This window comes from Gambusia affinis, linkage group LG13 (assembly GCF_019740435.1).
Source record: "Gambusia affinis linkage group LG13, SWU_Gaff_1.0, whole genome shotgun sequence".
Classification (NCBI taxonomy): domain Eukaryota; kingdom Metazoa; phylum Chordata; class Actinopteri; order Cyprinodontiformes; family Poeciliidae; genus Gambusia; species Gambusia affinis.
The window spans coordinates 10,345,627-10,488,857 of NC_057880.1; the positions used below are offsets into that span (position 1 = coordinate 10,345,627).

At 39.1% G+C, this 143,231-nt stretch overlaps 8 protein-coding genes across 20 annotated transcripts; 4 read left to right on the top strand and 4 right to left on the bottom strand.

The window, feature by feature from the left end:
- Positions 1-17,125: 17,125 nt before the first annotated feature.
- On the bottom strand, positions 17,126-36,583 carry pgbd5 (piggyBac transposable element derived 5). Its single transcript, XM_044135741.1, has 8 exons — positions 35,806-36,583; positions 30,154-30,584; positions 24,987-25,121; positions 23,567-23,747; positions 21,655-21,852; positions 20,874-20,979; positions 19,774-19,965; positions 17,126-18,777 (listed from the first exon to the last, which is right to left on the bottom strand). The coding sequence occupies exons 1-8, from the start codon at positions 36,179-36,181 to the stop codon at positions 18,747-18,749; spliced, it is 1,650 nt and encodes a 549-aa protein (XP_043991676.1). The 5' UTR covers positions 36,182-36,583; the 3' UTR covers positions 17,126-18,746.
- Positions 36,584-37,619: 1,036 nt separating this feature from the next.
- On the bottom strand, positions 37,620-40,711 carry LOC122842143 (THAP domain-containing protein 6-like). 2 transcript variants are annotated; one of them, XM_044135745.1, is made up of 6 exons: positions 40,639-40,711; positions 40,296-40,439; positions 39,907-40,102; positions 39,702-39,809; positions 39,264-39,468; positions 37,620-38,211 (listed from the first exon to the last, which is right to left on the bottom strand). In XM_044135745.1, exons 2-6 carry the CDS (start codon positions 40,373-40,375, stop codon positions 38,207-38,209), a joined length of 594 nt encoding a protein of 197 aa, XP_043991680.1. In that variant the 5' UTR covers positions 40,376-40,439; positions 40,639-40,711; the 3' UTR covers positions 37,620-38,206. The 2 variants fall into 2 exon arrangements, with proteins under 2 accessions (XP_043991680.1, XP_043991679.1); XM_044135744.1 differs by having other exon boundaries at positions 40,590-40,657.
- Positions 40,712-40,717: 6 nt separating this feature from the next.
- Positions 40,718-50,560, top strand: cog2 (component of oligomeric golgi complex 2). The gene is made up of 18 exons (XM_044135742.1): positions 40,718-40,850; positions 41,594-41,755; positions 43,167-43,232; positions 43,343-43,423; positions 43,630-43,733; positions 43,977-44,085; positions 44,287-44,466; positions 45,157-45,281; positions 45,509-45,635; positions 45,741-45,880; positions 47,516-47,577; positions 47,663-47,814; positions 47,896-48,081; positions 48,211-48,283; positions 49,137-49,279; positions 49,364-49,503; positions 49,622-49,805; positions 49,914-50,560. The coding sequence occupies exons 1-18, from the start codon at positions 40,794-40,796 to the stop codon at positions 50,010-50,012; spliced, it is 2,190 nt and encodes a 729-aa protein (XP_043991677.1). The 5' UTR covers positions 40,718-40,793; the 3' UTR covers positions 50,013-50,560.
- A 658-nt stretch (positions 50,561-51,218) lies between these two features.
- agt (angiotensinogen) lies at positions 51,219-55,967 on the bottom strand. The gene is made up of 7 exons (XM_044135743.1): positions 55,815-55,967; positions 54,461-54,903; positions 53,956-54,322; positions 53,748-53,872; positions 53,499-53,647; positions 51,880-52,036; positions 51,219-51,787 (listed from the first exon to the last, which is right to left on the bottom strand). The coding sequence occupies exons 2-7, from the start codon at positions 54,869-54,871 to the stop codon at positions 51,611-51,613; spliced, it is 1,386 nt and encodes a 461-aa protein (XP_043991678.1). The 5' UTR covers positions 54,872-54,903; positions 55,815-55,967; the 3' UTR covers positions 51,219-51,610.
- Positions 55,968-58,730: 2,763 nt separating this feature from the next.
- Positions 58,731-65,614, top strand: LOC122842144 (deleted in malignant brain tumors 1 protein). Of its 6 annotated transcripts, none has more exons than XM_044135746.1 (22): positions 58,731-58,840; positions 59,017-59,034; positions 59,129-59,146; positions 59,382-59,480; positions 59,581-59,628; positions 59,898-59,996; positions 60,097-60,144; positions 60,805-60,903; positions 61,004-61,051; positions 61,324-61,422; positions 61,523-61,561; positions 62,267-62,365; positions 62,464-62,505; positions 62,657-62,758; positions 62,881-62,916; positions 63,151-63,292; positions 63,415-63,623; positions 64,206-64,381; positions 64,514-64,744; positions 64,829-64,989; positions 65,088-65,332; positions 65,446-65,614. In XM_044135746.1, the coding sequence occupies exons 1-22, from the start codon at positions 58,753-58,755 to the stop codon at positions 65,490-65,492; spliced, it is 2,193 nt and encodes a 730-aa protein (XP_043991681.1). In that variant the 5' UTR covers positions 58,731-58,752; the 3' UTR covers positions 65,493-65,614. The 6 variants fall into 6 exon arrangements, with proteins under 6 accessions (XP_043991681.1, XP_043991683.1, XP_043991684.1 ...); XM_044135748.1 differs by having other exon boundaries at positions 62,660-62,758; XM_044135749.1 differs by lacking the exons at positions 60,805-60,903; positions 61,004-61,051.
- Positions 65,615-66,422: 808 nt separating this feature from the next.
- Positions 66,423-71,940, bottom strand: ikzf5 (IKAROS family zinc finger 5). 5 transcript variants are annotated; one of them, XM_044135755.1, is made up of 5 exons: positions 71,457-71,940; positions 71,124-71,287; positions 70,028-70,201; positions 68,959-69,876; positions 66,436-67,281 (listed from the first exon to the last, which is right to left on the bottom strand). In XM_044135755.1, the coding sequence occupies exons 2-5, from the start codon at positions 71,254-71,256 to the stop codon at positions 67,214-67,216; spliced, it is 1,293 nt and encodes a 430-aa protein (XP_043991690.1). In that variant the 5' UTR covers positions 71,257-71,287; positions 71,457-71,940; the 3' UTR covers positions 66,436-67,213. The 5 variants fall into 5 exon arrangements, with proteins under 5 accessions (XP_043991688.1, XP_043991693.1, XP_043991691.1 ...); XM_044135754.1 differs by having other exon boundaries at positions 66,437-67,281; positions 71,124-71,284; positions 71,457-71,939; XM_044135758.1 differs by having other exon boundaries at positions 66,435-69,876; positions 71,457-71,939.
- A 24,118-nt stretch (positions 71,941-96,058) lies between these two features.
- Positions 96,059-101,438, top strand: hmx3a (H6 family homeobox 3a). Of its 3 annotated transcripts, XM_044135760.1 has the most exons (3): positions 96,059-96,257; positions 96,397-96,703; positions 97,376-101,438. In XM_044135760.1, exons 2-3 carry the CDS (start codon positions 96,412-96,414, stop codon positions 98,032-98,034), a joined length of 951 nt encoding a protein of 316 aa, XP_043991695.1. In that variant the 5' UTR covers positions 96,059-96,257; positions 96,397-96,411; the 3' UTR covers positions 98,035-101,438. The 3 variants fall into 3 exon arrangements, with proteins under 3 accessions (XP_043991695.1, XP_043991694.1, XP_043991696.1); XM_044135759.1 differs by having other exon boundaries at positions 96,059-96,703; XM_044135761.1 differs by having other exon boundaries at positions 96,059-96,703; positions 97,403-101,438.
- A 4,984-nt stretch (positions 101,439-106,422) lies between these two features.
- hmx2 (H6 family homeobox 2) lies at positions 106,423-108,709 on the top strand. The gene is made up of 2 exons (XM_044135762.1): positions 106,423-107,017; positions 107,684-108,709. The coding sequence occupies exons 1-2, from the start codon at positions 106,747-106,749 to the stop codon at positions 108,229-108,231; spliced, it is 819 nt and encodes a 272-aa protein (XP_043991697.1). The 5' UTR covers positions 106,423-106,746; the 3' UTR covers positions 108,232-108,709.
- Positions 108,710-143,231: the final 34,522 nt, after the last annotated feature.

Consider the following 143,231-nt stretch of genomic DNA (forward strand, 5'->3'; position numbering starts at 1 on the left):
CATGAGGTTCGGATTAAAGCTGGGGCGTGCTGTGCAGCCAGAAAGTGAGGTGCCCGAGGGGTATTAAAACGGGTCTTGTCGAGGCTTGAATAAAACAAACCACACACACAACCTCTTAAAACATTTTTATTTGAGCGTGGAAGCACTGATCAGGACGGAGGCTGGTTATAGGCTATATCAGAACAAATAAAGATAAAGGAAATATATGGGGGAGAGGCGGAGCCCCCTCATCCAGGACCTGTAAGTAACCTGCTGTACCCTTGCTGATGAACAAACAATAGTTCTTTGATATCCCAGCAAGAGACAATGGACAAGAAAATAAATCTGACCAGCTCCACTTGGGGACCTGACTGGGGGGAATCCCACTGCATTGAACTGGACGTTCAAACATGCTCTCGGCACCATATGTTCCTGGTTTAAGTCCTAAATGTGACCCGGGGTCTCTGTTATAATCTACCTCAGATGTCTGCGAGGAGGGAGGAAGATGGAGAGAGAGGGGGGGAAAGAAGTGAAACGCGGAACAATCCAAACAAAAGAATCTCTGGAGGGACCCAATCAAAACCACTTCCGTCCTCCTACATCTTCTCTCCATCTCCTCCTCCGCTCTTCTTCGTCTTATTTGATTTCATTTTTCTCCCCTGCTTTGCCTTGTCTATGCACCGGCCCCCCTCCTCTCTCCATACCCCTCCCCAGTACTTTCCCGGTGGAAAGTATTGCATGAAAAGTCCAGCGGCGCTACTGCGTATAGGTCGGAGAGGAAGCTGTTCTCATAACCTGCTCAAATCCTCATCCTCATTCATAAAAAAAAAAAAAAAACGAAAGAAAAACTTGCAGGTATTTATTTGAGGCTTTGATGTTTAAAAAAAGAAGCAGAAAGACTGTCTCACACACACACACACAAGCACCCACACACACATGTATGCGCAGCTATCTTTGCGGGGACTTTCCATTGACTTCCATTCATTTCTACAGCCTAAACCTTATCCTTATCCTAACCCTAATCATTACATACGTAACCCTAACCCTAACCAAAACGCAATTCACACCTTAGTCCTAAATCTGACCCCTGACCCAAAAACAGTGTTTCCCCTTGTGGGGACCAGTGGGTCCCCACAACGTAATATGTGTCAGGAAAATGGTCCCCACAAGGTATTAGAAACAAACGCACGCACACACACACGCCCACACACGCGCGCGCACACTCGCTCGGCGGTGACGAGTGAGTGGGAGCTACCGGTTCATGTTTTTGGATCAGCTAAATTAATGTCGCACATCTGGAAGAAGGCTTCTGCCTGCTCCACCCTCTGCTGTGCTGCGTTGGTGTGATTCCCAGTCCCCCCCCCCCCACGCTTTATTTTTTGTGAGTGTGTTTGTGAGTGTGCATGCTGGTATAAAGTTTCCAGCGCACCTCTCTTGAAGCAGACCACCCACTCGGAGGACCAACAGAGTGACCGCGGGGAGGGAGCGGATAGACACCGGCGCGCACTCACATCATGCGCGGCTCCGTCCAAGATCAACTCTTCCCAATTTTCTCGGAATAGAACATGTTGTTGTCAGAGATGGGAGAGATACCACAGCGGCTGACATGCTAGCTCGCAGCGAAAGATAACATCAAAGATGAAGGGTTCACTGCAAGACATTTTTATATAACTATAGCTATATATTTTTTTTATAAAAAAAAAAAAAAAGAATAAAATTGTGTCTAAGGTGACACTGATGGTTTTTTGAAAACGTTTGAGTATCAAGCATCATCAAAGCTGAGAGTCTTTAGTTATAATATTCAATATGAATGCTTGACAATCATCCTACATTGGGCTTCACTGTTACTGTCTGATAAATTTGTTACTTTTAACTTATGGCGTTTTTTTATCATTTGGCTTCTTCAGAATGTCTTCATAATGCTGCTACTAGATTACTTTAGGCGGGCTTTGTTGACTTATTTATGTATGTCCATTCCAGTACCAGATCATTTTTAAAGTAACATTTTTTTTTCAGTAAATGGACTGAACTTGTATAGCGCTTTTCCAATAATTTTTTTTTACCACTCAAAGCGCTTTACACTAGAGTCACATTCACCCATTCGCACTCACAAACACACTGATCGGTAAAATTAAGTGCCTTGCCCAGGGGACATGTGGCAGGAGGAACCTGGAATCGAACCTACAACCTTCCGTTAGCAAAAATAACTACTTTACCCAGAGAGTCTACAACTTTCTGCAGTTGAAGCCATGAAAAATGTACTATTAATTACTGATGGAGCATCATTACAGTGATTCTTAATGAGCTGTCGGCTGAAAGTTTGGCACACAACCTGCCAATTAGCTAAATTATGATGTAATTTTTAAGTCTTGTGCAAGATCCTTGATAACTCTGTTTAGGCCTCAACTATTCAAATAATTTTTATACCTATAGGCACACATTGCACAATATGCTACTCTGGTCAGATTCCAGACAAAATGAATAAAATGGCGGCCAAAGTCCAAAAGGAAAAGCTTTAATAACTTAAGAAAGACAGTAAAAGTAGAGCTTTAGACTTCCCAAAAAGGTCAGGCACATTGGATCCAAAGTAGAAACAAACCAAGCGGGATTTAAAACCTTTGCACAGTGCTGCATGTTTATTTGACTTCACATATTTCTCACAGTTTTTATTTTTTGTTGTTGTTTGAAGCCTACACAGAAGCATACTATCAGTTGTTAGGGAGGTACAGCCACACAGTGACTAATGTTGAAATGATGAGTACAAAGCACCATAAAGCAACGTGTGAATCAGCAAATTTCCTGGTAAAGGACCGTTAAAAGTGAACATTCTGGTAATAATTCATTTATTTAGACACAAATCCCAAGTCCTGACAGTAAGTCACCGTAGGTCATAGATACTCCCCACCGCATGTAAAACAGATCCAAAGAAGAACCTCCGGACTTTCTTCGACATCAGTCAGACATCTTTGAACCTGTGTAAACTTTGACGCCTGTTACACAGGTACGAAAGCTACAAACCTTTAGCTTTCATACTCTTCCTGATCTTGATTCATTGGAAAGGAAAAATAAAAAAAATAAAAAAAGAAATTAAACATATCTCCAGTTTCTACAGCCTTTCTAATCACAGCAGTTTGTTCACTGTAACCAGCTGGACTGTAGTGAACAACTCCCTGACCAAACACTGAAGGTCTGCGTCTTGTTTTCTCACATTCTTCATGGTTTCAGAGGACAGAGGTGATGGAGCATGTGGTCATTGTTTAGTTAGTCATACTTTTGCATAACTGGAAGCTTGCTTGTTCCATAGCTGTAGTCAGCTACAGTTATGGAATGTCATAAATGTGTTGTTTGCAGTAAGAGGCGGCCCAAAGCTTGTTTGGGGTCCTGAAGAGAATGTGATGTTGGAGCTTTAAGACCACAACCTCTGGCCACCAATGGGAGACCTAATGCAACTTTTACGTTGTAAAAGCTTGACTGAACAATTACTTTAACTACACCATGGAATGGGATCTTTCTCTACTGCACAAGCCAATGCAATTTGATTCTTTCAAGGAATCAAAAACATTTTTGAAAGTTTGAGAAGAAATTTCAATTCTTTGGAAAGTTTGGAAGTTGGAAGTTTTTTTTTAAATTGGAACAATAAATGTACTTGTAAATTTGAAGATGGGAGGTTTTGTGTACATCCTGGACCTTTGAAGGCTCTAAAAAGCTGCTTAGATTGCATATCCCCTGTGCCGGCTTACTGTACTTTACAGTTTTGTTGGAATTTAGTGAAGTTCATAAGATACTCTTTCCCGTTTTTCTTTCCACTTCATCTCGGTGGAGAAAAGTATGCTTCAGGAATGTATGATTTAGCATTACTAAATGTCTATTACGTGTAGGAGTTTAAATAAATAAAAAAAATCACCAGAGTTATGAGCTTTATGTAGATTTACTGCTAGCTTAGCAATCATGTCTCTGTTGGAAAGGGCGACAGTAAGCCTGGTTACCGCCCTTTCAGTTCTGTTTATTTTTCAGTTTTTGTGCCTTTAAAATAAATGTAAACATATTCTTGTGGTTATTTCACCTGTACAGTTGATGTGCACTGTTTTTCTCTCCTAATCTTCACTGGTGTATCCGACGCCGCATTAATAAGGAGTTATGAAACAAATCGTGATTGCAGATTTGCTGCGTCTCTCCTAATGTGATCCCCCTCCATGCTTTTTCACAGTCTATCGTAGGAAGCCAGACGGGCAGCTGCTTCAGACACGGCTCAGTGGTTATCAATGGAAATTAAATTTCTGTGACAGACAGCTCAGACGTTCTGAAGGACGCTGCTTAAGATCAGCCTCTGCGCGAACAGAGTGCAAGCGGAAAAAAAAAAATAAAAAATTAATAAAAAAATAAAATCCCGACTAGTTGTTCAGCATGAAAACAGAAAATTGAGCAAGTAAAATGAATTGAGATTAAGATAATTCACATTAATAAAATAATAAAAATAATCACTTTCGTTAGCCTCTCAACAGTCATGAGGTTATTTTCTCTCTTTTACTGTTTTATTCTATTTTCCTAACTTCCTTTATTTTTGTCTTTTAGTTGTAGATTTCTGTAGTCACAAAATAGTAGTGCAAGAAAGCTTAGCTCAACCTTAGCTAGGGCTAAGATATTCCTTTTTGTTATCAAATTATTAGGCAAATGTAACCTGAAATGAAAATGACTAAATTATTTATTCCATAAAACCTTGAAAAAAATAGAGAAAAAGTAGATCCTTGCTGCTTCTGTAGAAAACAAGAGCAGACGTAGCAGTCAGGTGTTGATAATCAAACTAGTATTCAACTAATCTGCGAGGGAATCTTCATTTAGATATTGTGATATTTTCAGATAAACTGGAGTTTCTCATTCCACAGTGAATTTAAAAAAAATAAACCACACCGCCAATAAAAAACACACTTCCTCCAGCTTTCAAGACGTGGACATCCCACCAACTTCACAGGGAGCAAACAACACCGAAGAGAAACTCTAGAGCCATAGATCAGACTTTACAACTCCCGGTTTGTGTGTAAAATGTTAAAGTTTATCACCAGAAGTTTGGAAAATAACTGAACAGTCATGTCTCATTTGGAGAGGTTTCAAAGTGGAAAAGAACAACCAGCGGCAAGCATATAGCTTCAAGCCTGAAGCAGTACAGTAGAAACATTTCACAAAACACTAAGGGAAGCCAAAGAAGAGATGGTAGGTCATAAAGCATGGCAACGCGTTTAGAGAAGTCATTATGTCGAGCATTAAAGCATAGTGGTGATGAAATGACATAGAGACTTTGCAGTAACTGAGTTCTGAGTATTCTGCACTACAATTTCATCCCCATAAGGCAGAATATCAGCTCCAATGTTTGTGTCTACTTTGAGTCAAATAGCATCTAGCAACTCAAATCAACCTTATTTTTCACTTTTGCACTTAAATCAGTTTAAGCGTTCCCTTACGTTATGGAAAATTTGTCATTTTTACGACAAACCCAAGTATTGCATCTAAATTTACACAAATAGCACAATTTAACAAAAAATAATGAACACACATGTTGCCTGTTTGATCTACAGCAGCGTTTCCCAGGCCTGGTCGTCAAGGCCTGCATGACCTGACCTGCGTGTTTCGGATGTTTCCCTGCCTCAACACACCCCGTTCAGATGATTGCAACTCAGCAAAAGCCTGCTAATCAGCCATCAATTGAAATCATGTGTGCCGAAGCAGGGGGAAACATGCAGGGCAGCGTGCCTTGGGGAACCAGAGTTGAAAAACATTCATCTACAGTGTATGGATTTGTACTGGTGAAGCGTATGATTCTAAAAATACTCCAGCGATGTTCGGAGACTAAAATTGGGTATACAAACTTGAGTTTCTTGTGGATTTTCTCCCACTTGCACATATAAAATTGTACAAGGTCAATTTTATATATGCTGGCCCAAATATACACATACCCCTGCACTTTTGGTTCAATGTCCCATTGTAAGATGGTGCAGCAGCAAAACCATGTGCCGAGAAAAACTCTGGTATATTTCAAACTGGATATCAGACCACCCTTCTTAGAGAGAAAGGTATAGCTCATTTAAAGTGCCTGAATCCCAGTAAAGACCCCGTTTTTAAGGCAAAGCTTAAGGTTTTTGAGGTAGGGGCCATTCCTGAAGCTCAGTGTTTGCCTAACAAATCTAATAGAAGTTTCAGTTTGTGAGTTTGGACGGCCTAGAGCCGTGCCTGAGTTTCAATCATCTAACGGCTGATTTTAGGTGAACTTTTTGTCGTTGTTTTATCCTTTTTGGACAATACAGCAGTGCAACTGACAGTTGTACAGACCCTAAGCATGATACTACCACCACCATGCTGTGGAGTAAGTTCCGTGTTCTTAGACTTGAAAGTGCGACCTGTTTTCCTCCAGACTGTCATCCAGTCATTGTCTCTAAATTGATCAGTCTTTGTTTCGTTTGAGCTTTACCCAAAAAGAATTTGGTTTGCCCCAAAAGGGGAGCGACACATTTCAGGCAACCCTGCTGTTGATATAACAGCAGGAACTTTTTACTTGATTGGCACCCTGGCAGTTAATGTTGACATTAAACTGGCTCTGGTGTGGACAAAAGTGCTTGTTTTCACATCAGAGCTGCTTATATCAAGCTTACTGAATGACCTGCCATAAGTCCCGACCTAAACTGTTGCAGAACTTGTCGACCGTGCCAAAAATCTGGGTGATTAGATTCTATCTGTCACAAAGAGTGCTCTAACATCTAAATCAAATGACACGAGACGCTTGTTGAAGGATGCAAAAAATAGTGTGGTTGGGGAGGGGACATTCATCTAAACAATAAGTTATTATTTATTCATGGCGGTTGATGAGTGTGAGAACTTTAGTTTCATTTTAATAGTTTGTAGACTTGTGCATGCCTGCATACTACTCTCTGGGTCTTTTCCCTGCATGTGAATTTAACGCAAGTTTCCGTTTATCTGTAGGCTTTACATCCTCATACCAATCTGTCTAAACACCTGAGGGGAAAAAATGTCCTTCCATATAAGTCACTTTATTTTCATGGTAATTAAACAAAGACTTCAGATCTGGTTTTTGACTTGTTTTTCTTCTTTTCTGTTTAATTAGAAAAAAGAAAATGTGAATATTTTTGTATCTTATGTACCACTTGTGGTTTTATTTTTGATGCAGTTGAACAGCCCAGAAAAGAGACCAATTATCAAATGAAAGTGCTTTCAGTTTCGCCACAGTTAATGTGAACACAAAGGCAGAGACAAAAATAACTAAACAACACAAAAGAAAAAATGCTTCACTCCAAAACGCTTGATTAGATCAGATCAGGAGCAGAAGAAACATTAACTGAGTCTGAAAAGCACCTTCTGTCAAACAGGTTGGGTTTCCAGGTATCCACCGTCTCCGGATAGGGTTGAAAGACGAGTACGTTTTCTACCTTCGCCTAGTTAGTTCCTCTAGAAGGGTTGAAGCCTGTTAAGTATTTGATGAATTAATTATTTGCTAAGTGATAAATGTAATCCTTGATCCAAAATGATGTTGATGAATACAGATGCAAACACTACACTCCTTTGATGCAGTGTTTGCATCAAAGGAGTGAGGAGTTCTTCTACCACAAAAATTAACGTTTATTTTAATTGAAATTAAGTTGGCACGAGGTCAACCAGGAGAATGTTTCTGTGCGTCGGCGTTCATTAATTTGGAGGTGGTTGTGATGCAGGACTTGCCATGACAGGTGCAGAAACGTCACCGAAGACTCAGAGGAAGTGAAACAAGTGAGAATGTCATTGTATTCATCTGTAAATCAACCTTCTCCATTTAATTTCCAATGAAATAAAGCTCGTGTAAAAATGGACCACTCAGTGTTGTGGAAAAGTGTTTAAAACATGCAGTGTCGCATTTGAGACCACGGTGTTGAAACTCCCACCTGCCTCAAAAATACACCAGCTGCTTGTACACACTCGTGTGTAATACACAAAAATGGATTTTATCTCATAGGACTTCCTGGTAGAACAGAGGCTGAATAAATAATAGATAATAGAAGGGATTTCAGTCTGTTCTGTTTCTAAAATTTCACAAAGAAACAGAACGTTTTGGACTTGCTTTGTGAGGAATTTGTCAGTTTTGTCACTAAAGTCACTTTCTAACTTCGACTGGTCCATGACTTGTTTGGTTAATAACTCTAGCTCTAAACTAATTTTGTATCTTTTTAGCTACTGATTTTACTCAAATCAGTGCTAAGAGCCAGCTAACGCTAACCTCCTACATGCCATTTGGATTTCTTACCAACTTGATTTCTCCATGATGATCTATCTATGTTTTTGTTCTCAAGTAGCTCAATCAGCATTTCTCACTGGTTTCACACCAGAGCCTCAACACCACAGGTTGTGTTTAAACAACTGATACTTATCTGAACAAATGTGGCCTTCATGAAAATTTTGGGCACATTGTGCAATACATCAGTCAGGGTAACCTGCCCGTCACATCAGACAAAAGTCCCTTTATTTAGACCTCCGTGCTGCTGCAGCACATAGATTTACAGAGTTTTGAATCCACGATGTGCCGTCCACTGTATTAAAATGTTTTTTTTTTTGTACTCATAAATTTCCAGTCCAAGAACGTACTATTTTAAAAGTCTTGCATTCACCAGACCAGCTATTTGTCTGAGACTACAAAATGTCCAAGAAGACACTAAAAGTTACAAATATTTAGCTCAGTGTCTTTCTGAAGACACTTTAACATGCAAAAATCAAACTGATAGACATGGGAAGTAGTGCACCATGCTCACATACATACACACTGAGATGTGTGCTCTGGCAGCTGAATTAAAAGACGATAATTCTTTTTTGCTGTTGCCTAATTAAAAGCTTGTCCTAACCTGTCTGACCAGATACTATGCCCACTTTAACTAATCACAATAAGTTTGTTTAACATCTGAACATGTTTAGCAGGTTGTGGAGTTCTCAGAGACGGACAGCCAGTGTTTCTCATTAACTCTCTTCCCATCCTTCCTTCAGATTATCCTATTATATGATGAGAGCCTCTCTGATGCCTCAATCCCCCTGATGCTGCTAAAATATCCCCTAACACCTACACAAAGTCGCTGAACGCAACAGCTCAAGCACACAACGCACAGAAAAGCGGAGGATCACAGTTTTGATGAGCTTCTATCTTCCCCTCACTCTTTTCCTCTTTTTTTTTGCAGCTGTACATCATTTGAAGTAAATTGTATGAAACCTGGTATTCATAACTGCTGGCCATGATTCCACCCTGGAGTCCTACTAACATCATAATGGTTTAATCTGTGCGGTCCTGACCCGGGTCCGTTGTTCACATCTGACCTGAGTGGGAGAGAAGACGATCATTCACTGCACACAGCATCTGTGAGCTATTGTTTCTTTCCACCTATCTATCTATCTATCTATCTATCTATCTATCTATCTATCTATCTATCTATCTATCTATCTATCTATCTATCTATCTATCTATCTATCTATCTATCTATCTATCTATCTATCTATCTATCTATCTATCTATCTATCTATCTATCTATCTATCTATCTATCTATCTATCTATCTATCTAGCTAGCTAGCTAGCTAGCTAGCTAGCTAGATAGCTAACTAGCTATCTACAGACAAACATTGTTTGGCAAAACACAAATCTATTATTTCAGATGTGGCAAGAGTCTTTATCGAACATTTCAGTAGAATATGGCGGTGGTTGTAGCATAATGTGCAGCTGCTTTTCTTAATCAGGGAAGATGTTCAGAGTAGGTGAGAGGACGGATAGAGCTAAATACAAGTCAGTCATAAACCCTGTAAGAATCTACAACAATGATAATAAAAATAAAAATAAAAATAGGGTCTAGGATGAAAGTTCACCTTCTGGCAGGAAGATGGGCCTGGATTGTAAGCAGGACCTCACAGATGTTGTAGTGGCCCAGCGAACCTCAGATCTAAATCTGAGGTTCGCTGGGCCTCAGATTTAGACGCTCTCCATCCAGTCTGACCGAGCTTAAGATGTGTTTGTGTTGGGAACAAGAACGGACAAAAATCTACACGTGCAAAAACCGGTTGAGAGTAACTCCCAAAAGCCTCTATCTCTGAAAACCGACGTGTGAGTCACGGCGTAGCATCTAGGAAAGATGGCAGCTCAGTGTCAAATCCCCTCTCTAATGCTCACTCATGCCACGGGACTGGAAAACGACTGCATGACGCCCGCTGAGAGTTTCTCCACACCTTTGTGCAAAGAACAACTTATAAGAAGGACCTAATTAGCCGGTGTCAAAAGTCCACCCTTATCTGGACAGGCCCTCTCTCCTGGCCAAGCGACACCATATTTCACGTCAAAATGAGCGGCTGACATTTTCCAAACAATTCTCCCCCAGGGTCAACGTATAGCCTTGTTGCTGCGGGGATGTGAGCGAATAAAAATGAAAACACGACAACTTTGGTTAATCATTCCACATCGTCTAGGATCCAGCCCTTTCTTTGACAGATGAATATATAACCAACGGAACAAACAAAAAAAAAAAGAGTCACAGTGATGGAAAGCGTCTTTTTTTTTTCTCGTGTTGCTTTGCCTCCCTCTAAAACCGGATTCTTCAGAGCTGAATCTCTTCACAGGCAATAACAAGATGCAACTCTTGTTATTGCCTCCATATCAAAAGAAAGCTATAAATATAACCATTAGAGTGATGATTATATGTTAACACATACAGTGAAGGTGTATGTTTGTGCATGCACGTGCGTGAGTGAGTGTGAAGGTTAAGTGCTTGATTAAAAGAGTGTGTCAAACGTTGCACATAGGAAGGGTGGAGACTCCAGACATTGTGGAGACAGAGGTTATAAACTTGGCAAAGCATTCTCTCACGAAACTCCATTGTTAGGCCACTTTTATATTTCAGATGACTAATGTTTCATGATCTGTCAGGACTCACAGTAGGCGTTAGAGTTATTGCGCGTCTCGGTGGCTTTAGCTGAGTTCGTTGAATTGGTAAGTTTGGGTCCCCAAACAGAGAGTTTGCTGTTTGGAGCTGATTGGGATTTCCTATACATTTAGATATGGGTGAAAAAGCCTTTATAGGATCTTCATGATGTCCAGATTTACTCACACACTTTTTTCTTGTTAAAATCACAAACGTCCACGTATTTTATTGAGATTTTACACGATAGACCACCAAAGAGTGTGATGTGGAAAAGACAAATTACAAATACACATTTTAAGAGTATGGGAAGAGGTTTATACAGGGACCCTATAGGTTCCCTTACAAAAAAATCCCATGTGATCACATGTGGAAATGTGTGAATCACATGTGGAAATGTGTGAATTACATGTGTAAATGTGTGATTCACATGTGTAAATGTGTGAATCACATGTGGAAATGTGTGAATTACATGTGTAAATGTGTGATTCACATGTGTAAATGTGTGAATCACATGTGAAAGTCACATGTGATTTCCATGGGACTTTTTTGTAAGGGTTAACCTTTTTGGACAAAACTTTTGCATCTTCAAGGATTTTGGGAACGCCAAAAATGCTCAAACTCATTTTGGATTGGATGGTGAGAACTTACGAAGATAAATGTTCAAGTCTTTCCCCTGGCTTTTAAATAGCCTCGGATGTAAACTTTAACATCTCCATTCTCACAAATGAATGAGCTGTGGTTTTTTTTTCCTCCTCCATAAATTGGATTTGAGTGACTGCAGCACTTTCTTCCAGATATTTGTTATGCTTTCTGATCGCAAATAGGTGCACTAGGGTTTTATTTAGGGATGTCATAGTGAAATGAGAGCCGAAGATTTGGCATGGCACCTTTTCGGATGTTTATTTACAAAAAAGGATTTTAAAAAAACCAATCTGTCATTTCCCTGTGATCCATCCACAGTTGAAACCAGAAGTTTAGATACACCCAAGAAAAAGACACATTAAAATTCTCTTGTTTTATATCACATAGAATGACCTAAATTACTTCTATTTGCCAAATTCACAAAAGATTAAGTAAGATTAGAAAATGTCACAGATTTAGTTCTTTATTCAGATGTTTGCATACTTAACAACATGGGAAATCCCAAATGATGATGTCACGTCTTTGGAAACGTCTGATGGTAATAATAATTCAACACTTTTGTTGGCACCTACTAATGTGTTAAAATGAAAACTAAGTGATATCCAATTAAACTCTTGTTCTCGAAAACAGCAGCAACAATATTAACAATAATAACATTTATTTTAAAAAGTAAAAAAAAAAAAAAAGTTTTCTGCTCTTTTGACAAATAATTGATTACTGTCACAATTTAACTCATGTCAATTTTGCATTCCTGAAAAGCTTAAATTTAATTGAATGTTTGGGTTTCAAGCCGGAAAAAAAAAAGAAAAAAGAAAAAGAGAGGCTGACAGACTGAATTAAATAGTCTGTTCTTAGGAAACTCTTTTAAGAACAAGAACATAAAATCTGAGAAAGAGTGAAGAAAAACAAGTGGTTTAAAAACTCCTAAAGTGAACAAGTTACTGGAAACAAAGAACAGGTGAGAGGGGTGACCCTCTGAGAAAACAGACTGGGATAGCTGAAAATAACAGGTTACCAAAAAGATTTATTTTTAAAAAATCCCGCTATTCTGATGAGATTGCAGAGAGCACCAATGAAACCAATTTTGTATTTATTTAAAAACATTTTTTTATCATTCCCCATCACAACGGTTCAAGCGTTCAGTGTCTGAGGGTTTTGCTATAACACAGTCTCGGTTTCTTTCACTTTGTTACGTTTAACGACGCAGAAAATAAATGTTTGACCCTCATTTAATGTCTTCTGATACCAGTCAGGGCTCTTTGATTGTGTCATAGAGAAAACCTTTTTGAGGTTAAAGAAAAACGGCAGAGAGAGTTAATCACAAAGGGGATTTGGCTGCAAAAAAAACACAAGTCTGTTTTTTTAAGATGATGAGTCATCAGGGTTCCTTAAACAGACAACATATTGGTTAAAAGTCGGACGCTTTTGAAAAGGACTCATGATTCATGTTGCTGAAAGCTCTGCTTTTGGGATCTGAGACAAGTGATCGAGCCCCAGTTAACAGCAGAAGTCTGGACTTTTAAAATGCTAGACTGAACGTTTTTATTCATGTATTTTGGTTTTTCGAAAACATGTTCGTATTTACTGGTTTTTATGTGGATTAATTCATTTTTACACAACCTTGTTTTCTAGAAGAACATGCTGCCAGCTGGGGTCATGAACTGTGCAATTATATTTTTTAACGCTTTGTTCGGTGCAAAACTGCAGTGCGTTAGCACATAGAGATGCTCTCATTGGTTTTGCATGTCGATTCTTGTTTTTCTGGATAAGAATCCTTTAAATAAAACAGGAATTTTCTGAACTTTAACTCATCTTACATCCTTTGCTGCCCTCTTATCTCCATTTTGGTGAACATGATGTTCAACCCTCGCTTTTCTGAATCAGAACTTTGTTTTCCACATATTTGGGATCCTGAGATTAAGAAAGAATACACCAATTATAAAGGAATTAACTCTATAATAAAGTTTAAGCATAAAGGATTAGCGTTTGACAGTTTTACGAATGAAGTGTACATGTGGTAGATATTCTTAAAGCAGGATTTTTAATGTTTGCATCTATTTGTAGAAAGTCAAACTTTTGGTATCTTAATGTGTTTGCCTCCTACTCCCATACAGACTTGGTTTCTGACAGTGACGCGGTCTCTCAGTCTCCCGTTTGCTTGTTTTACTGTGAAAACCAACAGCAACCAACATCGACGCTACAGCGTCCCCAAAGCGGGACAAGGCGATTAAAGCTAGAGCTGCAGATCAATAAGGCTTGTTGTTATAGGTCTGTGTGCTGCTGCAGTCGCTTCTCCTGGAGGTGACCTCCTCTGATCCGACTTCTCCTGTTTGTCGGTTCTTCTCAGGAGCTGTTTGTGGTTGTTTGAACCCCAGGGACGAGCTGCCGGTCGGCTCCTCTGATCTTTTCATTGTGTAACTTCACCACAGGCCGCCCAGTTCTGTACAAATCATTGTGATTCTTGCTTTCAGGCATGGGAGAGTCTGCTTCAGTCCTCACCACCTCTCTCTCTCTCTCTCTCTCTTTCTCTCACACACTTTCTCTACCACTCTCTGTTGGGGGCATGGAATAATATTTTCTTTGAAAGCTTCTTCAGCTTTGAAGATGGAAAAACAAGACATTATTATTATTATTTTTTATTTTTTATTTTTTGCCAAACTACCTTTCTTTTCTGGAGGTTCGGTTATCTCCGGTTTCTAGGAGCTTCGCTGGACAGTCTGTTATTGAGCCTGTCATCAATAAGGCAGGAATATAATCCAGTTACAGTCTCAGTGTAATGCTCAGGCCAGTTATAATCAGTTTAACCTCAGTCGGGATCAATAGACTGACTGGGAGAAAAGAGGAAATTAGGATTTGCTGCCCTCTGCCGGTCTACTTTCACATTAGTACACAATAGTTGCATGCATTACATGTTGCGTTGTGTTTTTGTGTTTGATTTGATGTAAAGCACTTTGAAATGCCTTGCTGCTGAAATGTGCTACACAAATAAAATCTGATTGAATTTGATTACATACAACAATTTGCTTTAGCTCTACAGCTTTGGGAGCAAACCAGTTGCTTCCAAAGCTGTAATTTAACCCCGGAAACCTTTAAACAAATAGATCAAAAATGACCTGGTGAGGTTGTTTTCATGCAATATCTTAAAGACAAAGTTGCTATCATTTCGTATTTCAGCTATTTATCTGAAAATGTGTTGTTGGCATTACATTATTTCAATATTTTAGCTAACCTCTCATGGATTTTTTAAAAAGTTAGTATTTAGTGTTTTTATTCCACGCTTCCATAAGCAGGTCAAATGTGACCCACGTTGACTTCCAGTGGAATTTCATGGTAATATTTAGAATATAGATTATTTATGACTACAAATAAAATTACACTGTATGACTACTTAGAGCATACTGACAATATTCTGGGTTAATTGTGTCTTCTATGCCACACGTGAGAAAACTTCCTTTGGATTTAATGGCAGCCTCACCGACTAGTTCTTCATTAATATTAAGCCTATTTTTTTAAAACTTAGCTGCCCCTTAGTATATATAAAACATTAAAACAAATCATCACAATGAACGTATTATCACGCTATTCATAATTAGACATACACGGTGAGGCTTCCTCATCTAAAAGTCTGTTGATTTAGAAAGGCGTTCTTTGTCTCTGTTGTCCTCAAACTACCAAATGTTTTCTCGGTTTGTAAAAAGCTTCAGTTTTCCATTGCCTTCTACTTACCTCAGAGACAAGGTCAACAGAAGAGGAGGGGCTGCTGAAATATCCAATAAATGGCTGTTAAATAGAATGAGCAGCATACGAAGACTGAAAGTGATTTCCTACAATACTGTATATAGAAAACATGAAGAGTACATGCTTTTTCATGTAGACTGGCTGCAATACAAAGGAGCCCCATTATGAAGCAAAATGTAAAAAGCCGCATCTCTTCTGGAACATGGTGAATAGGAAGGCCACTTGATGCTGCTCTGCTCTCTTTTTGCAGCTGGGGGTGTGATAACAATATTTTATTTAAAAGAAAGGAACTTCAAAAACTGCCCTTTTTCCACCCTTTGAATATGTTGCCAAGCAACCATGGTTTACAAAGCCCCCTGTTAATAATATATGCTTTGAGAGGAGTAATAAAAGCAGGATAAAAAAAAAAAAAATCCCAAACTAAGTTCAGTAACATCCACATTGACTGCAGACGAGGCAGCTATTTTATTTTATTTATTTTTTCTGTCCAGCAGCTTCATATTTACTGCTCAGCATTGGTGCAACTTTTGCTTGGACTGAAGGGGGGGAAAAAATCACTTTATGTCATCTTAAAGGCTTTCTAGCATTCACTCCACTCTATTGGTAAAAATACACAAAGCATCCATAATTTTTATTTTGCATGTTAAAAAGGTATAGTAGAATAATCAGTCTGTTCACATTGTGATTTTGTCTTGAAGTGTTTTTCTATATTTGTGTTTGGGAGCCCAGTACATGGACGGCAAAGAAACGGACAGTTCAAAAGTGAAAAACTGCCTTGGTGTTTAGTGAGATGAAACCAATTTGAATTACTTCATAATTGTAAGGTTTGTTTTCATTTTTTGTACATATTAAGCAGAACATTGGTGAACAAACAGCATCAGGAAGAGCAAGGAACACAACAGACATGCCAAGGATAAAGGTGTGGAGACGTTTAATGTAGGGTTAGTTTAGAAAACACTTCCAACAGCTTTGAACATCTCATGGACCAACAATTAATTCATCATCTGGACATTGGATTGCACAATTGGTGCTAAAACAAAAAAAACAACAAAAAACTTGACTATTCACCTAAACCCAGTACTTCAGTGTCAGTGCTCTGTCCGGCATCCTGTATGGTTTAGATGCTTCTCTGGTTAAACTTACCTGAATTAAATGACCTCTGGAGAACTTTATGACACGCTGAGACGGTGTTTCAGTCATTTTGCTTTGTTAGAACAGGGACACATCTATTCAGGACACTTTGTCCAGGCGAAAACTGACTACCAGGGCAAGGAGAGTGTGGGTCAGAAAAGCAACCAAGACAACACAGCTGTGAATGGAGGAGAATGGAGCTAAATGTAGGGCAATCCTGGAATAAAATGTAGTAAAGGCCTTAACTATGCAGATGGAGATAGAGGGGGGACAGGGTTACCTTCCAACAGACCAGTGTGTCAGAATTGTCCACTCAAAGTCTAGAACTAAATCTGATAAGAAATCTGCATAATATAAGTCTTCACAGATGCTTCTCCATCCAATATGATAGTCACAGCATCTTTTTTTTTTTTTTCCAGAGGTGTTGACTCAGTGGGAATGAATTAAAATGCAAGCCACACCTTCCAGAGATTTTTGAAAACCATTTATTGTCTTCCTTCCGTTTCCCAGTCATGCACCACTTTGAGTTGGTCCGTCACATGACACCGTTGTCAAACACACTAAGGTTTGTGGCTGCAATGTGTCAAGCTGTGAAGTTCAAGATGTGCAAATACTTTTGCAAACTTTTCTTTGATCCTTTTAATACGCAGACTGAGGGGGGTACTGAACATTTTCGCTTCATTTCATATTGCCCCCACCCCCCCTTTTTTTGTGCAATTGAGTGAAAACATTTGCCTATGACAATTATCAAACATTGTCTTAAAATCATGGATAAACAGTGTTAGTTGGTGGCAGTCCGAAACATTCATTTACAGAGTTCAGCGGTTCACACGCACAAGACCAACAACAGCTATGATCTGGATTAGTGAAAGGATAAAAAGAAATCACAATCTTCAGTCTGAGACACGGAGTGATTATTAACATGAAACCAAATGGACGTCCCTTCTGTTGTAGATCTACTCTTTCGTTTTCACACTATAATCATTTGTGTATTTTCACATATATATTATTCATTTCTCTACCTATATTTACAAATCTCACCCACACCACCAATGTATATTTGACTTTTTTTTTTTTTTTTTTTTTTGCCCAAAATTAAAAACATCTTACTAGCTTCAGAGCTTTCAAAGTGCAAGACCGTGATGGGAGCGATGGAGTGGGTGGGTGGGGTGAATGAGTGAATCACTCAACGAATGCCGTCGTATCACTGTAACATCATGTATTCACACACCGAACCATGCTGACACAATACTTTTCACACATATTAAACTCTTCATTTATGTTTTCCCAGCATAACAACAGGAACGAAGCCCCACCATGTTCAGCTAAGCTAAATGAGCCATTCCTCAGGCGGCAATATGGCGCAGTTTGAGCTCAGACGAGGAAACGGTGGCTTCTCTACAAAGACTAATGCCACGGGACGCTCACACTGAGAAATGCTACTCAAAAAAAAAAAAAAAAAATCCTCTTCTATCTCATGAAATCCCTTTGTAACATAAGCTGCCGTCTTACTTATATAATTTTGTTGCGTCGCATCAAAGTCAAACCACGGACTATCATCATCTTAACCTGATTGCGTCTAGACCCGTTTTTTCCCGCTGCTTCCACAGTAAATCTGGCCAAACGTTACTATATGAACGGAGCCCTGAACAGCGGCCAAGTCTGTACTCACTGCCTGGCAACGCTGGAGCGCTCGGACGTTTTCTGCCCTCTAAAACTCAGTTATACCTCACTGTGAAACAGGAGGAGGGAAAGGACTCCTGCCAAAAACAATGGGACCGGCAATTGAATACTTAGTCAGATGTAAACAGTGAAATGAAGTTATGAGTTTAAAAAAAAAAGTAATTCAGAAGAAATTAATGTAATGAAGACTCTCTGTATATATAAAATCGAACAGATTGATCATTTTTGATTAATCAGTTAATCTCCTAAAACATACCACACAGAGCCTTCCAAAAGTATTCACACCACTTGAACATATTATGTCACATTACAATCCTAAAACGCAATTAAACAAATCAACACAAAGTAGTGTGTAAGGAAAGGAAGGAAAATGATGCATGGTTTTCAGTTTTTATTAAAAGAACAAAACCTAAATAGTATTGTTTTGAATGAAGCCAGACTTTTGCAGTCTTTGCAGTGACAGACAATCTTAGCCACTTCCTCTCTGCCAAACAGCTCAAGCTCAGTCGGGTTGGACGGACAGGATTTAGGTGCGGATGTTGACAGGAAGATGTTCTGAGCTAAAATCGTTCCATCGCTTCTCCGGTTTGCCGGAATGTCAACCTCTGCCATAGTCGTAAGGCTTTTGCAGCCTCTTAACAGGTTTCCTTCTAGGTCTGCTCCGTATTTATCTCCATTCCCCTGGAAAGAAATGCATCCATGTAGCACGTCGCTGTTTAAGAAAAAGTTCAAGTAGTATGAAAACTTTTGCAAAACCCTATATGGATGTAATTTATGTTTTTTTGTTTTTGTTTTTTTTTGCTATTAGTCAGAGAATAAAAAAAAACAAACAAAATACAGTTCCAGAGGGAACTGTATTTTTGGCTTTCTTATGGCTTTCTTGTCAGGATTTTTCTGATGCGGGCAGTTGTGATGGACGGATGGACACGGCACAATATGAGGCATCCCTTTTTACTGACGATGCACCCGTAACGAACATGGTGTGCAACGGAACGACACATTTGGGTCACAGGTGTCACACGCATCAATCCTCAGGCTTGACATCAGACACACAAATGGCAGTTCTACTTACTGAACACATACACACACACGCACACACAGTTATGTCACAGCTCGCCTGGAGCTAAAAATCTTTTCCACACTTAACAACACAAACGTCACAATCTACATTCTCAATGCATGCAGTGTCGTGTTTACTTGGACTTTGTTACAAGGTGCCAGGTGTGTTTTTAGTTGTTTTTTTAAAATTATTATTATTATTTAAAGATATTGTTAATATTGTTAATTGTTAAATAGTTGAACTCTTTGATACGACTAAAAACTTTAAGGTGACATCATTTCTGAGTGAAATCCGACTCATTTTGTTGTTTCTTGTTTCATCTCTGCTTCTGCTGACTGGTATCTGCTGACGCCAGAAGTGTGTGGCTAACACCAGCAGCTGAAGCAGGAGGGTGGGGGGGAGCAACCCCAGGTGGCTCTTATTAATGTGTACAGTGCAGTGGTGTGATAGTGAATATTTACAGGGGCAGAAATTAACAACTACAGGAAGAGAGAGACGGGAGCTTGGCACACTGACACAGACCCAGGAGGTCTGTACAACCAAGTGGAAATGAACATGTGGGAGAGATTGTATTTCTGTCTTCATCCTCCGCCTCCTCCTCCTCTTTCTTTTCTCACTGTGTGGGGGAACAGTCGTCCAGGTCCAGCAGCTCCCTGACCAGTCTCTCTCCAAACTGCGCTCGGCTGTAGCGCTTGACGGCGTAGGCGTCGGACATCTTGTAAAGGATGTACGCGTTATTGATGGCGATGCTGATGCTCAACCAGAATACCTGCTGCCAAGTCTTGTTGGGCTTATGGAAGATAAAATATCTGCAAGCCAGAGAGAAAGAAACAACAACAACAACAAAAATGAGGTGTGAGACCTGTGGTGCTCATGCAGCAGCACTTGTTGACCCGCTTTCAGGCTGTCTTACATGGGAAATAAAATGTGCGAAAGTGTTTATTGTTTGTAAGACAATGTTGGAGTGTTATTTTCCTATTGCATTATGTCTTCTACATCACTGAAACGAAGGACAGAAGGACAGATATAAAGTAATATGTTAGGGGTAGAACAGATGATTAAAGCATTTATATTAAAAAAGCTGTTTATTATTGTAAAAAAATAAAAACAGTGCACCAACTTTTTTTTATTTTTTATTGAACTAGCTCCATTTTTCACTCGGTTCTTAGTGGTCACCATAACCTGGGGCTTTATGTTTAACTTTAGATCGTAAAATGATTTTCTGTTCAACAAGAAGTTTGTTTATGATAGAAATGCGACGGGTCTCTCAAAGTAAAACATATTGTAAATTGAGAATTATTCCTGAAAATTTAATGAACATCTTTCTCAATAATCAATGGAAACATTTTTATTAAAGCCAAAAAAAATAAATAAAAAAAATAAAAATGATTAATACTTATATAATAACTGGCCAGCTTTCAGCATGTTTCTACTGATATTTTGAATATTCAACCTTAGCAATGAGCTCAAAGTCTTTGCTCAAAGCAATCTCCTGCCCCCTCCTCTGATTCTCAATGACTTTCTAGTCAGGATTATTTCAGAAAATTCCAGTCAGTAGAAACATTCTGGTAAAGTTACAATATTACTTTAAATTTCAACCTGCCAAATACAGGAATAGCTTGGTAACTAGTCTCTTCTAGCCAGTGCTGAGTACCTGGAGAGAACCTATACATACTCAGGGAGAACCATGCAGAGGCACTGTTAGGTCTGCACATACTTGCTGTACTTGTCGTCGTATTTGCAGATGTAGCTGAGATGTGCCGCAAAGGCTTCGACGGCAAGGGGGCACGGGATTTCTCCACTTTTCCTCTTAATAATCACTCCTGCCAAAAAAAAAAAAAAAGCCCACACAACAAATAGCTGAGAGTTAGCATAGAGAGCAGGAGGAAGAAATAAATCCATGTAAACACACCTGTCACCATTTTTGCACTATTTTGTTACACATTTTCATTTTGCTCAATCGCGGAAATTAAAACGTGATACTATCACCACAGATATCAATCAACTGTGGTGACGATGCTTCAAAAGAAATGGAAGGATTAGAGGCTGTTTTGCTATTAATGCCAGATTACAAAGCATTCCCACACAGACTCCCACACAAACATGCAGGCCAAAGAAAATCAATACTAGATAGTAACCGTTTAACTGATCTGCTTCCTGACTTCCTGCAGCACAGAGCATGAACACGGCTGGATTTAAAATTTAACAAAATGGATTAGACAGTTTATACAATATCATGATCCTCTCGGCTCCTAAAAAAGGATTATTGTGGATTAAAAGCTCTCATTGTTTCTCAATGTCAGGAATGCTTGATAGTGGTAGGGGGGGAATCTACTGATGCCAAACTTGCATCACAGAACAACGTTGAATTTTACTCCACCTAATCAGAAGACAGTTTTCCTTTCATGCAGCAATGCAAATTGTGTGTTAAAAGCAGATATTTCAACCTAAAGCTGTTTAACAGGACACATTGAAGAAGATCTTATTTACTTAATCACCTTCTTTTGTTGGTGAGTAGGCATTGGTAATGAACCTGAAGTGTCCCTTATTGTACCAGCTGATCAGAGACATGCTGCCCTTCATCATCACGCGTGACTGGCCGCGTTTCGCCGGCGTGGAGCTGCAGACCAGCATGCTTTGGGGCAAACCTGTGCAGTCACTCTTCCTGGTGCTCAGCAAGCCACAGCAGTAGATATCTGAACAGAGAAGAGAGAAACATATATAAGAGTGACAGAGTGTATAAAAGTTCAAGAGTGTGTGTGAGCACTTTTTCCAAGGCTGGCTTCTCAGTTTGGATTTGGCAGAAATATAAATTTGATGAACGGCTAAATTACTAATTTACGAACCACGAAGAAAGCTTTTGTTCCGTCTTCCCGTTTAGTTTGGGAACTAGAAACCCGCAGGACCGTTTCAGCTGTTCGAACTCTTTCATCAGTGCGTACAATTGACTCTCTTTGCCTCTTTCTCAGATGAGAAAGAGGCAAAACAAGCATGTGGGCGGCCACCGCGGATGTGTTAACGATTCACAAAACGGCTTCCACGCACGACTGCCGCAGAATAACGCGGAGCAATTAAGCCTGCTGATTAAACACACGAGATAAAACTGAGGGACAAAATTGTTGGACAATGTGTTCAGCCAGCTATTTATTGTGGGGGGATATTTACAGCTGCTACTAATTGTCATAACACAATGTTGATCATATCTGCTGTCTTTTAGTCGTCCTGGTGGAGGGACACTCAAGCTGAGTTTTGCCTAGCATAACAGAGTGAATGTACTGTCACTTCACTTTCTCTGGTCTTTGTTTAGAATAAAGAAGTGCCGCCAGGCTCTTTATTCTGACGTTTTTGTTCAGTCCCATTTTTATAATTCTAATTAACCTCAGCCAAGCGGTATGTCTTTTGCTTTGTGCTAAAAAGATGCCACTGGTAAGAAAGCAAGAACTTAAAGAACTCACTAGGATCAGAGCTATTTTATTTATTAGTAAAAATGAAATCTATACACTGATTGGTTCCTCTTGGATTAAGTGGAAAGTCCTAATTAAACCCATTTTCATTAGCGGGACAACATCTGTAGAGAGGCGCCAGTTCCTCTTGATAAGTTAATTAGGCCCTGATTAGTCAGACCAATTTTCCTTTGATCGGCTCCGATCTGTGCTGAAGCACACACTCTCAGCGCATTTATTTTACGGAGCAACGATTTGTTCAGTGATGTAAATCTTCAGAGATGGAAGTGAGGGTGAGGAGTCTTTAGTTTTAATGTATAAATGGAGAAAATCCTGGACTTCCTTAATTGTCGGTCAAACTCCAAACTGCCTAGAGTCTGTTCTGCGGTTTCCTTGGTCTAGGCCTTAGACCAAGGAAACCGCAGAACATTGTTTTCACTTTCATGCTATAAAGTCCGGATTTCCAATAAAAAGCCCTCTTTTTATTGGAAATCTGGTCAACAAGGCATCCCTGTTTACGAGTGGATCAGCGAGAGAGTTAGTCGTGATGAGGTTCTTGCTTTGAACTGCTGTTTCTCTCTGTCAGTAAAAACTTTTTGCGGTCTTCAAAGTGAAGATCAAAGATGGGGTAAGGCTGAGGGAAGAAACTATGGGTTTAGTTTGCTAAAATCAAAACAAACAGGAAAACACAATTTTGGGTTTAAAAAGTCACAGCAGTCAAAAATTGTTCATGTTCAATGGGTAAAGGCTGAAATATAATGAGAATCCGAGCTACAATCTTTTATGTTGCGTGGTTTTATCCTCCACTAGTCTTGCCTACACTGTTTAGCCTGAGTATACCATCAACCCCGCTTTAAAACGAAATAAACAAAACAAATTTGTACAAAGGCAAAAGTGGATAAGACAATGAGTGAGACTACAGTCTGTCCTCCAAAGCCAAAGAAGAGGAAGCTGTGTGCTTGGTTACCCTGCTTGCTGAATTCAGAGAAGAGGCCGAGGCTGGTGATGGACGGCCCCGTGAAGATGATGGCGTTCTTGCCGGAGATGTTCTGACAGAGCTGCTTGGCCACGAGGCTGTGGAGTTGGGGCTTGTTCTTCAAGGTGGCCAGTCCATCTGTGCCCTGGCCCTCCTTCAGATGGACGGAGATCTGCACAGTGGGCGGAAACCAGACGGAACGTCAGGTACAGAACGGCCAAACGCTGAGCTGATTTTAGCAAAATTCCCATATTGTTGCTTGTTTGTAGAAAGCCTTTTGCAAACAGGGCATTAAATCTGTACATCTTAAAAGTAATATAAACTCAGAATTGTAATCACTTATTTAAAAAACGAAACTGTTTAGTTTTTCCACTCTGCACTCAGTCAAATGGCTTTAGTCTGATTATGCCAGATCTGCATTAGCTATGGAGCCATTAAGCTGAGTGGAGAGAGTCCCTAATTCTATGAGGAGCCTGAATATTATTTTGTGGAGCCTTAGACTATTGATTGACATTTTTTCTTTCCTTTTTTGTTCTCCTGTCCCTGATTTAGATGAAGAATACATCGATGGAGAATCAAGTTGGTGTGCAGCAAACTGGTAAAGGAGGAGGTGCTGCTAAATGGCTGCAGTCGGTGTGAATGCTAATGTTTCCTCTGAAATGGACGAGTTAATGGGACTTTTATTTAGTTTGGTAATAATTCTTCCCAGTAGTTGTGCATGTCTACATGTTGCCCTAAGAGAGCCAAAACCTCCCTTTCATTTTCTCACACAGTCACCGTTTGAAGTGTAACGTTTTGGGTTACCCGAGAGCGCTGTAGTTGGTAATTAATAAAAATAATCCTTAAAAAAATAAATTAGATTTTTCTAAAAGAAAAATAATTTAAAAAATTGTGCACACAGCACAGCTTTTGAGAGGGTTGGACCGATACGACAGTTCTGGTCCTCGGTGTTACATAAGAGACGAGCGTAGGAGAGGAGGGTTGCGTCAAGGGCAACGTTGTCAGTCAGCACCGCAGCTCTATCTGTGATTCTAATCTGAAGCCAGAAAATACTCCACTCCGTGGCATCAAAAAGGAAACTAACAAACCAGCGTTTTAGCCCAGGAGCCATCTCTCACGCTCACATCCAAAACTCAGAGTGAAGCTTGTGAACTTCATTCCCACAAAGATGTTTTCCTCTGTCCAGCACACACAAGTAAAACTTTGAGTCGAGACAGAGATCAGATCCCGGATCAAAGTCTTCATAAAAACTTTTTCAGATTTTGAGTGGAAACTTCACTCCTTTATTTATGAAGTCTTTTTTGCCATCGTTTTTCGAAGCAGATAATTAAAACAGACGCACATCCTTCCTTTGCTTCTTTCGAAATGTCCGGCAGGTTTTATTTATTTTACTCTCAGTCGGCGCCTCTACCTGACAGATGAATCCGGTGGAGGTGCACTGCCGGACCCAGAGACTGAACTTCCTCTTCTTCCTCTTCCTCAGATCTCTTTCTGTGCAGGTGGTGATAAACACGGGGTCCTCGTCTATCAGTGGCTCATGAAGAACCTGGAAGTGCACAGAGGATTCAGTAAATGTTAGTGTGTCAAAACCTTTCCATGAAACTAAAACCAATGTCATTACAGACGTGAAATTTGATATTGATATTCTAGTTTCTAGCATATATTTACCCATAATAAGTAATATTTTCTTAATATTAAGCTTTTATGTCTTACTGAGATAATTAAGTACAAAAACACTTAAAATAAGAAAGATATTCTAACATAAATCGGTCTTGGTCAGAAAAACGATCTTGTCAGAAAAAAAATAAGCATAAATCTCCTTAATTTAAGATATTTAATCAGTTTTTTCAGTGGAGGCTTGAAGGAAAAAAATGTCTTCAATCTGAAGAAATCTGGAGAAAGAAAAATAATGATTTATTTTTAAATTACATCTTTATTCTTTGGTGTTATAATATATAATATATATCTGATAACCCAGATTCAAAATAATAATAAAAAAAAACCCCTGCAGAAACCTCCAGGATAATAATATTTTACAAATCAGAAGTCAAACTGAGTACTGTGTTATTTTGAAACCCCAACTAGAGCGATGTTAATGTTATGAAACACTGCGTCAAATCTAGAGAGTCTTAAAAAGTATGAAATTTTTATCAAGACGTGTTAAAGACGCCGTAGCGCAGAAGGTGCTACCAGAGTAACAGGCTGGCTGTCAGTGTGGAAAACTAGACAGAGAGTTCAGCCTTTTGAAAAGTAGTTTGTGTTTGAGTGGGATAAGGACAAAAAAATATTTTTTCAGCAGAAAATAAATCACCTTCTGGTTCGTAACTTTTGCTTTTTGATTACCATAGAGACTTTTCCTCCTACTGTTTATGTGTATTAGATAATGCAGAAACCGGCGAAATTGCTAAACCTCATGACACCTCATGAATATAGCAGCTAATAAGCATTGACTTTATTGTTGACAGCTAAAGTTAAACTTTGCGTCGGATTTTTCACGATGCATTTTACAAAAACAAAACTGGTTAGCTGTCGAATGACAACAATCTTCCCTGATTGACTTCAATAATTTCCAGATAGAACTAATTCACAGCAATGTAATCTCATGTAATCGCTTCACAATACAAACAGATCCCATATTCACCTATATGCAATAATATAATATCAATCCAATCCTTTATATTGTGTTGGATTCAATTAGGTCTAATCTAATTCAGTCACCATGTTTTTTGATCGTAAGAGGAAGCCGGAGTACCCTGACAGAAACCATGTACACACAAAGAGAATATGCTAAACAGTAGAAGCTTAGGCTTAATGTTGGTTTAAAAAAAAGTGCCTTTTTATAAGGTGTGTGTAAATTTATGTTTTATGCTGTTTCTCTGTTGTCTTTTCTGCAACTAAAGCTGAAGGGAGCTGTGATTAGAAGCTCGGTTCTGCTCTGCCGCCAGTACAAACAGGACATTTCTCAGTCAAATATGAGTTTATCGTTTCATGAAAAAATAATGAAGCTTTCTAGCCTCTCGCTGAATGACTTCATCCAAACCACAGATCTCCCCATGGCCTTAGAGAGTCCAACCCGTAATGACCTAAGGCTTTGTTTCAAACAAACAAGTCCTTAGTTAAATCTTTATTGCTCAGCCTCTGAAGAAACAACAACAACAAAAAATATATATATATTATTTACTATCGGTGAGAATAAATACAAGGAAACAATATTGTGTTTCTCTTTTTCTAAAACCCCCCAAAACACTTACATATCAGACAATGGCTCCATGAGGAGACCATGCGAGCGAAGAGGTTAAAACTAACAACAAAATGAAAACAGGACAATACAGTTAAGAAAAGTCTGGTTCTTCATTAAATGAGTAAACTATTGTTTGACAAAGCAACAGTTTCACTCTGTGCTTCTCTCTTGTGTTTGCACCCACTCTGTCCCTGGCACAGTCAACTATCAGATAAAATAAACTGTCCTGGATACACACACAAATGCACACACTCCGTGGCAGCCATCCCGCCCTCATTACTTTGATTTTGTACATTTTAGATGCAAGCAGATTGAGATGATTTCGCGTAAAAAAAAAAAAAAAGACAAATCAGATCTATTTGACAATCCAATAAGTCCGCAATATTTAAACTGTTTCCTTTAAATTTTCAGAGCTGAATTAGATTTGGGTGTAACACGACAGAGGTTACGATATTCCCAAATGTATTTCTGGCGTAGTAGGGATCATCTTTCATCTGTTACGCTGATCCTAGAGGCACTTAAGCTGCTCAAACTAAAAGCAAATGAATCAGCTAGTTTCCACTACTTCCATTACTATTTTTTTGATGCAGGCATGAAAATTGATGCTCTTGAAATATGATTATTTATCCCAGGAGGCCCTTCATGAGCAAATACTGAATATGAAGGACAGTGTGTTGGTTGTTAGCATTGGAGAAAGTGGAGCTAAATGAATGATTTTATGAAAGAAACAAAACTGCTTGTGATCGTTCCTCCATGCAACCACTTGGAACGTACATAAGATATTTTTTTTCTTTAATTTCTTTATATCAACCACACTTATATGCTAAATTGCAAACAGTCTGTTGTCTTTTCAATGTTTGATGTATAAGCACATTACGTATTTATATATATATATATGTATATTTATTTATTTTTTAAATTTTATTCATTTTATTTTATTTCTCAAAACATGGGGATTTGAAATATTTGTGTCACACCTTACTTATAGGTGCATTTGTTAAAAGAACGAGAAGATCATGTACAAGCCTCCTTTCAGTTTACTGTGCTAATAGCAATGGAAACAAGGCTTAGCTATATTACTATTCATGCATTTGTACTCAGACTTGTCAAACTGTCCACTAAGTCTATGAGCTTCACATAGAAGTATCGTTAGGATTTGAGTTTTCTGTGTATTTATTTTGAGTTTCTGTGTCTCTGAGTCTCTGTGTTGTCCTGTCTTCCCCTTGGATTGTTCCCAGGTGTGTCTCGTTCCCTGATTACCTCCGGTGTATTTATTGTCACCTGTGTCTCTGCGTGTCCTTGTCAGATGTGTTCCCAGTCCATTGTCTGCTGTCCAACTGTGTACCAGTCTCTACCGGTGTTGTGCCCTTGTTTCCTGCTCAGCAGTGCTGCCTGGGTTTTGGACCGTTTGGAGTATTTTTGTGTCACATTTTTATCATTAAATCATCGTTATCAACCTCTACCTGGGTCTACACCATCACTTCATGACAAGTATGTCTTTTTTCTTCAAGACGTGCCTGCCATACACTCATGTTTTCAGACTTAAACGATAAAACAAGACTTCATAGCAAAGAACTGTTTTACCTTATCTGGATTTTGAAAAATACAAACAGTGATCCAGAGCCCTTTAATTCAATGATGTGTCTCAGATGTTATCAGTGCTGCAAACTGTGCACAGGGTGTGATAGGATGACCTCAGTCAGAGGTTACATAACCACATCTGCAACTGGTGTGCAAAATAAATCTCTACTGCAGTAAAAAGCAGCACACAGCTGAAGCTAGTAAGGTTCTGTTTTTTTTTTTTTTTTTTTTTTTATGAAGTTGATCTATTTGTTTTTGGGTCAGAGTTCTGCATTTATCAGGTAAAAATCTGAGACACTTGTTCTTTATTATGATGCTGCATGAAAAATAAGAGGACTTCTTTGACACACTTCTCATTGCGACAGTAACCGACTGAATAAAAAAACCCACCCTTTTCTGTACATGTAATTAATGCGAAATTCCAATAAATAAAACCACATGTGCGGGTTTTAGCTGAAATGCATGAGTTGCTTTTGAAGGCCAGGCTTTGTGTCAGAAAGTGCAACCTCTGCTGTTTCATACCAAAAAAAAAACTGTCAAATATTACCAGGAAAATATCAACAGCGTCAAAAAAGTCTGACATTTCCACTTGAAGCAAAAGGAATGCTTTCATGCCACACATCCCAAAAACAGGCCACATTTGCAAAAACCTGATCTGAATTTGATGGTGGATTTTTGATCTTTGGTCCTCTGAAGATTTGACCGGCCAACAGCTTTAAGAATTGTACGTAACAGTAATTATTGATTATTTACATTAGAAGCAGACTGTGTGAGTTTGAGGGAGTGATCACTGTAAAGCAGGGTTTTACTTTTATCTACTATATAAGACAATGCTGACATTTTAATTTTAAATTGTCTTTAGTGTCTTATATAAGCGATTAGCATGATGAGTGTTAAGTGGCTGTAAACATCCATCCGTTCTTTAAAGAATGTTTCATGGTAGAAAGAGATTAAAAGCTTCAATGAATACACCAACTTTACTTTTATAGTGCCAGATTTATTTCTTATGCAAAAAAAAAAAAGAAAAAAAAAGAAAGAAAGCATATAAATAAAAAAGCATAAATAAAACATAGACTGCTACTTCTTCTACAACAGTCCTGCTCATCAGTAGCTGAAGGTTTTGAACATATTTCCCGGCGACCCAAAATAGAAAGTAAAAATAGTTCTCTACTGACCCAGTTGGAAAAGTGAGTCCAAACTGAAGCCAAAAAAAGAAATTTTGGAGAAAAAGACAAATTAAAAAAAAAAGAAAAAGAAAGCTAGCTTTCCTACATAATTAATATGAGGATGGTTTTCAGATTGAGGTTCACATTGCTTCAAGCAAAGCCCTTCCATTGTCTCATTTTAAATGGAAGTGGGGCATTCCTTGGCTTAATGTAAAAGTTAACATATTTGCTCATAAAAGGTTAAACAGTATCTAAACTGCTGAGTCGGTAACAATCTGATTTAAACACTTCTACAACTGCTGTTTTATATGCAAATATAACCTTGTCTCCAATTTCCAAAATTGGAACGCGTGTATAAACACAGTTGAAAACTTGCAACTTGGAGAACTAATTAGCATTATGCTCAACGTTAGCTGTCCAAAGAGTTTCTCACTGACCCACAAAATCAAAATGATTCTGTTAAATGACACTGCATTTAGCAGATTTGTTTTCTAAACATTTGCACTGTACTTTGGTCCCTCACATTATGGCAGAATGAAGAGTCCGTCTGAATAGAAACATCGGCAGATGATCTGACGACTTGTACGTACCTGTGTCTGCGAGGGCCTGAAGGTGCAGCTGAACGACTGCTGCAGCGAGTCCAGGAACGGCTGGATCTTGTAAAGGCCCTGATTGCTCCCCTGGGACGGGCGGAAAGCCACGATGTGAAAGTACTTGAGGATCTTCTCGAAGCGCGACTGGCTCATCTTCAAGGCGATGCTCCTGTTGCTGAAGAAGCCCGAGCTCCAGATGCTGAGCACCGACTCGCAGCGGTGCACGCTGGTGGAGATGACGAAGCCCAGGAAGGCCTTCATCTCCTGAGCCGTGACGGGACACCAGCCTTCTTCGGAGCCGAAGCGCTCCTGAAACTTCTTGGCGTACATGTTTGTCTGGGTGACCATGTTTTGGATGCAGTTGTCTGGGACGAAGAGCTGGAAAAAGTCCAAGGCAGTGGCGGTGGCCGGCATCCTCTGAGCGGGTCCTGGAAGGAGAACGAAAGGAAATAAGCGCAACGTTGCAGCAAACGAAACAGAACGACAGGAAGTCTGACATAAGCTTCCTATCGGGCACAACTGTCGATCTCAGCTCTTGAAGTTCAGTGACAGTCTTTAGTTTGGTTCTTCTGCTCGATGGAACGTTTCTCTTTTTGACACTTTGACAAGATAAAGTGAGCTGCCATTCTTTAAGCAGATGAGAACAAACGCAAAGTGCTTCTTGCTGACATAAAGCACAATGTCTCAAAAGTAGAGAAAAAAGAGCATAAAAACAGTTTTTTTTCGTTTTTTTTATGAATGAACTGTGTCAGCTTTTGGTATGAATGTCAGAGGCCGTGGGCCGTGGCTGGAAAGTTAAGAAGACTTGACAGCCACCGCACTGTGGCAAGGGTCGGAGTTTGTCGTTTCTCTGCTCGCGGAAGGTCTCAGTGTCTAGTTGCTTTATTGTTATGGCAGGAAATGAGTCAGAACCGCGTCCCCAAGTAGCTGAATAAGGCTTCTGACATCTGCCAATAAAGCTTTGGCTGATAAAAGATAGTGGTGCTGGAACAGGAACATTTATAATTTAGTCTAACAAACACACACAGCAAATAAGCATGTCCACTGATTAGGGGATTTATAAAGAGAAGTGAGCTTGGAAGGCTACAGCTGCAGTTAAATATAACCCTTATCTTAGAGAAAACACAGATAAAATGTCCATTTAGACATAATGAGTAAAATAGCTTAGTTTAAATAGCATCAAAGGTGGCTAATTGTAGATAGGAAGATAAATGAATATAGCAAAAACTTACTTAGAATAGCGTTTTACACTATTTGCCACAGTTCAAAGCAAAAACAGTAGAGACATATTAAAAATAAGTAAATGACTTCAGATTTGAATTGATTAATAATCGCAGCCTTACTCGGCTCACATTTGAGTTTTGCTCTGGTTGTTGTATTTTTTTTTTCCAGCTTAAGCCTTTTAACACTATAAACCGCAGTCCCTCAGCGCTCAGTGTTGGGGATCAAATTGTTAGTTTAATATATTAAAGTATGCAAAGTATCCAAGATTCTTAAACCAGTTATATTTGCACATGATAATAACATACTTTGCTCATGTTGTGATTTACAATTACTACCTGAAATGGTTCAAATAAATAGAAAAAAAAAGGGATCAATATAGAAATGGTTCAAATAAGACAATTACAAATTCAATTTAATGGGGTTAAGAAGGAAAATACTCATCATACTCTTTACTATTCAATAATATTTCCATATTTAAGCTATTGTGCAGAGGTTTGGGAAAATAAACTACAGAAGAACCATCCATCATCTACTCATTCCACACAAAAAACCCCTATCATAGACAACAACATCCACAACAAAAATCCAATACGGATCGTGATTATCATGTTGGTTACAGAGATAACACAAATTCACTGTTTTTAGAATCAAAACTGCTGAGGATTTTATAGAATTCCAAGACAAATTAATTACATTTTAAGCCGAACACAGAACATCTAAAAGAAATGGGGAATTTCAACTTTCATAAGCTATGCACTGCAAAGTATTTTGCTTATATACTAATAATATAAAAGAACAGTGCTAAATCATTTTTCAGAGTATGATGTGCTCTGTAAGGGTGAAGCTTCAAGGTTAGGAGAAATAAATGTAACTATCAGCTGATACACTAACATCCCATTCCACTCTGTGTGGTTTTTACTGGCTCTTCTCAGTGAAAGATTTTCTCTGGCCTTGTTGACTGCTTTGGAAAAAAACAAAACAAAATTGGAAATTGAGTGGAACAACGTCAAGCTCAATTGAACCCCAATGTCTCATTATCTCTAAACAGCAGACAGCAACATTTCTCCTTGGAATCGCTTCTCTGGCTTTCAGAATGGTTTGCATCAGCTGTGTTAGCCTCTTAAGGTACAATTAAAGATAACACCATCGGGACGAGACGTTAGATTGCTGCAGGCCTGGAGGAGGACAGGATGTGGACAAGAGAGAATCGCGAACAATCATGAGAAGTTGTCTGCCGCTGGCAGAGGAGATCGCCAAAATAGGGGCAGGCTGGCTCAAAACCAAACTCATTTATATCCAACTAAACTTTAAAGCTTAATGTAAATCTAAGCGGGATGTAGAGGCACGTTTCCTGAAAGGAACAAAACAAAAACATAGAGGAATGGCCTTGAAAATATTCAACCCCTTGTACTGTTTTCACATTTTTACATGCTACAGCCGCAAACCTATGCAATTTATTTGGACTTTAATTCTCAGACCAGCATAAAGTAGGGAAAATATCAGAAAGCAGATGTTTACACCTTTTCTTCAGAGATCTGGTCTCTTATGAAGCACTGCCAGCTTGTGTTTAGTCTTACTGGCAAATATGCTGTTTGTTACCATTGTCTGATATTCGTCAGCCGGGGATTGAAAATATACATATTCTAAATTATTTACTACCAAATCCACTCAAATCCCAGAACGAAGACAATCCTACCTGCTGATCAGCAGATATTTTTATTCCAGTAGCTGGAGGACAAACATCTGCCTGGCAGAGAGCTTTTATATCCAGGGATTACACAGTCGGAGATTACACTGCGGTGCATAAACCCTTCACCAAACTGAACATGGTTCAGGCTCAGCTGAGGAGCAAAGGCAAGAACTGAAAATTATTTTTTGCCCGTCATCGCTAAGAGGGCAAAAAACTAAGATAAACTAAAATCTTAGTTTATTTTCTAAAATAAACTAAGATGGTCTGACATTAATATTCAGAAATCTATAAACAGAAACTGAGACAAATGTTTAATATGTGTTAATGTGGTAAAATAAGCAAAGACGGAGAAAAACCTGAAAGGAGTTAATTTTTATTTTATTTTTTTACAGAATACCTTACTCTTATTATAAAAATACTTTATTTCAATGTAATATGTAATATTTAGAAAACTTCTGTTAAAAAGGAGCGCAATATCCAATATAAATATCTAATATACTAAAAAAAAGTGGAAGACTTCAAAGTCTACTTAAGAACGCATCTCTGATTTGTTCAGATTTCTTCTGACCTAACCATAGATTTTGTCTTCATAATAGCCCATTGAAGTTGAAAAACCTTTATTATTACTTATGTCTCTGCATCAACATGCAGACAGAATGACATTTAGAAATACCAGGTCAAAACATTTAACTTGGCATATGGCGAGGAGCAGCAGTCTAACAGAAGGCCAGCAAAGTGAGTGAAGTCCTAATTCCTCAGCATAAGTTGTTTGTACTAATCTAAAGATTTAGACATGGGTCTCATAATGCCTTTCTGTGCAGAGAAAACAAATTCTCACCCGAGTATGAACTGTGAAAATCAACTAAAACCTGACCTGAGTGTTCCCCTGAATTCTGAACCTGTCTTCTGCTGTAAACCAGAACGAACCACTTAGGGTTTGCATGAGGTTTGTGAGTGAATGCGTTCTGACAGGAGCTGGTAATTTATGAACACATGGCATGGCGTCCAAAGAGAGCAGCTGTCACATCCGCAGTGTGTTTGTGTGACGGGCAGCACACCTTGACAGAGAAATGGGCTGGCAAGTGATAAATATGCAGCCAGACAGACGCACAGACAGGCAAAGTAGTCCAGACATATAAGTATGTCCCTTTACTGCAGCGTTGGTCAACTTAAGAAGCTTCTGATGCCGTCTGTGTCAGTAGAGATGCATATTCGTGCACCGATGTTCAGACCGTGGAGCTCAAGATTATTAAGTCTGAAAACAGTTTTGTCATTTATATGTTTTAGCGGCCAGAACCCAGGTTTGCCGTGTTTGTACCAGCAGACACTGAATATTTTTCTTTTATAAATCCACCTCAGACTAAAACACAGAGACACACCTGGCGCTACCTTACAATAACTAAAGAGCAACACCACGCCCACTTCAGGACGTGGGAAGCACAAAGCATCCTGTAGCTTTCCTTATCTCCTTGAGAACTCTGGTTATTGGCTCAAAAAAACCCCACATGCACTCTTACATTTCTAATCATAGAAAAGGTGGATTTATTTATTTTTTGCAAGCAAGTTATTTCTGATTCTGCAGTGCTTTCCTTGCACTTTACCCAGCGCCGGGTTCTCATTTGTAAAAAGTCAATAAACAGGCTATGAGCACAGCCGGGCTTGGTTCATATCTTCCAGAGCCACATGCCGCAGCTGCATCCAAAGCTGAAGCGATGCTCTATCACTGTGGATACAGACTGGCATTCCCTGCTGCCCTGGATAAACAGACAGAAACTGAAAGGGATGGACTGAGCAGTTGGGCGGGTTCTCAATCACACACGTTGAAGTCTCCTTTTCTCTTCGCAGGAGTTTGCAAAGAAAACTGAGCCAGGCTTGTAGCAAGTGCTAAAAAGCACCTATATATATGTATGTGTATATATATATATATATATATATATATATGTATGTGTATATATATATATATATATATATATATAATATTTTTTTAAATTATGAAAAATAATTCAAAAAAATTATTCATAAATTAGGAACACGTTAAAATAAAAATAATTTCATAACTTGTCTAATGTGTATAATTGCATTATAATTGCATCATTAAATGAATAGAATTATAGAATTTTAAAGATGGAGTATTCAAATAATTATTTCATGGTTTATTTCCTGTCACTGCAGCTCCATTAGGCCCTGACACCTCATTGGTCAACATGCACAGCTTGTAAACTTCACACCGATTCCAATAACTTCTATAGCACTAGCCCTGCCCACTGACTGACTGAATGGTAAGGCAAGGCGTGTGTATACAGGACTACTTACTGATTTAACTATAGCATTGGCATTAAGCTTTACAGTTTATCTGATTCCCCTATAAATAAGTTAGTTTGTATGAGGAAGCACCCTGCTGCTTCTCTAAATTACACAGCATGTGCCTCCGCACTGCAATCAAACATGAACTCTGCAGCGTGTGTATCACAGCACTAAGGGGTGAAGTATCAAAGACTAAGCGTGTGTCATTAACCCCACAGTGCGGTGTCACTCTCCTCTCCATCGCACATGGATGGAAAGGAGGCGTGCATTCGGCTGCGTTATCACTGCCCTACATTTTCGTAAGAGTCAGAGAAATGGCCTGTGTGACCTGAAACCTCCACTATGTTTCCATTCACCTTAAAGCCAGGGGGCATTTCTTCTCTACTGCACAAATGACCTTATTCGTTCATCGTGAATCATGTCTCTCTCACCGTATGTCTCTTTGTACGGCGGGACCGTGACATCCTGCAGCGTCTCCGTCCAGCCTTCCTCCTCAGCCTGACTCCGGGTGAGGGAGCCCGGGGGCCCGCTGCTCCCGCCGCCAGACCCGCCACCAGACCCCCCGCTGTGGCCACAATCCTTGTCCCCGCGTTTTGGATGGTGGTGGTGCTGATGGTGCTGCTGCTCATGCTCGCCCACCTCGGCTATGTAGTTGTCGGAGTCGGAGTCCCCCGAGGTGCTGTAGAAGGGATTGTCGCTACTGTCATCCCCGGACTCGCCGAACACATCGTCGGATATCTGCAGGCTCTCATACCGGGAGCGGGCCGCTTCCAAGAGAGACAGCGCCTTCCGCCCGCACTCGGCCATCTCCCTCAGCAGTGATGCTCCTTTCCCCCCACCCCGCTTCCCTTCTTCCTCTTTCTCAGTCTGTCACTACGTCTTTCCTGGCGTGCAGGTAGTCACGATCTGCCAAGATCTTGCAGGAACACGGATGTGTGTGCCTTCCCCGTGACAGCAGCACCTTACCGTACACTAGGAAGGCTGCACATTTAAATCCACCTTCCTCTCCCGGCTCGGATGTAGAGCCTGGCGGCCAGACGACTGAGCAGCGGGGGAAGGCTGCGATTCAAAGGTCCGGGAATAATTCCGCCCCTTACTGTGCCGACAGGGCTGCGCACTGGGCAGTGCTCAGCATCCGGGTTGATAGAGCGGAGATGTACGCTCTCCAAGGATCAGAAGGAGTAGTAGCCGTCTGCCTCCACATCACCTGACACCGAGTCCCCCCAGCGTCGACCAATAAGATCACATTTCCTGATCCAAACCGAGAGGGGGACTTGCACGCATAACCCATTGCAATAAATAATAATAATAATAATAATAATAATAATAATAATAATAATAATAATAATAATAATAATAATAATAATAATAATAATAATAATATGTAATGAAAGTGGCCCAGTTTTTCCAGCGTTTGACTTCACAAATAAAAAGATTGCATTAATGCCTGCTCGTCGTACATATTAGGGAATATTGTGTATCATTTCAATTCCTAGAAATACACCAAGTACATATAAATGTATCTATGCAGCCATTTACTAAATACTCGTATAAATAATTAAATGATTAAATAATAAATTTAAGATGATACATATGGCACAGGTTTTCCATACAGCAAAAACATTGCCAAAAGTGCCATCCATTAAAGATATGTTGAATACTATTAGTAATTACACTTCCCCATCCCCTCCAACAATTTAAGTAAATAATACGGACTATGTATTCAAATTAAAAGCTGTTGATTATTTCTGATATAAATGGTTAAACATCAAAACAATTAATATGCATACAATAAACGTGACAAAGATTGTTCGGCCTTAGATCAATTACATGAGTAAATACAAAGCAATAATATTACTTGATTACTTTCAATAGTAAAACAGTGTTATAATCCAATAACTTAATGTTTTCAAAATGAACTACCTCTATTCATTGCCCTCAATACCTACTGAGGTCAAAAAGTGTCACAATCCCCCCAAAAAAATGTTAAGGAAATATTTGTATTTTACTTGTAATTTAAATTATGAAGAATCTAGAATTACTTAAATGTTCAATAACTTTTTAAAAACAGAAATACGATCATATTCAATAAATTTGAATATGCGTTTAGATGTGGCTTGACAGTCAAATTAAAAGGTATTTTTTGACAATCACAAACTTTAAGCAAGTTTTAACGATTTTCAATAACTTCACATCTCTGTATTAAAAATGTGTTTATTGATCTGATGTCATTTTCTAATCCTAAATGTCTTGTCTTCATTAGCTGTAAAAGGACCTCTTTTTGTAACAGAACTATGAAAACATCCGCCAGTACGTAATTAATCTATGTAATGTGATTCACTTAGTGAATTAAGTGTCTGAAATAATCTGTATTTGCTTAATTGAAAAGAATTTCCAGAAACCTCACATTTTCACAAAATTGTACAACACATATTTATTTTTTTTTACCAAAAAGAGTTTTTATATATGATCATGTGCAAGTTGAAATTGACAGGAAAGAAATCTACAAAGACATTTACTCGCAGCTTAAAAATGATAGTTCATGGACTACATTGACTCAGAACATATATTACTAGTCTCACAAAACACTAAATTATGAACTGCCCAAAGGGTCATTCCCAGTCAACAGGCTTTAAGTTTACAATCATCCCTTTTTAATCCAGAATTTCTGCTGGCTGAAATGAGTGATCATCTTTCTGAGGAGGAGTGGTGAACACATTCAAATAAAGCTTGTGGAGTGGAACAGCAGGTAGAGCACAGCAGGGGGTTTCAAGAAATCTGCAACTTTCGTCCAGTGGTATGATCCCCCCTGATTGCTTGAAGTTTGATGCGTCAATCTGCCAGTGAACCAAAGTAAAGAAAAAAAAAAGTTATCGTGAGCGTAAAATGAAGAATTTTACATGAAGCAGGAACCGAACAAAATTAAAACTCAAACTTTACAATAACAATGAGCTTGTGAGTTATCCATGATGTACTTTGTTTGTATTGAGGCAGAGATGTTTTTATAAAGCTCAACTTTCTGTTGCTTACTGCATGTAGCATCCTTATCTCTAGTAATACTGACAAATACCAAAAAAAAAAAAAAAAGTTTGTGATTAAGTTATGGTTTGAGAAATAAAGTAAAGAGCAGAGTTGACATGCTCTCACCAGACACTGGTTCACTTAATCTATCAGAGTCACTTCCGGTCCTATATTTGTTACTGCAAGAACTATGAAGGTTGCAAAAACTGAAAGAACTCCTCACAGGTACTGGTAATAAAACTGACAGATACATTAAAAGTAGTCTTACTTTTAATGTAAGAGTACTCCTACTTTTAATGTACCGGTACATTAAATAGCAAGGGGTAGTTAATACAATACCCCTTGCTGTTTACACTGGGTTTAAAGGGACAGTGAGGTTTTACCCCAGAAAACTTGCAAAGCCCGGTGGTTGGCTGTGGTCATTCATCCAGCGGCCCGTTGTGTTTTTGAGTTAAAAATGTTTAAAGTTGACAGGAAATTTGAAAATATCACCTGATAATTATGTGCTATGGAAAGATTGGATGATTAATACCTGAACACCAACTATAAAGTCTTAAATAACTGCAAACATTTTAAAAAGACCTAAATAAATCAGCAATGCTTAGCCTGGTGGGGACAAGAGTAAAGCCTAGGTCAGGCTTGTAATACACGGGGGGGAAACCCAGGAAATTCTTCAACATCACAGGGACAGGATGTGATCCCAGTTTTGTTCAGTGTTTCCATAATTTAGGAAATATTTTTTTAAAGTGATGACGTTGTGGAGCTATCCCTCTCATTCCTTTCATTGCAATGATGGTCAAACATTTTATAGAAGTTAATTAAGTTCTTTATGTTTTCTCCTCGCTTTACAGCTGATCACTGGACCTACCAGATTCCTGGAGCAGCTCGATCTCTATTGCCTCTGATAGCATTCCTCTTTCTTCTAATTGCTCCAGCAGTGACTTTAAAACTTGTTTCTGTCTCCTTTCTCGATCCTTTGCATTTCTGAGTTGTCGCTCCAGCTCCTCGATCCGTGCTTGAGCGTCAGATAGCTTTTTTTTTACTTGAGTAGGATCCAGAGCATAGTGATGATCCTACAGAATGAAAGATTTGTTGACTAAAGAAACACTTTTGCTGTAAATTGCTGTGAACTGTTTATGTTTTAAGAAAGAAACTGTTTTAAAATGCTGAATAATTTTTGTTTACACTCCACATTTATGTTCTACTCTGCAAGTGTATCACATATAATCTAAATAAAATATGTTGAATTTCGAAGATTTAAAGTTAAAAAAAAAGTCTGAAAGCTTTTGCATGACACTTTACTTACAGAGACTGCAGGCTTTGGAGGTTCTGGACATTTGGGAGCAGGGAGGGGATCCTTGATTGGTTCCAATGCACGCCTTGATGTCTTCGTTGACCTGGCTTTAATGGGCCTCTTCAGATTTGAAAACAGAGATATATTGTTGAGAAAAGATATTTAATTATTTAAACTTAGGTGGCATATCTGTAAAAAAAACTCTGTATGTACTAACCCTCTTTAGATGATTTGGAAAAGATGCAAAAACAGAAGGGATAACACCTTCCCTCAATCGTACAGTTTGACCAGTTCTGTCAAAATCAGCTTGCAAAAAGTGATCACTACAGAGGACGGTTTTATTAGATGGCTTGAAGTCCAGTCTTCTGAATGCTAAGATCCAGGCTTTTCTGAGCCCAGGATCTTTGGGGAACCTTTAAAATCAACAAAGTCATAACAGGCTTACTTCTAATTAGGGCAAAAATTCGGTGAGTGTGCATAAAGTTAACAACTTGAAAGTATGTTTTGCTTGGTAACAAAAATCAAAGCATACCGGTAATGTTTTTGATAGTTTAAATTACATTTAAAGCGGCAGACAATATTGAAACACAACAAACGTCAACTCACTGGTGAAAAGTTATCCCTCGATGTTTACTTAGAATGGTTCGTCTGTTTTTACAGCCATAAGCCGAACAGGACACCGGCATTTCTGGATGTGGTCACGTTTACAATAAAAGCTGCTCTAATCGCCTGCTGCCAACGTTGACCTACCTAAGATGGCGGACACGAAGACGTACGTCTGAACATTAGCAAATACTGTATATACCCGTATTTATCTACGGCCAGGCAATTTTTGTAGCACAGTAGAAGTACAAATGTATTGCTACGATAATTCAAAAGTGAAGAAAATTAACTTATTACAAGTAAATACGGCAAACTCTCCGTAAAGCGACAGGACAGCACGCCTCACCGCCTCAATGGCGTCTGAAGACCCCCCGGCCTCTAGAGGGCGCGGTGGTGTCACGGGAAGTGCCATGTTTGCGGAAGCTACGCTGTAGCAGCTAACCTGACAGTTTGTCATCTTTATCCGCGAATACTGTGCTGAGCTGTCTTTTAAGATCCAACATGAATTTACCGAAAGGACCAGATTCTCTGTGCTTCGATAAAGATGTTTTTATGAAGGTGAGAGTTTGTTAAACTCGCGTTATTTTAGAGCGCTGTGGTTAGCACCTGCCAAGCAGTTTAACATTAAACAGGGCAAATGTCGATATTGGATGTTAACTGTTGTTGTTTAAAGATTTATTTTTGATACTGTGTCCAAAAATGTACACACATGCATTCGCCTGCGGTTTTAATTTCCAGCATCTGTTTTATCACAACCAATATGTCTTAAATAAAGGACTAAATATTTATGTTCTCAGGATCTCTTCTATTTACTTTGCCTTCCAGAAGTACTTACACCGCTTTAACTTTTACACGTCGTCACTGAGTTTTATGTGATAGTTTTAAACACAGTTGTGCAACATTGTTTACAACTATGCACTATCCTCATTATGAATTTATAAAAGCTAAGCTGAATCTAATGGAGAATCTGAGGCGTAATTTGAAAATGTATGTATTCTCCATGCAGTTTAGCGAAGATGCTACAGACACACCCCAAAAGACTTGCAGTTGTTATTACAGTAAAGTTTGGCTCCACAGTTGACTAAAGACAAATGGATGTCACACAATTTGTAAAAGAAAAGCTTGTATCAATTTCTTTCTGACTCACAAGTATGCTCTACTTGCTTCTAGTGTATTATATAAAATCCCACTGAAATACTATAGTTTGAGATTTTTTGTATGAACAAAAGAAAACTTAGTTATTTCTATGATTATCTCTGAGTGTTAGAACTGCCACTCACATTTTCTGCTGTTGCCTCCAGGATGATTTTGACGTCGACCAATTTGTGGCCGAGTGTCGAAAGCAGGTCCAGCTGGAGGAGATGAGAGAAGACCTGGAGATGTACTATAAACTGCTGAAAACAGCCATGGTGGAGCTCATCAACAAGGATTACGCAGATTTTGTCAACCTCTCTACCAACCTGGTGAGTTGCTGCCGCTACATGTCCAGCGTTCCACTGGCAGATGGAAAGAGATCGATAGGACAGGACAGTTTATATGAATACATGCCTGACAACCACTGCTAATAATTACACAAAATGTTACATTTTGGTGACACAGCAACAGATCAAGGATCTTTTCAGTACACAGTGCATCGATTTGCATTTTTATTTTTCTCTCGTTATTGTCAGGTTTTTAATAAAAAATTTCTTCCTTCAGAATATTTTACTTGTTTTCTGTATGGCTGCAATGAAACATTTAGATCTAATGTGAGAACACAAACTTGGCTGCCATAGAACATTTCCGCATAGATTCTACCTTATATGTATATGGTGGAATCTATGTGGTTTTTATAAACCACAAGTTAAAAAAAACAACTCACTGAATTTAATTTAATATTGCATTAAAGACTTTAAGTTGATAGATTTTTTTTTTTACAAAAATACACAAAACAAAAATAGTGCTAGAGTAAAAAGCATGACCTCGTGTGGAATATATCGCTCATTTTGAACCAATAATACAATCACAGTAAACAATATAGATTGTTTTCATGCCTAAATGTGGCTATTAGGAAACGTCTAAACTCATTTGCTTTTATTTTCAAAGAAGGGGATGAAACTTTATTTGGACCTCTCTGCCCTCTTATCAATGTACAAAGGCAATTTAACTTTCACAACTTGCTATATTTACCAAAGATTTAAACAAAACCTTCTACTAGAGGTTTTTTTAATTTTTTTTTACTTCCTTTCAAAAATATTTTCACCAGCTCCGCATTTGACAGACCATATTTGTCGTAACTCATAGTTTCTTTACGTCAAAATAATTGTAATATTATTTGTCATTAGCTATCATTTAATAGCAAGCACTTATGTAAAGTGAATCCATTCATCTGTCATTGGGTGTTCTCATGCTAGAATGATTGAATCAAGAACAATTGTCTTGGATGTCTGCAATGATTTCGGGGATCCAGCAGATGTCGCTAATGAGCAATAAATGGTCAGTTTCCGTGTCGTTATCAGTATGTAAGAAACGCTCAGTGAAACATCATCTGCCCATCACTCACATTGTCCAAGCGTGTCCGAATGAACACAGGCCTCATCTGTACCCCTCAACTGTGATCAAAAATCTACCAGTAAAATGTTAAACTCACTGTGTTCTCCAGAACTTCCTATAGCATTGAGGCATTATGAATCTTTAGTGTTCATAATAAGTCAGACTCTGACTTAAGCTTGTCAGAAGAAATTAAGTTTGGATACGAATTCTACACCTGGAAATTAAGAATGGATATTTCTGTGTTCAAGGCAATAAACTCACCTCACATAGACTTCAGGTAGTATTATATGTGTTTCAAAGTAGATATTTCTTATTGTGATTTCTTATTATTTCTCATCTCAGGTGGGAATGGACAAAGCCCTCAATCAGCTTTCTGTGCCACTGGGACAGTTACGAGAGGAGGTCATGGTATAAAACCCTAAAAAAAAAAAAAATCATAATAATCTTTGTTCTTTTCTTTGCTCTGTGTGTTTTAGCCAATTCAAAATATGTTTTTTTTTGTTTGTTTTTTCTGGCAGAGTCTGCGTTCCTGTGTGAGTGAAGTGATACAGGCCATCGATAACCAACTGTCCAAACAGGAAGACCTGCAGAAAAAGAAGGTTTGGATCTTTTTCCTAATATCTGATCTTTATCTGTAATGCAATACAGTCATCTGTTGTCTGTGGCAAACTGGGCGAATTCACTTAGAAAAAAAGGTAAAGACACTAATATTATCTGTGGATTCTACTTCTCGACTGTTTAATTAGATAATAAAGTGGAGCGTCTCCACTTTGTGAATTGATCCGTCTTTGTTATTGTCCCTCAGCTGTGCGTTCTGAGGCTGATTCAGGTGGTTCGCTCAGTGGAGAAGATTGAGAAGATTCTGCACTCGCAGAGCTCAAAGGACTCCAGTTCTCTGGAAACAAGCAGGTGGGAAACAGAACAGACTCTCCGTTTGAGCTTTTTGTAGATTGATGACCAAAGGATGGTGCACACTTTACAAACAGCAGATGCCAAATTATAAAAACCTTCTACTACAGTAATAATATGGATTCAGTATTAATTTCATACTGACTTTGCGGAAGGCAAACAAGTGTTGGAGGTTAATATTTGCTCAGCTTGGTTATGTGTTTATGTCCCCATGAGTGATTGTGTGTCTGTGTGTGTGAACAGCCCTTTGTTAGCGGGCCAGATCCTGGAGCGGATTGCAACAGAATTCAACCAGCTTCAGTTTCACGCTGTGCAAAGCAAAGGCATGCCCCTGCTCGACAAAGTCAGACCTGTAAGTGTCGGAACGGTTAACCACAGAGACGATTGATAAGCTTCTCTCCTACTTGATCGAATGGTTCGATTCCCTTTTTGTCTGTCCTGATTGCCCAGAAAAGCCTTCACGTGTCTGTGTTGTGCTTTCCATTGAAGTTATAGAAAAAGAAGCGGCAGTGGCAAGCATCTGTTTTTGATGCAGTTTGTTGTGTTCTGGCAGCGCATTGCGGGGATCACCTCCATGCTGCAGCAGTCCCTGGAGGGCCTGTTGATCGAGGGCCTGCAGACGTCCAACGTGGACATGGTGCGCCACTGCCTGAGGACGTACGCCACCATAGACAAAACCCGAGACGCAGAAGCTTTGGTGGGACAAGTGCTGGTCAAACCCTACATGGACCAGGTACACATCTTTGATGATTTATTGCTAGTTTTTTGTTTGTTTGTTTGTTTGTTTTGGGGGGCGGGAGGAGACTTCAGATGTGGTTTTGCAAAATTTTAGCTGGGCCTCCGTCCTTCTTGACTTGGCCGTACAATTAATACATGTGATTTTAGTCGAATGTATCACATAGCCAGAACTTTTTAGAAATTCCTGCTGCTCCTTAATGTTGCTCTAGGCCCCTAAGCAGCCTCCCTGACCGGTTTCATTCACATCCCTTATCAGTTTTGCAGAAACACTCATCTTTCTGGTGATACAGCGGTTCCACCATGTTTTGTGTATTTGGTGATGACGACCTACCAGAACAACTGAACTTTATGCGGGCTCGTGCAAACTGATGAATCATATTCGTTCAGACATTTATCTCTGTTCTTTCGGTTGTTTTGTGCAGGTTATACGTCTCGTTAAAGTTGGAAACAGTTCTGAATTGACTTTTCTTTGTTTAATATTTGGTTAACAGGGGTTAAACTTGCTGTGTTGATTTTTTTAGTCCACTATTAGACTAAACCTGAGCTTAGCTTAATTTTATATTGTAGATGGGAGCAAGCTGCATGATGCAAATGAAAAAAAAAAAAAAAGAAGAAAGATTTCAGCAAAATGCTGATTATTTTTGCCTGTAAGTGCTAGAGATTGTGTGTCTTCTTCTCTTTCCAGGTTATAGTAGAAGAAGTTGTGAAGTCCAGTCCGAGCGGTCTTCAGCTGATGTTCTCCAGACTGCTGGACTTTGTCCCTCACCACTGCAGACTGCTTCGAGAGGTGACTGGAGGAGCTATATCCAGGTATTATTAAAATTAGAGTAAATTAGACATGAAGTCATTCGTTTTGTATTTTTTAAACTCAAAAGTAGGTTCGTTAGTTGGCACTACTTGCTGTGCATCTTCTATTTTTATTATTTTTTTAGAGTCAAAAAAACAAAAACAAAACTACAACCCACATCCTCTTAATAATAACAACAACTTGGTAAACCAGTGAAAACAGCTTTCATTTGGCCTTTTTCCCCCCTCAGTGACAAGGCTGACACAGTGCCAGGTTATGATTTTCTGGTGAACTCTGTGTGGCCGGAGATGATCAGAGGAGTAGAGGAAAGGTTGGCTTACATCTTCAGCCCCGGGAACCCTGAGATATTCTATGAGGTACGCAAATGTTTCTGGCATGTCGTTCAAAACGCTCTATAGCAGAGGTTTGCCGTGTTCTATGAACTTCAAGATTTGATCTGTACTTCTTCTCCCGTGTTTTAGCGCTACAGCGTTAGCATGGACTTCGTCCTGCGTTTCGAGCAGCAGTGCAGTTCTCAGGCCAGTGTGAAGAGACTGAGAGTTCATCCGTCGTATATCAGTTTCAACAACAAATGGAACCTGCCTGTCTACTTCCAGCTTCGGTAAACATGCCCCTAATTTGTTTAACGCCTTGTTAATCCTGGAGATCGGTTACTGAATACACACTACACTCGCACACACCTAGAGTCGGGCTGTAAATCCAGGCTTTGTACGGCGCCGAGTCAAAATAAACTCACTCACTTTCAAAGGAAGCTTTAAAAAATGTGCGTTTTGCCTAAAATGAGTTTTTTAGCATCCTGAAGGTGAATGTCAGACGGTAAGGAATCAAACATTTTAGGGTGTCTGTGCAAATGCTGAGTTACGAAAGGAGAAATGTTTTGCTGTAGCACGTTTTCATCTCCTTAAAACACAAATAAATCGTCTCCTGAAATGTAATATCTTGAAGATGTATACAGAGGTAACTTGGTCTTGTATTATTTAACCCATTGAGTGAATCAAATCAATGAATAAGCTTCAGTCCACCTCCTCCAGTTACACTGAGAACAAACATCTCTAAATTACTCTTCAGGCTCCCAAATCCGTGATCACAAGAACAATGGAAAATCCTGGTTTCCCCTGATTTTGACAGGAAATTGAGTGAAAGTGTCTGAAGGTTTTAGTTTCCTCCAAATGTGCTGTCATGTCAAAATAGCTGAACATTTGCTCTCCAATCTCAACCGCATTTCATAATATAAGAATTTCATGTCAGTTGATATCAATATTTTTTGGATTAGCTTTTGTTTTAAATACACCACACTTTTTTAAAAGTTGTAAAAACCATGTGTCATTTTCATTTCCCTTCACAAATATTGACTATTTTAGGTTGATGTGTCACATAAATCCTAGTAAAACCACAAAATGCGTGGTTGTAACGCGATCAAAATGAGGAAAAGTGACATGATGGAATATTAAAACCTGGAAGGTTTGTCTGTTTTACTTTGTTGTATAGTCCCCAAAAGCTAAGAATATGGACTCAATACTTATTTTTAAAAAAAAGTGAAATTATTGATTTCAGGGATTGCTTTTCAATTCTCACTAAACTGATAATAATTTTTGAGGGGAATGCATTTTGCAGAGAGGACTCCATCTGAAAGTCAGAGTTTGGGTCCGAGTAAAAATCCTGCTAAGTGTGTAATTTGTTAAATTGACGTTTCTTTGCTTTTTAGGGCTCAGAGAGACAGACTGCGATTAAAATAACAGCCTGTCAGCGTTCTCTGTCAATAAAGACAACTTGGCAGGCGCTCACGACACGAACAAAACCCGCTTTTACCGGAATCTGGGAAATGACTTATCGCTGACGGTTTCACAGAGACGAGCGACTCAAAAACAAAATGTCAATTCAGAATGTGTCAGCACATTACTGAACGTTGCTCACTGCTATGACAGTAGACCTTGGAAGAATGGCTGCTGTTGAGGTTGGGGGGGAAAAAGTACAGATGTCCTCCCGCTGCCCCCTCCACTACACAGAAACACACTATAAAACGCACAACATGCAGGTTCATCTCTGCACGTCAGAGCAAAGATCAGGCCGCCTGTCCACATTTCACAACACAAACCCTCCACGGCTAAGCTTCTCCGGGAAGTCCAAAATTACCACGCACGTGTTGTTGAGCGGTTTTGAATCCGTGCTGGCGCAAACGTTGAGCTCATACCATTTTTGTCCTTCCGTACGCTGAATATTTTCTTCCATTTTTCAGGTACAAAGAGATTGCCGGCCGCCTGGAGAACACCATAGGAGACGGATTAGAAGCAGCACCAGGTGGGGAGTTTATGCCTAAACGTTAAACGTCGGTGTTTGCCGCACACGTTTCCCACAATGCCCCTGTGTTTCTGCTCCTTTCCAGCTGGCAGTTTGTTCCACCTGCAGGTGTCTGAGGTGTTGTGGTCCTGCTTGGTGAGGTGCTGGTCGGACAAGGTCTACCTGCCACCTTTGGCTCACCGCTTCTGGAAGCTGACTCTGCAGCTGTACTCGCGATATGCCAAGTTTCTGGATGAGGTAAAGCCAAATGCAGAAATGAAAGAGGAGCAAGAAGAGCAACCCTGTCCAGGCTTTACCTAACTGAGTCAATCCACACAGGCGTTGACTAAAACTCCGGCCATCGAGGCTCTGAAGGAGCCGTCCAGACCCCTGCCGAGCTCGGCCTCTTCCACGTCCAGCCGAACGTCCCTGGACGAAGGCGGCAGCGAGGGCGGCGGCCCGGCAGCTCTGTCCACCAAGCAGCTGGTTTTCATCGCAGCTGACATTCAGAAGCTGCAGGAGAAGGTGTGTGCGCACACGGTCTGAAGACAGAACAATACAGAAGGATCACCGAGATGTTTCCTCTATTAGTAATATAAAAAAAATATTCTTCAGTGTAGTTTTTTTATATTTTCTATGTCTTCTTTCTTTTAGATCCCAGAGTTGTCAGAGATGGTCAGACAGCGATTAGATGCTATCGGGATCAAAAACTTTGCAGTTGTAGAAGGTAAGTTGGCCATACAATGCACACTGGGAGCAGTTCTTTTTTTATTTTATTTATTTTTTTGTCAGAATATGACGGAAAGTTAAAAAACAATCAGAATCTTTGGACATTTTTTTTTCACTGTTTTTTTATATTTCTTTAGCATTGAGCAGTTATGAAAAACTTAGGATGTTTACACTCCTTGAATGTAATTAAACATTCACTTAAGGAGTATTCAGCTAAACTCAAAAATACTTTATGAACCCATAGTGAAAAAATAAAATTACTACTAATTGTTTTCTTTAGTTCTGGGTGGGTTTGCCCAGCTTTTACCATTTTATCCCGAGCCACATCTTTTTCATGTGTATAAGTAAACAAATTCATACTCTTGCGATTAACTATTATGTTTTTATGGTCATGAATTATGGAGATGATCAGAAAAATCCTCAAATCTCACATGTTTTGCTTCTCATTTTTGTGAACATTTTAATTTGCGCTCTTCCCAGTTTATTCTTTTATGAAATGAGACCGCTTATGATACAGATCAAATACATTTTTAATTGACCTCCTAGTAGATAATATTTATTAGATACATGAGCAAAAACTAAGAAAGAGAACTTATCAAAGCTTATGTGGGGAAAAAAAAATTAATCACAGAAGTATGCATGGGTCACATCTGAAGTAGCACACAGTCATAGAAAAACACTACATTTCTCAAGAAATGTTAAAAATGCTCCCTTTCAAAACTGGAAAATTAGGTACAAAAACTGCAGAAGCTACAACTAAATAAAACAGGCAGGAGTTCAGGATGATGTTCTATAAATTTTATGTCGCCGCTTCCTGGACGTTTACCGTAACAAAGCGTTCTGTCTGACAGATGCCCTCGCAGACTCCAGGGTTCGCCTGTCCAGCAGCATTCCGCCTCTGAACGCCAGGATGACGCAGCATCTGACCGAGCGCTCCTGCCGCTTCCTGAAGAGTGCCTCCGAGGTCCCACGACTCTACCGCAGGACCAATAAAGTAGGTGGATCTTTCCCTCCCCCGCATATTATCAGCTCACACTTGTAATCTCTTAGAATATTTTGCCTTTTTGTTCCTGTGAAGGACCTACCAGTACGAGCATCGGCATACATGGACAACGCTTTACAGCCATTACACCAGCTGCTAGCGGACTCCACAGGGCTGGTCAACCCCCAAACGGCACAGGAATGGCTCAGAGTTACACTGTCTGACTGCACACAGAAGTAAGTCTCAAATCTACATTCATGAAACTAAACTAACCCAAAGAGGTTGTGATGCTACTAGGAAGAATGTCCTGTGCCCTGAATTTAGTCTTTTGGTCAAAACTCTCCTCTTTTTCAGGTACTATGAGACCATCTCAGAGGTGCTGAGCTCAGTGAAAAAGATGGAAGACAGTCTGAAGCGTTTAAAGCAAGCCAGAAAAGGTGCAAGCGCTGCTGTCACAACAGGAACCAACGGTGGGCCGACAGACGACAGCAAGATCCGTCTCCAGCTGGCCTTGGATGTGGAATATCTGGGCGAACAGGTTTGTGTCGCTTTGATGCACAAATGGACACAATCAAAGCTCAAAGCGCCTAGCAAAGTAGCAGGTGTTTTACTTTATGTGTCATTTCTCTATTTGCTTTTGTCTCAGATTCAGAAAATGGGCCTCCGGCCCAGTGACATCTCCATGTTCTCCACCCTGACGGAGCTCGTGAAAGAAGCCCGGGACCTCGGCGAACAGAACCAGTAGAACATCCGCTCTGAAGGCAACGGGGATTTCTCTGCACACCTTCAGATTTCCTCTAAGAAATGAAAGTTTTGTCCCCGACGACATGAGGAAAAAAAAGAACTGACTTTATGAAATCATCGTCCAAACCACTGAGCCCTCACAGTGCAGCAAACGACTGGGCTACATGTGTACCAGGGTTGGTAGGTTACTATGGGATCATATGCTACTGTGTAGTGTATCCTCATTGTAAAAACTACTATATTGATCACCTCTTGGGTTTGAATGTTTCTAAAAGAGCCGAATTTTATTTTTAAAGGGTAAACTCAGCAACAGCATGTTTATTTCATTTTTTTAAGCGCCTTACAGATAAAAATAGTGTTAATGTGGAATATGTACACTGAGGTTGCAGAATCCAAATGAATACTTTGGGAATAAAGACAAAGGATTTATGTCATCTGTGTTTTTATCCACAGATGATGTGGTAGCTGCATGTGATCCTGAATAGGTTGCTTAATTATATTGTTGTTGTTTTTTTTTCTAACAATCTATTAAAAAGGGCGACTCTGGGAGCAATTGTTTTGTCTAATTTAAAGAAGCTATAAGATTAGGTTAATTTTCAGGACCATGCAAACTTTTTTCAGCCCTTTTACCGAAATTGTCAAGAAAATATTTAGATTTTTTTTTATTTTGTTGTTTTTAGATTCAGTAACAGTTTTTCTGGTAATTTGGTCATGCTTTGGATCATAATTCCACATCCAGTTGTTTTCAGTTTTCTGGCAGAAACAGCAAAAATATTTGTAAAAAAAAATAAAAAATTTTAAGGCGTTCACGAGGCGATGCACCCAATCAAAGCCTCCATTGCAACTGAAAGAGAATCAAGCCCACAGCATCATAGATCCTCTCCAGTGCTTCACAGTGGGAATGGAGCAGTTTTACACCAGAGTATTTTACAGAAACTCAACCTTGTCTCAGCTGATCAAATCATTTGCATTTAAATGGTAGGAGTGGAAACTATCTAACATCATACCTACCTGTACGATGTCTCATTTTGAAACTCTGGTTTGGTTTTTCTTGCTCTTTTATCACTGCATAGTTGGGAAAATTTGACTTGGGTCCTTTGGTAGGAAGTTGAGTTGAGCAGCTAAACTCTTGTTGCCTTTTCTTGACTTTCCTGAATGGCATTTCCTTTTACATTTCCCATTTCAAAGAGCATCCACACATAACCCATTCCTCTGGAATGTTTTATTTATACAATCGCAGGCAAACAAAAATAAACTCTTAATTACAATAACATAAGAAGTTAATCATTTCAAATAGACTACTTTACCAAGCCTACTGAAGAGTTTTGTAGAGAACATCATGAAAGTAAATATTACAAAAAAAAAAAGGATGGGAAGTTTTAAACTAGTTGACTGTGAAGAAGTCTATCCATAAATACTAAAATGAGACCTCCAGTGATTCCAGTAACTTTCTGTGTGCTGACCTTGAGTAACCATAACACTGTTTAATACTAAAAGAGACAAAACTGTAGCTTAATTTCTTGTCTATGCCGTCTGGTCATTTCTGTCAGACGCAGCAGCACTTTGATAGTCTGGTCATCTGTTCAGTATCAAACAGCTTCAGAGGGTAGGGTTGGAGATCTTTCCCAGCAGCAGGATCGATTCGTAATGCTCCTCTATAACGGAGAAAAAGAACGGTCTGTTGATGGACAGCCTCACAGCGACGCCTGCCTCTGTAGTCCTGGCCTGAGGTTCTGCTGCTTCCCCTGACATCTCAAACATCACGTTGTTCATGGCCTGACAGAAAAAACAAAACACAAAGCTGTTAATGACGCAATCTGTGGAGTGTTTTTTTTTACATGACCACGAGATCAGTTCGTCTGGTTTACCTTGTCTATGGAGAAAGGGCTGGTGTTGCTGAGCTGGCTGAACTCGGCCTGGGAGCCCAAGAGCGTGGCCCCAAGAGAGCGATTCATGGTGGTCAGTAGGTCATGGATGTCAATCAGAGAAGACAGGGAGAACTTAGGGAGGGACAGCTCCAACAACCTGAGAACCAAAAAGGAGAAAAAAAAAAAAGAAATTTCTAAAACCAAAATGGGAATCTTCTTATTTTTTCTCTATCGTCCAGAAAACTTTTTCTGTTTGACACACTGAGGCTAGTAAAACTGTATGATGGCAGTAAAGATGTTCTAATGAAATCCAAAGTCGGGAATACAATGAATGCCCAAATTCAATTTTCAATATGGCTTCTACCCATACAAAAAAAGTTACTTATAATGAACTGGGAAGAAATAATTATCTTTCTACATAGTAGTCACAACTACAATTACCTGTACATGTATAGTGCCCATATTGTGTTATCATTGGTTACATGACAAGCTCCTGCAACCTGAGCCACCATTCCTCCTATACTAGAAAGTCCCACTTATTTTCAACTTGGTACAAATCTTCAAACTTCTGTACTCAGAAGTTTGAAGATTCTTGTTATACAACAAGAAAGTCGCCTGAAATCGAAATTCCACCTGAGAACGTCAGATGTTCAGTGTGATATATCACATGACTGCCATGCATAAAACTTTGCCAAACTATTTCTAAGTGCTTCTGGTAGTTTATTTTCTTCTTAAACCAGTGGCAGACAATGTTGTACAACCTCTGTTTTTGAACATCTTCCTTTAGTGCTTGAATCCATGAAAGAGAAACAAATATTGCTATTTTGCATCTCGTGTTAAAATACGGGCTGCACAGTGGCGCAGTTGGTAGAGCTGTTGCCTTGCAGCAAGAAGGTCCTGGGTTCGATTCCCGGCCTGGGGTCTTTCTGCATGGAGTTTGCATGTTCTCCCTGTGCATGCGTGGGTTCTCTCCGGGTTCTCCGGCTTCCTCCCACAGTCCAAAAACATGACTGTCAGGTTAATTGGGCTCTCTAAATTCTCCCTAGGTGTGAGTGTGTGTGTGCATGGTTGTTTGTCTTGTATGTCTTTGTGTTGCCCTGCGACAGACTGGCGACCTGTCCAGGGTGAACCCCGCCTCTCGCCCGGAACGCAGCTGGAGATAGGCACCAGCAACCCTCCCGACCCCATTAGGGAAGAAGGGTGTAAGAAAATGGATGGATGGATGGATGTTAAAATACCACAACTAACAAATTCACCAGATTTCCAAAATTTTAGCTAATATACGCTCAATTCATGTGAACCTGAGACAAGTATCTTCTATACAGCCTGTGGTTGAACAGCACAGTGGAATACTGATCTCTGGTTGAATTGGATACAAACTCTCAGTTGTGTTAATTATGAGTATATACCTTAAACTTTCAGTATGCTCTACATGTTTACATGACAAACTGCACAATTTCATGTCGTCATCACGTCGTCATTGTCATTGGAAATGGAAAGGACTGGTTAAAATAGGATATTTGTTTACATTTAAATTCCAAATGTCGTGAACTACTGACGTGTGTGACAAAAATATTTTCAGTTAATTAATAACTCTCTTTACAAAAACCTTCTCTCACCCTTCCTGGAGGTTCTTGTGCCAGCCACCCATCAGGTTGGTGAGCAGTTTGTTCTCTATATGACCGAGGGTTGTTCCTTCGTGAGGTAGAACGAGCAACATGTGGCTCTGTTTACTGAGAGGCAGCTTCACAACAGTGCACCTATTCACCTTCAATAAAACAAACAGCAGAGGAGTCAAAATCTCTTCTTATCTGATTGGGACATGAATGCAAGGAACAAAAGAAAAAACATATAGAAGAAACCTTTACCTTGTCTTTCAGGTAGTGGTACTTATAAGTGCGTGTCATTGTTGAAGTCATTACTTTGGTTGTTTCGTCCACATGAAACTCTTCCGTGGAGACCTTGTCTGGCTGGAAAGCTGTCATCCAATTGCCTAAACAGACACAAGCAGAGAGCAAAGTCAGTTTTGATTCTTCAGTTGTTCCTGTGATTGATTTGGAAAGCCAGAGCTCATGCCTTTGAAGATGAAGGATGAGATGAAGAGAAAGTTGTTGCTTGGGTTCAGGCCGTTAAAGACGTTCGTCACTTTCCCATCCGACACTTTCTCCACAAAGCTGTTCACCAGTGTTTCCGCCTCCTCATGCTTCGAGAAGTCCATGCCTCGGATAAACGATTTGTCTGAGAAGTCTTGTGTTCCCTGAATAAAGTCTCTAGATAGCTGAGCGTCGCTCCGTACGAAGGCCCAGACCTGAGTGGTGATTTCATCTCTAGACCCATCGTCCACCAGAGAGTTAATGTCCTGTAGTGTACTGAGGATCTTATGTCCGTCTACTAAAGATACACAGTCCTCTCTGTCGGTACCGCTACTGAGGCCTAGAAACTCCTAGAACAAAAACCAAAGATTGATTATGAGCAAAGGATGAACATTTGGGATGGCAAGGGCAGTAAGTTATGCTTTCCAAAAATGAAATCAAAGTAGAGCTCAAAAACTACCAATAAAAAGCAAATCGAAGGCATGCACCTGAAAAGAGCGTGCCGTCTTCTTAGAAGCTCCGAGGTAGAAGGCAACAAGTGAGCCAAAAGTGTTGACTGGAGAGAAGAGGGTGTTGTTCTGTTTTCTGCTCAGGGCATGGTACATCCTCAGACCCAGAGGATTCAACAGAAAAGCCAGGACTGCCGGCTTGTCTGTCAAGTTTTGCTTCTGTGCATCCAGACTTGACTGGTCCCTGCTGTCAGGGGTCAAAACTTCAACATCAAGGGTCTCCACGGCGACAGTTTCGAGAGGCTTCACGGCGGAGCCCTGCAGAGTCTCACAGCTGACATTGTCAACAGCAAAAAGGTGGAAGGGGTGAATGTAGACGCGGTTGGTTTGGCTTTCGGAGATCCAGCAACACACCAGGGCTGCTAGAAGAAGTGGTGGTAGCTTCTGCATTTTATCTGTTGTTGCTAAGATGATTTTTCTCTCTGTGGGTAAACAAAGAGATATTATTCAGTATTACAAGTAACTTAGTGTTTTATTTCACGAACCACCGTCTCTGCCCTTCAGAACATTGGGGTTTGAAGTTATCTCTGACGGTTACAGGATCATGAAAACAACTTTCATCACTAATCTTTCTTAGCAGGTTGCAGAGAATTCACCCACTTTTCACAGCTATCAACAACATTCTGGCATTATTCTGGCTGGATCGTTTACCTCTCTTTTTTTGTAAGAACTGTAGGGGTGTTTTAAAATGGTCATCTTGCTGACGTGGATGCAGATTTTAAGGTCAGTCGACACATTTTAACAAAGTTGAGATTAGTGTGGATGTACAATTTTGAGCTTGTATGTAAAAGTTTGAGAGGATTGGGTAAAATCCACAGTAGATTCAGCAATTGAATCTTGAGCTTAAAGGGACAAAGTTAATAAGACATTCATGCTAAATTTTAATGGCAAATGTTTTTAGTAAATCAGTAAATGTTCTAGCTGCCCAGCAACAAATCTGAATGTGTGGACTGATGGACTCATGTGGGATTTAAGCAAACATATAGCCTGTTATGCAGCACAGACCCCGGCCTTGGTTTCTGATCAATACAACTGGAGACTAAATGTTTGTTTATTATTGAGAAAACTACTGAGCTGCAATGACTTCTGTCAAAAATACTGACATATAATCTTTATTGTCTGACCCAAAGGTGACAGACATTCTTCTTTAATAGAAAACAGACTGCAGAACTTGAGCAATTCTTCACAACGTGGTTCTCAGTGTTTATTTTGAACTGCACCATCAAATGAAACTCGGTTACCAAGTTGACATTTGTAAGTGCCAAGATTTTCCGTAATTTTTCAGCTTTCTGATGTGCTTCTTTAATTTCAAAAAGACAAAACTGACTCTTACCTTGTGTGTCCGCAGTGACTGAGTGAGGTTCAGAATGAGGAGCCCAGACCTCTGCTCCTTTACTTAAGTCCAGCTGGTCAGCAGCGGTAGTTACTCATTAACCAAAGATAAACTGAGTCAGGGGCTTTACTGTCATGAATCACAGTTCGCCTTGTACTGGTGAACAACTGCTATAGATTAATGGTTTGTTTTGACATAAGGGGGAAATAGAAGAAGGGGTAAAGTAAAGCTTAACTTCCATAAAAGTACACTAGGAAGTATAATAACTTCTGAACTTGTGTGTATTTTTTTTCCTTCGTAATATTGTCTGCCTGAAAAATTGGCGTATAGTGGGAATGTTCATTTCCGGAAAGATTGTGGTAATTTTCCTCAGCATAGGGGTCAAGCAAACAATGAGTCTACAAGTCACATTAACGTCAAAGTGTTGACCAAACAATGACCAAAAGAGAAAACAAACCAGATTTCCTTAAACATGACCATGTCCCCCCGCCACCCATTTGAAAAATAATGATTGAGGTTGTGATGAATCAATGTTTCTTTTCTGGTAGGTGTTGTTCTCATCAGTGCTTTTAATAATGGTTAGTGTTTTGGACTGGCTGCGTTATGCTTCATATTCTTGTGAAACATTATAGCCTCAGCCTGTGTAATATACTTGTAGTTAATACAAGTACATTTAGGACAATAAAGTTTCCAAGGAAGAGATTATTGCAGCATACAAACATTGTAGAAGCAGATAACTGTTTTACCTTTTTGCAAAAGTCCTGGGAAGGAAGCTAATAGTAGTCATGTGTCCCGCTTTGTACTTTGTTACACAAAGTTAAGCTATATTGTGCTATTAGAGATACAATAATATCACCAATGTTTGGTGGAAAACCTGCACCTGATTCAACAAGGCCAGTTTTATTTCCTCATAAAGAAGTGAAACGTCATCCCATCTTCTGTTTTACAGCTTTTCTTTAATCTCCTGCAAATATCCTGACTGTTACAATGAGTACAGGCACCACAAAAAGAAATCGATTAAGAAAAAATTAATTGTTTGATTTTCTTTTTACTTCCTCTGAAACTGACAACAAGGTGTTGAAATTTTATTAATGAATTAAGTGCTTGGGTGACATATTACTGCTGAATGTTTCTAGTCTGTCTTCATTTTGATTTGAGGTTTAGCTTATTTATCACAGCTTGGATCATCTCTAAAAAACTGAAAACCTCATTGTCCTAAGTAGCTTTGTGAAATGGTTATATTATATTCATTTACTTACACTGAAATTTGTAGAACCTTGACAAGAGTAATTAATAGATTTTAAAGAATAGAAATGAAAACAGTTGATCTTAAGGATTTAAAATAGCAACATCACAATTAAAGTAAGGGTATTTTCCAGGCAAAAGTGTTAAAAGGTTAAAAACATAAAATAAAATAAAATAATTTATTTGAATATTGCCAACTTTTAAATTCTGATAATAACTTGGATGATGTTAACCTTACTGGACATATCTCTTAAGTTTGCTCTGCTTGCACTTTAGAATCCAATTGTGGGAAAACCATAGATATCCCATTTTTATGCCTTTATTTTCAATTTGCTCCTGATTCTAGAGAAATGCTTTTTTTTGTTTCAAAATAAGTTACATTTGAACTGACACGTAAAGATTCTGAAATCTTTAAACCACAAATGGACAGTAATTAATCTTATTTTGCATTTGGTTTTGCTAACCACGCCTCTGTCTGACAAACAACCTGCAACATCAAGAAGTCACTTAAATAGATCCTCCCGGACATGAAGAAGTAACAAAAGATCAGAAAAAGCGACACATCATGTCCCAGTTTAGAGACACTCAAGGGCAGAAGAAAACATTTTACATCAATTAATGTATTTATTAATCTAGAAAAGATGAACAGATCTAGGACAGCTATTTCTAAAGAGGTGGAGTTCCATTGAACCACAATCAATGATTAATAACTCAAACCACACGTCACAAAAAAATAAACAAAAACCTAGAGGAACATTTGAAGCACTGCAGATTTTACTTTCCCCAGATAAGAGATTCAACAATAAGAAAGAGACTAGACAGTTGGATTCATGCGAGAGGTTCAAGGCAAAAATCATTGCTGACCAAGAAAATTTGAAAAAAAAAAAACAAAACAAAAAAAACTCACATTTTCCAAATGGCCAAGACTTTTGAGAAAAGCCTTATGATTTTTAGAGTAACAAGATAGATATGAAAAATTTTGGAAGAAGTGCATCTAGACAGATCTGGTTAAAAAAAACAACCAAAAAAACAAACATGAAAAACTAACTGATTCAGGATCTGGAGGGTTTTCATAATTGAATCCTATATCATCAGTCACAAGGTGTAGGAGGCAATTACTTTTCCACAAAGGGCAAGTCTAGTTTTAGTATCTTTTTTTTTTGTTTAACAAATCTGAATTTTAAGTTTACTTTAGAAAACATAACCTGCTTGCCAAAGCACTTTAGTAAGCATTTTTATTAAAATTGCTTAATAATACATTTATTATGTTGTTATCAAACATAATAAATATGTTTGGAAACTATGAGAGAAAAAAGCTAAATCAAATAAAGATCTTCAAATATGTAAATGTGTTATCATCAGACTGCATCTAAATAAAGAGTCTTAGCATCCTGATGAATCAACTTTTGAGCTGTCTATAATTTATTTAACATATTTTCATCCTTATATACATTAAGCTTGAGGTGGTATGTCCATTCTTAGTCACTGTTGCTAATTTATGACTATAATCTGCTCATTTTAAAAGTTTACAAACCACGCATCAGTCATCGTCATTTATTATATTTAATCAACTGTGTGCTTCTCACGTTTATGTTACTGGATGGTATTTCACTCAAACATTTGGTGACGTCAGAAGCTATTTGGGTGCAGTAACCGGTCAGTTGTTGAGCATATAAGCAGCAGAGGTCAGGAGATGAAGCAGATGGAGAGTTGGGGAAACAGATTCACCATGAGAGCTCTCGTGTTTCTTTGCAGCGTGCTCATCGCACAAGGAGTGCAAGGTACCATTCTGTATAATTAAATAACCTTTTTTAACATTTAGAACATCAGTTCCTGCTTCTGAAAAGAATTCTGGATATCTTTAAAAATGAGCACAACTTAATGTAAATCCAACCAATATGTATTTATCATTATTAACCTCACTTCAACTAACTCAAAATGTTTTCAAATCCTCTAGGTTGGACGACAACGGAAGGTAATTGAGCTCCACTTAGTGTAAATCCAACCAATATGTATTTATCATTATTAACCTCACTTCAACTAACTCAAAATGTTTTCAAATCCTCTAGGTTGGACGACAACGGAAGGTAATTGAGCTCCACTTAGTGTAAATCCAAACAACATATTTTCAAATTATTATTCTTATGTCAAAGTGCAGTAAAATCCTCCAGATTTCCACTGTTGGTTTCATTCTTTCTGCTTTTACTACCGATCTACTGTGATGACTACATGTACTACCTGTACAATGGCACTTTTCATACATCGACACCACCACTTATCCCACCACATACTTGCTTACTTTCCCTCTGACCTGTTCAACAGCTCAGCCTTCTTGTCGATACAACTGTGGATACCACATGGGAAGCTGCTCCTGCTCCAGTTCCTGTAGGCGGTATGGAAATTGCTGCCATGACTACGACTGTGAGTGCAACCTCAACATGTTGTTAGTTGATAGTGCTCATAAAAGCTCGTCTCAACGTTGCTGCAAAAAGTTTGTGCAATTTCATTCTTTCTCTTGCAGCATACTGTGGATCCTCCATCTCAACCACCTATCCAGAGTCCACCTCATGTAAGACATCATCAGAGCCTTTAACAGAAGAAAATAAATATATTTGTTTCAGTTTTTAAAGATTATAATAAATGGACATGGCAAAGATTAGCAAAGCAGACACCTCTACTGTTCCTTTTATAAGTATTTATACACCTTGAATGTTTTGTGTAAAAAGTTGAAGACATGAATATTTTTGTAGGGCTCTGGATTCAGTGAAGGTTGGAAGAGCCTTTCAGATGCAACATTTGTGAATTACTTGCTTACTTTCCCTCTGACCTGTTCAACAGCTCAGCCTTCTTGTCGATACAACTGTGGATACAACATGGGAAGCTGCTCCTGCTCCAGTTCCTGTCGGCGGTATGGAAATTGCTGCCATGACTACGACTGTGAGTGCAACCTCAACGTGTTGTTAGTTGATAGTGCTCATAAAAGCTCGTCTCAATGTTGCTGCAAAAAGTTTGTGCAATTTCATTCTTTCTCTTGCAGCATACTGTGAACCCCCAACCTCAAGCCCCTATCCAGAGCCCACCTCATGTAAGACAACAACATCAGAGGCTTTGACAAAATTTAACACTTTTAAAAAAAAATTATGATGAATAGACATGAGAAAAACAAGCACAGCATGGTTCCTTTGAAAAGTATTTATTTCCCTTAAACCTTTCTTTACATTTTGTCGAATTACAACCGCAAACTTGGATGTATTTCCTTTCGATTGCATAGCATAGAAAAAGACAGAGTTGCAGATAACTGTTTATTTTTCACAAAGGAAAAATTAAATGTGGCCTCTCACTTTTGTGACAAACATGCAAACAAGGACCTGTTACCCTCTTTTTAATATAGTTACAATCGTTGCAAAACGGTAAACTCACCAAGACATTCAAACCTCTACATGTACAAAGAGACATACATCAAAGACTTGAAGCTGTGACTGCACTTCTAAAAGATGTTAACCAATCAGGTTGGAATACAAATGAATTTTCCTTTCTGTTAAACAAATTGAATGTTATTATTCGCCTTTCCCTAAAATTCTAATTAAACCAATACTTTTTTGTGTGTTTAGCATGAAAATAATGTGTAAAAAGTTGAATATGTGAATATTTTTGTAGGGTTCTGTATTCAGTGAAGGTTGGAAGAGCCTTTCAGATGCAACATTTGTGAATTACTTGCTTACTTTCCCTCTGACCTGTTCAACAGCTCAGCCTTCTTGTCAATACAACTGTGGATACAACATGGGAAGCTGCTCCTGCTCCAGTTCCTGTCGGTGGAATGGAAATTGCTGCCATGACTACGACTGTGAGTGCAACCTCAACATGTTGTTAGTTGATAGTGCTCATAAAAGCTCGTCTCAACATTGCTGCAAAAAGTTTGTGCAATTTCATTCTTTCTCTTGCAGCATACTGTGGATCCTCCATCTCAACCACCTATCCTGATTCCACCTCGCGTAAGACAACATCATCAGAGCCTTTAACAGAAGAAAATAAATACATTTGTTTCAGTTTTTAAAGATAATAATAAATGAACATGGAAAAGATTAGCAAAGCAGACACCTCTACTGTTCCTTTTATAAGTATTTATACACCTTGAATGTTTTGTGTAAAAAGTTGAAGACATGAATATTTTTGTAGGGCTCTGGATTCAGTGAAGGTTGGAAGAGCCTTTCAGATGCAACATTTGTGAATTACTTGCTTACTTTCCCTCTGACCTGTTCAACAGCTCAGCCTTCTTGTCGATACAACTGTGGATACAACATGGGAAGCTGCTCCTGCTCCAGTTCCTGTCGGCGGTATGGAAATTGCTGCCATGACTACGACTGTGAGTGCAACCTCAACATGTTGTTAGTTGATAGTGCTCATAAAAGCTCGTCTCAACGTTGCTGCAAAAAGTTTGTGCAATTTCATTCTTTCTCTTGCAGCATACTGTGAATCCTCCACCTCTCCAGAACCCACCTCATGTAAGACAACAACATCAGAGCCTTTAACAGAAGAAAATAAATACATTTGTTTCAATTTTTAAAAAAATTATGATGAATATGGAAAAGATTAGCAAACAAGCACAGCATGGTTCCTTTTATAAGTATTTATTTCCTTAAACCTTTCTTTACATTTTGTCACATTACAACCAGTGAAACTTGGAAGAGCCTTTCAGATTTCAACATTTGTGAATTACTTACATAGAAAAAGACAGAGTTGCAGATAACTGTTTATTTTTCACAAAGGGAAAATTTAATGTGGCTCCTGCTCCAGTTCCTGTTTGTGACAAATTGCTGCCATGCAAACAAGGACCTGTTACCTCTTTGTTAATATAGTTACAATCGTTGCTCATAAAAGCTAAACTCTCAAGACATTCAAACCTCTACATGTGCAAAGAGACATTCTTTCTCTTGCAGCTGTGACTGCACTTCTAAAAGATGTTAACCCAATCAGGTTGGAATACAAATGAATTTTCCTTTCTGTTAAACAAATTGAATACATTTATTATTCAATTTTTAAAGATTACAATAAATAAAAGATTATACAGTGTGTTTATAAAATAATGTGTAAAAAGTTGAATATGTGAATATTTTTGTAGGGCTCTGGATTCAGTGAAGGTTGGAAGAGCCTTTCAGATGCAACATTTGTGAATTACTTGCTTACTTTCCCTCTGACCTGTTCAACAGCTCAGCCTTCTTGTCGATACAACTGTGGATACAACATGGGAAGCTGCTCCTGCTCCAGTTCCTGTCGGCGGTATGGAAATTGCTGCCATGACTACGACTGTGAGTGCAACCTCAACGTGTTGTTAGTTGATAGTGCTCATAAAAGCTCGTCTCAACGTTGCTGCAAAAAGTTTGTGCTTTTTTTCTCTTTCTTGCAGCATACTGTGGATACGTTGACTCCACCGCTTATCCCACCTCATGTAAGACATCATCAAAGGCTATTTTTGTCACATAACTGCAAACGTGGATGTATTTTTTTTCTCCATTGCTTACCAAAGATAAAGATAAAGTTGAGGATAACTGTGTAGTTTTCCATTGATTATTGAAATGTGTTAACCCTCCTGTGTATGGCAGCTCAACAGTCATGTGAAAACACCTGTGGCAGCTACCTGGGAAGCTGCTCCTGCCATTACTCATGTCAGTGGAATGGAAACTGCTGCCAAGACTACTACTGTAAGCACAAATTTGCCAATATCAACTGGATCTGCATTCATATTTAGACATGCTTTGATTACTGCAAGTCTGCTGTGAAATATGAGAAAAAAACAAAAAAAATTTTTTTCTGATTCATGCAGCTTACTGTGAATGGACCACTGGAGTTCCCACCATAGGTAAAACTTTCGTTTTCTCTAGATCTATTTGAAGGGACACATTGAGCACAATAGTAGAACTTGTTTCTGGAGGGGATAGATAAAGATAATAGAAAATTTTAGAGAAATGTGATTAAATATTAATTTAATACAGCCTATTTAAATCATGCTGATTCACAGCAAATGCAAAATTATCATAATAAATAAATAATAATGAAAAAGAAGCTTCAATGAGATCTTATTCTTCTTTATCAGGGTCATGCGGAGGCTCCCTGTTTGGCTCTGGCACCATTTCAAGCCCCAACCACCCCGACTACTACAACGACAACTCCTACTGCGTGTGGCAGCTCAGAGCTGCATACGACCAAAGGATCTTCTTGGCATTTTCTTACCTGCAGTGAGTAGAATCAGTCACATCCAGTCACATTACGAGAATGGAAAATATTGCAGGATTTGGTTTTACATTTCTACAAATCTTTTTCAAAAAGTGTTTACATTTTTTGCCGCGTCCACACACAGATTGGAGAACTGTTGCAACTGTGACTACATTTCAATCCATGACGGGCCGTACACTTATTCACCATACTTGGGGAAAGTGTGCAACAACAACAGTCTGAGCACTTTCTACTCCACCTCCAACTACATGACAGTGATCTTCCGGTCGGACAGCTCTGTGGTCGGCCGGGGATTCAGAGCCGAGTACATGAGCTCTCTGAAACCCAGCTCAGGTACGGCTGGTTTTCGTGTTTATATCTTTCAGTTGTAAATTCTACATGAGGCAATTGTTGAACTGGTCAAGTCAGGATTTTCGTCTATACTCTGTGGACCTTTCTTTTCAACATCAGTCACACCAAAAAAAGTTGTTTCACGAGGGGTTATTAATAAATGTACTAATATCCATCGCACACTATCTGGTTGGTGGACTCAGAGTCAGCAGGAGTCGTTGGTTTCTGGTAATTCAAATGATTGCTACCAAACCATTGGTATCCATCCCCAGCAGATGTTGGAGTACATTGAAATACTTTGAGTTTAGCTTATTGCTAACCAAGTTAGAGTGAATAAATTTTACACTAACATAGTTTACGTATTCTTAATAAAAATTAAGTTTTTGTGTTCTATGACTACATTCAACTTGGTAGTTTTGGCCCCTGTCGCAAATGTTTGGACACCTTTTGGTCTACCACATAAGATTCCAAAAACATAAAAGTTTGTGACAAACTGTGCAAAAAGAAGCGTAGTTACTTTTCTGTGACATTTTACAGCACAATTATCTGTTTGTTTATTAAGTATTGAACAAAAATCTCCTTCAGGTCGTGTTGACTGTTCCTCAGACAACATGAACATCGTTATCAGCCGAACCTACCTGAACTCTCTGGGCTACGATGGCCACAGTTTGTACCTGGACGATCCGTACTGCAAGCCAAAGATTTCCAGCTACGAGGTGGTCTTCAGTTTCCCCCTCAGCTCTTGTGGAACCGTCAAACACGTAAGCAACTCGCCGCATTCTCGAAAAATATGACTTCTATTTAAAGATTTTCCAGCATCATTCTTTAAAGTTCGCCAACTCTCGAGAACCGCATGCAGATTCTCATGTCCCAAAACCTTCCTTGATGAACAGTTCAACAACGGCAGAGTTGTGTACACCAACAATATTCGCGGATTTCCCTCATCGCAAGGAGAGATTGTGCGTCAGTCTTACCTGAAGATGAACATCAACTGCACCATGGAGCCAGATTCTGTCTCCCAGATCATGTTTGTTGTGAATAACGGGGGTAACAGCAGCATCGCTGGTTCGGGGCGATACAACACCAGCATGGCTTTCTACACATCCAGCAGCTTCTCCTATAAGGTAATGTTTGGTCATGAAAATGGGACCGTGGAAAGTTTCTGCTGGAAATGGTACGATGCTGATATTTTGCTCTCTTGCGTTCAGGTAACTAGTGTCCCGTATCAGGTTGCTCTCAACCAGGACTTGTATGTTCAAGTGGACATGAGTAGGCAGGACAGTAACCTTGTCCTCTTCCTGGACACCTGCGTGGCCGCCCCATCGCCCTTCGACTTCGAAACCAGACCTTATTACTTAGTGCGAAATGGGTAAAATGAGAAAATGCAGCTCACTAGAGTCGCCTTTTTCTGCTTGTTTTTTTTTTCTTTTGCTAAAAAGAGATTTTTTTTTCTGTTTTTACTTCCAGGTGTGCTGTTGACAGCACGTATCGCCCCATCTCTTCTGGGAGCTGGTACAGGGCCCGTTTTACATTCAAGGCCTTCATGTTCATGCGAGGCACAGACTCTGTGTACCTCCAGTGCAAGGTCCTGATCTGTCCCTCCTCGGACAGCAACTCCCGCTGCCGCCGCGGATGCAGCAGGCGTAGGGCCAGGGAGCTGGAGCCCCAACATGAGAGTCAAACTCTGGTCATGGGTCCCATTCAGCTCAAAAGTAAGAATGTATCTCAATTTATTCCATACAGTGCCTTGCATATGAACAGAAGCCCAAAGAAATATCGTGACTTCATGAGAAAAATTAAGGTTGAGCATTTTTCTGTTTGGCAGAATCTGAAGAAGAGAAGGAAGAGCCTGAAGTTCAGAACGAGGCTTAAGTTGTTTCTGCAGAAATCTCATCCAATCAACTCTGTATTCCTTTAAATGAAATGCTAGACTCTGCTCAACCTTTCTTTCCTTTCTCTCTCATTATCTGATTAAATGCATTATTGAAAGACAAGCTGTGTGCCTCACTGAGTCAAGCTCTTAACTAAATTTTATTCCAGTCAAAAAAAACCCAAAAAAAAAAACCAGCGACATCCATAATTTTTCCTTTATCCAAGTTTGACTTGCTGCGGTAAAAGCTACAACAGGAACTCAGATATTCCCTTTCCTGCTTGTTCTGTCTAAATCTAAGATGTTTCTAGGTAAGAAAATATGGAGACTACTTGTGAATTGTGGGCCTGCTGCAAGGTCTCCTCTCAGTGGAAAGTTCTCAAACTCCAAAAGAAGACACTCAGGAGGGATCCTTATAAGACGCTGGAACCTTGTTGACTTGTTTTGATGCGCAAATCTTAATTATAGGGCCATGATCTTTTCTCAAGCCCATAGCTGACAGCAGAAATGTATAGTATATCTAGAGCAGGGGTGGGCACTCCTAATCCTCTATACTCACCAATGTCCTACCTCTGACTGTTAGATCAGCAGAATTAGTGGTTTCCTTTAAAGGCCAGATAAAAACAAAAAATTTTTAAATTCAGTTTTTGCTTAAATTTGTATTGTGCATTTGCTATTTTGTTTCTTGACGGACTTTGTGATTTTTATCTTGAAAAGTGCAATATGAAAAAAGTGGATTTGACGCACTGCTCCTCCTGAACCCAAGATTCGACAACCGGTCAGACATTCACTGCCAACACCCTTCAGCAAACATCCCTCATTTGTCCAAACAGACTTTCAGGCCCCCATTCTGGAAAAAGACAATAAATAAATAAATAAATAAATAAATGGAAACCCCTGCCCACCAAAAAAACGAGGCAAAGTTCAAGTCAGTTAAAAAACACTTTACTTATAAATTAGTAGTCCATATCACAAGAAACTCTTCTGCCATCTCAGCTCAGGGAGATGGAGATGGTCAGAAGTTTAACATTCATGAATCTACGACAGACAGAGAACATAAGGCAGCCTTTTACTGAATGTCTCCATTAAATTTAGGAACAATAACAAGGTGGTGCTTCTAAAAACAGCAACTACACCCTCTACGTGTGTTGGTAAGCAACAGATAACAGTACCCAAGACAAAGGACAACCTTGCTGAAGTCTTACAGCCAACACAGTTAAGCTTTTTTTTTTTTTCCCCCAACATGGAACATCTATCCAACCATTCAGAATATAATACTCAATAAATATTCAAAGTAAAATGCACTGGGATACTTATATTTAATGAACGATTTCAGTGAGAACTACCAAAGGCTAGATCGTGCTACGTGGCAATCCTGAAACTGTTCATATGAGACACAAGTTTGATTTTGTATTTAAATACGGAGACACTTGTTACAAAATGCCTTCATACACTGTCAAAAACATCAGACAATGACATGATGCTGTAAAAAAAAATTATTAAATTCTGACAAAACGACTTAAAAGAAACAAGTTAACCACACCATCATGATGGAGGAACCTTAAAACACTTCCTCACCAAAAGCCATCTTAATGCAAGCTTTGGCCAGGTTTCACTGCTGTCGCCACTTTCTTGTTCCAGACAGAGCTGGCATAAACTCTTAGGTTGGTTAGCAGGATTCATGGAGAAGAAATTTTGGCCAGTAAAATGTTGAGAAATACAATCACGGCAACCACAATCGAACCGCAACAACCGACTCTTCTTGTTTTCCTAAGGTTCTGGGTCTAGCCTCTATAATAAAAACAGGAAATGGTATTTTAAAATGACAGTCGTCTCAAACTTTTGGCACAAAAAAGGTGACAGTGTCAGGCACTGCAAAGGAATCGTAGTAATGCACCAAGCACAGAAATAATTTCAACACGGCTTCAATAAGGCCAACTGCAAATATCTGAGAAAGAAGTAGAAGTAACTTTGGGTGTGTGGGGAATTTATTTTTGTGGTGTTGTCAAAGATGTAAAAAATATAAAACCAGATCGCCTGATTTGTTCAGTGCCAAGTCAGATGTTTACAAGCACTAAACACACACATACACCTCACATTGTTTTTAAGGCAGTTAATGGTTTAGCTGACCAGTTGTTTTTGTTTTTTTTTTTGCCCAAGGTGGAATGATTACAAAACGACAGTGAATAAAAAAAAAAAAGCGTTTTAGTGTTTTCTAATACAAATAATGTCAAAATTAGATGTAGCGGGTTGATGCACTTTTTGCGGTTCAGTCCTTTCTTTAGGTTGTCCTGGCTGAGAAATGGACAGTTTTCTTTCTAAATGACAAAAGTTCATTTATCTTTAAGCAAATTTCAAACTGGCTGAGATAGGAGCCATCGGTGATGCCGACTTAGCTCAGATGCTTAAAATTTTGATAAAACTGTTTTTTTCAACATTATGATGATCTTAAATATTCTATAAAAAAGTTTGAGAATCTATAAAACACGTTTCTCCTGGATAGATGTCCAAAAGCAAGAACTCAACTCTAAATTTGAGGACGATCTTTAAAAGCAGCATTTAAACCAGAAAACCAAAATATTAAAACAAGCAATCAATCCTGACACAAACAGTAGCAAGCCTTTCAGCCAGAACTGGGCCTGCAATGTCCTTTACTGCAAGCAGTAAAGGACATTAAAATACATATTATTTGGAGTGTGTTTATATATGAGACTGTATATATAATTTGAACACGGCAAACGCAACAGTGTGCACCCAATTTGTGTTTCTCAAGTGAACTGAAGTCTCGTGTTTTATAAAAAAATCAGTTTTGGAGAAGAGTTCAAATGAATCATTAAACACCCAAAATCAAAGACATTCATACAAAGTTGAGTGCATGTAAACCTCTGATGGGCACTGAGTCTTTCCCAAAGGAAAAGGTGTTGAGTGCAAATTTAAAACTATAAGCTGGAAAACTCATGTTGCTCCAGTAAGCACAGGCGACTTTCAACTAGATGCAATTTTCTGTTCACAAATTGATTAAAACCTTGTATGTTTAAAATTCAACATAGAAAACTGATTGAATATTTAGGAAAATGCATCCATATATGTAAATTTGAGTCAAATCTAGTGCATTCCAAATAAATAAACCATACAGGGAAATGGATGCAGAATACATGTGACTTCTACCACCACCGCAAATAAATTCTTCAGATGTCAAAAACACTGATTATTCCTTTGTAATACACTAGAAAGGGGCACCTTTAGCTATACCTAAAAAATAATGTTCTGAATGCCTACGTTGCCCTGTGCAAGGATAACTTTAAAAGCCTATGCTACATACAGGCCAAGTGAAAAGACCAATAAATAAAATTCCTACTCAGTAAAAACAAGCGGTGTGCTAAAAGAGTTCTCAAGAGTTTTTTTCCCCCCCGTTCTTCCATCACTTGTGCTGCCCCCGTGCGAAGTGGCAGGCAAAGTCATACTTGCTTTTGCACTTGTGGCCGCAGATGTTGCACTGGAATGGGTTCTCGTAGCCGTGGCACCCCATGTGGATGGTGTAGAGGATGTTGTCGGGGAAATAGATGTCACAGTGTTGGCAGTGATGCAGCACGTGGGGGTCCTGAACGGGGGCGGACTGGCCCGGGGCCGGGGTGCTGGGCTGGCTGTTGGATATGCTCGGGGTGCTGGTGCGCCCGCTGTGCTCGCTGCACGGTCCGCCCGTGGGACTGCAGTTACTGTGTGGAGGGGCGCGGGGCTCCGGGGTGATCGGGGAAGAGGAAGCGGCGCGAGTCATGCTGGCCGTAACGGCAACAGGAGCGGTGGCGGGGTGCGGCTGCTGGATGAGGAAGGGCTTTTCGTCCACTACGGACTCTGCTCCTGGAGACATCGGAGCCTGGGTCTGGGCCTGGGCTTCTGAGGGAAGACTGGCCAGCTGGCCAGCCAGGGTGGACAACTGGTTCAGAGGGTTATCCATCACCATCTCATGGTGGTGGTGGCTTGGGTCAGAGGAGAGCCCGTCCTCCGCCGCCCGGCTCTGGTTATCGAAGGTTTCTTGGCGCAAGTGGGGCAGCTCGTGGGAGAAGTCGTTCGCCCCGTCAGCTTTGTGTACCACCATCGACGGGGGGCTGAAGTTGATGAGGAGACGTCGACCGTAGGCCAGAGAGCTGGCCTTCTTCTGCAGGACACTCAGCATCTTCTTATGGGACAGGGAGCGAGCACCTTTCATCGGCAGGAGTTTGTGCCGTCTGCGGCGGTGGTGCGACAGGTTGCTGCGGTCGCTGCAGCGGAACGAGCAGAGCTCACATTTGTAAGGCTTCTCGCCTGTGTGAGAGCGCATGTGAGCTTCCAGGTGGCGCTCATAGGCGGAGGCAAATGGGCACAGGTGGCAGCGGTGAGGCTTCTCTCCTGTTAGTCAGAAAAAAAGTTGACCAAAGGAGATCTTGTTAGTGCGAAATACAATTGTACACAGAACAGCAACAAAGGTCCAACATTGCTTGCAAATATTTTCATGTCACATAAATCACTGTGATTTGGGGAATGAACTCTGAAAACATACCGGTGTGAATGCGGATGTGTTCAATGAGTCTGGCTGTTCCTCTTGTGGCATAGTTGCAGTAGCGGCACTTGAGTTTGCCATCGTAGGTCCTCTCGAAACCATCAACCAGGATCCCTGAGCTGTCCTCCAGGGATATGTCCACCGAAGGATGTTCCAGGCCATTCTGGCTGCATTCTGTGACCAAAATGTGTTGCACAAAATACAAATGAAGCAACATACAAATCTTTTTGCTTGTTATGCATTTGTTGATACTGTTGTAGCTTTTTCTTTTTACATTTAAAACATGTGTTTACCAATTGATTAAAATATGCAAATCCCAAAGATAATCGGGTGCATTGTATTTTGTTTAGTGGTTTCAAAGTAAAGGGGGCTGAATAAAGTAAAGGGGGCTCACATTTTATTTAACTTAAAAAGAAAATCTCCTTAACATCACAGTGATATTTAATTTCCCTGTGGGTTTTAAAAAGTGTCTCCGAAATTAATTGAACTGAATTGCTCTTCACACTGTGTGAGGGTGCTTAGCATTAAATCACAGTAAAATGCATTGAAGTTTCTGGCTGTAACATAGTGAGATTTGAAAACGTTAAAAGGATACAAATACTTTATTTGAAGCACTGTACTTACACGCAGAACTGCATTATAAAATCAAATTCAAAAATATTTTATTAATCCCAAAGGGAAATTAAATAACCATTTAAACAGAACATGTCATGTTCGAAATAAATAAATAAAAAATAAATAATACTCGGTATGTCTAATATGTAAAAAATAAAATAAAAAATACAGTTGTTTGTTGCTACACTATATTGACTAAATTGTATGGTGGCCTAGAAGGTTTCACAAAACGTAAAAGCCACAACGGGATTTATGTTAAGTTATGCTAGCATGTTTTTCATATCTTCTGTTTTAGCATAAATTCCTTTGTGGCTTTTAGCTGTTGCTTTGGCATTTTGTTGAACCTTCTGAGCCACCGTAAGACGGTGATTAACATTTGATAAATTAATACTGAAACTACCAAGCATATTCCTGCTGCTTGCTGGGGACATTCATAAAGCTACAAGATGGAACAACAGTAAACGCATGAGAAATACGTCACCTGCTGGCAGCTCGTCCACCTCCTTGACCCCGCTCACAGAGCCTGATATCATGTTGACATGTTGAGTCTGCTGGCTGAGATACTCCTGGAAATCCTTCACAAAGTCCAGCGTGTCCGGCTTTTCCTCCCCCATTGGAAGAAAGTGACGGAGGTTCAACTCACTGCTTAACAACATCACATATTTGGACACTTATCAGTGAGGACAACGGGAACATTGAAACGATTTTTTTTTAAAAGGCATCTGGGCAGGTACATGTAAAACGTTATGTTTTGTAATCTCCACATTTGTCAGTGTATTTAATGTTATCGAGTTGAATTATACAGTATACCAACCTCCAAAGATAAAAACAGTCGGATGATTTCTTAAAAATAAAAAAACTGGTGTGAAGTCCTGTTTACTGGCTAGCCAGACACAAAGACAGAAAAACCCTGGAGAACAATGATTGACAAGCAGGAAATCGGCGCGATCCAATGTCTGGTCGATGTTTTCTACACGCAGCTCCTCCTCATCATCGTTAGCATCACCATCGTCGTCATGTTTGTTACCAAAACCGTGTTAGCCGGCAAGCTAACGTTAGCTCCGTTAGTGAAAAGCATCTTTTTTAAAAGACTCCACCGAAAATCAGACAAAGACTGACGAGTTTACATTGGGGAGAATGTTCCAGTACGCTAAAATCCCTTACATCGCTCACAATTATAAGAACAATAGCAAGTATTTCCCAGGGAAGCTAGCGGGCTAAATCAAAACAATTAACCAGTTAGAGTCCATGTTGCGCCGTTATAAACCATCCCCTAAAACCACAACACCTGAACATAGGTTCCCACCGGGAATGTAGCGGCAGAAAATTTTATTTTTGATTTTATTTATTTTTATTTTTTCAGCAACTGTTTTCGTGTCTTATGTTTTTCTTGCACTGAGTAAAAAGGTCCAAAGGATAGCATTAAGAAGCGAGAGGTGAAAACAATCTTTAAAACTATTGCATTAATACTATAAAAACATTTTTAATTTGGTCAGAATTGTATAAACTTAAATGCCAATCTAATTGACATTCTCATTTATTTATTAAGGAACTTTAAAGTCGTAGTCTTTAACACTTAATTAATAGTTTTAAATTAATGGTAGAATTAAAATAATTTTTTTTTTTATTTCAAGGAACTTTAAAGTCGTAGTCTTTAACACTTAATTAATAGTTTTAAATTAATGGTAGAATTAAAATAATTTTTTTTTTTATTTCAATTTTTTTTTTTAAATTTGCAAATTCAATCTCCTCTAGTTATTTTCACAGACTGCTTTCATGTTTTTCTGAAATCAATGCAAGTCTCACAAATGGAAGAAAATTTCATATATAGAGAAAAGAATCTTTTCAAATAAAGCTGAAGTGAAATACCGGTGCATTTCTCCTGTGAACTTTTATTCTTCTTATTATTTATCATTATCTCTATTTCAATACATACATACAGACGTACGTACGTATGTACGTTGTTTTTACATGTAAGATGTGTGGCATGCATGCACTCATGACCCTTAGTCTGAGACTCCTAAAAAAAAGTCCAGCACAACCAAATGACAGCAAAAGTCGCCTAATTAGGTTATCCGCATATTTTTATCTTACAAAGACAAAAATTTAAATTGAACACGTCTTTGCTTCTTAGTTGGTCACGACTTCCTCCCTTAGAGTAAAAACAGCACACTTACTTGTGTGTGATTTTAAGAGTCAATTTTTGAGTCCATTTTTGTTGAAGGAGATTCTGTGGTTGATGCTTGTGCTTAAAACATTCATGGTCTGATCAAATTTTTATTGGGGAAGATTAACACTTCCATTGACTAACTTTATTAAGAAATTTTAGAAAAATATATACAGAAACCATAACTGATTTGAAAACAGTGAACGGTTAAACCTGCTCATAGGAAATGGAAACGCTGTAAAGAGTTTGTCAGAGAGGAAACTGGCGAAGGATATGTGAGTCACCCCTTTTTGATTTAGTTGCTCTAGAGATGTTGAAAAATATGCAACATAAAATTTACTTGGGAATGTCAGACCCTTTCCCTGGTAAAGCTATACTCTACAAACCCATTGTGTCAAGTGTCATGATGTTACACATTTTGTTGTAGCATAGATCATTTTTGTCTTTGAAGGTAAAGTAGCACTGTTGCAGTTGCTCGGCACCAACCATTGTCTTCTGCTTATCTAGAGGGACATACAACCCTCTACTCAACAACACTCTCCAGCTCACTGTGAGATCAGTGTGTTCCCTGGCCAGAAGAAATAGATCATCCCAAGAAAGTTGTAATTCTACATTCACCTAGCTGACTTTTTAGATGAGGTGGAGCAAGGGCTCTACTATTAACTTTCCTTGGATCACAGTGTTCCTCTGCTCAAGTCTAAGACCAAGTTCACTTACCCTAAGATGAATGAAGATCATTTCTGCTGCTTCTGTCAGAGACCTTGTAAATCAAGAGTCTTTTGGCTCAGATCTTTATTCACGGCAACAAATCAAAGCAGCATCCACATTACTGAGGGTCCAACCCATCTCTTTATTTCCTGCTCTGCCCCACCTTCACTTGTGAGCAGGACACCAAGAAACCTGAAACCTCCACTTGAGGCAGAGATTGACCTCGATTTAAGAAGCTAGGCCTTAGACTTAGAGGAGACAGTTCTCATCTCTGCCTGCCAACTGCTCCAAATGCACCCTAAAGTCATGGTCAAAAGACACCAACAGAAGCCATGAACCACAAAAGGCAAAAATACGACCCCTTCATTGCTCTGAAGGAGGAGAGAAGTTGAAAATAGAACAAGCTGACATTCACTAATATTCTGTAAAAAGCATCAGAGAAGTTCACAGAACTACCAATATTAAATTACTGCCAGGTGAAGTAGTTACAGATTAGGGTTATGTCTAAAAGCATTTGGTTCCACTGGATAGTACTAATAGGTGTTCAATTAAATAGGGCATGGCACACTTTTCAGACTTTCACTTGGATAAAAAGAGTAAAACATTTATCTTTTAAAATCTTTGATCTGTTTTTTTTTTGTGCTCTATCACCCAAAGTCTCACTAAAATACATTAAAGATTATAGTTGTGATAGGACAAACTGTGTAAAAGATCAACTAATAAGCAAAATTATACACGGTCCTGCTTACTTCTGTCAGTTAAGAGTCCTCTTTATATTGAAATATATACACAGGTAATTATTTCCTGATCCGTATCCTCTGTTCATTACCTTCGGTGTCATTTTTCACAGATAAGTGGAAGCACCCATCTCTTGTCACTAGCTGATGAAATTAACCGATAGCCTCTCATCCACACACTATAAGACATGACACACTTTTAGATGTACAGTTTGTAATTATACTCAAGTGTCAAATGAGGCACGGCAATAGCAATACGTCCAGAGGCCTCTGACAGATTCATTCAAATTTGATCACAATCAATAATTAACAAGTTAAGTGCACAGTGAAGATCATGTTGCCCCATTTGTGTCAAACTTGTAGGAAAACCACAGAGGAGAAGATGATAAACGGCCAATTAGATGGAGACTACTGTATCCTTTTACTCCTTAACAACTGCTACCGACAGAGCATGCATGTCACAGTAGTAATGTAAACCTGCTGGCATCATTACTTTGCAATATGAGCTGTTCATTTAGAGTTCATTTTTAGGTTCATCTACCTGTCTACCATCTGATCTTTACAGTAGGTCATCCTTATGTAAAATGAGTAGGATTTTTACCATTTGAGCAATTCTTTGGTAAGGTCAAGTAGTTCTCCACACCTTCTGGTACAATGAAGAATTTGGACACCAGATGGCGCACACGCACCAGTAGTGAAAATGGCTTCCCCAACTCTGCTTGAATTAACACTTTGAGAAGCCAACACAGGCGGGAAGTTATGGCGCATAAGGTGAGATTACACTAATTAAGGCTATGTCTTGAATGCCAAGATCCTGGAAGGTTCTTGTACCTGCGGAACCAAAGGACAGTCGACCTTATCCCTTGAACCTGGGCCACGAGAAGAGCCAGTTACATCACCCTCTAACAGCCTGTCCTCGCTAATGTTATTTTATTGCATTTTAATTATGCTCAGGTTTCTACCGAGGCCTGAACCTACTGAATAATTTACAAGCAGCCATGGTGATTTGTGGGCACGAGAAGACAAAAGAGCACACTTCCCATTGCAGTGGTCTAATTTGCTTCAATAGTTTTGTTTTTTAAAAAATCCTGCCGCAGAAATTATTGAGCCACTAATCTTCGGTCGCATTTAAAACTGCGGATCTCCAGAGATTTCAAATCATTCTGGCCTCTTGACTAAAGGAATGATTTATTGCGCCTAAAAATACTAAAGGGGAGCACTGGGTCAAACTTAATTTTGCATTCATGACTTGTTCAATTCCAGATACATTAAGGTGTTCCGCTAAAGGGCAGCTGCTCTGCTAATGAGACTGGTAGCAGGTTATGCTCTTATTGCATCCAGTATGTGACTCTTTGCAGTACACGTATGTTTTATTTTTTTCCGCATAAAATATGCCTTTGGAGTTACTAAAAAGTTTTCAAATGGTTTTAAATTGAAAACAGTTTCATAAATCACATCTCATTACACAGTAATGTGGAATTCTTTAAAGGAGTAGACTTGATTTGGGCCCTTGGTGTCATGCCCTTACAAAGTTTGAATTGTTGAACTGTGCAACCCTCACAAAAAATAGAGGTCAAAAAATTATATCTCATTTGTGCCCTGAAAGAGTTTTGTATGTTGTGTAAATACATGTAAATTCACCCCCCAGCCCCTCTATTTGGTTAAAACATGTCACTTGTAGATTTTGTTGGAAACCCCATAGACAGCATAAAACACATATGGACATATGTGGACTCATGCCTAAGGGTAGCTTAGAGAAAACACTTAACCTGAAAGGTATGTTTATAGTTTGTAGGAGGATGGATCCTCAGGAGAACCATGACCGGGATTCAAATCCAGGATCTTCTTGCCTGCAAGGTAATAGTGCTATAACGGCTTCACTGTACACTCCTGCTTGCAAAACATTAATTTACAAAAAAAAAAAAAAGATCTATCAAAACAACACATTTTGGGGACCCAAAACGTGTTGTTGCAGATTACTGCACATGGAGCTCCTCCTAAAACCTGCTCCTAGCTGTGAAACTTTGGCACGCCGACACGATTTAAGCAAATTAATACATGTATTATTATTCCAACAATATACGATGTATAACCAACCCAGGGACAACACCTGTCTTTGAGAGGCTGGCAGCGTTATCCACTTGCTCCGATTCACATTTAAAAGTCCTCTCTGGCAAGATTCCCTTCTCCCCTTAATCACTTGATTTAAAGGCCTCTTGTTGTTTAACACTACACTGGACAATTCATTTACTCCTCCTTTCCCTGAAAGAAATTAGAATTTAATTTAAAGAAGGTCTTTAGCAGTTTTGTGAGGCTCCGTGCCATTTGTTATGCTTGCGTCGAAAGCTGTCTCGGAGATCACCCTTCTGGAAAAGCTTTTTAATCCCAGACAAGTGCAGCCATAGTAACAGCAGACAGGAGCCTCTTGGAAGCAGACGGGTGAAGGGGAGGCTTGGAGATTTATTCTCCTTTGACTGAGACTGTTTCTTTTCTTGAGGTCTCCTGCTCCACGTGGAGAATTTGAAAAAGAACTGAGAGGTGGGGAGGGTAGGATAAAGGAGGTATATATTAAGCTTTTCTTTCCTCTCACCACTTAATTTCCTTGCAGGCGCGCCTTGCTCCGGTGTAATGAATGTAATTGCCGCCTTTGATGAGAATGCTATTATCTGGATCACACTTTACATGGGCAAACAAGACTTGGCCCTCCCTCCTCCTCCGCCTCCCATTTAACTCAGCAGTCAGACCCCCCAATTATGCAGAGAACAAGTGGCTTTTCATAAAACCAGTGTGTCGCTCTCGATTGGTGAGGCTTGGAGGCGGCTACATGTGGACAAAGGATAGATTAGATGTGATATAGGTGCACCAAAACCCCATTTCCTTGATTAATTTCCTGCATGGCTCATAGGAAAGGTTCTACAATTTCCCAGCTGAACTTAATCTTTCCTGTAAAGACGAAGGTTTTATCATTTGATAGATGTGTCAACTCAGTGGACAGAAAGACAACTTATTGGCCTACGGTGGATTGTATTAATAGACTCTAATAGGCTTCATTTTCTCATTTCAGTGTACTTTATTGGGATTCTATCGCCCTGCTGGGAGTTGAAGTCTTTTCTATCCACGTACAAGTTTTGTCCCAGGATCAGCGTTTAGGGGTTAGTGTGGTCAAAGTCAAAAAGGCCAAAACGTTAAATTTGGATCCACATGTCTGCATGTCTCTTTCAAGGTTTCTTGCTATCACCAAACAGGACTACCTGTGGCTTTCTTTCAACAATGGCTCTTTCCAGGTCACTCTTTCACACAGGCCAGATTTATAAAGTTTTCTACTAATAGCTGATGGGATCTCTGCAGCTCCTCCAGAGAAACCATAGGCCTCTTGGCTGTTTCTCTGATCCCCATGTATTGTTAGGTTTACAGGTGTACCATACCTTTTGCAATCTGAGATGATAAATGGGATATTATTTTATGACCTAAACTTGTCTTAAACCTAACCAACTTTTACTTTATTAATTTTTAACATAATTTCCTGTCATCACCATGTTAGTCTTCTGAAGGGAGTTGGTTACACTGGATTTTATTCGGGGGTTATTTGAGTAAAAGGGGAGTTGACACTGCAGTGTGTATAAATACACACTACACTAAGTTCTGTAGGTTTAAGTTGTTTGATTGCGATCCCTCACAACATTTTTTTTTCTGGCCTCAACCTAGTTTCCATGCTAATCTTGTTCTGCCCTAATGTCATTACTTCACTCGCACACAAAACAAATGAGGTTATTCACACATCATCTTTGTCTCTGTGCCACACATTCACAGACAGCGATGCGCTAAATGCTCATTTAATAACAGGGGTGAACAGATATGGTGGGATTTTATGAAGCGACACGCAGTAAAGCTGCTGTCACATTAGGAAGTCTAAGCAGGGTATCACTGCCCCACATTCATATTGAAGTACCACTCAGCTACACACACACACACACACACACACGCACCAGACTGGCTGCAACAAACCAGCGAGATTCTTTCCAATATTCCCAACAGGCAGAAATATCAGGAACAATCAAAGCGACTGTCACAAGTGACAAATTATACTATTACTCCTCAAAGATTGTCATTCTTGAAATCTATTCGCAGCCATTTCATCTTCATCAATGAGTGATTATTCCTCTAAGCAAGCAATTCCCCTGTGATTTATTGGTAATCGATTCATTTGACTATTAAGCTCTTAGCATCGCTCCAAGCAACCAGCGGCAGCCGCATTCACTTGCATATGTATCCAAGCGGTGGCTCATGGCAGTTTCATGGCATGATGAATGCCGGCTGCTCGACCACCTGACTCTCAGAGGTTTATGCCATCAGATACAGGTCGCTATCCAGGCCCAGTCACGGCCAAGAAAGAATTGGCCAATATTTTTGAGTGAAGTGGCATTTTAGCAGTATTTATTTGATGGCTCCCACTACCAAAACCACGGCCCACAAATAAAGAAGATGGTATAATAGCTTGTGACTGGCCGACTGGCTCCCAACTTGAAATGAAGTGTCCGGTTGTGAGTTATCGTGGCCAAACGTCATTTGTACAGCTGGAAAAGTGGGGACATTTTTCTGCCTTGTCACTTTCTGGCCATAGCTCATTGTCCCGAATGATACCTCTGAACGCACAGTTGCCCTAATACGAGCATTACACTTGTGCTGTGAGAAGGCTGGTAATGGATCAGCCTGTCTATTGGAAGATAATATATAGCACATCCACTAGCACATCCTTAAACACCATGGAGTAATATGTGATAATGTGTGTGTCAAACTGCATTGCAGTCAGAGTAGTATTTCAAAACAGTTGAGTTTAAACATAGATTTAGTTTAGGAGGTGAGCAAAAAAATTTGTCCTTTAAATTATTTGGAAAATTATATTTTGTTGTCGCATATATTTATCTGTCGTGTAATGCAGGTCATTTAAAAAAAAAGTACAAGTAGAACTGAGTGTGGTTCTTCTAAGAGGACAGAAAAACACTTAATGCACTTTTTGTTATGTTTATGTTAATTTTTTGGGGGAAAGCAGGTATAGAACATTGGTTTTCTTAAAATAATGTAATATATTTTCTTAAGGACTAGCACAGCGAAGGTGCTTTAACTTGACAAGGAAGAGAATTTCTGGTAAAATACGTCAAACAACAGATCTATTGAGCAATGGGGTTTTGTCGATCACAAAGTTCCACAATATCTCGAAGTAAGCAAATAAAATAAAACTTTTGTTTGTTTTCTATTTTTCTATCCAGGACTAAAAAATGGTGTAGACTGTTCACTTTTTGTCTTTATTGTCTAACAAACTGAATGTGTACTAATTTAATACTGAAGTGAATTTGAAATTTTGTGAAGCTAAATAGGCTTAGAAAAGGTGAGCATCCAATTGGGTATTCAATTATGAAATGATTACTCATTTTAAAAATGTAAATTTTTAAAACCCTTATATAAGGATAAGCCTCTACATATTCATCTACACCATTTAACTGTAACAGCATGTGCATTTTAGATTTTCTTACCATACAGGTTTGTTTATGTAGCATGTAAAATTTTTATCAATAATTGATGTGCTTTCTATCTTTATTTTGAGTCATTATTATTTTACAGTATTACGTTGTCATTTAAAGCAATCTACAATTTTTTTGAAACAATTACTATGTTTAACATTTTTTGGTATGATATGAAAAGTTCATGGTTGGAGGGAAACAAGGATCCTAGAAAAACAAAAAAAACTACTTGAGGTTTGATTTGTTGGGTCTGACTGAAGAGTTAGTGGTCTGTGTTGGTAAATGTAGCTAATGTGAAGGAAGTTTTAGATTAATGGGCTCTTTGCTCTTTAAGAATATTGATCTAATGCAATCTGGCCAGGAACGATTTCCCATGTTCCTCTGCTGTAATTTTAATAATGCATTACCATCATGAACAAAACTGTATGCAGTGGACGACCTCCAAATTAAAAAATAAGTCAGGGTCCTTAGGAATTTGAGTTTTTTTTTTTAAATGATCAGCTTGGACTGAGATGAATCTGTTTAAGTGATAAAACGAATAAGTCAGAAACAGTCAGACCCAATTGGACTTTAGCTTTTTTGAGGACAAATTTCCACTCATGCAGTATCAAATGTCAGCAGTCCTGGCTAAAAATAAAATCAAGTTAAATCAAATTAAATTAAGAAGTTAATTAAGTGAACTGGTTAAAAGCTTTGACAAATAATCCACATGAACTTCCTACAAAGACTTGTCTCTGGTTGGGAATGATTGCTGGCAACGATGATGATTTTGTCTTTTTACAAAATAAATCACCTTAACTGAAAAAATAAAAAATAAAAAACAAGAAACTTTGTAAAACAAGCTCATGGACGTTTTGTTTGTTAAAAAAGAGACACAAGAAGTGTTGTGAAGTTTAACAACGTGGGATAGTTTATAATTTTTATTCAAAATTGTTTTTTAGAATAAGGATGGAAAACATCCCTTCAGAAGTTAAACATCTTCAGAGTCAATGCAGATTTTGTGCCTAAGCCTCTAAATCTGAGTCCTCTCCCCGAAGTTCCTTCTTTTTTCCGGCTCTCCTGCGGGCATCGTTAGCCAGATGATGATGGGAGCTACCTCGGCCATAATAGGAGGGTTGACTGACCCCTGACCCCCGCATCGATCTGCTGGCTCTGTCCAGCTGGGCCTCCCCAAACCCAGTCAGCTGGAGAGGTGTTTAAAAGCAAAGCACTCCAGCTCCCATCCTCTCCGCTATACCCTCATTAATTACATCATTTACCTGTGACAGTGACAAACCAGTGCGGCCACGCCACACTTTATTAAGGTCACTGTATAAAACCTGAGCCAAGCCTCAACCAGAAGCATGTGTGTGTGTGCTTCACGTTGAATCCATCTTACATATTATGAGATTATGAGTGCAGGTGGGTCATTCCAGAATCAGAGGACGAGATAGGCATGAAATAAACCACCCGATGATTTGATTAGCTTTGCTCAAGTATCAAAAATACTGAGAGTTCTGTGCTGTGTGAAATTCCTAGTACTGTGAAAACGGGCAAAGAAAATATTCGCAAAAAATGATTAATACATATTCTGTCCTTAAACAGGAAAGTCGTGCTCACATTGAAAAGATATTTAATTTCACATAAGACTTCACTTTTGGGATCTAGCTCACTCAACCACTGAATAGTCGCGTGCTGTTTGTTTTTACAAATGTCGTTATGGATTTTCAAATATTTACTTAAATCCCGTTTGCATCAAGTCATTCAAACTATCAAAAGGTCAAATACTTACTATTTAGAAACTCATTTAAGTTTTATTTTTTAATTTTTTAAGTGATTTGATAGCAGTTGAATAGATGAATCACTTCTAATTGCAGATCATAATGCGTTGAAAACTTATGCTAATTCTATCTTTAATTAGGAATAGATTCAAAATATGATGTTTCTGATGATTTCAATGACAGACTGATTTTACATAACAATAATTATCAAAACATTGAATAAATGTGTCCTATTCATGCTTCCTATCTGGGAAGCATGGTTGCTTTTGTTTGAGTGACTCATTAGGCTAAAGAGGGTTGATCTGGGGCCTGTATATGATGTTAGCATATGGCTTAATGATATTTTCAAATGTTATGTGAATAACCACATTTCCTCTTCATATAATGCAAAATTGGAGGCACAAATGTTACTATTAAGTATTTAAGTACATTTCTAACTGAGATAATTGTACATTCGCTCAAGAAACACGTGCCATCAAAGTGAAAACATAAAAGAAAGTTTTTAAAAATATAATTTTAAGTTACTTAAAAAGTGGGGTAAGAATAGACAAATATTAACTATTATTATTTACTCACCATACATGTGTCAATTTTTTTGTGCCTGGATTACTTGAGATTTTCTAGCTGGGACAGAAAATGTCTTTTACATTTAGACTTTATTTTGATGAACATCATATCTTAAAATAATAATAATAATAATAATAATAATAATAATAATAATAATAATAATAATAATAATAATAATAATAATAATAATAGATTTCCATCAGTTTTGAACAGATATGAATGTAAGTCCAAGTGCTTTTAAAAAAACCTAGCAGCTAATTTTATCATTGTTGTCCTTGTGAAACACCGAGCATGAGAAGGTTTTGACATGTTTTTGGATGAAATATAAAAGCTTGCAGATTTAAGACCACTTTTGGTTTATGTTCTCTCTGTTTTCACTTTCAAAGCCAACTCGCTGACTCAGTTTTTTGATTTTTATTTTTTATTTTTTCCAGACCTTGTTACCGTTGCCGCTCAGGAGCAGCCGGATGTTTGTGTGCCATTCATTCTTCCACTTTTACTGCTACATTTGCATTGCCTCGTATTTCTGCAGCTGCCTCGTCTCCCATTCCATACCCACCTGAAATCACCTTCTTTCACCCCTCTGTTGTTTCACCTCTTTCACTATTCCCCCTTTCCCTTTCTTCCTTTTACTACAGCCCCCTCTACACACTAAAAGACTATTGGTTTCCTCTTGCCATACTTTTCCCACTACACACTAGTATTTCAATCTCAACTCAATTGAGAAGGCTGACCTGCAGACATAAAGAATTGGCTTTAAGGCTTTCAAAATGGAACTAAATCTCCTGCAGGTCACACTGGGGGAAAATAAGCAGCAAATGTAAGTAAGCATGAAATAGTTTTTCATAAATAATCCAAATGACAGGTGGCTTTCTAATGGTGCCAGGGGGCTGTAAAAGAATATGTTGGCAATTTCTCCCCTATTAAAGTGAAATAGAAAGCCGAATACATAACGCCGCTGACGGAACAGTTGCATACTAGGGCCCATTGGAGTGGAGATTGAGGACACAGTTGGGTATTAGAGGCAGTTGTACTTGGAGGTAAGATGGTGGAGTGATTGCCAGACTTACAGTCAAGGTCTTTTCCGCTGTGGGGAAAACGAATGCCCCCTCCTTCAGATCGAATCAATTGGTCAGTAACTGTCCCCTATCCATGAGGGCGTACAGGCAGCTCTATCCTGTTGCAGAGTACCGGGTATTGATGGGATTTGTGCTTGGGATTTTCAAGTAATCAATGCTACATCTGGACTAATATGAAATCCAGCGCCGAATGTACAATGTCAAACAGAAATACAAGTAAAGACCTTTTACTGCAACGGATGTTTTACTGGCAGAAAATATATTAATCTGGATATCTGATGAGTGGAAAAAAAAAGCTATGTTATAAAACACAAAATCCTGGTCCAGCTCTAGTTTCAGTGATTGTAGATTAGTAGAAGTTTTAATCCTGAAATGTGGAAGTTTGAACCCCATATCCCATGAAGAAACTTTCTTGTGATGTTCCCATCAGTGTGAGATGGGCTTTGGCATTACAACTACAAACATTAGATTGTTTTACAGTCTTTACCAGCACAAAGTAGTGGATAAAAAGTACTTTGGAAAGTGGAGGACATACATGTATAAGAATACATAGTTTGTAACATTTTCACATACATTAGTGAAAATAGGTATGATCCTTGAAGGCCTCAGAGTTTTGTTAGAAGTAGAAAATCAAAGAAGGCTAGAAAATGAAGTTCACCTCTGAAAGAAAGAGAATTTGATGAAGCTAAACTTTTGATCAGATAAAGATATTCTGAACATTCATTCTCGAATTTCCCTGACCTTAGATTTAATCTTTGTCAGTTTGTCTTGTTTCTTTACTTAACCAAAAAAAAAAAAAAATCAAGTCTATGACATAATTAGTGGAGGAGTTAATCACTGATAGTTTTTGTGATTACATACAAATGTATCCACTCAATTTACAGGAGAAGTGTGACAATCAAGAGATTTAGGATATATTTTCATAATACATTCCTGTCATTACTTTCATAAAGTGTGTCACTTAGACCCTCCGCTAAACAGAAGTTACCCGTGATTTTTGTTTTTACACAAATACAAGTAATTTATAGATAATTTTTAATTAGAAACAAGCTTCTTGGCTGAATACAAATATTTCATGATCTAAAATTTGGACTTTAGTGTTATATGCCTTTTTAAGGCTCAACTACCTTTACTCTTGCTGTGAATTTGTTACTGATTCTCAAGTGACATTTAAGTCAGCTCATTCATAAAGATTGCAGCATCTCGGATTATATGAAACAACAACAAAAAAAAGTCTTATGTTTAACTGGAACATGGCTGAGAAAGCAACCTCAGTCACAGATGGCGTCCCTTCTCTGTCATACTGATTGGACTGGACTGTTTGCTGGTAAGCCGACATATGTGGCTGCTCCTTATTTTGTGTGCAAGTGTCTGAGGGAAAGAGTGATTTGAGGTTCCCTTGAGTCAGACTCTGTTATTTATTGCTATTAAATGGTTAATTTTCCTGGGTGCCCTGAGGACTGTAGGGCTGCGTTAAGATGTGAGGAAGATAGAGTTGTCGAGGGGTTACTGTGGATACTTGATGTATTAAGAGTCCAATTTTAAGAGGCCCATTAGGGATTGATGCTGCTCAGTGATCTATCACATTTTTGTTCAGTGTGAGAGAAAAAGATGGAATGTCTACGAGTTTTCTTTGACTTTATGATTTGGATGTCTTTGATACACTGAAGCTCTGCGTATGTGAAGTATGGCATTGTGTATTCATAAACGTCTTTCCATAAACAGATCTGTTTGGACACTTATTTGTTTTTAGGTGTGTAAGAGAGTGCATCCAAATCATGACATGAGGTGATGTGCAACATTCGGTTCACAAAAAATGAGACGAGACAAGATTTTAGCTCTGTGGGAAAATGAGGATTTTCTACTTTTGCGCTAAAAAACAAATTAAATTTTTCCTATATTACAAATTGAGCTTTAAAAAAAACCTTGATCAGTACAGAACTACCTAACGCTGCTCTGACAAATCTCAGTAAATCTTTGAACATGTAATCATCAAATGCAGTGACTTTTAAGAAATGATAAGAAGCTCTGGTGTGGCTTTCGGATTGTTAGCTGCAAACAATCAGCCAATTGCCGCAGTATTTTAGGACTACAGATTGTCAACAGATTGTCTTCAAATCTGTCTCCTGTTATTCTCTATATAAAGTGTGCAAGATGGTGCCAAATAAATGATTTAAAAGTAGTAGGAGCTTTAACGCTTCTGTAACCCAGTGTTGTAAAACAGTTTAACAAGCCATGGGTATTAGTTTTTTTTTTTTTTTATTGTTTTGTCAACATAACATGGTAAGTCAGGAACTGCTTTCTTTGTCAAAAAACATAGACAAAATAGCAGAAAAATACTGAAAATCTCTACAGCATTTTATAAAACACACAAAAAATGTTTTTGCGTTGTAATAAAATGTGAGATCCCAAACTCTCATAACTGCTCCTGTCATTCTTCTACAATCAAATCGAGGACTCATGTGATTTTTAAATAACATATTTCAAAGTCACTGTTTGCAGATGTTGGTGCAGAACAAATTTTGTGCTACACAGAATTGAGGTGGTGAATCCATCCAAAATCACATAAAAGCCCAATAAAAAAAAGGCACTGAAGTTTGTTTTCGCGACAAACAATATAAAACTTCAGTAAGTTTAAACACTGTCCCGAGGCGCTGGGTGAATCTGAATCTCTGACTCACTTTCTTACTTCTGTTTGGCAGCTTTCACAACTTCTACAAGAGGGAGATGAGCTATGCTAAGCAGCTGACAATAATGGCGCTCTTTTACCGCCCCATGGCACAAAGAGGGAGTGGAGAGACAAAATAAACACTCATTACTGTCCATCACGACAACTGAGAGAGGAAGGGGCAATTATGTCTGAACGTAGTTTGCTGTCATGTGCCCCTTTCTCTCGTAACAAAACAAACACAAGGGTCAGGGAAATTGTGCCAACAGGCAGGATATTAGTGTCAAGTAGGAAATTGCACTTGTTGGTCTTAAACCCGCGAAGAACGTTAATTGTGGAGTTTGTTCCTGTTTTGTGTTTGCATGTTCTCACAGTTGATCTTTTCCGTTTTGGAGGGTTGATCCCGTCGTGTGTCAGATGGCAGACGCTTTTCTACTGAGCTGGCTGAGTGAAAAGCAGGAAGAAAGAGGCAATCAAAGTGCTATTAGTTTTAAATGGTTAGTAATGGGCTCCCATTCACTGTCCAATTTATTGATCTATTGGTAATCAATTGTGGCTCATTTCTGGCCTGTGAGCTGAATCTCAATACATTTTCTGTGTCGTGTGAGTGGGAATGGGTCACAGCAGGGGAAAAACAGGTTTTACATATCAGGATATAAAACAAGAATCAGGTCTTAACAAGTTTCTAAAACATTAAAATCTAGCGTCAGGTCAATTTAATCAAGTCATTATTAACAAAACAAAAGGCAAAGCCAAAATGGAAACCCTGTCCAAGTGGAATGTTGATGATTATTTGATTTAAAAAAAAGAACAGACTAATTTATTTTCAGCTTAGAGGGACTATTTCTATAAAAGTCCTTTGAACATAATGCCAGGTATGGAAGACATCAACAATGAGAGTAAATTATTGCTGCTCATCAATCTGAGACTGTGGGTCAAAAGACAATTTTCAAACCACCTGACATCTGTCGTCCTGCAGAGAAAAAGATTGTTCACAAGTGGAAAACCACTGAGACACGGGCATCCTGGCAAATTCAAACCAGAGTCCTGTCATCCAACGGTCGGAGAAATTGCAAAAAGCCCAGTAGCTCAATTTCACACTCTACAAACCTGAGTTTGTGGAGTGTAAAGTTAAAGTTCATGACAGTTAAATTAGAAAAATACTGAAGAAATGTGGATCATTTGGAAGACTTTCCAGTATAAACCCACATTTCTCTAGCAATATGGCAGACAAACTTCTGGAGAAAAAAAAAAAGTTCTTTGGAACGATGAGACAAGAGAAGAGATCTTAACTCTCTCAAGCACGGTGGTGGTGAGTGATTATGTGGGCTTGATGTGTTGTCACAGATCCTCAGTACATCTTTCACTGATTGAATCCACCATGGACTCATATAGAAACTAGTGCGCTTCAGACATGTATGAAACAATCTGTTCCACAACTCAAGCTTGGATGACATCAAATCTTCATCAGGACAATGATCCCTAACTATAAACTGAAATTCTGTGAACTGGGGGGTTGTTGAAAAGCAGAGTGGACTGAAGATATTTCAAAAATTTTGCTTGCAATACCTTCAGTTGAAATAATTTTAGTAAAGGTCAATTTCTTTTCTATTGTATTTAGAACCTTGAGATGAAAAGAGTTACATTATTTTTCCACCTCAGCTATCCACATCACTTACAACAAGTAGAAATTACTCTTGTTTGTGGAAGACAACTTAGTTCATTTCAGGTTTCTGAAACAACAGACTCAAAGGCTTTCCTACAGATTGGAGCTCTGTCCCGTGGATGGACTCATTTGAGTCTGATCAGTTTCTGATGGGTCTAAGGTAACACTTTCCCATCTCTCTCAGGATCTCATCCTTGAGACCAAAAGCTCCTCAATTATGCAACAACACAGAAAGATCAGCTGTCTGTATGGATGAGAACAAGATAATGCGCCGAGTGTACGTTACATAAGATTTCTGGGTTAAGGTTCTGGGTTAGTGGGGCCTTTAAAATGGTTATATTTAATTCTGATTGGGGTGAACTTTAGTGGAATATTTGGGGAACATCTTGCTATATCTTAACACTACTACGACTCTCTGGTCCCTTAATTCAGTCAAGGCAGAGTGATTCTTTTTCACTGGTTTTTGCTAGATATATATTTTTTTCCTGTTGAAAGGCAGATCTCCTTTGCTCTGCCACATCCAGTGAAGTGCACACTCACAGCAATCGGCATTTTAAATGTAATTGTACTCTGAATCTGACAGCACTAAATTGAACTGGATTATAATTTCTTTGAATAAGACTGTTCAGCTGCAGTGAACAAGGTGAAATTGGACTTCAGCTGGATTTCAAGAGGACGTTTTTGTGCACTCTGAGATGATGTTTGTTGCAAATCTGTGCTTCACAAAGAAAAAGGAATGGATTGTTGATAACATCAGATTTTTTAGCTAGCTGTGATCATTATTGGGTTGAAACACAGAACCAAGTTGCAAATTCCCAAAGATTTGACTTCTCTTAGGCTAGTGGTCACTTTTTTTTTTTAGAATGCTGGGTGTTCAGGCAAATTTAATAAGCTCAGATAATGATGTTGGAGATTATAAATTGAAAATCAGCCACTGTGTACATTAGAAACGACTGTAGCTGATGAAACAACAAATGAAGTCCCATAGACCTTTGTTTTAATTGAAGGCTGCTAAAGAAATATGCGAGAATTTATCCTTCAATTTTGAAGTTGTTGGGTTTTTTTTTAATTTTTATCCAGCAGTCTCACATTAAAGTGTACATTTTTGTCACAAATCATTTATACCCCAAGAAAAAAGGAATTATTGTTGATGTTTTGCAATCTGAAATGACATTTGTTGCAAATCTGTGCAAAATATTGCCCAACAGTTTCATTAGCTTAAAGAAGTATAGGTCTATAGAAATATATTTAAAAGTATAAATTACTAAAAGTACAAATAAAAACAAAACAGCAATTTATCTGCAAACAGTAGCTTGAGTTATTACAGCGTAATATTAACTCGTTTAGGGTAAACAACAAAATGCCAAAAAAAAAAGAAAAAATCTTTTAGAGAAGTTTTCATGTATGTTTATGTTTAGTTATGCTCTTTATAAACATTTATTTGCCTACATCCAACAAGGTTATGTCTTCTAATTTAATATGTGTGAATTTGCATCAGTTAATTATGTGATTAATACCACATGAAACAAACAAGCACCGTTTTTTTTTTACATTCTCAGCTGAACGGATAACCTGGGTCACATTTAGATATTGTTAAGTGGCTTTGAATAGGCGCCCTGAATTCACAGCTCCAAATGACCCGCGATAATCAGGTAATTAAAATCAGCCCATTCCCCACATCTGACACACTTTACACTCACGCTTCATCTGAATAACAAGTAAGTCCCAGCCTGGTTTCTCTAACAGAAAGGGTAAAAATAATAAATAAAGTAGGAGAAATTGGCTTCCTCTTCATTTCAATATTAACGTTGTCTTCGTCTTCTAAAGAAAAGACAGAAAGTGAGTTGGAAAAAAGGGGCAAAGGTCCTGTCAAAAGTGCCAGTGCCTGTATGGAAGTACCCGGTTTTCTTAATTCATCCCTTAGGACCGGATAAGTCTATCAATCTGTTAAATTGGAAAGCCATTAGGTGCCCTGGTTTATGTGTTTCAAGCTGTTAACTAGAGGCTGATTGATTGTTGTTCCTTTGATGGGATATGCTGATCTAATCTCACTGTGTGCACGTTTGCAATAAATTACACAATTCATTTCCCCCATTTAGAGAGAGAGAGAGGGGGGGGGGGGGGCTCACACCTCCAGGCATGCCTACGCTATGCAGGCAAAAGAGCAGGGAACCTATTTTATGGTGCCATTTAGCCGGCAAGCTTTCAGCAATCCCAGCGTTCTTTCAAGCCCCCCTTCCCTCCCTCCTCCTCCCCTCGGCCTCAACCCTTTCCAAAAAATCGAAGCATAATCAAGGTGTATGTTTAGAAAATTTATTGTTATAATTTTCCGCCATAATCTCTTCCATTTTCCCTCAGCCGCGCCGACATATATCATCATCTAAGAGGAGAAAATGGATAGCAGTTTAAAATTTATCGGTCTTTGATTCTCAATTATACATGTTTATGACTTCATCTGTCTTCAGTGACTTCAACCTTTTCCATTATAGCAGAATATTATTTGTACGGAATCCATTAAATTCACAAGGCAGGGCTGTAATGGTGGGGCTGCAGCGATTTGCAGGGGGAAAAGTTTTGAAAGGTTGGCTTTAGGAAAAGCGCAGCTGTTATGACACAAGAAATTGCTTTATTGATGGTGTGCTCTGCTGCCTGTGCATTTGGCCATTTGTTACCGGGCCCATATCTATATCTCAGGCTGACGCTGATGAGAACCTTTCTGCTACCTTCTCCAGATTACTGACTTGTAATGACACATGCAGGCAGGCTGGGTGAAAGGCGACAATCCTGCAGAGAGTTTCGAGAGGTACAGAGGATGGACATTTGGGGCAGGTGGCTGGAGGACTCAGATTAAACTCTGGATGAAAAGATAAAAAATAGGCTACAACACCCCAATGACTGTTTCCATATGCACCATCCGGAAGGCAACATCTCTGCAGGGGAATAAGAAAGAGAAAATAATATTATAGTTAAGTCAAAAATATTCACACCCCTTGAATCTTTTCTCACGTAGTCAAGTTGCAACTGCAAATCTCTCTTCTACTACAGTTTTATCTGTTAGACCAACATAAAGTAGTGCAAAATTGTGAAAAAGAAAAGCTTGTAAAGTCTGCGCCGCATTTGTTTGACTATGGTTTTCTGTGCACAAATCAGGCCTTTATGGAGCAATAGCACAACAAAAGCATTTGTTGAAAACAATCCATAAAGAAGTCCCATTTATAGTTTGCGTCAAGATGGCTTGACAAAGTGGAAAACACACATACCCTCAAAACAGCACTCCCTAGCGGAAAAGCGGAGGTGTTAGCATCAAGATGTGGGATAAGACGTTGTTCAGCGTCGACAGAGAAGCTGGTCAGAGTTCATGAGAAGATGAGAGGAGCTCCATTTAGGGCAATCCTAGAGAAAAGTTTGTTAAAGTCTTTAAAATATTTGAAACTAGAATACTGGGACATTTCTACATGCAGCCAGAGCTACAATGAAGTGGTTTAGATTATTAGATAAAGTGGTCCAGTCAAAGTCCAGGTTTGAATTCAAGTGAAAATGTGTAAAGGAAATTGAAGATTTATGTAGACAGAGGCTCTCCATCCAATCAGAGCGTAAGCTATCCTGCAAGGATAAAGCTTAAAAATGTCAGTTTCAAGTGCAAAGCTGCACTGAAAACCCCCCCAAAACAAAACAAAACAAAAAACCCCTCTGTAATACTGACAGCTACAGTTGCCAGAATTTTACCATATAAATAGAGTAAAATCCATATTTATTCACTTTTGTCATATTAATAAGGTAGAATCTGTATAAATACATTAAAATTCTGTGGTTCCCTGGGCTTTACGGAAAATTAGAGACGATTTTTATTTTATTTATTTTACAGTGTGGTAGAGACACAGCCAAAAGCTTTACAGCTGAAATTGCTTGTCTTTCTACAAAACACTGATCACAAATAACTGAGTACAAGCCCACACCAAATCTTTCACATGTTGTCTTTGGAAAAGGTTTCACACCTTGCACTGTTTTGCTTCCATCGCATGACAAAACATGTAAAAGATCACAGAGCAACAACCTTTTATACAAGATCTATGAAATAAAACTAGACAACTGAAAGATCTAGAGATGCATAACAATGACAATGTAAAAGAATATACTAGAATTTGCACTTTTATCCACGTTTTTGCCCGTTTTACACACAAAGCAACAAGATTCTCTTCTGTTGGGCTCGGCTGAATGACATTGAGCTTGTTTCGACTGCCTGGTGCAAAGGGGCCGAGTAAAAGTTAATCAGGCTGTAACTCAAGAGCCATATGGCCACTTACAATCAATGCGTGCACAATCCCAATTAAAGCTTGTCGGGTCAGTGGACAGCCACTAATTCCTTTAAATGCAATGCTTAAATCTAAGCAATCTCCGTGTGGCCTTCGTTGGTTCAATGGCTTGTTTCAACCTGAAATCGAGAGTTAAGAGTCCAAGAAGGACACAGAGTGGACACAGTTTTGGTGATAAATGCCAAACGCTGTTTGGGCGGAGGGTGACTGACGTAAAGACTGTCAAGCTCTGTTTTAATTTGTTAAACTAAATGAACTCAAAAGGTTTATAAAACCCATAGTAATCATAGCATGACGACAGTTCATCGTTATGCATTGTATTTGTTGTTGTAGAGGTAAAAAAAAAATAAGTTTGCATATTTATATTAATAATTCAATCATTTTCATTCCTACAGCGATTTTTTTTTTTTGTTGAGGTTATTTTTATTTGTTTCAAATCCCCAAATCTTAAAGAAAAACATTGTCCATCCTCTATGTGGATACTCAAATGAATATATATATTTTTTTCACCCTCTTTTGACAATTATTGCATCTAATTTATAAATCACATTTACATTTAATGCTGGATATTCAATCTTATTCTCTTTATAGTAATTCTAGATGGTATTATTTTTACAGCTAAACCGAATGAAAGGAAAATTAATCTATCCACCTTATTGTTAACTAATCAGGGACTATTTAGGAATTACATGTTTATTTACTTGTTGATTTATATCATTTTTTTAAAAATTGTATTATTACTATTATTAGTATTGTTGCTGTTATTACAACACCTAAAACATAAAGCGTATGATGAAAAAGAATATTGTCTTGCAAGAGCTAAATATCGCTGTCAGGCAAAAACCACAAATCACAAAAAAAAAGTTATTTTTTTCTTGGAAAAATTAACTCTATTGCTCTCATCTATCTGTAGTTTAATTTATAAATATGTGTTTCAAAAAGCATTAATAGCATCATGGGACTTGGACCAAAAAGAAACCAAAAAGAAACAATTCATACTTATAAAGAAATGATTTGCAATACAGGCCAAAAGTTTGGACACACCTTCTAATTGAATTCAATTAGAAGGTTATATTTATATAATCTTCTAAAGTAAATATAATATAAATATAAATATATATTCTGATTTTTTTTTTTTTTTAATCTTGGAGACAGAAGGTTTTTATCAGTGAGGATATCTTACAAGAGAGCCTAACCCTGAGACATTTTAAAAATAATTCTCCATTTGTAGAGCTGGAGTTTTATTTTTACGCTGTATTCTCCATCACCACTACTGTTTTCACTCAAGTTAAAGGTCTAAATCTTTCCTCCTGAAACTCACAACAAACTCCCAGTTTCACTGTCAACACCTCTTAGTTGCTTGTTTACCACGGTCCTCTCTCCTCCTGCCTCCTCTCCTTCTGAGCTTTTGCCATCGTCTTTTATCACAATTCTGACCCAGAGAAAGGAATTCTCACAAGATATCAAAACAAAAATCTATATTTAATATGGGAGCAATTACAAAGCAAAGTTGGCTGCACAGGGCTGTTGTCACCAGAGCGCGTGTTTTTCATCAAATAGGTCATTAGACGATGATGGATGTAAACCTATAAAGTATCTAAACTGGACCTTTTAACAAACCACGAGCAACACTATCATTTCTCTAATAGAACCTGCTGACCGTGTCATTCCCTGCTGCCATTTGTCATTTTTCCTTGTGAAATAATCAATATCTGGGCGCTTTGAAATAAATAATATAAAGGCCATAGTAACCTACCCAAGGAGCAACAAAAATAGACTTATGGAGCATTCAGAGGCCCTAAATGGTGCGTGGGCACAGGCTACTACATGTTGGTAATCAATGCATAATAAAAGCTCAAACTGATTGCATCATAACAATTTTTTTTTACGTTCTTTCCAATGATGAGGTCTCGAGTATCAGTGTCTTCTAGCCACATGGAGTGCAATAAGAGCAGAAATCTTGCTGTGGCGTATGTTTCCAGAGAGTTTTCATTTTTACATTCTTTGCTTTTACACACTCTACATGTAAGAGCTTTACATGTAGAGTGCGTATCGTTTTTGTAATATTTCCAATGCCTCACAAAAATAAACATTGAGTGAACATTTACTGTTGGAAAACCAATCCCAACAGTAAAGTTTATTCTCACCATACAAAAACTAACCCCTGCAACCAGCATTTATTGCTGAATTACAGTGACGGATTCGTCTGTGACAATAAAGCAAAGCACACAAATATATAAAGTGAATGGTTTCAATGAATCTATGAAAATCACTTTTTTTTTCAAACATGACAAAGGTATCAAGCTTTAATATATCTGCTCAGTGTTGGATAATCATGTTCATTCAAAGAGGATCAGTTAATCAAAGACAGCAAACTCCTCATCAAAAGGTGAAACATGACTTGTATTAGAACAAATTTGACAGCTACAAATCAAATACTAAAATCAGTGTCGCAACTCACCCATGGTCTATTCACTTCAGACCACATCAAAGTAAGTACATATTAACTAATTATTCATAAAAACCAGTATAATTTAACAAAACAAAGTTCCTCAGTTGCAATGATAGCAAACAACTGCTGCCATTGTAGCCTCGGGATGTCTCCATCTGAGCAGTTCATTATGAAACACCAGTTACTCTATGCTTTCATTCGACATTACGTGCTTAAACTCTAATTTATCCTCTAAAAAACGAGATCAAATATCAGAATATCCTACTGTATCCCACTGCATACCGTCAGAATGAAGGAATGAAAATACATGTGTAACACAGTCTTTGGCAAACCTGCGATTTTTATCCTCCCACTGTCATCTTGCGTTTATCATCTGGAGAATTTATTAATGTGCATGACTCTTCCAATTCTTTTTTTTTTTTCCCTCTAATGGGGACCTGTTTGTGTGACGTCCCGCAATCCTACAGCGTGGACAACAGAGTTGCCCTCATAAGGCGGTCGAATTGGGCGCATGCTCCCCGCTCCCCACAGAGGGCGCTGTGCCTCCGCATCAGCCCCAGCAGTTCCCCAACCAGCGCGGCTGCTGCTTTTTAACAAGTCAATTAATATCAATGAGTGAATATACATGGCGCATTTTACAAAGAGCGCAATCTGAGGGATGAATTAACAAAATCGATTAGGAATTAAAAAAAAAAATTAATAAAATAAATGACTGCACGACCCGCAGACATTGTGGAAGTGGCCCTCGCTGGAAATCAATGAATTAGAAATATGATTCTAATCGCCCATTGGTGACGCGCCGTGCAGCTACAGACCTTTTTTCTTTTTCTTCTTCTCCCCCCAGATTATAGAAACAGAAACTGACAATAAATGAATGCATAGAGGAACAGGCATTGCTAAACACATACAGTGTTTTTAGGCTTGCACGAAGTAAAAGTGAACCAAGTTAGCAACTATCCACAGAGAAACAGAATGTAAGTTGATTTATTCAATTGTTATTTATTTAATATTGCTTCACAGTCGTTATTTATTAGGTGAGATAACAGTGTGGATAACAGGCCCGTGCTGTTGGTAGCTCTAAGATGAACCCACTCGCGATGGGATTTGCTTTTAGAAATAAATTTGTTTCTAATAGAAAATGTTTTATTGAAGCAATTACCAAAAAATTCCGGACAACTGTTGCGAAAAATGGGCCTACATACAGGGGATTCTTGAAATGCATTTTCAATTAAACGAACTTTTTAAAACAACAGCCTCATTAAAAATCCTGATTTTTAATGCTCGTTCAAAAAAGCTATTTAATTACATCATAATTTAGAAAGAAGAAGAAGAAGAAGAAGAAGAGAGAAAACAAATTGAAGAGAGTTAAAGCACACACGCCTTTATATTAGATGAAATAGAGGTAGATTTCTGTTAGTGATGCAGTCTTTGTTCCTTGTGAGACGGGTCCAAATCCTTCCTTTATGGTGCTGTTCAATTGTCGCTAATTGTACTGTATGAGACCAATAACAGGGGAGCGCGCGCAGCCTGCAGCCACAGGGCGCACGGAGTGGGGAGAGGAGGGGAGGATGGTCTCCCTCTTTTTTTTCCTCCCTCCCCTCGCCGTCTCTCCCTTAATCCCATTTGCCATTGTACATGCCCAATCGCCTATACTTTCCGCATTTAACTTGGATGACATTTTTATTTCATCATTAGCATCAGACACCGACTGACTGACACGCTGGGACACGAAGAGGGTTTTTTTCTTCTTCTTCTTCTTCTTCTTCTTATTCTTATTCTTCCCCCCCACCCCCCCGCCGCGTTTCAGACGGAAACACTCCGGGATGAGACATCCCCATGATTGTCTTTTTGTGACACGTTTCAGCGCTTTATTTTATTATTTCACCCGCGGAGAAGGAAGTGTGTTTTGACGACTCTCTCCGGGTGTAAAGTCGAGTTAGAAAAACAGGAACTCCAAGTACCTGGGATATCCACAGCCTGTAAGTCAGCAATTTTTTTTGTTTTGTTTTTCTTTCTTTTTTTTTTCTTTTTTTTTTAACTTTCACACCCACCCCTGCTTTTGATAAGATTTTTTTTTTTTTTTTTTTTTTTTTTAAAATCCTGGACCTCTGCGTTCAGACCGCAGCTGCAGCGATGCCAGAGACAACACAAGAGGCGTGCGCTCCGGCCAAGGATTCCCCTTTCTTCATCAAGAACTTGCTGAACTGTGACAGCAAGCCGTCTAAACCCAAACCGCCGCTCGTCGCCTCAGCTAAGGCGGCCTTAGAGGGAGGATTTTCCCTTTCCCAAGTCGGGGAATTCAACTTTCCACGCTTTGACGTACCCGCGCAGCGGTTCACTCTGCCGGCGCATTACCTGGAGCGCACCTCTGCGTGGTGGTACCCCTACACCCTGGGCTCGGCGGCTCATCTACACAGAACTGAAGGTAAGACGAGTGATACCTATGTAGTCTGATTTTAAATAATAATCGCGACAGTGTAGACCAATTCTGTTTCGACGAACCTAAAACGTCTCCGCAGAAGACAGATTTCCCATAAAAATTGCGCATTTCGTGGCGTTTTCCTGAAAGGTTTTGTTGGTGTGTGGAGATTTAACACCTTGTCTCCTACATAACCTACTTTGTTATGCCACGACAGGGAATAATAGATCAATAAACCGACACGCTGTGCATAAAATGAAGCAGACATGATGAAACCATTGGATGAGGGCGACGATGCGCAGCTTGCTTTTGATTTGTCTCCTCGCGCTTGTGGTGCACATCTCACCCCCGAGGCTTCGTCACTGACAGCGTTTTTTTTTTTTTTTTTTTACACATCCCGTTTTTGTTTAAATATGATTTATACATGTATGATCATAATGGAGCTGACCCGAACAGGTCCCTTTTAGAATAAAGAACGAACGTCACTTTGAAAATCGAGTTTTTTATTATTATTAATCTCTCATAATGTGTTTATTTGTGTGTAGAAAAACTGTTTGACAGACGACTGTTTCCCCATACTCTACTGAATGGATCATATCAACAGGCGGTTATAAATGCTCCAAAACGCATAAAAAGCTAATGTTTTTTTTTTTTAAATTATTATTATTTTCCTGACAGTTCCCCCTGCTCCTGTTTCCATTCCAGCAATCGAGAAACCAGGACCCAGAGATTCCTCCCCGACCTCCGGCACGGACAGAGACTCCCCGGACCTTGTGCTAAAATCCGAGCCGGACGCCAAAGACGACGAGGACGAGGACGAGGACGAGCACAGCAACAACAAAAGCAGCGACGAGATCATCCTGGAGGAGAGCGACGCGGAGGAGGCCAAGAAGGACGAGCTGGAGGAGTGGAAGAAGCGCGACGAAGACAAGAAGCCGTGCCGCAAGAAGAAGACGCGCACGGTGTTCTCCCGGAGCCAGGTGTTCCAGCTGGAGTCCACCTTCGACATGAAGCGCTACCTGAGCAGCTCGGAGCGGGCCGGTCTGGCCGCCTCGCTGCACCTGACGGAGACCCAGGTGAAGATCTGGTTTCAGAACCGGCGGAACAAGTGGAAGCGGCAGCTGGCCGCCGAACTGGAGGCCGCCAACCTGAGCCACGCCGCGGCGCAGAGGATAGTCCGGGTGCCCATCCTCTACCACGAGAACTCTGCCTCGGAGGGCGCGGGGGGCGCGGCGGCCAGCGTGCCCGTCAGCCAGCCGCTGCTCACCTTCCCGCACCCGGGAGTCTACTATTCCCATCCCATCGTCACGTCTGTGCCGCTGCTCAGACCGGTTTGAAAACCGCCGAAAAGAGTTTTGATGTTTCATCTAATGACAAAATAATTAAAGAAGCAAGACAATATTTTTATACAAAGTCAGACACTGCGAAACAACAACAACAACAAAACAAAAACTAAGAGACTGTCACTGTCAGGCAAACGTGGACTTATTTTGTCAGATAGATGATTGTGTCATTTCTCATGAGGGTACCTATTATTATTATTATTATTATTATTATTATTATTATTATTATTATTATTATTATTATTATTATTATTATTATTGACATCTCAGGAGTCTGTCCACTGTATGAGTGTATTATTTTAACCATTTTCCTTATTTCCAAACCTGATTGTTACTGCACAGGCCAGATCTGTGCGATGCAAAAAAAAAAAATAAAAATCAAAGGGGGCGGGGGGGACTTGTTTACATAAAAGTGGCGACCTACTTCTCACCTAACACCCTCATTTGAATTTTATTTCCTTTTCAAGAGCTGGTGACAGTGCTGTCAGATGAGTGAATTCACTAAACGTGAAACACTTGTTTTATCTTTTTTTAATTATTTTTTTAAGCGCTTGAAGGGGGACAATCAAGACACTAGCTGTAAAAAAAAATTCCACGTAGCTCTCTGTTTTTAGTGATTCTTTTAAACGCTCCTTCCACACAGACAGTTCTCTTAAGCACAAGTCTCCAATGACAATTTGTGTTTTTGAAACGGAGGGATAAAAAATAGTGAGACAAAAGAATCACTGGTGTAAAAAAAAAATAAAAAAATAAATGTACATATTTAACGAGACGCGGAAAAAAGAAAATTCCTTACTCGCTTCTCATTTGTAAAGTAAAAAAAACAAACAAACACGTTTTGATATTGTATTGCTGGATCATGTTGTGAAATAAATCGAAAATATTCCTTACGTTTCGTTTTTTGCCTTATTACACTTTTTTGGCTTTTCTCGCTATCATTTAATATATGTAAGTATGCATATTTAATTAAAAGTTAAAGCAGGACTTACTCACTCTTTGAGAAACAGCAGGTGGCTTCTCTGCCGTCGCCCAAGTGGTACGCATTTTAAAACGTTATTTTACATAAAGAGTGGCTCGGTCAATTACGTGCGTAATTGGCACCATCTTTCCAAAATTACGGGTAATGTATTCGAGTACATTATTCTCTAAGTACGAGCCGGTGTCCTTAACGTTTGTGTCATGTCAATCTGAAAATATCAATTTAGAATTGGTTTTGCATTTGTTTTACTTTCAGTGTATTGTTGCACCATAAACTTTTTTTTTTTTTTGCATGGCTTATTATGAACTTATGTGTAGCGAATTTAAATAAGATAAAGCAATTTAGAAACATTAAAAACAGCCTATAAAATTGGCTTTTCTTTTATAATAAAAAAAAAACAATCTGTGATTACATGTAAATAATAACATAATAGTAATAGTGGACAATTAAAGCTTGCAGTATTGTACCGTAACCCAAATTACAGCCCCATCCATATTAAAATCTGCAAAAAAAAAAAAAAAAAAAAAATAAATAAATAAATAAAAAAAAGAGATGTAAATCTTCAAATTAGAGATACATTATTTAACAGGTACTTTGTCTCAGAAGGTTCTACAGGTGTCACTGCACTCCTAGCTCATACCAGGAACATATGATGGCAAGGTCATCATATGTTATAACCAAAACACCTAAAAAAGTGGATTAAGCTGTCAAGCGTATCCTTTATACCCACGAACATCTTATTCAGCTCAGTTCGTAATTATTTAAGACGCATTTTTGAAGTTTGAAAAAAGATCCAAAACACAGCAAAGGGACATTTTTTAAGGCTCTCTTCTACATGAATCAGATCAGACGTAGATATACATGGTGTGTTTATATCTCTTTTTAAAATGCTCATATTCTGTCCAAAGTTTTCTGAGGGAGAAAAACACGGAGCTCAGACCAGGAAGGTGAAGAGAGTATCTCGCTTGGGCAGAAACGATAATCTGATGGTGATATTTAAATATTGTTGTGGAGATTTTTTTTTTGTTTTGCTTTTTCTATTTTACAAGCAGAATTGCCCTCTAGGTTTGATTTATTCGTCCGGGGCTGGTTAGTAATTTCATTCGTTTATTTAATTCTGGGTGCGTGTGTACACATGTGCATATATATATATATATATATATATATATATATATATCTGTGTGTGTGTGTGTGTCTGTGTGTGTGGGTGTTTGTGTGGAATGATTTTATTATTGGAAACTAATCAGTCAGTATGAACTCTGTTGTGATGACCTCATCAAGAGACAAAGGGTTCATTCAAATATCATCACATCATCCGGGTATATTGACGCGCACCTTACCATGAACACTCAACACGGCCCCATTACTGCAAATTAATAGATTAGTATAGCATTATTCCTCTGGCACATATCGATCTGTGAACGTCTGCAGCACGCTGCGTCAAGTAAAGCTAGCAGCTTTCACGCGCTGCTTCGGCCAAGCTCGTGACCTTGATTTGCGCGCATAAATTGAAAAAAAAAAAAAAAAAAAAATCACCACTCGATAATTTCCATTTATGCGACATCTTTATGTAAAGGATTGGAGGGGGATAGAGGGGTGAGCAAAGCGGGGAAAAATATCATATTAAACGCATTTGCACAAACAGGAACAAACTGACGTGACCGGTGACCGGGTGTGTTGTATTAAATTGGAGAGCTGAATGGATAATATTCATATATACCCGTCACAGGACTCAGGGGCCAGTTGGCCAACACACAAGTAGAGTGAACTTCTTGCATAATGCCAACCTGTTATTTTTATTAGCGAGTGTCATGCGCAGAGGTTAAAGCATCCACATCAAGAATTTTGTCGCAAGAACAGAGTGTGTGAGGCAAAAAACAAGGGTGCGTCGAGGAATTTTTCAAAGTGGCCAGATAAGTGTCACTTATGATTGGTGTGGCACACTGTAAGCAAACACAAGAAAGAATTTCAAAAGTTTTGTTAATTCCATGTTATGTTTCTGTTGATCATCTTTTGGAACTTGTGAGAAGGAGTGCTGCTATGCCGCTATGTGTTGATATGGGTATCCCATTATGTTTTACATGAGCCTTATGTAAATCACCGGTGTCAAATGGACACGACATGAATTTTAAAGGCTTCATGCGGGAATCATATGAAATTTACGGCTTTCACGTGTGCATCATGCATAATTTTGAAGATTTACTTGTACATCACATTAGTTTTCTTGGTCCCACATGGTCTTTACATAAAACCCATGAAGTTTATCATTCCAGATGGGCATCACATAAAGTTTAGAGGTTTCACATAGATGCCATATGTGATTTACAAGTTTCACAATGGCATCACAAGTATTAGGTTTATGGGTATCTGTTGGGTACCTCAAGTACATCACAACGGTTTCACATGTCAACATATATGTCTTTCTGGATTGTTCCACACCATCAAAATGTTTCAAATAATTTTTTCCTTGTGCAAAGCATTTTACATTGTCCAACATACCATTTTAATGCGATGCGTCACGTGGTCATCACGTTCAAGTGACCTTACGTTTTCTAATGTGATTTAGGAAATGTAAAATACATCTTTCTGTCAGGGTTTAACTGTAAATGTCCAATGTAATAATGACCATGCTTTATATGAATGTGCTTTGAAGCTTTATTGTCTCAATGTTGCTGTTTTTTCATTATATCCAAAGACAGACAAACAAACAAGAAACACTAGCTACTTTGTTTATCTTATGGACCATAAAATGACTTAAGCAATGTCATTTTTGGCTGTGTTTCAAGATGCAGCATTGGTAAAGCATTGGACTAAATGTCAAAGAAATCTTAACAAACATAACATGTGAGGATAAATTTGATCATTTTATGATCAAACAACACAATACTAGCTCACATTTAAATGGAGCATGTCCCCTAGACAGTCAAAACCCAAGAGATTGGTTTGTCTTTCCAACAGACATGCTACGTAGTCAATTGATTTAGTTTATTTCAATGAAGCCGGTTCACAGCAAATGCCATCTTAATTAAAACACTTGACAAAAGTTCAGTTTATTCAGTTTATAATGCCAAATGATGCAAGGTTGTCCATTTGTACAACCTTGCATCAGTATGTGAGGCATAGTCTGAAGTCGCCCCAATTCGTCAATATATAGTGAGTTGGGAGTGAGAATGTGTTGATCATTCAGTTGCTCAGGTCTCGCAGCAAGAGAAAGCATGTGGCGACAGTGGACGTTTGATATCAACAAATTGCGGAATATGACCTCCTTTGAAGTTATAGTTTGACTGAATGGATAAATGTTGCTACCTCTTGAAGCTTATTCTCTCCAATCTTAAAGAAAATATTCTTGTTTTCTAATATGAATTAGAAAGCTGACGCTGCTAATCTTCTGAGTTTCTGTGACTTTATCATTAAACATGCTTGGTGAAAACGGTCAAACTTGAATGTGAAAGAAAACAAAACCCTCAGCCGCCACAATTAAATGTAGAATACCAAGCAACAGATAAATGCCAATCAATAATCAGAGACCATGCGAAGGTGATGCCCTCGCCGCGCGCTCCCGCGTCACACATCACTCGTCTGAAGAGGAAATCTTGTTTTTCTACCGACGCCATTTGCTTTCCTGATTGAACGCGGGCATCAGATTTTCATCAAAGTTCTATTAAGTGAAACATAGGTTGCAGAGCAGCGTCTGATTGGAACAGTTTAAATTTTAATTGTGTTTTTAATTTGACATATAGTTGCTGTGAAGAATGACACCAAAACGCCGAGGGGGCGGTCGATTTTCTTAATTTCTCCCCGAGGAATTGATGAGTCTATCAGGGCAGTAGATTGGAAAGCCATTAAAACTCAATGGTTGGGTTGTTAATTGGAACTTGATGGATAGGAGCCCTTGGATAGGCTGAGGCTGATCCAATCTTCCTGACTTTGTGTTTTCCAATAAATTACCCAGTTCATTTCCACACTCAGATTACATAAATTGTACACCTTCAGGGCTCGGCTGCTCTGCTTGCATTTACAACTCTCTCTCCTCTCTCTCTCTTTCTCTTTCATTCACACGCACGCAAGAAAGGCGCGCACAGAGGAGGGGGGAAAAAGGAGCAGCCACCGCTTTCTTGAATGAAAATCGAAACATAATCAACGTTTATACTTAGAAAATTTATTGATATCATTTTCTCTGGTAATTTCCTTATTCTAGACTTGGACACGCCATATATCATAATACACACGTGTAAAGGCTCTTTGTTTAATATTTATCGGAGCTTGATTCCCAGATCAAAGCGCCTCATAACTTCATCTGTCTTTCTCAGAGCTTTCTCTCCTGCTAAAGATCTTGTTCAGTTATTGTGGTAGGCCGGCCGTACGCCACCTATCATTGTGATAGAGCGCGAACTTAAGGCGCGCTCCTCTGCTGCTCGGGCCTTAAGACACACAGGGAGGGGATTATTGTTGACGCAATACCAGAAAACAACCACAGCTCGCCTTTTCCCACTACTGACCTGTAAACGTCAGCTTCCCCATCAAGGTGGTATGCGTTATTTATTCTTTTTAACACTACAGCAACGCGTCTTGTCCACTGTCGCCGATATTTTGTTAAACTTGTCTAAAAGTGACGGGAGAGGCGCGGCGACGCGCTGACACTGGTCTTTGTGTGGGAAAAAAAAGCGGCATATAAAAAATAAACCCATTTAAGTGTCATTGCAGATTTCACGCCTTATGTGTTACCACCATAAATCCAGCATCCCGCCTCGACTGCCCTCGTATAATCTCCCCCCCTCCCTTCCTTTTCACCCCCACAATCCCCTCCCTGAGTTTCAGCGGGACCGTTTAACAGCTGCTGGCTTTGCTGCCGCTTCAGAATATTTACGCACGGCTCCAGATGCCTTTGACGACGGCAGGATCTGATGTCAGCATCCGCAGCGTCACCTCACCTACATAATTAACCTAGCTTCTTTTCTCTTTTACTGTTTTCCTTTTCTTTTCACAGGCTGTCCAAACAACATACCGGTTGTGTTGGTACGAAGAAGGTCGCTGACACGCAGAGTAGGCACCAGCTTGTATGGGGACTTACAGTTATTACCGCACCAGGCAGCCACCGTAGCGCCATTAATTGTGTTCTGCTGGGTATCAAACACTTCTGGTTTCGCGGATTTTTGCCAGCAATCAAATTGACCACATCGCTTGGTTATTTTTGATACGGGCAACATGGGCCCACTGCCCAGGGCTCCATTCTACCGGAGGGAGATCAGGACAGTATTTGTCAAATTCGACCAAACCTATCACTTACTTATTTGTGGGTTTAATCAACGAGAGCGTCCAACTGTGTTTTAACCCGGGCTTAAAATGTCTGATCACTACTTGGTGCCAAAATTTCTTTTTGGAAGTTTTTCTTTTGTTTTTGCTCATCTGGACTGCTTTGGATAATCCCAAAGGTCTGTCAACAGACGTCCAGTCTGTAATTGATTGTATTCAACCTGAATGCAAACGTTTTTTTAAGACATACAAGTTGAAATTTCTAATATTATCAGTAAGTTCATTGCCCAGGGTGATTTATTTATTTATTTTTTTGCTGGGGCAGGTCAAGCATCAAAGTGAGGCTGTCGTTGATATCTAATGGTCAGATTCATATTGAGCGCTAAAGTAAATAGTTATTTTACTGTCTTTTTAAATGCTTTGATCAGTTTGAAATAGAAAACACCCAGCTTGATCACACTTGAAGTGCATAATCTGTAGGGCACATAGATTGCTCATAAAAACAGTTTGATATTTCTAAAACATGTACAGTAAAACATAAAATAGTATTTCTATTGTTCCTTTGTTTTTGTTGGGCATTGTGACCAACTTAAATAGCTAGAAGTGTCAAAACTGGAAGGACAATGAAGGGCTGACCACAGGCAGTTTTCATGTAATAGCTACTGAACAGAAATAGTCTTTTTTTCCCATGCTTTGTTTATAGAATCACAACATCACATGTCTGAGATCAGGTAGGTTTTGGTCTGTATGGTACTTATTAATTGTTAATTAATTTTATGGATTCTACTTTGTTAATGAGCTTATGAAACCACATATGTGAGGTCCAAGCATAGACAAAATATTTCTGCCTAAATCTCAGATATTCATAGACATAATATCGATCCATACCTCAATTACATCTATTTGAAGCCCCAATTTGCTCAGTTGATGATTTATTACAAGCAACAACAGACCTTGCATGTTATTTATCAGCTTTGTTTTTAGTTACATTTTGGATAAAATGCAATAAAAAAACCAAAGACATTTGCAACAGATGATAACTTTGACAAAACTGTAAAAATTGAGATGATTTTTCTCTGTATGAGAACAACTAGCACATTTGCAAGGTTTTTGAAAACCTAAATAAATCAAAATTTTACATTGTAAATATTTTAAAAATAATTTTACACTTCAAATTCACAGCAAAATTAAAGTCAGGCTCATTCTTGATCAATCAAAGTACGAATGATGAGTTTGGAGATCTACATCCTGTATGAGAAGAGCGCTCTTCTGGGCCCCCTGCTGGCCTGGGGGGCTGAAGCAGCAGCTTAGTTTGCAATGCCTTGGTTCGGCTGCATATCTGTTTACATGGTGCTAATGTTAGACTGTATCCGCAGGCAGACACATTCTAATAGAGACGCACGCGTACACACCTGTGTGTACACCTGTGTGTACGCGCGCGCAGCCTCCCACCTTTTCAGAAGGTGGTGATGCGCGCTCACTACGCTCCCTGCACCGCCGCGTGCGCGCCCTCAGCCTCCCACCACCTCCAATCAATTAGTCAATCAATTAGCCGGCCTCCACTCCACGCGCGGTCATCACGAGGCAGATTAGCTCAGTAATGATCAAATTAATTCTTAATCGTAGATAATGGACGGGGAATGAGTTTATTATTTTCAGGGGGGAAAAATGAGTTGGGTCTTAGTTCCAAAGGCTTTGTGCATGTTACTGTCACAGCAGCCAATTTGGCACGCATACAAAAAAAACCCCCAAAACAACAACAACAACAACAACAAAAACAAACTAGTTTTAATTCAGGTCATCCACAAATGACTGTCATCGTTTTGAAACATACACTAAAATAGAAGAAAAATATTTGTAACATTTTTACTAAAGATATGTATTCTGTTAGCATACAACCACTCTAAATATATGGAAAGTGATTTATTTACTTAAATTTTACTATTTATTCTAATAAAAAACAACTTGATATATCACGCATTGCATGCAATAAATACATAGAAATTTGACCACATTATTATTGCATTTCACAGTTCCACGTAAGTTCTGAAATGTGGAATTTTGGGCATATGAGCGCTCTCTCCCTCTCCACTTCCCATCTCAAAACCCTGACAGGAGTTTGAAATTTCCGGGCTCATACTGGGTGCTGCGATTGGCCCAGTAGGAGCTTACCTACATGCAAATGAAGCAACGCAACTTTGTTGCCTCGGATCCAGAGCGTGAGGAGGAGGACCGGGAATACACTCATGTTCCCCGAGCTCTAGAAAAAACACCTCCACCTCCTTCAGTGTAAAAACGCTACAATTAAAGCGGCCGGGGGGGTTTAAGAAGAAGAAGAAGAAGAAGAAGGGGGGGGAAAAAACGGACAAAAGAAGCTTTGGTAATTTTTACGCGCCAGTCGTGTAGAAAGCAATCACGGAATCCAACGGGACTAACCGATTCAGTCAATACTTCGCTACTGTTATGAAGCGAGAATGAGTAGCGCAGACGAGAGCGGGAGCAAGTGCTCGTCGGGCCCAGTCTCCAGCTTCACCATCCAGTCCATTTTGGGCACTGCGACCGATGAGCCGCGCTCCGGAGCGAAGGAGCTGTCCAAAGGGCCGTCGCCGCCGAGGAGGCGCTCGCTGTCGGTGTCCTCCGAGGAGGAATGCAGCGGAGGGGAGGACTCAGCGGACTGCTTCTGCTCCGACACGGGTCAAAGCGAGCCATGCATGCAGCACCAAGCCCGCAACTTCTCCTGCTTAGGTCAGACATCTATTATTATTATTATTATTATTATTATTATTATTATTATTATTATTATTATTATTATTATTATTATTATTATTATTATTATTATTATTTTATTTTATTTTATTTTATTTTTATTTTTATAAATTATTTGGTGTTGGTTGGCTTCATTCTTGCTGCTATGTTCAAATCATAGTCCATTAGTCTGCATTCTAACACTGTAACACGCGCGTGCAGTGCATGCACTTGCAATCGTGTGTGTGCGCACGAGCTCAGAGGCAGGGGCGAGAGTGGAAGGTCGCACAAAACAGCCTCATGTCTAATCCTCTCATTTCAAATTTAATTGAGCCCCACTAATTGATGAAGCGTGTTTCCAAAATGGCTGCACCAGGCCCTACACACACACACACACACACGCACACACACACACACACCGTCAATTGAGCGTTAAATATAGCGGAATTTAATTAATAGCTTACTGTAGCTGCACTAAGCACACTCGACATTGATGTGTTTATTCAGAAAAGTCACCATGTTTGCCACTCATTTCGTTCAAGTCAAACTCACTCAGTTTGAACGTGTCTAAAAAAATAAAAAATATAAAAAAGCAATTCGCATTCTCAGTGACTGTTAAACAGTTCAGGAACGGTTCTGATCATGCGCTTCTCTTGACGCGATCAGGTGCTGCTAAAGGTCTTCTCTCCGGGACTGACGGACTCGCACGGCGGCCGCACCTGTCACAGCCTCTGCTGCAGGATTACAAGAAGGAGCAGGACAGACCGTGCCATCAGATGTCTCCTCTGTCGGAGGAGAGACAGGCGGACGGCGCGGACAAGCACGGCAACTCGGCCAAGAAGAAGACACGCACCGTTTTCTCCCGGAGCCAGGTGTACCAACTAGAGTCCACCTTCGACATGAAGCGCTACCTGAGCAGCTCGGAGCGGGCCTGCTTGGCGTCCAGCCTGCAGCTGACGGAGACTCAGGTCAAGACGTGGTTTCAGAACAGGAGGAACAAGTGGAAACGGCAGCTCTCCGCCGAGCTGGAGGCGGCCAACATGGCCCACGCCTCCGCACAGACATTAGTGGGGATGCCGCTGGTTTTCAGAGATAACAACCTTCTGCGCGTCCCCGTCCCTCGGTCCATCGCCTTCCCGACGCCCCTGTATTACCCGGGGAGCAACCTGCCAGCGTTACCTTTATACAACCTGTACAACAAAATAGAGTACTGATAGACTGTTCTCTATGTTTACCACTGCAGTCCACGTGAAAAAAAGAGACGCATTTCAAACAATACAAACTTTATATAAGTGTCTCTGTAACTCCATGTATATTAATTGTATCACTTTATTTGTTGGGGGAAAAAAAAAAAAATCTGTACTTTACAAGAGAAAGCAACCAAGCTTCCCCCATACATAGAAAATACACCATGTGTATTGCTTATAACGATAGCAAGAAATTTGTACCGTTTTTATTTTTTATTATCTTTCACTGTTACAATATTGGATTTGGGACTTCAAACAAAAGCTGGATGAGTGGATTTGAAAGAAGCTGCTTTTACACTTTTATTTATAACTGATGATTTTATTCATCTAAGGACAAGAAAAGACACAATTCTTCCATATGAGGAAATATATCATTGTTTTTTTTTTATTGTAATTTAGACCTTCAGTTATAAACACATTCAATAAATTTTTCTATTTCAGTGACAAATGGGATTGCTTGGTTTTGTTATATGGAATTTGAATTTTACTCCTTTTTGAGCTTTTTGGATTTAATAGGCAACAAAATCAACTTATCTGGTGCCCACAAAGTACATCATAAAAAAAACCCCCAAGGGAAGTTAGGGGGATTATTTGGGGAAGAGATTTTAAATTTAGTTCTTATTGATATATTTAATGTGGTTTATTTTCTGTCTTCTTGGAACCAAAAATAGTAAATTATTAAGATTCTGTGTGAGAATCTCTGGTATGTATACAGTTGTTGGTTTTTAGAGCATCAGCAATCATTTGGTGAAATGTCATAAAAAGAATTTTAAAATGAAAACATGTATATGAGGGTTGAAAACTACAGCATGTTAAGTCAATTAAGTAAAATAGAATCCAAAGAGAAATTTCTAATGAAAAACATTCAGAGAGCTTCACCTTACGAGGAATAAATAATAAGCTGCGATACATTGGAGATATTTGTCTAAGGGTTATAATATTGCCTCCCGCTCCAAAACCAAAATTGTAACACAAAATTACCAACTTTCACTTCTTAAACTTTTTTTTAATTTTATTTGTCTCGTATTACTATAGATTACAAGTGACCAGGGAACTCTGTCATAGATGAAAGTATGCATACTGGGAGATAAAGCACATTTTCAGGCTAGAATCGGGATGCTCACTGCCATTAGCCAATCATGCCTCGGGGCGGGATCTTCTCTCATTTGAAGTCTTACCTCCAATGGCTCTAAGAAGCACCAGCTCTTGTATAGGGAGGGAAACCTAAGAAGGAGGCATGTTGTAAAAGTTCAAGACTCTTGTCATTGAGCTGCATTTTGTATTCTCCATTTGTGTAATGGATTACAGGACAGGCCGCGCTTTGCATCCCGGACGGCGCGTCCTCGTCCTTTGGAGGCCTGTTAGAATTTTCAAGTACTTTCTCGAAAGACAAAAGAGGGGAAAGAGGGATCTAAGATTATAGAACAATTCAATTCATGCAAATATGAAACACACACCCGGACTTTATCACACACACTGAGCCTCTGCCAAACCCATGTTTAGGCTCTCGGGTGTCTGGTGGTTGATAGGAGGGTGATAAAATTGTGCCATTTGCCAGCTTTTTCTTGGGTGTCACATCCTGTGGGCCACAAAGGGGAGCGACCTGTCCACCCGTCTGCTCCCTCCCTCGCTCGCTCTCCATCCCTCCAACCTCTCTCTTTCTGTGTGTGTGCTAATGGCTACATTACCTGGCAGAAATCATGACTAGCCGGGCTCTGCTGCCTCGCAGATTATGCCTGACCCAATTTCTGCAACAGCCGCCCTGTGTTTCAGGGAAAATGGATAGCGTTAAACAACAGATGTGATTTATGGGTAACTGTGGCTACATGGCAAGGAGGAGGTGAGGTACAGGAGGATGAATTTGTGACAGATAGGAGAAGGGAAAGGTGTGTGTGGTGAGGGGGGGAGGATGGCAACGCTTATGAAAAGGAGCAATAGCTTTGGTTGAATGAAGCTGTTTATTAGTTTCCAAGTGGTCATTATGTCATCGCGCGTGACGGCAATGTGCCACGCTTTTGGATGGATGTTTGCGCCCCACTGACTTGTGGGAAATCTGCATGACCTGTCACCCTCAGGTGTTTGATTTACAAGACAAGGGATGGGGGAGAGAGAAAGAGATGTGCAGCACGCAGAAGCAAGGGAAGAGCGCTCTGTGTAACTATGTATCACGGCAATGGCAGGTGTGAATTACAAATTTTAATAGCAAGGCAATGAAAATGATTTGAAGTGGCTTAAACTGCAAAGAGACAGAGACTGGCACAGTGATGAAGATTTGTTGAGATGATATGTTTTGCCTTAGGATTCATCAAACGGTCCTGGTAAGGTGAAAAGCAAGTGTAATTCACTCCGGGAGATAATTTATGAGAGGAATAATGGGAACTGTGGGCTCCATGCGGAGGGGAGGGAGAGTGCACCGAGTAAATTGATTCCCAGGCTAATTTTTTTTTTTAAAACATATTTACAGGATCATTATGAATTATAGGAAAACTTCCAGATATCACCTCCCTTTACATCCACAGATAAGATCTAATCTAACTTAATCAGGATTATTGAGTTTAAGCAGACTAGCAACAATATTATCCAACCCGCCTCAAGATCTTCTTTTATACAAATCCCGTCCTTTCATCATTTGCTGGACTGAGGGCCTTTCAGCTCGCTCGCAACTTGTTTACAGACTTTTGATTTATAAATGAAAGGGAACGACGTGGCTTAATATTAGAATAAAGGGACATAACACCAGAAATAGACGCAGACACGAGTTTTAAAAGCGATCGCAATGCATTAAGCCAGGCAACTCTCAAGACCTGTTTTGCTCCCTAAATGAATTTGAGAGGAGCATAACGAGGTTTTTGAAGGCAGGCCCTGTCATCCGCCCGGCTTTAACCAGCCACTGTATTTATGGGTTAATGGTTAAAAAGGAGAGCTCGAAGCAGGAGCGATTTTTTATGATCATGTTTTATATCAACTGGAAATGAAGGAGCTGAAGGGAAATTGTGTTTGCCCATCAACCCCCTCCCCGACAGAAAGCAAGCCCCTTTTTTCTTGACAAAAAAGGGACTGTGCTACCTAGAAGGCAAAATGGTAAATTAAATATATAGATATATTTATTAGAAATCATTTAAGAATGTGAAAAATATTAATAATAATGGAAGGAAAATAGTCACAGTGCTATTGAAAAAGTATTTGCCCCTTGCATATTTTGTTAGCTTTTGTATTTTTATCATCATGACATTATTACAAATGAACTTTTTATTGTCAGAGATAACATATAGTGAATACAAAATGCAGTTTTCAGAACATAAATTTATTAATCAAGAGTCAAGCAGACTACTGACCCCTGTAAATCACAAATTTTCACTTTAAACATAACTAACAATACGTCTTTTACGTCTCTGAGGAAGAATTTTGCAAAATTCAACCACATGGTGGGTTTTACCACCATGGACCCTCTGGTTGGCACAGCCACTCAGTTAGATTTCTGTCCAGCCTTTGACTAGGCCTCTCCAACACAATTTATTTGTGAGCCAATAACAGTTGGACTTTCTGGTTTGCTTTGGAGCATTGTCCTGCTGCAAAACTCCAGTTTGCTTGAACTTAAAGTCCTAAAATTATGGCTGAACAGTCACTGTTACCATTTCCAGTTAGAGTAGAAATTTTGCTTACATCAATACCAGGAAGCTGTCCAGTTAATTAAGCAAAGCAACTCCAGACAGTCGTAATACCAACACTATCAGTGAGCCTTTTTCATGAAATGCTGTTTGAACTTCACACCAGGATTACAGGAACCAAAAAGGTTCCACTTTTGTTTTTTTCAGTCTGCAGAATTTTTTCAAAAGTCTCTCAGATCAAGTTATCAGTTGGCAAAACAGCAAGTGAGGCATCCAGATGTGTGCTTTAAAAAGTGGTAGGTTTTACTTACCTGGGAAGATTTCCCATTGTTCCCTCCAGACAATGGATGGATGGGTAAATGGTTCCTCACTTTTCAATGTTTTCTCTCTTTGTGTATAATGGGTTTTACTCTGGTTCTCTGAAGTCCCAAATCCTTATGGCGATTACTTTGTTTCTCACTTGTTTTCAAATTTCTTTAAGTTTGGCCTAGTTCACATTCACAGACATGTTGTACCTCACTGATGTGTTGATGTTTATTTTTTCACAATATATTTACCAAACATATCCCCCTGCCATATATCAGATAATTATTTTAATGCTGCCTATTGTATTTGCTCAAGTTGTCCTTATCAAACATTAAAATCCGTTTAATGACTTTTAATCATAACACACAAAAAAACAACAAAATAAATCTGAGAGGGAAAATGCCTTTTACAGCATTGAGCATATTTTCTTTTTCAATTTGGTGTCTGGAGCAAAATCTAACTTGCTTAAGCTCTTCCTAATGTGACTGACAACTCAGATGTAGACGCATTTGCAGCTAGCAGTCGCATAAAAACATAAAATTGGTCCTCTTTTAAACTGAGTGAATAAAACCCCCCCAACAACTTCCAGTCTCCAAGTTAAAATCTTCAAGAACAATGTTTAACCAAAGACATGGATCAGACCTTCATTGGCAAACTGAATCACACTTCATTGTTAAATTACAGACCATTTCTTGAACTGTCTATTTGAAGTGCTCCTCTCCCAGCACAATATGCATCAGACTATTACATTTTCTACAGTATGTGTAGAAAATGCAGCCATTACTCTGGAGATAAGTCCATTAGCATTACCTTTGACACAATAATGGCTGTGACATACAATTTTCTGCTCTCCATTTTTGTATTTGTAGGGATAATGGGGGGGGCTGGCAGATAGTGGGGGGGGTTATCTTGAAGGCCTCGCACTACACACTCAAGCGTGAGACCACCGAGACAGAGAGCTCTGCAACAGTTGTTTTACCAACCCCCTAACCCCCCTCGGTCCGTCCCCTCTGCTTCTAAACCCCTCAGAGGGAATCAGGGAAGATAAAGCATGTCATTATTCTATTAAAGACCTACAATTTTTGTAATGGGACTTGCAGTGGTCGGCAGAAGTGCAGGCAGCTTCTTCAATATCCTGGACATTATTTGCTCGTTTAGTTAAATGATGTTTCTAATTCCCTCATAATTACTTGTAATGAGGCTGTCTCCCTCGTTTTGATGCGGCCACATCTTAATACGGCTTGGCATTCTTTTTTAGGGATAATTACCTCTCATGAGGCCAGGGAGCGAGCCTGCGGTTCGCTGTGCGCTGCACACGTGGCAAATTGGCTTGTTTCCTGCCATCTTGTCTTCCTGCAAATTGGTAAATTAGGTTTCTCGGCTGGAGCATTACAATTGTTAAGTTTGCTGTCTTGGCTCCTTCAAACGGTCTGCTTCCCTGATAACAAGAAAAGCTGTTGTGTATTTTGTGTTATTTCTCTCGATGCAGATTTTATGTTTGCAGAGTTCACAGAAAAGGGGGTGCTGAATGTTGGGGCCATTAAGAGCAATCTGCTAAAGATTGGATATTATCTGGACATGTGTTGCACATTATTGAGCAGCAAAATAAATGTAAATGATTAAAAGTAAATCTCGTGATTCTAAAGTGACACCTAAATAGCAGTTTTGCATTTTTCAGCAAAGATCTGAAAGCATGAATCATGGTATAAAAATACGATTCTGTTTCTGATATCAAGCTTTTAAGAAGTCACGGTTACCGATAAAGATAAAAATGTGATTTCTGTGATTTATAGTCATGTTAAAGAGATGCCATAAAAAAAAAGTGCTGGAGTTTCCTCAGCGGTATGATGCATAGAGAAATACAGTGCTGCCCCTCTTACATCTGTTGCTGTCCATTTCTATCTGTTTCTTCTGATAAAAAAAAGGAAATATAACAATTTTTGTGGAAATATTGAGGGTTCTAGATGGAAGAGTATTTGGACGTCTTAGCAACCATGAGAATGAATAAGTGTTGCTGTTCTGTTGTAAATAAAATCTTATACATTATTGTGATAATTTTTTTTTTTTTTTTTAACATACCATAATATCTTGGAACAATAAATTTTTTCCTTAATGTACTTTTGTCCTCATAGAGTTTTGATGTATATTGCTGCTCTAATCAGCCACAATATTAAATACATAAACATACCAATTATATCTAAATCAGCTTTGTTACAGCTAGTTATATGATAAGAACTTTGATAATATCGATAAGGGATGTTCATCATGGCTAATAAAAAAATTATATTCCAACATGCAAACTGTCATATTCGAGTCCGAAGCCTTAGAACAGAATATTTTCTTTCCTGTCTCTCCTCAGTCAGCAGACCTGTCCGTGTTGTCCCCCTGAAATGATCCAGCTGCCGAACTCAAACCACAGCCGTTTGCAGGGTTGGCAAAGGGGGTTTTATTTCTAAGTGCTGATGTGTCGCAGACAGTTTGGCTCTACAAGGGCCTGTTACACGCCGATTAAAGAGAGGGAAGGAGTGCTCCCGCAGGGCGGGCTTGTACATTTACCCTGACCACAAAAAGCTCTAACGTTTACACCCTGGTGCTGACATGACCTTCAAACAAGGTCCCTGCCTGCTGCCTGGGTCTATACTGGAAGTGTCTGAGAGCAGACCTCCAGTGGACCTAACAGAGAGACAGGAAAGAAGTCATATCTTTGTATCAGAAATGACCTGCGATATCCTGAAAAGTAAGAAGATATGGCTTTTATTGGAAAATCCAGTTATTTTCTGCACTTATGATGGAAATATCCTCTTGTGTGTTCCAATGGGTGTTTTTTTTTTTTTTTTTTTGAGTTTACTTCCTGTTGGAAAATGTCATGTCTCCATTTAAATCACTACATTGGAGACATGACGTGTTTGACGTGATTTAGCAAATTGACAAACACTAAACGTATTAGAATTTGTCCAGTTACCACTATTAAGCTAAACCATCTTTTTTTTTTTTTTAATTACAATTTCAGAATTAGTAAAGATTTTACACAAATCTCTCAGTTTAGTTGGAGTGACTCAAGTTTTCTTCAACTGTAAGAAGAATGAGGAGATAAGGCTCCTCCCACAATTGTTTGTATCAAACATAATTATTAAGTGAAATTATTTTATGTGGCAACACTATTATAACTTTAACAATTCAGAGGTTCTCTTATTGTAGCAGCAGTAAGAATCACTGTTGCAGTACAACTAATTGTCAGAATCTTTGATTTAAAAGAAATGTAACTATTTTGTGGAAGTTTTACACAAAGTAATGTCTTTACATTTTACACACATCTCATCATTTTCTTAGTCTTTTGTGTCTATATATGTTTAGCAGCTCATTAACTCATTGCAGCAGGTTTCTAAGTTTAAGTAATGGAAGATTCTAAAATGTTTGTACCAAAAATGATACATTTGGTTTAATTAAGTCGAATAAAATCAATCGAAGCAACATACTGATAAAACGATTGTTTTGATGTTTTGTGTCTATGTTATGATTACATCCCTTATAACCGCCATCCTATGAGAATTTAATTGCAAATTTCTTTTAGCACGAGAAAAAACCCCCCGTCACTGGTTATTGTTTTTACTTGCAGGAACACAAACAGATTCTCAAGTGATTCTTTCTTCTTTGTTTGGCGAGTGGTTTGTTTGTTATGAGATTTGATATTAAGGCTTTCTTAATGCAGAGAGTGGGGATCTCTTTGTAAGGACCAAGTGGTCTTTTTCAGGCTGCAGGGGTCTAGTGTATAGAGAGATGATCTGTCACTTCAGTCTGAGACTGACTTCTGACCACGTTGCCTGGAGCGTAGTGGCGGGGAACACAATGAGAGCAGCACGCTATCACCTGACAGCTAATTAGGGATCACTCCGCTGGAAGGGAATACATTGTCTTTGTCGGAATGAGAGGAAGAAAGCAAGAGGTCAGTGAAATCCGTGTGAAGTGTCAGTCAAAGCCACAAGCCACCTGCAGTTTCTAAAGACGGCTTCTTGAACGGCACATGCTTGGTTATCACTTTTCCAACTTGTTAAGTACGTAAAATGCTAGTAAAAATAAATACTTCACATTTTATTCTGGTTTGGCCTCACGGCATTGAAATAAAAATATAAACCTCAGCATAACTAATCTTTTTCCAAGTCCCTTGCTTTCAAATAGCCCTTGCCTTTCTATGCTGCTGTGTTCACGTTTGTAGCACCCGAGTGTGTACGCATATGCACATTTATGGGGGTGTGAGAGACCAGGGATTTCTTTGAAAACACATTTGTAACCATTAGTTGCGTGTAAGGTTTCATGTGCAGAGTGCATCCTCTGGACTGGTGTCAGAGTTTCTGCGAGGCTCTGCGGCAGTCTCTTTCGAAGGGACACTGCCGAGCGAGAGGAGGAGGAGGAGGATGGACGTGGTGATTGGGGAGGCAGAGGAGGAGGAGGGAGTAGTGGAGCCTGGGAGTCCCACCAACAATGCATCACGGCAGGCAGGGTGTAACCTGAGCCCCCCCACTGGCTCTGGTGTGGCCTGCCACAGCACACTCCCTCTAAGCCCTGTTTGCACCCCCAAGATGCTTTTAAAGAGATTTGGCCAGTGAGAAAACAGTTCTTCAAAAGAACAGTTGTCACATTAGAAAGGAATTAGGCATGCCCAAGGCCACGGATCCCCTTCCTTGACTAATGCTGTGCCCCTTAACAATCCGTCTCGGCAGTAGGCGGCTGGCGAGGCACGCTTTCTGCCAGAGAGATTCCCATGGTCCTGCAAGGGAACAAACCTTTCACAGGTAACAGAGAAAGATTACTGTGGAATCCATCTGGAAATAAATTTGGAGAGAAATCCAAAAGACCCTAATAAGAAATCTTGAGTTATTAAATACAAGCAGAACTTTTTTTTTTTCCTATGTAAAAACTGCATATCAGTTCTAAGCCACCTGTTCTTTGAGGCCTGCAGGGCCCAGTGACAACAACCACAATTAGACAAAGTAATCTGATTGAGAAAAAGATGGAAGCAGGGAGGGGCTCAAGCTTGCAAACCACATGCTGCAGGGTGGGACATGAAACCTCTTCTTTTCCATTGCCTCTGATGGCTGAAGAGCTTTTATATCCTATAGGATGGTCAGCGTATCACAGAGAGGGCGAAAAATTGAAAAGTCCAAAACATGGGATTCTAGACAGACATTCCAGTATGCATTATAAAAGTTAGACTTTAAAAACCAAATGGACTTTGAGACAGTGTTTGTAGTTTTTTTTTTTTTTTGTCTTTTCTGCATGCAATAGCTAAAGTATGTATAATATCCTCTGACTGATTTGGTGATAATAGAGACTGTTAGGAGAAACCCATCCACGTTACACTAGTAGGACCATCAATGACACTGAGCGATTTACCAATTAGGAAGTGGCCCATCATGCCAAACTAATTTGCAAAGGGAAGGCTTATCCCCCAGGGTTCAAAGGTCAGGATCAAAGAGTGGTTCCCCTTGGGACGACACAGGGACCCTTGAAGAAAAGCTGATCCCAAGCTTTTGTAAAGGAATCTTCTAATTTCAATAAATCTCCACTGCAAGCTAAAAGCAGGAGTTCTTGGTACAGTGGCTATTTGATAGCTGTGTGCTGATGAGGCCCTGCAGGTAGAGACTATAGCTGTCTGGGTTGAAGACTGATAGAAGATAGTGACTGCCGGTAGGGTTGTGGCCTCTCATTTGCCCAGGTCAGAGCCTGGGAGTGTGATCACAGGTTTGAGGGCTAAGACTGACCAGCACCTCTAAGCCTTTGTAGCCTCTGGCAAATAACTGGGTCTTTGACCTTGCACACAGATTAGTATCAGTATCAGCGTGGAAAGTGGATTAAACTTGTGTTCTTCAAACTGTTTTTTTTTTTTGTCTTGTTTTCTCTTAAGGGTATGTTAGACTTTTGTGCTCAATTGTTAATATTTGTGAGAAGTTATGTAAATTCTTTCTATCTATTGAAATGTAAGACTGTGGTTATTTATTGGGATCTAGAGATCTTGTGGATCTTGCCATGATATAACATGGGACACCATCAAGTTGTTGTCAGAATGTCCCTTGGTCTTGAGGAATAAGCATAAGCTATGAGTGCAGAAGATGAAGTAGATAAGTAAGAAAATAAGTGTTTTTTGAGTTGCCTTGTCGACAATGCTCAATTACACAAGTATAGAAGATGCAGCATTTAACTTAAATTATTTTTGTGGTAGGATATTGGGTAGGGAAAAGAAATTATGAAAGACGGGATGCAGACAGTTTTACTTTTGTGTAACCAGACTTGTGCAGATTTTTTGCACAGGTCCCTCTTGCAAATAAGATCTTGATCTCAATAAAGGAAAGAAGAGAAGAAAAACAAAACAAAAACAGTTGGCTAATCATTTGCCACTAACAAGGCTAAAATTAATTTCTGATTTCTATCTTCATAATTAAAGGCTGTTTCACATATTTTTATGCTCATCTCTGACCAAAGCGTGTAAGGTGGTCAAACCTAAATTGTCTAATCTTCTTATTATTTATAAAACCTCATCTATTTGTGAAAACACAAAAAGGACATATTTTAAATACTGGCACAACTTCCGCAAACCTGAAAAAAAAACATATTTTGTTTAATTGTGAGCTGGAATATTTTATATTGACAACCAGTCCTTGAGGATAACACTTGATTTGTTCACTCTTGACTCCATTTGTGAAAACAAAAAAATGTATTCTAAGCCTTTTGAAAACAGTTGGAAAAATCTAATCTTATTTCATCAAGTTTTTGAAACCCTTACCTATTTACACTGCTTTGTCTTGCATAGATAATAAACATTTTATAATTTCCTGACTGAGTTTAACACAAACAATTCTAAAAGTACCACATAGTACATTGCTAAATGTGATCAGATGCAGAGAAACCACTTTTCTTAAAACAAAGTTTTAAGCAAAGGAGGGGAAGGAGGTGGAGAGAGGAAAAGGATTGAAAAGCAGCATTTTATACTTCCTGCAATTAACATTCACGGTTAGCTAAGCAGAACTAATGCAACAAATCTTTGAGTCTCGCATTACCTGCTTACCACTGCCGGAATACTTGCAGGACAGATTAAACTGTAACAAGACAACAACTAGCTGCTGTATCGGTTACAAGTCTTTTACCATGAACAGTGTTATTGCTAATTCCTTTTGAATGGCCATGACAAAAACTAAGCGTTAGCCAAAGCAGCAGGCAGTTGAACAGGATACGGCGTGGGCGTCGATGATGTCTCAGTTATACTGTAATTTTGAAAACAAACACAGCGAAGGGAAGGTGTAACTCCCAGGGGCGACATTTTGATCTGTCCTGTTTAAAGGAATAAACCAGCAGTCACAACAGTTGGTGTTCCGATCACATGCCTGGGGAAGAAAATCTTATCATCATCTTCATCATATTTTCATGATCTTATCTTTAATATCTTTTATATTTCACCCGTTCAGGTGCATCCTTAACTGTTCTCTGCTTTATTTTTTAATTAATAGTCTGTTTTCACTGGCTGGTAATTCTCCTGTTAGTCTTCTAGTATGTAGCTAAGATTTAATGAGTCGTCATTAAGAAGGCCGGTGTAGATGTAGACTCTCTCTCTCTCCATAAAGGAGAACAAACAAATGCAAGGATGTGAGATGAAAAAATGTCACAATACATTGTTGAAATATTTTTTCAGGAATCTTTGTAAGTTTTTAGGAATATGTTTCCCTTCATTTTCTTCCTGGTTCCCAACCTAAACTGAGGAACCTCCAGACACCCAACAACCTGTGCCAGAAGTAGCAACCAGTCAGGTAGTTTGTGAAATCCCAGCTGATTTGGTCATCTGTTTCCACCAACACTAATTTCTTTAGACTCAGAAACTCTTGGGACAATGTTAGAGAGTTAGTTTAGTTTAGATCGTGACATTTTCATTATCTAATGTTAAAATGTACTTTTTGCCATTGGTTTGCATAATCTTTTAGCATTGATTGCTTTTGGTAGATGTTTGCTGATGCATTTAGTAAGTAAGAGTTGAACGTAATTTTTCAATATACTAGTATTTATATCTCATTTTATTTTAATCTTTGTGTTTACTCTAGTTGAATCTGAAATCCTGAGAAATTGTTTCCGATTCTTGTTTTATGTAAATGATGAAGCTCAATAAGTCACCCTTCAGGCTGATTCTGACTGATATTTTAAACTTTTATATGGTTTAATGCAGATTAATTTTAAAAACTTAGCTTTATTTACAAGCTATTAACTGTGTCATGAGAAGAGAGAGCAAAACAGAAAAGCAAAAAAAAAGATGGAAATTAAAATAAAGTAAAAATCTATGTATTTTGTACAGCTCATCTAAAATACAGCTTTCCCCATGTTCATCCGAGTGTTTTTTTCCAATTAATATTTTGATTGGCAATGTTTATGTTTAGCTAATCATTACCAGTTGTCTGAAGTGTTGTCTTATCAGTTACAAACAGGTACAAGCGGCACAAGTGTTCCCGATTGATCCGCTACAGACTCCCACTGTCAGGAGGCCACTGTCTCGTCGCACCGAGCCCAAGAAGAGACACTGCTCCAAATCAATACGTCCTCCTGTGTCACCGGCTCTGCAAAAGTCCACACTTCCAGTACCATTTCATTGAGTGTGTGAGAGAGTGCAGGAAATCATTTAAATACAAGTGATACTCAAGGCTGCATTGATGATATTAATTGCAACAATTGTTTGCAAGCAATTTGACCCATCTGTGTAACAAATAGGTACAATCTCACTCAAAAACATGTCCCCAGATATGAAAAATACTATAATTGTTACAACTCAAAATAACACTGTTTCTGTAAAAAACTAAACAAAACAAAACAAAAAAAAAAACAGTGGTAATGATTACATAAAGTTAGGCTTATTGATAACTTATTCTGTGTTTGAAAGCATTTAATTAGTGGAAAGTTGGTAACAATGTCTCGGACAACTACAAAAATACACAAAAGGATGAGAAATAATTTTGTTGCTATTTGTTTCAATAAGTTAGATAATTATTGAGAGGTTACTTATTTTTACTTTGTCAATTCAAACATAAAGCTCAGTCAATATACAGATTAATTATTCAAAATAATATAGTGTTAATAATTTAGATTATTACCCCTTACCGCTAATAAATTCCAAAAATTAGCTTCCCAAAAAGTTAGATTATTATGTAAGACTAACAACAACAACAAAAAATCTTGATTAATTTTATGATCTGCATCCTCACCAATGAGTGTAAGTCATAAAAAATAATTGATATAAGAGCTGGATATCCACAGACTGCTGTTGCCAAGAATATCAATGGAATATCTCATAGAAGGAAAAAGTGTGGTAGAAAATTTTGGACAATTATCTAACTTGAATAGCTGAAACATTGCGAAAATTTTGAAAACCAACTCAAGAGGAGAGATTCAGCAGTAATGGGACTGCAGCTGAAATTAGTGCTTCTAAAGAAGGACATCTCTTGGACACATCTATTAGTATGATTCCTAAACATGAAACAAACAAAAAGTATCCAGTCCTGATGCTCAGTGGTTCAAAGTCTTCCCATCAGATGAAAGGAATGGGGCCCCATCAAAGTGCCTTTGCATTTTATATAGAAATCACGGTCACAGAGTGAGGAGGAAGAGGAAAAATATTTGAGTTCCAGCATGAAGCTTTTCACAGTCAGTGGTGATTTGGGGTTCTATGCCCTCGACTGAAGTTGGTCCGATATATTTGTTAAGTCCGATGTTTTTCCAGGTCTCTAAATATTAGAGCAATTCAAGTCTCCCTCTGCTGACAAGCTTTATGGAGATGTTGATTTTACTTTTCAGGAACACTCAGCACCTGCTCACACTGCTAAATATCCCGATACATGTTGCACGACCATGGTATCACTCTGATTGTTACGCAGACTCACCTCACCTCAGATTCACAGGGACTCTAGTGTTAGAGCCACAAGAACCAACAATGCAGACCAGCTGACGACTATTTGAGCATCTCCAGCTTCCTTGGCACCTTAGCAGATCCACAGGTTGGACACCGTCATGTCATGCTGCATTAGAAAGTTAAAGCATGGAGTGCATTTAGTTAAAAAAAAATAAAATAAAATCTGGATACTTATTAGCAGGCTGACATTTATCCAATATAAAACAACTTTTATTTTTTTTGTAGTATTTGTATTTTCAGAGAAAGTACAAAAACTACAAAATCCTCAAAATTATAAAAATTTTGAGGATTTAAACAACCGATGACAAGCTACAACAAAAATATTTTCTTCTTCTTTTCCTAAGTAAAGACAATTTAAATTTTAACATAAGTTGGCCCTTATGCTATTTTTAATGTAAACACTAGCTTTCAAAGAAAAAAAAAAACACTGATTAAAGGTTAAGACATATTTGGGGTAAGTGCTTTAGTGCACATTTTAGTAATGACTTTTTTATTTCAACCAGGACTAAATATGTCAGAGATTTGAAGCACAGCTCAAAGGATTGCTGTCACTTCCTCTAACATATCTATTTGTGATGCTTCCTTGTTGAACCAGGCTTTTCTCTACTTGATGCCCAATCTAAATGAAAAAGATCGTAGGATAATGAGGACTTGCTGTGCCCGCTTATTTGGCACTTTTGGCACTTACTGAGGTTTTTTTTTTCTTTTACATCTCCTCTCAATGGGAGAGAAAAGCAGAAAGAAAGGAAAACAGTATTTTTCCATGATTATGAAAGGAGGTTTAAGGTTACCAATTAATTTCCAAGTTGTTACCTGTTGACAGGACTACATCCGGACTCCTCTGCGGTTTTCAACGAGGGACAGTACAATCTGTTATGCTGTAGGGATCATCAGCTCTTCCTCAGACAATGATTACAAGTAATTACCTGTTTTTTTGCTCCCCCCACCCCTCCATCCATGCCTCTACTCCTCCTCCTCTCCCGCTCTCTTCCCCTTTCTCCCTTGAGCTATTACCCTAACTGGCTGTTGTGGAGCAAAGAGGAGGTGTGTGCAGAACAAGGCAGGCTTTTATGGACTCCCCACCAGTGCCACTCCACACCGCTCCATTTTGAAATTATCGGGTCCCCTTGCTTTTGAAGTCTCTGTAAGCGCACCCTCCTATTTTCGTGATGGCTACGTACTTAAAGGTCACAGATTGATCAAGAGGTCCTAAAGATGGCCTTTTCAGTGAAAGCACCGCAATACCGTGGCTTCCACAAGCCACGTCTGTGCAGGGAAAAAGGGAAAATAAAATGCATCACTCCTCCAAAGTCAGGCATATTCAGACTTTAATGCACAATCCCATTTAGCCCAGAAAATGCTACAATTGAATATGGAATTCACAATGAGCAAAGCAATTTATCCAGGCTTTTTTTTTTTTTTTTTTCCCCATTTCTGTTGGTTCAGGCACAAGAATATTTTGCTCGTAGATTACATGCAGGTCATTTTGTGCATGTGCCAGCCTTCGAGTTTAACTGAACAGAAGAACGTTGTCTTGTTCACTGTCTTCCTGAAAAACCACAGCATTTACAAAAGTGTCGCTACCAGAAAAAAATATTCTGTAATACTGAAGCCCCCTATGCGGTTTGTGAAGTATTTTAATGGGATTCACTCCAGTTTGTTCATAGCACATTGCAGCGAGCGATAACAAGAAAGATGAAATTTCTTTGTCGATTTATGTTGAAGGTTTAATATTAAAACCTGTTTGTCTTGTTCTAAGGACAAGGATTCCATCTGTCCATCCATTCATCCATCCATGCAGGGTAGGAATCATTGGCTATCCCCAGCATTCCTTGGTTGAGAAGCATGGTAGACTCTGAAACAGTCACCAGTTCATACAGGCAGAGGCAGACCTATGCTGTTTGGCATCCTGGGCGAACCACCCCAACGGCAACCAAAACACAGTTATGTCTAGTCTGGGATGAGATATCCTTGCTGACCGGCAGCAGTCGTGAAACTGACGCTGGCCATCCACCTTGGAAAATATTTCTTAATTTGGGACCTTTGGCATCTTACAGTAGCATCCAGTTCCTTTTTACCTTAGCCAAAATAAGATGCCACTGATGTTTCTGACTCAGGAATAGCTTGACTTGGGGAATGCAACATTTGTAGCCCATGTCAAGTATTGGTCTTTGTTTTTTGGCTCTTGATTCACCCACTTCAGCCTCCATCCAGTCCTTGTGCAGCTTCCCCAGATTTTGGAATGGATTTTGCTTGACAGTACTCTCAAGACTGAAGTTCTCCCTGTTGGTGATGCACCTTCCCATACTGCACTTCTTCTGTCCACTCAACTTTCTGTTAGGGTACTCGGTTGACAACCAGCTTCTTCAGCAATACCCTCCTTGTGAAGCATATCTCTGACTGCTGTCAGGTCAGGTCTTTATTCCTTCCTTTTTTTTTTTCTTTTTCAAACTTGCCCCTGAGTCCATCACAGCACTTCATGCAAGCTACGTTTCACTATTTTTGCCAAGATAATATTAAAAATCAAAATATGATCCTTTGAAGTTGGGTAATGTCATTGGTAGTCATTCATCAGTTTTTGGCTCACCTGACTCACCTCGTTGTCTTAGATTTACTCATTCACTCAATGTGACAACAGCAAATACAGCTGTGTAAAAAAACCCATTAAATTTATTAATGAAATTGTCTTAAACTAAACCTATTATGTTACTATTAGTATTGATATATGGCGCCTGTGGAGCGTCTTATTTATCACGTTACAGGGGTTGAGGGAATGAAGGGATAAAAGAATACAAGATCACTTTTACCCAGTGTGTTAAAATATACACACCGGCCAAACAACTTTGTGGCTGCACCAACTGTATGCCTTTATTGATTGCGTCACTCACTAATAACATGATTCATGTCATATAAGAACAGCATGGAGATGAGGAGCCACAGCACAAGGACTAATGAAAGTGTTTTGAGAGGTGGGAATGTAGAGATGGATGTTGTTTTCTACAACATTAACCTTGCAAATGGCTGCCAGAGAGAAGCAATGCGTCATGCCACACACACACACACACACACACACACACGCATTCTCACTGTCAGTCCTGGCAACTTCCTGATGGTTAACATTAACACCAAGCCAAAAAATCTCTTTAACCATTAAAAACACCTGTACACATGCAGAGAGGTAAACAGGAGTAATCTATTTCTGAGTACATGAAAATCGTATTAGCATCACAGCGGCGCTCATGGCAAAAACAACGAGCGATTTGAAAAGTGTCTGGTGCTGTCTGCAAGCAGGGATGACAGATGAGGTGAGGAAGATGTGAAGCGAATGGCTCGGAGCCCGGGGTGGGGTGGGGCTGTTTAAAGCGGGCACACAGGAACAGACCCTGGGTTAAATCCCTTCAGAATGAGTAATCTTACATAATAATGCGCTCATGTGTCTTGATAAGAGCAAACCTTGAACAAGCCGACAGCGTCTGTCTGAGAGGTCTATGAAAACTCACTAACAATGTTATGGATCCTGAAGGCGGCTACATCTATGGTGAATATGCTCTGCGAACCTCTAATTTGGAAGCTATATCTTCTTTAACGACACTATTACCACTGGCTATCACCATGACTGCATCCACAGCAACAATCCCTACAAAAATCCCTGATGTGAATCCACACTGCGCGGTAAAATGGAAAGCAGGCTGCAAAACCAGGGCAACAAAAAGCATTAAATAGTCTCTTAAGACTGAATTAGTTATCAGGTTTTGTTTTAACTGGGAAGTAATTAACTGAGTTCATCGATAGGCGGAATGGAAAGCAAGACTGCGAGGTGTTTACGGGTCCCGAGAGTGAGACGAGGTGAAAGGGTATGGGAGAGCTGATCTATTTAAAGTAAATGACCTGACAGATGCTCAAATTGATGATATACAGGGTTATGAAATTTACCTCCTGACCGATATCTTTTGTTTCAATTATTTTTTTATGAATGTTTCAGTGAAGAAATGAAGAAATCTTAACATCTAACTGAGACCCTTTGCAAAGAAGAAAATAAGTTTCTAAATGATTATTTTCTTTATAAGGGAAACAGATGTCCAAATCTATCAGAATTGCCCCCTCACTCTCGGTAAATCATGAATTATAAGATTAACATGTCCTGCTTAACTACTGCCGGACCCATGTGATCAAGAAATGCTTCAAATAGGTCCATAAAGATGAACACATATCCTGATCAAACAGTCGTTATATGACTCAGTCTGGAAAGGATTACAAAACCGACTCCAGCAACTTTATTGAGAGCCATCATCCATAACTAAAGAAAACATGAAACAGAGATAAACTTGACTTATGCTCATCATACTACCACCATGGTGTTTGGAAAGTGGGGATTCTGAACTGCATTGGTTATTCAGCGCCTTTATAACTTGATGCCATTGACTGGACCATTTATTTAACTCTCTTTGCTTGTTGATGGGAAACACTTTAGTGTGCCAAGGTAAGCAAAAACAAGAGAAATCGTTTTTCAGCTTAGCTACTTTTTTCACAGCCGAGTTAGAGGGAGCTTATTAAAAATAAAAAAAAAATAAAAAAATGTGGTCATCCACAAACCACGCCGCACAGTTTTACTGTCTAAGTTGTTTCCGTCTGTGAGATTGACTGCGACCATTTCATTCATTTGACAGTGTGTGCGTTTGAGTGGGAGTGTTAATCAAATGCACCAAATGTGCTTTATGGAAAGCCGCTGCCGATCGGCAAATGTCTCTTTTGCTAATCATCTCTGCTGTAGCGCAGGGGAGGAAAAAAAAAGGGAGAGATAAATGTTTGAGTGGAGAGGTTGAGGGCGTCTCTTTCAGACCTGCCCCTGCTGTCTGTGAATAAAAGCCTGAAAAGGAGCCACGGCGACAGGCTAGAAGTGAGTCCAACTGGGCTTTGAAAAACCCCTTCCTCTTCTCACAGGCCTCGGTGCTAATGCATCCGACTCAAAGGCTGGAAAGCCGGGGAGAGAGAGACGGAAAGAAAGAGAGAAAGGGTTGCGAGACAGGGAACTGGTGCAACAAAGGACAAAGAACTCCAAGGTGTGTACTCGGTATTCAGTAATTGGTAAAAGAAGCTTCATTTCTTACAGTGATTTCCTGTCTTTTTACCGTCTCTGACAACCCTGATGCTTTTAATAGGGGTATGAGTAGGGGCTATTCTGCGCTCACACCCTCCCTCCATCCCTCCGCTGAGCCCCCTCAAACACCAACCTGTCTGGCTGCTCGGTGCTCAGCCTCTCCGTCAACCCCCCTCCTCCCCCCTCCTCCTCCACCACCTCCGTCTCTTCTCACAAAATGGGAAAAAGAAAAGAAAAAAAAAAGCATTAACCATATTCTTTCTGTCATTCTCTCTCTTTGAATACCCCAAACCCCTTTAGCTTTAATCATTTCTGGATCAGGCTCAGTCCAAATAAGCCAAGCCATTTTCTGCACTCAATTACTCCCTTAACAGCATCAAAAAGAAAAAGGATTCAGGTGTAGTGAGGAGAGAAAGAGGGTGAGAGGGAGAAAATTGTGAAGCATCTTCATCCGCCGAAATGCTTTGAATGCTTCGAAAGGCTTTCTTTTTTTAATGAAAAACCAGTAATAAGAGATGGTTCTGACTATAACAAAATGTTTACTGTCTGCTCGTGAGCTGTGAGCTCTTCACTCTCCCCCAGATAAATTGTTAAAGATGGAGCAGAGGGAATAAAAGGTTGGGCTTTCGAATTATTAGATTTTCCATTGAGCCCTACTTTCATTACCAAGGAAAATATATCAGGAGGTACTTCATTCCGAAAGGTATTTTAATAATACATTACTTTTCTCATAACTACTCTTAACCTTTAGATACAATGCATTTTGGATGAATGTAGCTGTCAGAGCTTGGTATTCAGGTAATGAGACATCCAGCCCTTATTTACTGTTGTCTGTCTGAAGAAGAGATGTCACACATTGTGCTGTCTGTCTGGAACCAATGCAGGCACATCTACACACCATCAGTCTATCTGGACGCCCCTAGGTATTTCATGAAATGTATGCAGGAAGTACATCTCAGTAGTTTCCCCCTTTTTTTTGTATGAAGCAGCACTCAATCTATACGCAGGGGCTCCGGGCTTAAAAACGCTGCCCTGTTTTTCCTCATCGCCCAAATTGCCCACATTGTTCTAAATGCCCGCCAGTAGATACAAATCAAGTATGAAATGTGTGAACACCAACAGAGGTCAATAAAGCATGTCCACAGTAATATAATGTGATTGATTTTCCTCTGCAGCCCATTCCATACAGAATTCTGCAGCCAGCACATTGACGATGATTACACAAAAACTGCTGATGGTTAATCATAATGGCCCAGGGTGAGCACTTTACTTTGGCGCTCCCCTCTTTCCCGCACCCCGCGCTCATTTCTGCTCTTAGCCGGCTCGCGGCCCCATAAGGTCAACATGACACATGCGTGTCTGGGAGCGGAGGCTGCCGTGTGGACGCCTCGACCGAGATCCTCTATCAGTGCCGGTGGTCTTTCCTCCACGCTCTCTCATTATACCAGCAGCGCTACAGTGGGTGCTGGGGTCGAACACTGGATGCTTTTCTAGGGTCCTTGGCGGAAAAAATAATATCTTTGCCTGCCAATTCAATACAAACAGTAAACAGAGAAAGTAAACAGGTAGGTGTGAACCTCTTGTGCTGCTATCAATACTCGCTACGGTCTGTGGGCAACAATTACAAGTGTCAACATGTTCGAAACTAGTTTCAGGCCCCATCATCACTATTGCAGATGTTTTATTTAACATACATTTTTATCTCTGTTTTTGAGAACATTCACATCTTCATAGCCTGTGCGATTCGAGTCATCACTGTAATACCGATGCCGTGCCAGCAGGAGGCAATAAAAACATTTATTACATCAATATCTAAAAGAAGAAGTTCCTGAGCAATGCCGGCCAACAAAGTCACTACAAAGGCAAGACGGATGTGGAGGAAAAGAATTTAAATGACTTCTCTGTTTTTGTGGATTTTGAGAGGACAGAAAGTTATTGTGGGCATGTGCAAAAGCGGGGATCTACACCCTTCTAGATGTCCAGTCTACTCACTTCCACCATAAACTGAGCTTTTAAAAACGATTTATCTCTCTTTTTTTCCCTCCCAAAAACTACTTTTTATTTGTTTTCAGGAGGTGGACACATACACAATATTCATGAAATACTTGTTGGGTGTTTCTCAGCACAACGTCTTCAGTATGATAACCTACTTGATTAGCATATTATGCTAACAAACACACAAATGACCAAATCCAAACTGAAGTAACCTCATAGTTATTGTCATAAAAAGCACAAATGTGTTCAATCACGTGCTTCAGAATGTGACAACAAAGATAACATATAAATGTAGGAGATCTTTGTGCAATCGTTTTTGTCAGGTGACACAAAGCAAACCAAATAAACATGTTTGGTTGAAGCTATTTACCTAGGGTGACCAGACGTCCTCTTTTTCCCGGACATGTCCTACTTTTCAGACCTAAAAAAATGTCCAGGGGGAATTTCAAAATCGTCCGGGATTTTGGTCAACTGCCTCAAAACACATTACATAGCTTACAGTGCATTGTGATTACATTGCCACTCCGTTCCACTACTCCTACTTTTAAGAAACCCAAATCTGGTCACCCTATATTTACCTTTTCTTGTTACATTTTAAGTTAAATGGAAAAAGAGTTGTGAGAAACTGCTACACAAACTGGAACAAAACCTTTAAAAAATCTTCACTTGTGGTTTTACATCACAGAGATAATGAGTGGTCATGTGCAAAGTGGGTTTAAACACCACATGTATACCGCAAACAGTTTTTAAACTTTTTTATTTCATCCAAAAATACAATTTGCATGTGAACAGGAAGTTAAAACACACAAAAAAGTATGTTTGTAACTGTAGACAAGACGTTATTATACTGCAGTTTCTCCGAATATCATCTTCGTGACTGTCATAGTGACAACTGGCTATATTGGTTTCATAAATTTTTGCATGATTTTAGGAAATCATTTGCCTTGATATGAATGACATGACTATTGCTAACAAGCAACTAACGCCTGACACCTCTTTCTTACCAAATGAAGGCGCATTACAAACACAGGAAATGAGTGGAGCCTTGCTGTGCAGACTGCGTTTGGCATTAAGGCTGACAAAGAGAAGTTATAAATTTTGGGCAGCAAAAGAAAGGACAAAACAGTGATTTCACAAACCACCTTTTGAAAACATACTCAAAATTATAGCTCTCGTCTTTTGCCGAGATGATCATTTACAGCACATGAACAAAGCTGCCAGCTATCCAGGGTGTTAATTAAATCTAGATGCCTTTTAATGCATTTAAACACCCACTTAATGTTCTCCACTTTTCATCTTTCCACAAGGTATTTCACCATTCCCTTATTATGCTCTTTTAAGAAGAAAATCTGGGCCAAATGAATGTTCACAAAGCTTTGACTCTTAATGGGCATGTTAGCGCGGCAAAGTCGCTAATGGACGATGCTAATTATCGCAAGCTTGGAAGGCCTCACAAAGGGAGTGGATCAATATGTGACGCGCCGCGCTTTGCTCATTCATAGACGCTGGATGATGACATTCGGTTGGAACATGGCACTAGACAAGAGTCCATTGTGCAACCGGGATGGTGGTGGTGATTGGGAGCGTGAGGACCAGGAGTGTTCTGCTTTTTCATTTCTGATGTGCAATGGCTTAAAGAGGGCACCTAATGCTTTGAAAAAGGGAAACCACAGGCAAAAAAAAAAAGAAAAAAAAGAAGAGCAACGTGTTTGAAGGGATAAAGGAAGACAATGGAGCTTTGGTCTTATTCAAACTGCTTGTACTTGAGGGTAAACAGGTAGTAAAAGGGGAAGAGGTTGAAAGTAAAAGAGTTGGAAAAAGTAATAATCATTCCTAAGAAGCAAAATGTTCATAAATAGCTTAGGAAAGCTTTGATCAGTGATCAGTCCAATTCATGTCTGATTTGTAACCATGTTTACTTTACCACTGGGACCTTTTCTTTTGGTTTTGGTCATCTCCAGTCAGACTCTTTCAGGAACAAAATGGAGCCACAAGGAGTTTTGTACCAATGAATCTAATATGCAGTTGTACCTGTAAACTATCCTGATTCTCAGATTTACAGTTCTACAGTTTTTCCTTTTATGTTACACAACATGTTTCAGATCAATAAAGAAATTAGAATATTGGATCAAGATAATGAGAAGCAATAAAGAAAAGTCATTTCCAAATGATGATTTCCTTCATTGATCTTAGCTCTATGTGAAATATAACTTCCCCTTTCTATGAATTACAAAATACTCGTAATTAACCTCATTTATTGGTTCAGTATCAGGATCCACAGTCAGATTACTGCCAGATCAGACGAATAATTATATCACTTACAAAAAAAACTGTCTACAACATGAAGTACGGTAGACTAAAGGAGCTCAAATAGCCATTTTCCGCAAATGGAGAAAATATGGAAAAGGGTTAAACGCTCCCAGGTGTAGTAGGCCAATCAAACTTATTTGAAATTTGAGTGCATCTTTAAAGACATTTGCAGGAAGTCACGAAAGATCATCTACATCACTGCAGACCTTCACTGACTCAGTTAAGTTCACTGTTTATGATGCAACAACAAGAAAGAGTCTGAGTGAAAATGGACTTATGGGAAGCTGCAAGGTGAAAATCATTGCAGTAAAAGTCCCTTCCCCCACCTCTCCAAATAAATTGCTTTGATAATCCTCAAAACATTGGGGAAAATATTCTATGGACTGGCAAAGCAAAACTTTTCTGAATGTTTGCTTCATAATAGTCTGGACGAGTTGCTCATTGATTAATCAGCCGTCAGCCTGACGTTCACTTGGGGTCTGCAGGAGAACAATTACTGGAAGCACAGCAGTAAGTCCACCTCTAAATGACACTGAATGTATCAACACCATTGTATTGTCCCTATATACAGAAAAAATTTTTTTTCATGCTTGATTGGAGTAGTGAAAAATAATTTGGAAAATACAGTCACCCAAAGGCACGTCTTTAAATCCGTGCAAAGTAAATTACTGTAATCGTCCATAGATTGGTTCTTGGACGTTAGGAAGTGCAAGGCAGCTTTAATATGAATGGGATTGTTTTCTTCCTATTTTGAAACGTGAAGTTTTGAGGAGCTTTATTTCTGTTCAGTTCTGCTTTGCAAATTTTTATTTCCGTGTGTATCCTGAAAAAAAAAAATCATTAGAAACAACAAGGACTATTAGAGACCAGAAATGACTTCCATTCTGACTGAACAGACTCTCGACTGTCTGCCGAGTTTTTTTAATCACTTTTCCGTTTTCAAATCCTGCTTACTTTCCGCACTAAATCACCTGTGCAAATACATAACAGTATCCAATTTGGTGTTTCAAATTTATGGTTAAAAAAAAAAAAAAGTCCAACTCAGCAGTTGCACGACATTAGACGCCGTTGTGTGTACACACCAACAGTATGGACAATGCTCTGTCAATGTAATCAGTAATTCTAGTCCCAAAGACAAGATCCTTGGTCAGTGTAGCATGGGCACACAGCCAAAACAGACAAGTGAACATTCAAACTGAAACATCTGAACAGGTAACTGGATCTTCTACAACTTTGGAGGGTAATTTAGACACGCTGTGGCACACTTTCATTGGGGGGCAACATATCCCACACCAAACCACCTCCTCCTCTTTCCCTTTACCTTCGAGAGAGCCCCATTGATCCACTGTCTGTTGAGGCCTGTGTCTCCAGTATCAGGATAATTCCAGGTGGGATTGGTTTTCCCTTGTTACCTTGTAGTTTGGAGCCTTGTTCCTGCCCCTTCCTAATTCTCTCCGCCTTAACTTCCCGTTGCCGGTGAACACAACTCGGAGACAAAAGTCTCCTTTGTCCTCAATTTCAGGAAGGAAATGGAGGAGGTAGAGTTGAGAGCGAAAAAAATGTGTCTGATTTTCTTGGTATAGTAGTGTAAAAACATCTTATAAAAATGCAAATATGTCCAAGCCGTGTTGTTCCTCAGTTATCCAAAGTAAAATCTGACACAACTAATTTGTTTGTCTTTGAAAATTTGAGCCTTCTGGAAATCCCCACTGAAGTTTAATTCAAATAAGACTAAAGCATGTCATGCTGATATATTACTTCCACAGTCACGATACCAGTACATGTGTCTTTATGGGTTGTTTGTTTTTTTCCCCCTGAGTTCTTAAATAAACAAAAACTCAAAAACTGTTCCAACTCTTCCTACCTCAATGTGTGCTTAAACGTTTTATTGCTTTCTTGGTGTTTCAAATATACTACACATGTTGTTGTTTCAGTTTAATAAAAAAAAAAGTGCATTTTCAAGATTTATTAATGCAAGTTATATATTTTAAGGGTGCGCAGAATTATTAGGAAAATGCTTATTTTTACCATATTTAATTTGTAGGCATATTTTCTTTCTCCAAGGTAGATAAACTTGAATATTTTATGTTTTTATGCATACTGTAGCAGGTGAAGTGTATCTGGGTAATGATGGCCTAAGGAGGTCAACACCCCATATTAAGATGTGCATAATTATTTGCCAGCTTCTTTACTTGAGGCAAAATAGGCCAAAAAATAAGAAATAAAAATAAAAACTCTAAAAAGTACAAAAAATCCCAGCAAAATCACTAAAAGTCTAAATACTCTTGACATTACTAAGATATTGGGTTGTGTTGACAGAACCATTAAATGTTTTGTTGCAAATAGTCAGGAGGATTGCACGATGCATAAGCTGGAGAGTCTAGACTGGACCAAGAAATATCTCAATACAGATTTTTCTCTTTGATTCAGCTCTCTCCTCCTCTTGCCCCAGAACAATAACACCATGAGGGCTTTTTTTTTTATTTTCCGTTCACTCTCCCTACACCTTGGCACATACAAGGAAACAAGGCATCATTTGATTTCCATTTATATGAAATTTGTAGAATGAAACAGGCAGTATCCATTTGTAGATGAGCCACGTTGGTTTTGTCCAAAATCTTTCGCAAATAACCTAAAATAAACACTAAAAAGAATAGTATTCACCGTATCGTCACTCTGAAAATGTTCTAAGACATATTGACAGTACCTTAGTGCTTTAGACTTGAAATACATTGAAGAAACATGAGAGCCTTTCATCTTTTTTCTCATTTATACCACACTTATGACTGTGCTCACTTCCTTTTGGGTCTTGTATGGACAACTTTTATGAAACATTTTAGTGTGCAACATGTAATTCTTCGATGTAATTCTTCAGTAGACCTGGTTTTTGGTGTCTCTTCTAAAAAAAACAAACACAAAAATAACAGTCACGCAGTTGCAGCCCGACTAATCATCAGGACAGCTGGTTGGACTGGTTGTTCAAATCTTCATGGTTTATAAGGCCGTAATGCATTTCAGAGATGCTGCATAAACCATGCTTACCACTCCAGCCATTTGACCCGCCTAGGACTTCCTGGTGAGGCAGCATTTAGTTTCAGTGCCACTCAGTTCTGGAACAAACTTCCTGAAAACCTGAGATGTGCAAAAACTGTTGACTCTCAGGAGTGAAAACTATACTGTTAACTGCAGCTTTTCCATAAAAGCAAACAACTGGTCCAAAAGGTTCCTTCTTGTTTTACATATGTGTAATATTGTGTGTTTAAAATTGTTTCCATGTGTGATGTGTTTTTAGTGTTATTCTCTGTTGAGCAAATGGATGTGATTGTGCACAAAAACTAGCCTCGTTTACATGTTTGTATTAATAATACTCTGTATTGGAACCAGAAAAAGAGCAAACTGAAATATGTGAAAATCAGAAAAAAAAAAAAAAAACAAAAAGGAAAAGTTTAAACTTCACAAACCTGTAGCGAGTTCTGATCAAGGTGAAATGATCAAAGTTTACATTTCTTTGATCTGCCCAGTTCCTCACCAAACCTTTCAGGAACCAGAATCCCGCCTGACGCACATCAGCATCTCTTATCTTGTGAAGAAAAAAGCTTGCGCGCTGCACACAGCTAAACAATATTTCACTTCCAGGTTCCAGGTCTCATTTGAAGAGATCACATCGACACATGAAAGCACTCCTTTTTTTTTTTTTTCCCTTCCTTGTGTTCGACCCCACTCATATTGGCCTGAAGCGTCGATCCTCTGATGGTGGTAAATGAGTTAGAGACAATCCAAGTCTTGGGTAAATGGAGTAGTGAGCTGTTAATGCTGCTCGAGTGGTTGTAACAAAGCACTGAAGAGACATAAAACACAGAAATCGAAAGAAAAGAAAAAGGAAGGAGAAAACACACCACACTGTCTAAGACATGCGGGATGACTGGAGATAAGCACAGGCAGCACATTAAGCAAGACGTTCAGAACAAGAGAAAGCATCTGCTTGCTGTCTACTGATGTGTGAGAAACGTCTTTTACGCATACGATCAACTCTGTGGATTTAGGAAAAGTTGGTACTGTGGGGTGCGATCAGTGGAAATGTTTCCCACCTTAGAGGATGTTTTGGCCAGTGATGTCAGTAACGTTACTGACGTCGGACCACTTTTTTCAGTAACCAGTAATCTAACGCGTTGCTATTTCAAATCCAGTTGTCAGGCTTCATTTACTTATCAAAATCATTTTTGCGTTACTGTGTTACTATCTTCTTTTGTTATTTAATCGTATTTCCTCTACTCGTCTTGTCGAGTGACCGACGTCTCTATGCAACAGAAATGTTAAAAATGGGGGGAGATGCGCATTTTGTTGGTGGAAAAACTGGAACTATTTTCAGTTTCTGTCGCCAAGTCCGATTATTATAAGCGGCTTTGGGCTTCATTTTTTTAAAGTCGCTTGCAAATTTAATGAGTGGCGGGTTGCCTTTTTGGGCTTTGAAGTGAAGTTGCTCATTTGGGCTTGGAAATAAGCAGAGACTCATAATAAATCCCAGAATTTGTCCGTCATTAAGGTAGTTTTAGTCAGTCTCTCCTGTTCATCATTTCCGGATGATCCGTCCCGCTGTGTCTTTGTTAATGTCAACTTAATTTATTACCTCTCAATGACATCGAGCTTCGCGTTGCGCTCCAGAAAACTGCAAACATCGAGACTAATATGAACAGCGCAATAAACGTGAAAACAGCCACGAATAAGTTGGCAATAATTATAATGGCAAGTCAGCACCGTTATAATTATTAATATTACGGTAAGTGTCGCAGCCATCTGAGCTGTGGAGCTGCAGGAGGAGCTCTGTGCTGCGACATCAAACTCAGGGGCGTAAAGCAGAATCTGGTGGCTGGGGGGAGGGGGGCTTTAAAATCCTTCTTTGAGTTTTCCAGACAACAGTGGACCACACAAATTACTCATGTTTTTTATTTTTGTACTATTTTTTGTACAATCTCCTCTTCGGTTCAACCTTATCAGTGGAGACACATTGTTGATGTTACCATTATAAAATAACTTCCAATTAAGTATTAGCAAAGATCAATGTGATTTTCACAGGAGGCGTTTTAGCGTTGTTGAAAAACAAAACAAAAGTAACTTTAAAATCCATTTATCATTTACGTCAAGTAATCAGTAATATAACTAAGTTACTTTTTCAAGGAGTAATCAGTAGTCCGATTAAAGTTACTTTTTCAAAGTAACTATGCCATCACTGGTTTTGGCCAGAGCGGGGCTGAAGGCGGAGTTTTTACAACTCCACCCCCCTCCGCGGGGGGGGGGGTGCAGCAGGCATTGTGCTCCTTGGAGGGGGGCTCACCCTTTCATACTTTGAAAACCCCTGGTCTAAGACATGCGGGATGACTGGAGATAAGCACAGGCAGCACATTAAGCAAGACGCTTAGAACAAGAGAAAGCAACATGTGCTTCAACCGAACTTCCTTCGCTTTTAGTGTGCAACTTCTAACAGTAGTTGTTAGACAGTAGTCATAATTATCGTGGCAATATCTAGCCTAATTAAGCATCCCACGATAAATTATGGTAATGTATCAGTTGAATAACTTTTCTCCTCTCATAAGAGGTTAGCAGTTTTTAATCTTGCCCAATTAACACATTAAACACAAAGCGCTACAGAACCGAGCACCACTGGAGCAAATGAGCCCACCAATCTAATTGGGAATTAATGAATGCTTTAAAGTGCCAGCAGCCACTGCAATTGTAATTCAAAACAAGACAAAATTAATCACAACAATTTGTGGGAGAGAAAGTTGGCATTAACATAATTGAGGCAGAGAGAATAAAAAGGCCATGGCGGCGCAAGTAGAGCACATCTCATCAGTAATCTTCCACGGAGGAAATTGTTTGTTATTCCTATTAATTATCCACTATACTTAATCACCCAAATTGCAAGTGAAAATAATGATTTGCCTTTTGCTTTAGCTTTCATATCACAGAAGACAAACTGCCCAAGTGCGCTCGTTGGTGGGTGGGAGAAGGGGTCAGCAGCAGGGGTGCAATTAAAGTCAGACAAGATGAGCAGACATTGACTGAAACAAAGCTGCATGTATTCAGTGTGTCCTGCAAAAGTCTTCATATCTACAAAACTCTTTCACATATGACCGCATTACAACCACTGATCTGAGAGGATTTAGTAGGGGTTTTACGTGAGAAATCAGCATAAAATTCCGAAATTACTAATTGAATAAAGTTTGGATGACTGCTAAAATTTCATGACTTCTAATTTCAAATTAGTCAGATTTCCCCAGCAGGAAGATTCCAGATGTTTGCTGAAGGCCGCAGAGGCTTGTTGGAGAACAGTAGTGAACAACGCCGAGTAACACGTACGACGGGTCATGGATAAAGCAGGGTGGGTTTAAAACAAACAAACACACAAACCAAAATTATCCCAAGTTTTGAACATCTCACAGAACAAATAGAAAATGTACGGCTCAGTTCCTATACTAAGGATTAAGCAGAGATAAGATGCCCATAATAACTCAGGTGGCATGACTAGAACTGCACAAAATATTTTTGGTCTTTATTTGAAAAACAAAACAAAAATTATAAAATCCATTTATCATTTCACTTCTACATTTATGCTCTTTTTTGTGTTGATCTATCACCTAAAATTCTAATAAGGCTTCAAGAATTGTGGTTTTAATATCAAGGGGTGTGAATACATTTTTTCTTCGCCAGTCTGTCACAGGGCATACACTGTGTTTTGCTAATGTCAAATCATCTCAAGTTTTAACAATGTTTTCTTCTGGTTTTTTTTTCCCCCTCTCATTATTTTCTTAATTTTCCTGTGAGCGAGATGAATAATGCGCTTTTGCAGACCCAGGTGATTGCATAAAAGACATAAAAATATCCAAATCACTGGCGGTGATGCAGTCTGCTGTGTATCTTTAGTCCTGAACAAGCAGCAACATTTATCCTGGACAGGGGCATAATTGTAATGATGTTGGAAAAGAATGTATCTGTTGCTTTCAGAGCATCTGTTGCCAATGCCGGCGCGATGGCATTAGCAGCAAAATGCCATGGAACATTAACTGCTCCCAACAGAACTTCCAGATGGATTTTTGTTCTAATGGCATCATTATACGCTAAATTAAAAGGCGAGCAAATGGAAGTGTAAAAATTTAAATGACTGGGAAAAAAAATCTCTCAAGCTCAAGCTGTCTTTAGCGGGGGCCTCCGACAGAGAGATTGTGAGCCGAGCCGTGCAATGAGTGTTAATCATACACATATATAAAATAGTAATGGTGGAATGAATTGTGCAGTGGGATGGCGGTACACATTAGGCTGTTATGTTTAACGCAACAGCTAAGTCTGAAACGACTGCTTTGCTTTATGGACAAAGGTTCATCTGACGTCTCACTTCCTCCAGTTAATTTTGCTTTGATGCATTTCCCATTTCGATATTAAGATTTTATGGAAATATTTTCATTTTTATGCTTTGTTGACAGTGGCGTTAGACGATTCATAGATCCTCTGTGTGGAATACGAACAGATTTCAAGCCACCACTTCCAGCTCTGGTTTGTTATTATATCAGTGAAGGGAAAAACCTGACATGTGATGTATTATAAATATTTCTTTTGTGTACCAAACGGAGTCATTATTCACAGAACACTTTGTTCTTTTATCCTAATGCTAGTTAAAGTTAGAAAGTACTGACTACTCTGCTGGTTGCAAAATTAGGGCAATTTTGTACCCGGAAACATTGTGGCATTGTGATATTTCATTGTTTATGTTTTCAGAAGATGATGTAACATCTGGACGTTGTTCCGACATACCCAGGAAAATGTTTGAAAAAACAAAGTTGAGATCTTCCTTTTCATATATTTCCAATCCACATTCCGCAAAACAATTTCATGTCTTGGTTGAAAGGACAAATGTCTAAAGCAGGGTGTGCAACTTTTTACAAAAAAGACAAAATCGTTGACCGTAAAAGAACTTCAGAAAAATGCCTGGTGACGATCATAAATCAGTGGTTTGTGGTCAGTCGGTGTGACAAGTTCACTGACCACCGATATATTGAACTTGGCACTTTCTCCCTGATTCCTCCTGCGTCCATCAGAAAGTGCATTGTGAAGAAACAACTCATAATGTGGTTTATTAAGCAATAAATATTGAGGTAAATCTAACTTAACCCTGCAAATAAAAATGACCAAATTCAATGTGATTACATAAAGTATTCCGTGTTTTCAATAACTTTTTTTTTTGTAAAGGTATAAATATTGAACATCTTCTGAGGAGTTATTTGTATCTTCACGAAGCCGGATTGCTCTCTAGTGTGTACATTACCATTTATGCACCATATAACCAAATAACATATCTTCTTCCATCCTCTGGAAGAGGTTTAATGAAGTTTCGTCCGATGGTGAGGCTCCTTCAGGTCTTGTCTCCGAACCAACAAACTTTGCACCAGAATTTGGTAAAATGTTTTTCTAACCCCAACCCTCAACTTTTTTGAGAGGTCCAAGTGGATAAAATGTGAATAGGACTTTCAATATGGCCATGGTTGAAAATTTAAAATGTGCATCGTAATGACATGAGTGTCTACTGTTCCTCAGTAGACACTCATGTATGTTAGCTGACAAATATTTTACAAATTCTTAACCTACATACGTGTAGATTTGGGGATTGGTAATGCTGAGACATGCTGCATTTTTACAGACGTATTTTAGACCAGCAGAATCATTTTCTGGAGCATTTATTGGAAGTTTCTGATTAGTTTGAATTAATATTAATATTTGAAATTGCGCCTTATTGTAAAAGTTGGCCAAAAAGCTTCAAATTTAGTCACTTGAGGTCTGTCAGAGCTTTTTTTTCTGTTTGTGGCAGAGAAGAAAAGCCATAAAGGAAAATGTGGCCAATGCACCGAAACATCAACTGGGAGCACAGACTTGGGGTCACCTGGACTCCTGACCCTGACTGAGACCTTCTGACCTCTGTCTGTCCCTCAGCAGACACTCATGGCCATAACCTTTACCCTTTGACAAGCTGTTGCTTTAAAATCCTACACAATGTCTGTGCTTAGGATCTGGTTCTTCCTTGGATCAATGCGGCTCGTGGTCAGCAAGAAAGGAGTAAATATCCCAAATACAGAATCAGAGGACCCCTATTTTTAGGTTGTTCACTGAGCTTTCAAAAATCTTATCATTAACAAAATATGTTAACTTTTCAGAGAAAAAGATAAAAAGACAACTACTAATTGTGATTTCACTCTGTTTACATTATTATAATTTTTTTTCAAAACTGCTCCCAGTGAAGAGATTAGACAAAACTAATTGAGGCTGCGTTTTCCAGCAGAGGCACCGAGCGTTCTGCGCTGCTGTGGAAAGGGTCAGCTGCACTCACTGCTGTGAAGAGGGATGAAAGAGAGGGAGTTTGAGCTGCTACCCTCTGACCAGATAATTAAAAAAGGAGAGATTCCACAAAACGCCATTATCAAAACAACTCTCCTAAACCCATTTAACACGACTTACTTGTCAAACACATAACGGCTAATGTAACTGAGCAACCCTTGTCGCGATGATTACTGCTAATGTTCATATCGTCTGCATTTAGCATGTTGTGTTTAATTGTGCAGGTCATTTTTATTTATTTAATTTGTTCGTTTAAACACAGCTATTATGCTGCCGTGGCTGTGATTATTTATGATTTTTTTTTCTAGACAGATACAGTCTGTTTCTGTTTTCTTTGTACCCTGCATCACAACTGTTCTGCCATTAATTTTTTAAACGAATTTAACTTCTGCATGAGATAACAAGAGCTCCGAGCGGCTCCCGCTCCTCCCTGTTCGCAGCACCATCCACCATGTTTGTGTGCTTTGACAAAAGCTTCATTAGAGAGTCCCAGCCATGCCAGTAATTGGGCCCATTTATTTTCAAAGGTACATTTAATGGCGTCTCTTATTTTTCAGCAGTGCGGTGAGGATTAAAGTACAATAGATGACGATGCCCCATTTCTCGTGGCTGTATTTTCTTCATTTTAGAGGTGGCCAATTATGAAATTATTTTCACTTTTTCTTTCATCTGGGACATCCAATAAATTGTGCAGTCCTCTTTAGGTAATGGCGGTGGGTTTCTGCGGTTGTGTGTAACTATTTTTAAAAGTAGTTAAGTGCGTATCAATATATTTCATTTACAAATGTTTTATTTTTAATGCAGGTGTACACTGTAAACTTGTATGGTGTATGTTTTCGCTCTCGATCCCAGACGTCTACCTACCCGGTTGTGGCTCTGTCTGTGTTTTAAAGGGCATTTCCATACCTAGGAGGAGTGTTGTGTCAGACACCCCTCAATCCTTTTATTACACACCTCAAAAACATCAAAAGGCATGTAAGCAACCAAGGTGGGGAGAAATTACTTTGTGTGATTTCTCTGGCTCGGTCTCCCCTGTCAGCTCTCCCCTTTATGTCAGTAATTGTGGGTGATTATTTTAACTGTGAAAAGGGTAGCAGGTAATAGAGGCTGATTAAATCCAATGGACAGCAGCCCCGACAACCCTTAAGACACAGCCGCGTAATAACAGTGAGAGTCAGCGACACCAACGCAAGCCTGTCCACTCACCTTATTTTCAGTGACACGAGGCCAGATGCAATTTAATGCATTTATTGTGCTGTGAGTCCTTATATTGACAGCTGTAAACAGTTGTGGTTAAATTGAATCTTGAAGCAGCCCGCTCTGGCTCTCGATGGTAAAGCTTATGTTACAATGACAAAATGTGCTGGTGTATCATAAAATGAGAAAAAACGAACATGTGCGCGCACGCACATCCACACGCAGCCAGACAGGTGGATGATATTCTATCATTTGACAACCACAGACTGACACAACAGGGATTAGTGTCAGCGCTAAGGTCTTTTTCTCAGAAAAGAAAGGAAAAACTAATATGAAAACTATGGCTGCCAAGGAGAATGAGCTCCTCCCTTTTCATTCCCAAACAAGACAGTTTGTAATTTCAACTTGATATATCCAGTTAAAAGGCCTGTTGGAGCAAGTGAAGCGCAGTCATAACAGATTAGCAAGTGACACGTTTTCTTGTGAGAAATATGATGCTCTAATTTGTTTACTCTTTTTCAGGGGCAACCACGACATGAAAGGTAGCATGGGACAAAACATCTCATTGTTCAGACATTCACATGGTCAATGAGCAAAAAACATTTTGGAATATAAACAAATAAATGTATATATTTTCACAGTAACATGTATGACTGGTGGAGCGCGTTGCAGAAGTATTTGTGCTCTTTGATTCTTTTCACATCGTCTAACCTTAAATCCAGATGTCAATAATTTTTATGAGTTAAACCAACAAGAAGTCGGAAATAAATATGCACTGGAATAAAAAAATACTTTATAGAACAACCCTTCACTGCAATTACAGCTGAAAGTCACAGGAATATTTGAACTTTAAAATAAAATATTTAAGTGTTCAAACTATTTCTGTCTAATTAGACTTGTTCCCCAGCAGGAAGTTAAACTTTGTCCCTTTTTCGAATATATTGCAGTGTCTAACATGTTTTATTCCATCATTTTTCTGACTTAAATCTACTCTTGTCAACTTTTCTGTCCCTGTTGACAAAAAACATCCCTACAGCATAATGGGATGTGGAATGTTAGGGGTTTTTTTGTGCTAAGGCCAAAAAGCAACATTTTATTATTATCTGACCACCTTCTAGAAGCATAAGACAAACGA

Coding starts and splice junctions, on each gene's coding strand:
- ikzf5 (XM_044135753.1), bottom strand. CDS start 71,298: ATGTTGTTAAGCAGTGAGTTGAACCTCCGTCACTTTCTTCCAATGGGG. Junction 70,202..71,123: donor GGTGGACGAGCTGCCAGCAG/GTGACGTATTTC, acceptor TTTTGGTCACAG/AATGCAGCCAGAATGGCCTG. Junction 69,877..70,027: donor ACACATCCGCATTCACACCG/GTATGTTTTCAG, acceptor TCTGACTAACAG/GAGAGAAGCCTCACCGCTGC.
- LOC122842143 (XM_044135745.1), bottom strand. CDS start 40,375: ATGCCGGTGTCCTGTTCGGCTTATGGCTGTAAAAACAGACGAACCATT. Junction 40,103..40,295: donor CGAGGGATAACTTTTCACCA/GTGAGTTGACGT, acceptor TTGATTTTAAAG/GTTCCCCAAAGATCCTGGGC. Junction 39,469..39,701: donor CTCCAAAGCCTGCAGTCTCT/GTAAGTAAAGTG, acceptor TTCATTCTGTAG/GATCATCACTATGCTCTGGA.
- hmx2 (XM_044135762.1), top strand. CDS start 106,747: ATGAGTAGCGCAGACGAGAGCGGGAGCAAGTGCTCGTCGGGCCCAGTC. Junction 107,018..107,683: donor CCGCAACTTCTCCTGCTTAG/GTCAGACATCTA, acceptor TGACGCGATCAG/GTGCTGCTAAAGGTCTTCTC.
- hmx3a (XM_044135759.1), top strand. CDS start 96,412: ATGCCAGAGACAACACAAGAGGCGTGCGCTCCGGCCAAGGATTCCCCT. Junction 96,704..97,375: donor TCATCTACACAGAACTGAAG/GTAAGACGAGTG, acceptor TTTTCCTGACAG/TTCCCCCTGCTCCTGTTTCC.
- LOC122842144 (XM_044135746.1), top strand. CDS start 58,753: ATGAAGCAGATGGAGAGTTGGGGAAACAGATTCACCATGAGAGCTCTC. Junction 59,481..59,580: donor TTGCTGCCATGACTACGACT/GTGAGTGCAACC, acceptor TTTCTCTTGCAG/CATACTGTGGATCCTCCATC. Junction 61,052..61,323: donor CTATCCTGATTCCACCTCGC/GTAAGACAACAT, acceptor CCTGTTCAACAG/CTCAGCCTTCTTGTCGATAC.
- cog2 (XM_044135742.1), top strand. CDS start 40,794: ATGAATTTACCGAAAGGACCAGATTCTCTGTGCTTCGATAAAGATGTT. Junction 45,282..45,508: donor ACTGGAGGAGCTATATCCAG/GTATTATTAAAA, acceptor TTCCCCCCTCAG/TGACAAGGCTGACACAGTGC. Junction 48,284..49,136: donor AAACTTTGCAGTTGTAGAAG/GTAAGTTGGCCA, acceptor TCTGTCTGACAG/ATGCCCTCGCAGACTCCAGG.
- agt (XM_044135743.1), bottom strand. CDS start 54,871: ATGCAGAAGCTACCACCACTTCTTCTAGCAGCCCTGGTGTGTTGCTGG. Junction 54,323..54,460: donor AGACGGCACGCTCTTTTCAG/GTGCATGCCTTC, acceptor TTTTTGTTCTAG/GAGTTTCTAGGCCTCAGTAG. Junction 51,788..51,879: donor GCCCTTTCTCCATAGACAAG/GTAAACCAGACG, acceptor TTTTTCTGTCAG/GCCATGAACAACGTGATGTT.
- pgbd5 (XM_044135741.1), bottom strand. CDS start 36,181: ATGGCCGAGTGCGGGCGGAAGGCGCTGTCTCTCTTGGAAGCGGCCCGC. Junction 30,585..35,805: donor GCCGTACAAAGAGACATACG/GTGAGAGAGACA, acceptor TTCTCCTTCCAG/GACCCGCTCAGAGGATGCCG. Junction 23,748..24,986: donor CCACCGGATTCATCTGTCAG/GTAGAGGCGCCG, acceptor CCCACTGTGCAG/ATCTCCGTCCATCTGAAGGA.